This window comes from Pristiophorus japonicus, chromosome 14, assembly GCF_044704955.1.
Source record: "Pristiophorus japonicus isolate sPriJap1 chromosome 14, sPriJap1.hap1, whole genome shotgun sequence".
NCBI lineage: Eukaryota > Metazoa > Chordata > Chondrichthyes > Pristiophoridae > Pristiophorus > Pristiophorus japonicus.
The window spans coordinates 27,599,621-27,721,516 of record NC_091990.1 but is presented as its reverse complement, the minus strand read 5'-3'; the positions used below and the strand labels follow the sequence as shown (position 1 = coordinate 27,721,516).

The 121,896-nt window shown below is 43.1% G+C and overlaps 2 protein-coding genes across 5 annotated transcripts; one reads left to right on the top strand and one right to left on the bottom strand.

The window, feature by feature from the left end:
* Positions 1-2,720: 2,720 nt before the first annotated feature.
* On the bottom strand, positions 2,721-25,132 carry pdia6 (protein disulfide isomerase family A, member 6). The gene is made up of 13 exons (XM_070899052.1): positions 24,899-25,132; positions 22,209-22,350; positions 19,980-20,037; positions 19,137-19,263; positions 18,539-18,645; positions 14,621-14,751; positions 11,644-11,758; positions 10,995-11,138; positions 9,862-9,946; positions 9,423-9,495; positions 9,028-9,186; positions 8,274-8,370; positions 2,721-6,492 (listed from the first exon to the last, which is right to left on the bottom strand). The coding sequence occupies exons 1-13, from the start codon at positions 24,939-24,941 to the stop codon at positions 6,424-6,426; spliced, it is 1,350 nt and encodes a 449-aa protein (XP_070755153.1). The 5' UTR covers positions 24,942-25,132; the 3' UTR covers positions 2,721-6,423.
* A 13,567-nt stretch (positions 25,133-38,699) lies between these two features.
* ak2 (adenylate kinase 2) lies at positions 38,700-66,137 on the top strand. Of its 4 annotated transcripts, none has more exons than XM_070899048.1 (8): positions 38,700-38,912; positions 42,434-42,559; positions 47,846-47,956; positions 51,651-51,745; positions 54,166-54,238; positions 58,589-58,784; positions 59,905-60,062; positions 65,688-66,137. In XM_070899048.1, exons 1-7 carry the CDS (start codon positions 38,814-38,816, stop codon positions 60,018-60,020), a joined length of 816 nt encoding a protein of 271 aa, XP_070755149.1. In that variant the 5' UTR covers positions 38,700-38,813; the 3' UTR covers positions 60,021-60,062; positions 65,688-66,137. The 4 variants fall into 4 exon arrangements, with proteins under 4 accessions (XP_070755149.1, XP_070755150.1, XP_070755152.1 ...); XM_070899049.1 differs by lacking the exon at positions 65,688-66,137 and adding an exon at positions 61,911-62,746; XM_070899051.1 differs by lacking the exon at positions 59,905-60,062.
* The last annotated feature ends 55,759 nt before the right edge of the window (positions 66,138-121,896 follow it).

Genomic DNA, 121,896 nt, shown 5'->3' with positions numbered 1-121,896 from the left:
TCCTGTACATTTGTAGCAGGACTTCTCTGCTTTTATACTCTATCCCCCTTGCAATAAAAGCCAACATTCCATTTGCCTTCCTGATTACTTGCTGTACTTGCATACTAACATTTTGTATTTCATGCACAAAGATCCCCAGATCCCTCTGTACTGCAGTACTTTGCAATTTTCTCCATTTAAATTATAATTTGCTTTTCAATTATTTCTGCCAAAGTGGATAACCTCACATTTTCCCACATTATACTCCATCTGCCAAATTTTTGCTCACTCACTTAGCCTGTTTATATCCCTTTGCAGATTTTTTGTGTCCTCCTCACAATTTGCTTTCTCACCCATCTTTGTATCATCAGCAAACTTGGCCAAATTACACTCAGTCCCTTCATCCAAGTCATTAATATAGATTGTAAATAGGTGAGGACCCAGCACCGATCCCTGCGGCACTCTACTAGTCACTGTTTGCCAACAGGAAAATGACCCATTTATCCCGACTCTGTTTTCTGTTTGCATGGATTGAGGAATATATTACCCCCAACCTCGTGAGCTTTTATCTTGTGCAGTAACCTCTGTTCCATTGAAGATTAATTAAATAAAAAGGTTAGGGAAGCCAACTGAAATTTCACCAGTTATCCCTTTTCAATATAGAAAATATGCTGCATAGCTACTTAAATATTTAAGTTAGTTAAGTTTGGACAACAGCACACAAATACAAGAATGTATAGGACTGGAAAAGACACTAGTCTGTCTGGATAGTCATACTGTTCATAAAATATCATATACCCATTAAATCACTTTCACCCTTAAGACAAAAAATGATGGGCCATTTCAAAGGGAAAGTATTAGGGGATGGAAAAAACATTGCTAAAATGGCTTCTTTGAATGAATAGTTCAGTAAACTGCCATTTGTTTTGTGGACAGTAAAAGTAGAATTGACATTACCACGAACAATATAAACTCTTCAGGCAAGATTCATGCTTTTACTTTGATTCCTTTCCTGCCTCCTCTCTTGTCGTGCTCACCCCCCCACCCCCAAACAAAAAAAAACATTTTGGGTTATGTTTCTCAAAAGAAAAAAGCTACAGCATCAGTATAGTTCCCGTAAGAAATGCACCAGCACAAGACACATTTTATCAAGCTGTTTACAGTAAAAAAAAATGCCCTAGAAACTAAAATGGAAGCAGATTATACAAGGTTCAGATCTCCACCAGTAAGTAAATGCACAATATGGCTCTGAGCCACACAAATCAGATTCAATTCCCAGTCTCTTGTTGAATCAGTTATTCTCAGTTGTGGCAGCAGTTTGGGCATTACAATTGGCTTCAACACCTCAGGCCCAAAGAGGAAGAGGAAATTCTAAACACCCACCCGTGTCCAGGGTTCCAATTCCTTGGCACAGTATAAGTCAGAATGCACCATATATTCTTTAACCCATCCTCCAATTAAAATCATAGAATTGTTACAGCACAGGCCAATCGGCCCATCAAGCCCGTGCCTGCTCTCTGCAAGAGCAGTACAGCTCGTCCCAATCACCTGCAAATTTTTTTTCTTTGGGTATCTAATTTCCTTTTGAACGCCACGACTGAATCTGCCTCCACCATCCTTTCAGGCCGTACATTCCAGATCATAACCACTTGCTGCGTAAAAGTTTTTCCTCGTGTTGCCTTTTGATCTTCTGCCAATCACCATAAACCTGTGTCCTCTGGTTCTTGACCCTTCTGCTAATGGGAACAGTTTCCCTCTATATCTACTGTCTAGACCCCTCATGATTTTGAACTCCTCTCAATCTTCTCTGCTCTAAGGAGAACCCTCATCCCTGGAACCATTCTTGTAAATCTTTCTGTACCCTCTCTAAAGCCTTCACTATATTTCCAAGTTTTGTATCATCTGCAAATTTTGAAATAGTACACTCAAGTCCAAATCAATATACATCAAAGAAAAGCAGTGGACCTAGTACCAACCCCTGGGGAACACTTCTATACCAATCTCCAGTCCGAAAAACGTTCACCACTACTCTCTGTTCCCTGTCACGTAGCCAATTTTGTATCCATGCTGCCACTATCCCTTTTATTCCATGGGCTTTAACTTTTCTGGCAAGCCTATTATGTGGCATTTTATCAAATGCCTTTTGGAAGTCCATTCACACCACATCAGCCACATTGTCCTAATCAACCTTCAGTTATCTCATCAAAAAATTCAATCTAGTTAGTTAAACACAATTTGCCTTTAACAAATCCATGTTGGCTTCCCTTAATGAATCCACATTTGTCCAAGTGACTTAATATTGTCCCAGATTATTGTTTCTAAAATCTTCCCCACCACCAGGGTTCAGCTAACTGGCCTGTAGTTACTGGGTTTATCCTCGCACCCTTTTTTGAACATTGGTGTAATTTGCAATTTTTCAGTCGTCTGGCACCACCCCTGTATCCAAGGAGGCCAGTACCTCTGCAATTTCCACCTTTACTTCCTTTGAAATTGTTAAGAGTCAATGCAAAACTGTACTTAAAATTTGATTTTACTGGCAATATTACAAGTGAACGTTCGTAACATATATTTGAATCAAAATTATAATCAGGCACATACAAGTTCAAAAAACAGAGATGGTGGTGTGGAGCATTCAGTAAATGGAGCACCAAGTGAACAATATCCAGAAAATCCATTGGTGCTTATTCTACAAAAAATGAACTGGTGAAAGGGTAAGAAAATACAAAAAGGACAGCAACAAATGGTAGGAAGAGATAATTTAATGAACACAATTGAGCAGAAGGAAAGTGGGGCAACAGAAAAGGACAAACAGTAGTTCAGATTTCCTAGCATTAAAAAAATGAAGCAGTGTCCAGGCACATCATATAACTCGCAATGTTTGACTTTAGGAAGACTGCGGCAGTGGGCAAAACTACTGTGGAGCGTCCTTTTGAAATCCTAATGTGTAGAAAAGGAAGTTTGCATTTATGATCTTGAGAAGATGTCCATATTCCAATCTCTTCCAAGTCGGCATAGAGCTACACTGATTGAGGATTACGGTGAAGTCTCACTTAGGATATGTGTGGGTCAGAGAACACCAATTTATTGGATAACAGATATGCCCATTCTTAGAACTTGATGTAGTTGAGAATTGGGAAAGAAAACAAATATTTTGCAACACAATTCCAAATTTGTACATTTTAACATGAAATTCAACAGTTGAATTCCCCATCATTATTTTAAGAGACTGTCAAGATTGAGAAAATTGAAGTTAAATTTTACAGTGCAATAGTCATAGTCCTAGCTTATAATGAACTTGCAAGTAACGCTGCTTTTAAATAAATTTGTTCTATTTATCCTGAAAATTCCAAATTCGTCACCTTGACTTCAATTATCAGCTTAGCTAAGTTGGTAGCACTCATTTCCAAGTCAGAAAGCTGTTGTTTCAACCCCTTCAGAATTTGATACATAAAATGAGACCAACACTTCCATACTGAGAAAGTACCACATTGTCAGAGGTACCATCATTCAAATCCAGCGGATGCAAGGGGTCCCATAGCACTATTTGAAGAACACGAGGTCTACTTTTGTCCTGGCAAACATTCCTTCCTTAAACAACATTAATACGAGTCATTCGCCTCACTGCTGGTTGTGGAACCTTGTTGTGTACAGAAGTGCTACATTTACTACATAAAGTTAAATATTTTTAAAAGTGCCATTAACTGTATGTGAAGCACACGGGAGTTACGAGAGGTAACAAGGTACTATAAAAAGGTTCTCTTCTACCCCTAACTATTACTGCAATGTTATTTTTTTAAATTGGATAGTACAGGGTTCAAAATCAGCAAAGTCTCTGTTTGTTGGGTAGTCCTATGTGAAATGAGTCTCAATCCAGTGTAAATCCCTAATTTGACAATCTGAGGTACCACAGGATGACTGGTGTGGAATGTCACACCGCTTCAGTACGGGGTGCTTTCTTGTGGTTGGGATGGAAGGAACCATGCTATACCTGAAAGTGCTTCATGCCAACGCTATGTGGTTGAAATAAGAGCAGTTCCATTTCCTGGCACTTGCATCACTTAGCTTCACGAGCACAAAAATAGCAGTCCTAGATATAAACTCATTTACAGACCTGTACAGACTGTCAGAGAGAAAAATCAAAGTTAATTGCCCGGTTTCATGTCCGAAGTTAGCAAACAAGGTATTAAAACTTGTTTTGGTATACATCCAAGGCATAATTTAAATATTTACCTACATTAAACAAGTTCCCATTTCATACAGCTTCAGCCATGAATTCTGAAATTGAGCATCACTACATTCTATACATAAAGTCTTCATCTGTCAGAGAGTTATTCTACTTGATTACTAACGCAAATCAAGAGTCAATTACTAGAGCATGAAATTTAAAAACACTTCTCAATTTGTAAAGTTCCCTCACAAAATATTAACGTTACCTGACATGGAGCTGTTTTCACTTAACAATTAAGACTTTGGGGTGATAAAGGAACTTAAGTCTATATTAACAGAATACATAATGCATTATATGGTACAACACACCCAGTATAGAGTGACATATCATCCAAGTTACTGTGAGCAATGGTAGCATGAAATGAATTTGGAGGGAAAACAGACTAACTTGGAGAACAAAAAAGCCATTTTATTATTATTTTTTTTTTTTAAAGACCTGCCTCAAGAAAATAACCATCGTATCATGAAGGGGAATGGTTCAAACCTGCAATTCTTTCACTGGTAAGTACTAGTGATATTAATACAACAAGCTTTATTTGGTTTATGTACAAATGGAGGAAACTAAAATTATGCTTTAATCCAGCAAAATAAGCATTTTAGAAAACCTCAACATGTGTCTGTGACCATACGAAATGCTCAGATTCTAAGTGAAAAGAATTGTTTGAAGCTCTAGACTCCTCCCTCTACTAGAGGAAGCTTCTTTTCCCTCCATAGCCCCCTCCCATCACACACCCAAGCAAAGATGTGTGTCTATCTATATTGTTCTGCACTGTTGATTTAGTTGCCCATAATTAAGTTATATATATATTTTGCTTTAATAGAATTTAGACAATTTAAAATTGGGAAGTTAGGAATTTTTCCTGTTCTATGTGTATGCATCTGGGGGAAGAGGAGTGTTTGACGTTAAAAATGAAAATCCACGCTTGTTTCAAGTTCACTGGAATCTGCAAGTGCTAAATTAGAATTCTAATTTCCCCCCCATTATCCTGAAAACTAGGAATCTATCATAGCATTTATAACAGCCAGCACTAATCAATTTGTAATGCAATTCAGATTTGGAGGATAGCATAGAACATAGGGCTAAAAACGGCAATTCACTTACTCTACATTTTCAGAGAATGGTGACCTATAATGATAGTTTCAAGTACAAGTGTGCCCTATACAACTTTCAGTAGTAATAACAGGTATTAACTGAGGTGGAGTATGAGAAGACAATTTATACATATTAACCCTTTCCTTTAATACTGTCAATTACAAAAAAGGAAACTACCTCAAAACTTTATAGATGAACCGAGCCCACATATTTCTCTCAGATATACATCTACACACACACACACAGACACAATGTGTTAACAGCATGAAGTCTTCATTCTCAACAAAAACAGAACAGATGAAATTTAGTATTAAAAAACCTTTTCCAGAACCGTAAACATTTCATGGTACTAGATAATGTATACCACAAAATTCAGTCAACAATTGCAATGCTCAATATCACAAAGCAGATTCTGTGGCATATACCCATAATAACTGATCTGTACATGGATTACAATTATTTTCATTTTTGCAAAACGGAATTGAACAGGTTTGTCAGACAACAAATCAATCATTTGACATCATGTTTTACGGTTAAAAGTAGAGATGAGCCTCTGGAATTCAACTTCAGTGAAAGGCAAATCACCAACTTTTCTCTCCAGCCACTCTTCAGCTATCTGAACCTGCAATTTTTTCCATGAAATCCACCTTCCCCAAAAAAAGTCTTTCAACTATCCAAAGTTCCAAATGCTCAATCCCATTTAATAGCGTAGTCACCATGATTTTACTTGTCCTATGCAGAACAGATTACATTCTTTGGAATAAGGATTGCTCAAATACATGTAGAGATGTCTAAATGTATTGTACAGGTTTGTACCCCCCCCCCCAAAAGAGACTTAAGAATCCATTTAAAGAGCCAGCCAAGTGGAACAGACATGACAAATGGCTGCCTATCTGGTCTGTTAAATCCATTTACGTAAAATGGCTGGCAAATTTGAAACATAACTGCAACATTCAATTTTTTTTTAAAAAAAAGAAAAAATACCCCCAGTGAAACATATTTACAAGTCACAGTAGAAATACAGTGAGCCAGAAAGATGAAATAAGGCCTCAATGCAGACAGATGGTCAGTCCAATGCTTCAAACAAAGGTTACTGTCTGCTAATGAACGGGAAGGCCGGCAGCTCACAGCTCATCTTTGTCATAATCGTCAAGATCCACATCACTTAGATCAATGTCGTCTTCTACTGGCAGCTGAGGAAGATTTAAAGCATTATTAGGGTTTATGATCATTGCTTAATATTTAATTTTTTCCCTTTTCTCATGAAGACCCCGACTCTTCGCTTTGGATCCACAGGTGCTAGCAGCCTTCCGTACAGTGCCCAAATAACCACCCTTTATACAACTACCCAGAAAGAGTGTGTCAACAGGTTATTCAAACGGTGTATGACATCGCAGTCAAGCCCAATCCCATTCTCATTGACACCCGTGTCACTTTCCAGCACAGGTCACTGGACAGCAATCAAGAACCCAGATTGATTTATCTTCCTCCCCCTCTCATCCCCAGAGATTCAGAAGGGAATTACACAGTCCAAATTGCTGTTCGAGCAGAGATCAGTTAATGCAGCACAGCCAGCATTGGAACCAGAGACATTCTGTTTAGTAAGGCTAAGTGGTACACTGGGTGATGACTTCATCCACTAGGGAATTAGGAGAGTCTTGCTCATTTATGTAAAGTTGCGATTCTCAGGCAACAAATTGCAGATAGTCACAGCTTTTGCAGTTGTGGGATAACGTGCTTTGTCTAATCATTTGCCCTAGCTGTCAGAGAGCGTTGTTTTATACTGCCCCTCTTTCCCCAATTCTTAAGACACATGCAAGAGAATGGTCAGAAATATAGGATTCTCCATCACTGCCACCAATAACATTCTGTGACCACCTACTGAGTTGACTTTGCAGCAAGACAACAGTCAGCTTCTCCCTCTTTCTTGAAGACTTGCAAATCTCTGACTGGCATTTTTGACATCTGCAATGTCAGCTCCATCATAAAAAGCTGGGTCTGTGACGACTAACTTGCAATGCCCTACTATAAATGAAATGCAAGTATTGCATGTTGGGTTCTACACCTGCAAACAAATATTCTGAAATTGCTTTCAACTATTTAAAAGTAATTGCACAGCATCACACTATAATGTATGAAAGTGAAAAAAAATGCTAAATCCACTTCCTGCAATACAAGATGCACAATTTGTAGTCTTAACTCACCACAATTATCTGTGGAACAGGAATAAGCACTAAACACTTTAGCAAATGTAGTCTGAAATTCTTCCCTTACCTTAAAGGCAATTAAGGGAGAAGAATATCCATTATTCACTTAGTACACAGGCCCCCTTCCAGCCTCAAAAGCAAGTGCAGTCTCAGAATCAGCCTCTCTCCCCATGTGGAGAGCTGCCACACGTTCAGTGGGTCATCCCTACAGCAGCAAAAATAAAACCTGAATTGTGACTGATGTGTCACTGTATTCCCAGATTAACTCCATCTGAAAGGAGCTCATTGACAAAAGTGTGAAGCAGCTTTGAGGGAGTCCATCACTACCGACAGGAAGAGGAAAAAAATCCTTCACAATTCTTGTAGATTGGGGAGGGAGCAATGGGATTAGAAAAGGGGAAGAAAAAAAAAGACTTCCTCCGAATGGAGTCTTACCAAATGCATACTTATATCATCTTGTCCATCAAAGGTACACTATGTTGTCGCAATTCTTTTCTTCAAATTAAAAAGGTCCAATCATATGCAACTTGATTTTAGAATGATTTGCACTTCATATGATCAGCCTCTTTTATTGCACTTGAGGCTCCTGGCAACTATTTTTTGTTAAAGTTGGATTACACAGAAAAGGGGCATTTAATTCCACTCACTCCAGCCATGTGTTTTTACAACAGTTTTTAAAGTATATAGGAGCTTGCACAGTGCTAGTACTGCAGGTTTACCTCATTTAAACTCACATCTGAAAATAATTTGCTAAATTATCAACTCACTTGACCATCCTTGCCATCCCATGGATCTACCATGTTAATTTTGGGGAATGCAGCTCCTTTGACAGGAGAAGTTGAACCTCTTCCAACTGACAGCTCCCTGAAGGAAAATTGGAAATTTATGCAGCTCAGTTTGATTTAAATTAAAATTGTGTAAAACATGAGAATTTCAGGAATAAGGACAGAGTTAGAGTTTTCAAATATCCAAGGACGAGAATTGCAACACAAAGATATTATATGCACATCCCAACCAACACAACTAGTTTGTTAAGAACTTGTCAATTAAAGCAATTGTGAAATCAGGGTTGCTATAAACTGGATACATTTTTCAAAAAAGCCAATTTAAATTACTTGATCAGGAAATCACAATGAAAAAAAAATACATAACACTTTATAAAAGAATGCAAGATTCCAAAATCTAAATAAAAGAACAGGGGACATTTCATGTTTGGACCAGGAATTTTGTGCAGTGGAAGTGAGCAAGATGCAGTTTGGTCCTATGGACTTCTGTTTGGATCAAAGGGTTTGATTTTACACCATTTGCAACAGTTCTGAAATGTGTTTGCAACAGGGTAAACGATCAGTATAAAAAAAATCGGACTGAAATTTGGCACGTGTGGCGATCCCTTGCCCCTTGAAGCCTCCCTGCCCGGTCTGGCAAATTACATTTAAAACCGTCAGTAAAACATGTTCTGTAAAGCACATGGAAAGGCATTTCTTGACTTGCAATTTGGCTGGATTTATCAGACCCAATTACCTAAGAAACTCATTGATGCCCTGTTTGCTAAATGAGCCTTTCAGCAGAGCATATTTCATCTTCCTGGCATTAATTGTAGCCATAGCTGGGTAGCCAAATCCACCGATACCCAAAGAATCTTCCAGCTCTGCCTGAGCACCTGCCTCAGTCCACAGCCAACTAAAAAAAACAAAAAAAAAAGCATTACCTGAAGTAATCAAATGTGAAATAAATAGCAAATATACAACATTAAGTACAAGAAAAAAAGATACACAAGTATCCAGCTTAACTGTTCACATATGTTTGAAATTTAATACAAATTTCTGAAGTATATTAACAGTGCATTGATGTAATAACCAAACTAAACATCTGCTATAGGTCTCAATTTGGATAAATATTGGAACGAATTTACTTACCCCCAGAACTTCTTTTTGTATTTGTCGGCCATAGTCTTCATTACTTCCAAATAATCATTTCTCCCAGAAGCCCCTGTGAACAGATGTAGCCAAGTTAACTAGATGGTCAAATGCAAGGCTTTTGGTGGCCAATTGTAGTTTTGTACATTTTTTTTTAAAAAAAAGGGCAACTGTCTCCACTTTAAAAAATGAGCATGGATTCACTGAAAACAGTGAAACGGGAACTGGGCGAGTTCCCAAGTTAGGTTGACATAACCAGAAGGTAGGTGAGTATTTGTTTTTCTCTCATGATATTTACTGATTGGTTAATGCGGGGCAGATGGGAGCCATGATGTGCCCAAGTTGCAATATGACAGTATGGGACAGGCTTTGTTGACCAGCTGTTTTCCTAACCTTGATTTTCATGTTTCATGTAACAGTATGAATAGCTAAAGCCCACCTGTGTCCAGGATATGTGGCAATACAGCAACGATACATAGTTGATGATCATCACATGTCTTCTTTAGGATCTTTTCACCAGTAATCTATTTTTTAAAAAGTAGAAAACTCATTATTGGGTATGAATGTATTTTAACTTGCTTTGGTCCTTCCCTGATCTACAAAAAGCCAAGAAACATAATTTGAAAGCTTGGTAGTGCACTTTTGATTTGCTTGTTTTGTAGGGATAGTGCAAGGGTTCAATAATCAGTGGTTATTAATGATGAAAACAAAATCTCCTGTACACAATTCATTTGTTTCTCGACACCATCTGAGGTCCTGTTTCGTACTAGTGCAGAGTACATACCACCTGCGGGAGATGAGGACTATTTTGGAGAGTCTTGTCCAGCTATAATCTTGCTTCCATTTCGCTGATTAAACTAGAGGCCAGTGGCGCATTATCAGTTATTCTGGGACCAAAGGCACAATGTTTATACTTTTAGTTAGATCGGCAACTTATACAACCAAAGTTATACCACAAAGGCCACAACAGACCAACAAATGGAACAGACAAGTTTAAAAAGTAGAATTTTGCTATTATGGGTTAAGTGCATATTGTGTAGTATTGTACCTGTGTTATAATACTGCTGCCCAGCCTTTGTGACAGCACTGTACTATAAACTAACATTAGTACCTTTGATCACAGAGGGCCCACTTCTAGAGATGGTTCTCTCCTTGTTGACTCCCATCCGATAGTCAACAGTGAACAAATGTTGTTATTTTGCTCCGACTATTTAGTATTTAAAAGCATTTACATTGCTGGCATGAACAGACCTTTCTATTTCTCATTCACACACCCCCCTCTCCTAACATTACGCAAGCTCTACAGCCAAAACCATAAATACAACTTTTCAACAATTGTGCAATTCCTCAGCTGCCATCAGTCTAGATGCAGAGCACCAGGAGCCAGAATGTATCAGAGAACCACTTCAGCATTATAAGCATAATCAGAGAGTCACCAGGACCAGAGCTAGTCAGTCAAGGACACAAACGCGAGAGCTCACGATCATATGTCACCGATACTGGAACAAAGTAAAGGGTACAAAACAAGACCAAGATTTTAGAAACAGCTCTATCAATTTCCTGCCGACTTACCTCATGTAGTTCTGGGGCTGGTGCATTTTCAGCAAACAACTCAAGAGCATGAGCAACAAAGTCACTTTTTGATCTTCCACCTTCATAGTCAATAGGGCCATCTTCATCTTTGTGGAATACCTTAATGGTGGGATATCCACGGATCTGTGCACAGAAGTAGCAAAGCAACTTTTACATGACAATAGTCCTTATGAGATTAAAAATTTAATACATAAAAAGTTAAAAAACAAAAGCTGGGGTATGAATCAGATTGCTATAGACTTTCTTCAAAGGAAAGATTTGAAACAAATTGTTGGATCAGAAAATCATTTGAAGTAAATTACAGTAGAGAGGAAACAGATATTATCTCGAAGGTCATTCATTACAAAATCATGCAGTTTACAACATGTGCAACTAGTAAATTCCAAACCTAACAATTTAAAAAAAAATATGGATCAGCTATACAGCATTTCATTTTCAACAGCATTAATATTGGACAGAAAAATTCACCATCAGGTACACAAGCCATACACTAATATTGAAATTGAAGAACATTTCGCTTTGCTAAAAAAGAAAATTAGTTGCAAACATTAAAACTTGTTACAGCCAGTTACACTTGCTGCCACATTACAGCAGAGTGCTGCAAAGCCAAAAGCTTCTATCCACTTACCCCATACCGGCTGGCTGTCATTTGATTAGCTGTGGCATCCACTGCTGCAAATTTCACCTTCCCACCAGTCTGCTCTTTGACCTCGGTGGCTGCCTCTGCCCACTCAGGTTCCAACCTTCAGAATAACACAACCCACAATTACTTCATTAAAACAGAACTTGTGTCCTACAGTTATTTAAACAAATAGCATTGTGCAACAGACATACAATACACTGGAGTGATTAATTATCCATAGCCTTTGCTTACCCAGATAACCAAGTACTCCCAACATGGAGTATTCCAATTATTGGCCAACTTGAGGGACGCGAACACCATCTTATTGAAACAAAATCTCATCCACTAATAGTGTTGTCCAATTAAAACTTGCTGACTAGCTACAGGTGTGGCTACAACACCGTTTTAGCCACATGCACTCATTTAGTAGAGAACACCTCGTGTCCATTCACAATACAGGTAAATGTACTTCACGTGTATATTAAACATCCAACACAATTCAGTAACTGAGGAAGTAAAACACGAACAATGAGCAAAAAAACACTGCTTTTGCCTTACCATTTCACTAAAACGAACAAAAAAAAAGAGTACGCACACTGTGTGAATGAGTATCGAGATCACACGCCCAACGACAGTGTCTAATACTCAATTTCTTTATTTACTAATCAGAAATGGAATTAGTCACATCTAGAGTCCCAATTAGACAGATGTGGACAGTGGCCAACATATTGGACAACACTGCACCAGTACAGGATAATGTAAATTCTAATCTCTAGAGGAGGGCTGCAGTGGTTTTGTTTTGCCTACATTTACATATTTACATTCTATCATAGGCAGTCCCTCGGAATTGAGGAAGACGTGCTTCCACTCCTGAAGTGAGTTCTTTAGTGGCTGAACAGTCCAATACGAGAGCCACAGACTCTGTCACAGGTGGGACAGATAGTTGTTGAGGGAAGGGGTGGGTGAATTTACATTCACTGGCACAGGGAACTACATGCAAGTGCATTCATTTTTATATTTGACTTAAGAATACTCCATATTCAGTAAAGCAAATGCAGACAGAATTTAACTGCCCCACTCTTCAATTTTCATCCCATCTCTCAACAGCAGTTCACAGACACAAGTTGCTCCCCAGTAATTAACTCAAGTGGCCATTCTTCATGTGTCAAAATCAAGTGTCGGCAGGCCATTCAATTGTAGGGAGCATCAAAACCAAGCCTGTCCTCACCAGATATATCCAAACACGCTTTCTAGCAGGATAGCAGTCAGCTATGAACCCTGCCTTTTGTGGTATATATCAATGACCTGGAATTGAATGTTGCGGGTATGATTAAGAATTTTGCAGATGACACTAAAATAGGCCGTGTTGTTGATAATGAAGAAGAAAGCTGCAGATTGCAGGAAGATATCAATGTACTGGTCAGGTGGGCAGAACAGTGGCAAATGGAATTCAATCCGGATAAGTGTGAGGTAATGCATTTGGGGAGGTCGAACAAGGCAAGGGAATACACATTAAATGGTATGACATTGAAAAGTGTAGAGGAAAAAGGCACCTTAGAGTGCAGGTCCACAGAACTCTTTTGGGAGGAAACTAAAACATTAAATCATTAAATCGTGTCCCCCCCGATCTGGGGGGGCAGGTCCACAGATCCCTGAAGGTAGCATGCCAGGTGGATAAGGTGATTAAAAAGGCATATAGAATACAAGAGGTTATGCTTGAACTATATAGAACACTGGTTAAGCCAGTACTGTGTGCAGTTCTGGTCACCACATTACAGGAAAGATGTGACTGCACTGGAAAGAGGGCAGAGGAGATTTACAAGAATGTTGCCTGGGCTGGAGAATTCTAGCTATGAAGAAAGATTGGAGATGCTGGGTCTGTTTTCTTTGGAACAGCGGAGACTGAAGGGAGACCTGATTGAGGTGTATAAAATTATGAGGGGGCCTGGACAGAGGGAATAGGAAGGACCTGTTTCCCTGGGCCGGTGGTGGGGGTCAACAACCAGGGGGAGGTTTAGAGGAGATACAAGGGGAAATGTTTTCATCCAGAGGGTGGTGGGGGTCTGGAATTCACTGCCTGAAAGGGTGGTAGAGGCAGAAACCTTCATATTTAAAAAAATACTTGGATGTGCACTTGAAGTGCCGTAACCTACAGGGCTACGGACCAAGAGCCGGAAAGTGAGATTAGGCTGGATAGCACTTGGTCAGCCGGCGCGGACTCGATGGGCCAAAATGGCCTCCTTCCATGCTGTAAATTTATATGATGGTTCTAGTCAATATGTCACAGCACAAGTGCAACCCACTGCCATTTTGAAGTATATTCTGCAGAACAGATACCCATCTTACTAGGAAAAGGCCTCCAATAATCTAAATGATCTGACTTGAAAATGTATCACTAGAAAATAGTGACTTGCCAGTTAGCATGCAAGAACAAGACATCTTCAACTTGAAATGACCTGAATTAGACAAAAAAAGTCTACTTGCTCAATACAAATTCCTTCAGATCGCATACTTGAAACAGCTCGCGCTGGAGGTTGAAGTGGTACGCCGCTCCAGCTCTTTTATGGCCCAACCTGCGGAGCTGTGGAGATCGTGGTGGAGGTACGACAGATGAGGGTGCGGGGCCCAGAAGAGCAGAGGGCCCAGGGGCAGCACGGGCCAGCCCACACTGCGATATGTGCGCGCGCTAGGTCCGTGCAGCAGAGGCCTCCAGTAGTCCTGGTTAACCCTTGCCACTGGATAAAGACTTGGCTCTGTCAAGCCCGTGTGGTGGCTGGTGTGCAACGGTTACTGCGTTGAAAAAATTCACGCACAGGCATCTTCCACCCCCTCAATTGGAGTTCAGGATTGGAACATCGGGTCCTTCATCAAAACACCTGTGAACTCGTGGAAGCAAGTCATCCTCGTTCAAGGGACCGCCTAAGATGATGATGATCAATAGTACATTTCACTCCAATGTATTTTGGGCGAAAAAATTACGTACCTCTTACAGTGCCCACACCATGGCGCATAGAACTCTACCATCCAAATGTCACTGCTGCCAATTACATTTGCATCAAAGTCATCATCAGTCAAATCGATCACATCTTTCTTACCAGATCCACCACCACTGCTCTGTAACCAGAGGACAACAATTAAAATTAAAAATGCAAGGGCATGTGAGTGTTTCTCTCTTCTTCACCCACCTAAAGTGAATGCTTTGGTAACAGAAAATAAGAATTATATAGTTAGGGCTGCTGCTGTTCCACAGTTGACTACTAGAGATATTTTCCCAATCTAATGTTCTATGAAATGTGAATGACACTGTTTATCCTAACAAGAAACAAAACAATTCATTGCAGACAGATCACTTTCAGCAAAGTAACTATATTAGTTGGTCAAATGATTTTTTTAAATTGTAGTTTATTAGGTTTATCCAAATGGATACTTCTGAGAAGTTGGCATTATCGTGCAAGGCTGCAAAACTTTAATATCTCATCAATATTGTACCAAAACTCAATTATGATTAATGCCCACACTTGGGCTTTCCCCATGCTATTCAAAAAAGTTTTCTTTTTTCTAAACTTCGAATCTAGTGAATAAAAACATTGGAAACTTAAGAGCAGATTCATAGGCCTTCGATAAGGTACCACATAATAGACTGATGACTATGGTCAGAGAATGCGGAGTCAGGGGACAAGTAGCAGAATGGATAGCTAGCTGGCTTCAAGACAGAAAGTAGGGGTAAAAGGGTAGCTAATCAGTGGCAGATGGTGGGAAGTGATGTTCCACAAGGATCAATGCTGGGACCACTATTGTTCACAATTTATATCAATGATTTAGACTTTGGAATCAAAAACACAAGTTTTAAATTTGCGAACGACACCAAACTGGGGGGGGGGGGGGGAAAAGAGGGGAAAGAGGGGAATAGTTCACACGGAGGAGGACTGTAACAAATCACAGGAAGACATTAATAAGCTTACAGAATGGGCATATAATTGGCAAATTAAATTCAACACTGACAAATAGGAGGTATTTCTTTTGGTCGGAAAAATAAGGAGGTCACTTATTACTTGGAGAGTGCGAGTCTGGGTGGGGTAGAAGAGCAAAGGAACCTCGGAGTACAAATATACAAATCACTAAAAGTAGAGACACAGGTGAACAAGGCCATAAAAAAAGCAAACCAGGTACTAGGGTTTAGTTCTAGAGGAATAGAATTGAAAAGTAGTGAAGTTATGCTAAACTTATATTGAACCTTGGTTAGACTACACCTGGAGTACTGAGTACAATTCTGGCCGCCATATTATAAAAAGGATGGCCGGATTCTGTGCCATATATCCTACGTAATCCTAAATGGACAATGTGAATAAGATGGAAAAAAAGGGTTTGGAATTGGAATTGCCCCCTCCTGAGGATGCCGTTTCTCAAATCTACCCACCACAACTCTAATTGATTTTGATGGATGTTGACCGAGACCTGGGCAGTGCATCTTAGAACAGCACAATTTTTGTATCTAATCTTCGAACTTGCATTGTTCATTTTTCTCTACTGAACATTTACCTCTAATTACAGAGCAGGTTTAGAATCAGCCTGGTCAAGGGATTAATCCAATTATTTTTTTTAAAGTAGAACTTGTTCCTATTTACCAAGAGAGTTTAAAATGAAATTTACGCTCACTACTACATAGCAAAGTCCTGGGATGGCGGGACTGACATATCAAGAAAGACTGGATCAACTGGGCTTGTATTCACTGTAGTTCAGAAGAATGAGAGGGGATCTCATAGAAACGTTTAAAATTCTGACGGGTTTAGACAGGTTAGATGCAGGAAGAATGTTCCCAATGTTGGGGAAGTCCAGAACCAGGGGTCACAATCTAAGGATAAGGGGTAAGCCATTTAGGACCGAGATGAGGAGGAACTTCTTCACCCAGAGAGTGGTGAACCTGTGGAATTCTCTACCACAGAAAGTTGTTGAGGCCAATTCACTAAATATATTCAAAAAGGATTTTGATGTAGTTCTTACTACTAAGGGGATCAAGGAGTATGGCGAGAAAGCAGGAATGGGGTACTGAAGTTGCATGTTCAGCCATGAGCTCATTGAATGGCGGTGCAGGCTCGAAGGGCTGAATGGCCTACTCCTGCACCTATTTTCTATGTATCTATGCATCAGTAAGACCACCCACGATTGGTTATTTTTTTTAAATTCTACTCTGTCCTCTCATATATATATAAATAAATGTGATTACATGTGACCCTCTGTAGTAAATGATGGAAATACAAAATAAGTGAGCCAACTGCAATATCCCAGTATGTGGATACCAGTTATGTAGGGTCACGAATGAAGATAGGTCAAGTAACAGAGGGCAACAAAACTATAGCCAGCAAATATTTAGAGGGGGAATAATTCAAAAGACCTATTTTGCTTCCTTTTCATTGCCTATTTCATTCACAATAAATCCAGTATATTCACTGAAAACAAAACAAAGAAAAAAAGTACTAGAAGCAGGAAATTGGCACAATCCAGCAATTAATTTTACACTATAGGATTTTGACACTGTAAAATTAGACCGAGAATCTGTAACCCAATTTTATTATAGGAATGACAGTATGCTTGAACAAGAGCTGACCAGTATAAAATATAGAACATTTTAATGTAATCATGTGACCATGTATGTAGGTATATCTGAAATTAAAATCACGCCATTCAAATTGGGAGAAAGCCAACAAATTAATAATCATGTTCCCCACCCAAATTTGTATTAAAATGTAAGTGCAATAGATCCCTCTACCAATTATTAAACATTTTATTTTGGAAAGAACAGAGGAGGGGGCAGAGTTTTTAAAAAAAGGGAAAAACTTTTCCCTTTTTCCTCCCATCACTACAGCGGAAGACAGAGCTTGCTTGCTGGGTATTGGTTGATGCTCATTCTTAGGCAGCATAGTTATCACTGCACTAACAGATGTTTGCCTTTCTACATACATTGAGCTGGATTTTCGGTTTTGCTGATTTCGCAGCGAAAACGGAGGCAGAGCGGGAAATTTACTGCCTAATTAACGTTAGCAATTAATTGCTTAAAACTCGTCATTTGGGCTCTGTGCCAGCGACGCAGTGCAAAGGGAGGCATTGAACTGGTTTTGCAGCGCAAAAGCAACTTTAATGCAGGGCCGGGAGCACTCCTAGAGGCGCCTTGGGAGGGGGGGAAAAAAATTCAAAAACATTGCCAATACCCTTACCTCACAAATCGCTGCAAAAATATTTTTAAAAATAAAAACTTTAACTTACCTTTTTTGCAGTTTATCCAAGTCACCGCCGCAGGCAGGGCTGGATCGTTGGGTTTTCCCTGCCGGTCATCGTGGGGTGCGTTTCGCAGCGTCGGGTGAGATTTGAAACTCGCAGCGGTGTCGCAAAGCGAGCCGTTGCACGCCCGGTGCAGTTCTCCCCGGCGATGCTTCTACACGCCGCTGCAAAAACCGACCCGTGGATCGCGACTGGGCGGGAAAAAAAGCCGACCGTCCCATTTTTCGCCGCGGAGGGTCAAAACGCAACGAAACCCTGGTCGCAAACGACCCAGAAATCCAGCCCATTATGTCTTTGGATTTAGATCTGCTTATTTGGATCAACAAAATTCCCATCAGCAGTACCCCATGAAAGAGTTGATCACATATATACATAGACTAATGAAAACATGGCATTAGATACCTAGCAGCTTTCGTACCAATGTTCCCTCCAAGCTGTGCATGAGCAACTGCACAGTAATCTGCAAGGTCCCGTGCAGGCCACTCACAAGCTTTTGCATTGGAAATACCGCACATGTGCAGAAATGTAAAAGTACCACACATTTAAAGAAACAGGCTGCGCAGAACAAAGCGCAGCCAACAGGGAACATTGTCTAGTACCCATTTGCAATGGTTAAAGATTTTACCTTTTTGCCAGAAGAACTTGAGCTGCTCTTGCCTCCAAGTCTATCCCGGACGATTGACCGTAAAGTGTTAAGGGCCGTATCAGTGATTCCTTGGGCTGATCTGGCACCTGCACATAATGACAATCAATCAGAATCATTGACAATCCGAAAAAGTCTTTCTTGGATTTGAAATTTCAGTTCACTATGACTGTTAAACTTCACAAAAACACAAAATTAATTTGCAGCCAATCTTTCACAATCCAATTTCTTAGAGGAAATGTTAAATATCACAATTTCACTCATTAAATTAATATAAATGGTGCATGAACATGAGCGGATAATGTAATGTGCCTCATCAATACGTAAACAATTATTTATCTTAGCTATTATGCTTTTTCCCTGAATTTAGTCATCTAGTTACAGCTGTCATTTTTTTAAAAAAGAGATCAGCTGTTCCATAGAAAAGCATACATTCACCTTTCTTAATACTTTCAGAATTTTAACAACAGTGGCAAAAAGCACCAACATAAAGGGTGCATCACAGAATGTCAACTCCAGGCAAATTTTAACAAACCATTTGCATGAGCACAGTCTAATAGTACCCCATGCCATTTCTTACCATTATAATCATCCGGTTTGTTCTTATTTAATCCAAATATCTTGATAGTTGGGAATCCCTGAACACCATACTGCCCACCAAGCGACTGATGTTTGTCTGCATCTACTACACCGATTTTTACTATTCCCTGCAATATTACAACAAAAAGTTATAAAGTAGTCCTAACTTCATCCTTGTCCCATCTCTGAACTAGATGGAGACCCAAATTGGTAGCGCAGAAAATATTTTCTTGTGCATTGTACATCACAACCTTCACAGAGAAATACATCAGTTGGCACTACACCGTTAGTTGATCAGAAACAAACACTTAAAAAACTTTGAATCCATGAATTAGAAAGTTTATTAAGTCTTAACAAAAAACAACATGCTGGGAATCACAGAACAGATTTCTTGCATCAGTTCCCAGACCAGTGAGTTCATTTATTTGTTGGCCTAGTGTTCAGAGAGATTGAAAAAAGTGGAATAGAGGGGGAAATAAATTGCAGAGTATTCATACATATTCTAACGAGTACTTAGTTTCTTGCCTTAGCTGGGGCATGGTGTATGATGCTTTGCGGCAATAACTGGGAGTGGCAAATAAGTTTTGAAAAATAATTTTTATAACAGTAATCAAGCCCTTTTATAATTTAAAATAAAGCTACCCAAATTGTCAATAATGGTGTCCATGAGAAACTACATACTGGATCCATGTACCATGAGGTATTCAAATAAAACTAAATTTAAAGTTACTAATTTCCAAGAAGTTGCCCAAGAATTTAAACATGAAAACCCAAGTGAAAAGAAATACTTTATATGGCAAACCACCAAATACTTGGTTGAATCACATTTCATTAAAAATACAACCTTCAAAGCTGACGCAGCTTTCTTCCACTCTGGGGCCAAACTCTGACAATGCCCACACCTGAAAGAGGAAAAAAAATCTTTTACAAATTGTATTTATAGACTCCGCATGCAAGAAGCCTTTAATGCAATTAACAGGTTCAAAAAGGACACCTAAACCCAAGATCTTGTAATGCACAATTCAAGTTAACCAATTATAGATATACATAAGGCTGATCTACAGTTAACTGCTATTGTGCCAGTATTTTGTACACACTTGGCAATGGTGCATCCATATATTTCTTGCTGAAAATTTTGACCATTTTCAAAACCAACATGAACATTGTGAATTCTGCACCAGGTACTTTATTTGACTAAGTGGAAGATTGCAAAAACTCAGTGACACAGAGGATAAGGTATATTATATGCTAGAGGAAAAAATTGCACTAGTAACTTCATCCAAGTATTGTGTAGCTCAAAATGCTCTTTTCAGACAATTCAAATGAGGAAGGACAAGATGTGTAGTTGTTCATCACACAAAAATCATATGCTCAGCATTGTTCTCCATTGAAACCCTAATGAAAACACTGACTCCTATCGTTAAACTGGCATTGCTCAGTACAGACAAAAAGTATCTGAAATTATCAAGTACATCATTCTCCATTACAAACAGCTTCACTTCAATAAGCACAAGAGTTAATATGACGAGCTGTATCTAGTTGTCATAGGTGCTGGGAGGAAAGAGTATGTCAACAACTGAGTAAATAAAGGAAAGAAGCTTTAAGGAACTAGCTATAAAATGATGTGAATTTACACACCTGCATACTGATGATGCCTCTAGAACATACCCATCACACTTGTTCAAATGTGATTGGTTAATGTTTTGAGAAAGTTTTTAAAGTATTAGTTAGCATATTTTTTTTTTTAAAAGCATCATACACAACCCATTTAATTGACCTTGACCAGGAAAGATTGTTGAGATAACAAGTAGAGATGCCAAGAAAGGACAATGGTTGTGTACAGGCAAGTGGGACTTGCAATTGGGATAGGATATGGGCATTAAAGTTTTGGATCAGCTGAAATCAGGGTGGATTATGGTCAGGAGAGCACTGGAGTAATCAAGTTTCGAGACTCAAAGGGACGTTCAAGAGTTGTGGGCTATGTTACAGTGATGGAAGTAGGTGATCTTAGTTCAAGTTTGAACAATTTGCTTCAGCTCAAAACAGTGGCCAGGGAGAGAGTCAGTGGCAAGGATAGGGAGTTTGTGTTATGGGTGGAAGATGATGCTTTAGTTTTCAAAATGTAGGAGGCTATGGCTGAATCAATGATTGAAGTTATTCTGCCATTTGTCTAAGAATGTATTGGCACTTCCTCGAAGTCCTGATTACCAAAGCATTCAGGTCACAAGTCATACTACTACAGATTCTTAAAAGGACTTCCTATCCTTGAGCCACAGCTCATCCTCTGTGCAGTCAACCTTTCAGACTACACCACCTGACATATGCACCAATGTTTTCATGCTCCAATCTCAGTATTTTGCCATGATTTAATGAGTTTCAAAACAATGTGGAAAATGTTATGTTTCCTGATTTCTCGACAAGTTCCTCTTCCATTTTGTATATTGCCTTTACCAAAGTAAACATTGTAAAGCACATTCAATTGGAAGCTCCCCATCTCCCCCAATTTACCCATTTGATATTCTCCCTTTCCTCTCTAAAGGAGCAGCTTATATTGGGAGCATAGTTCTACAGGCAGATTCTCTGAAAAATATCATTGTGCACGTAAATTTTAGACACCTATTTGACCACAAGATCCATCCATCGACCCTGATCCTACCCTTTCCTGCAAACACTTCCAGTAAGGGTCCTCTGGACGCCGATTACAAATATACCTCCCACCATGCCCAACTGAGATCAGCTAATTCATCGTAGACCATGAACAAAACCTGGCACTTTCCTGTCCTACAGGACTCTGTGCAACAACAATGGGAAGCTATATTCATAACTAGGATAAGAGATAGCTAATATACACATACATACATTTTTCTTCTAAGTTTGACATAAGAGTTATAGATGATAAGCTAAAGGAAAATCTAAACATGCAGCAGGTGGAATGAATAAGCACAGAATTGCATTATTGAATTGTAAAACGATAGGCCACAGTACTATTATGTATACCTCAGCATGTCCTGTCTATAATTAATGTCTATGTGCGGCATACCCCAATTATTAAATTTGTGCTCTCCAGACTCACCATGGTGCATAGAACTCCACCAGCCAGAGTTCATCACTTTGAATGACTTCACTATTGAAGTTACTTTGGGACAGTTCCACAACATCATCTTTTGCTGAGTATAGAGCATTGACAGTGACTAGCAAAGACCCAACAAAGATACCTGCAAAGCAAAACAGTGCTTCAGTATAATTGGATTCTGAAACAATCTTAGCATTTTACTGTAAATGTAGGTGGTACAAAATATACATACACACGCACACACACACAATTTATTAAGCAGTAACAGCACTCTTTAATTTGTGTAGGTCCTCTCTGGATATTGTGTCAATTCAGATGACTAGAACTCATTGACAAGACACCAGTAAAGACCCAATCGTATCATAGTCAGAATTCCACTGTTAGTGTAAAAAATCTCAGCAGGATTATTTATTAACACTTAAATTTAATAATTGGAAATTATAAGCACATGACATTATACAGATAACATAGGGAGTTCATTAAACCGTCAGTCTGCTGTGACCACTTTTCCTTTTGTAATAGGAAAATAGCCCCATTCTCCAGTCCAACGAGCAATTCAGCGAAGCCTAAATTTGTGAAGACATATGCAATGTAGACTATTGTTAGAAAACTTTTCTCATTGAGCAAACTCTAGCCACAATTGTGATTCAAGGGTAATTTCCCGATTGAAGATAATCTGGATTAAATCAAAAATCAAAGCATCATACTATAAAATGTATTTTTCATTTCTAATTTAATCAGGATGTTAAAACATACCCAGTAATTTTACCCAATATCAACCAACACCTTGCATACATCCTTAAAATAGATCAGCACAATCTCGGTTTTCTTCTGGAGATACAGATATGCCTGCAATTGTGAGAAGTTATAACATTTTCTTAACCTTACAATGAGGTTCAATTCTTTTGAAGCAAGATTCAGTCATACTAATACTTCAACATTGCTACAAAGCAATTTCTACTTTGCAGTAACGAAGTGATAGTAGAACTCCAGATCAGATTCTGGAGTGCAACAGGGAGCAATTCACCTGCAGAGGTCATCTTACACCACTTGGATTTGACATCACACAGCACAACTTAAGTTGCATTCAAGGGAGACAATCTACAATTTTAATTAAACGTTTTGCATGCAAATGCCCTAACTCCTAGGTCTGAATATTCTTTTGTAAATTACCAGTTCTGAGCAGAGCTCTGCATGTGCATATAGCTTTCCAACCACTGAGCACTCTCTTCATCACAAGATAGATTCGCAGCCACACAATGGGCCTGAAATTGCAACTGGAGGCTTCCTGCGGATGGATGCCTCCGACCTGCAAAAAATCTATGTACTTACCTGATGGTCCCGGAGGTTCGGACACTTGCGCTGCTGGGCGTAGGCCTGTGTAGAGCCCCACGTAGCCCAGGGACGCATGCGGTTTGCAAGCACCGCTGGGATCACATGGGCCGGCCCAACCAATGAAAGATGGGGGAATCCGTATGTACAGAATCAATATAAGTATGAATGAGAATACCCCAAAAATACATGTACACTTAAAATAAATGTTTAAAAATCACATTTAAAATGAATCAAAATGGCATTTAATTAAATATTTAAAACAAAAATCTAATTTTTTGAAAAATAAATTTACATATTTATAAGGGTCTAAAAATAAACTTGCCTCATTTCACAGGTTTTTAAATGTATAAATTATTGAAAAAAATTTATTTTCCTCTTCTTTAAAAGTCTTAGGCTGGTAAAAGCATAAGAATTTCAGAGGCATTCTCTGGGCAGAAGTCAGACAAATAGCCCAACTCTCCGCCCGTGGAGGCCTTTTCCCTGGATTCTTGACAGATTGCAAGTTTCACGTTTTAACATTCGCATGCCTTAACCCGGAACCTGCACAGCCCCCACGGGCGCGCGCGTACCTCATACGCACCCATAGGAGCTGCAAATTATGGCCCAATATTGCACTGACCAACCCAAAGTTGCAAGCTACAATAAATCACAGGCAAAGAGTGCAACTGTGCCCACAGAGTAGTCTGTGTTGTAGATTTTCATCTCCTTCAAGGTGTACCCATAATTTATAAACCACTCCAATATATAAAAGCAAAATACTGCAGATGTTGGAAATCTGAAATAAAAACAGAAAATGCTGGAAACACTCAGGTCAGGCAGAATCTGCGGAGACAGAAACTGAATGAACGTTTGAGGTCGGTGACCGTTCATCAGAACCGGAAAAGGTTAGAGATGTAACAGGTTTTAAGCAAGTACAGAGGCAGGGAAAGGGGTGAGTGAAAGAACAAAAGGGATGAACTGTGACAGGGACAAAGTAAATCAAGTGCTGGGAAAAGTGAGTAAACAAAAGAACATTTTTTGAAAAATGTTTTAATCCTTAACACTTTAACTTTCAAAATAAGTTGTATTCATCAAGATGGACCTCACTAGAACATTCTTGACCTCTTATTCGAGTGATCTGCCAGAGATCAGACTTTCATGGATAACCCAGATGAGAAGGAGGATCGGGCAGGGCGTCCTGCCCATCACTAAATATTTATCGAGAAAAAACAGTGCGAACCCAAACTCGAGCGCGGAGATCTGTGGTCGCTTATAATGTAAAGGGCCCAGGGGCCGAGACATCAATCCCCGCCGCCCACTGTGCCGCTTCGGTCTGCCGTCGAACCGGCATCGATTCCGCAGAGAGAGAGACTCACCGAGCACACGAAGCAGCTCCGCCTCCCCGATGGTGGGCTTCATATTAACCGCTCTGGCGTTTCCTTCCAACGAGTCGAGTCAATGCAAGGCCGCGGTCTGACGCGAAGCCTTGTGTCCGGGGTCGTGATTTACCAGGCTCGCACTGACCGATTGACCGTCCGGTAGCTTCTCCGCCACAGCTCCCAGCTCCCAGCCCCCCGACTGGTAACCGTGGCCGCCGCTGATTGGCTGCGCCCAGCTCGTGACCTCAGCACCAGTTCAAACCAAGGCGGCCAACCGGGAGACGGACACGTGTCAGCAGCAGCTCGAGCGGGCCAGGAGCACGTGGCTGGAGTTACCATGGAGCCCAACTGATCTGTGCCCCATACAACACCTTGCATTTATATAGCACCTTTCACGCAGCGACTGGAGTGTGTATTGGAGACGGAATAATAATTATTCGTTCATTTGAGTTTCCTCTGTCTTTTTATGATTTGGGATTTATTAGTTGTGCACCTCTAAAAAGGGGTTCTGTTAAGATTTTTTTTTGCAGTTGATGACACTGAGTTGTCCCAATATCTCTTTATGGATTAACCGAAAAGGCATACTGGGGGGAAAAAAGACGCGCATGTATATAGTACCTTTCACGCCCACAGGAGGTCCCAAAGCACATTACTGGGAATTTTGGCTAAGATCAAGTGTAGTCTCGGTTGATTGGGCATTCATATGCAAATTGACTGATTGCAGAAACTGGTTTTTCCGGTTTTGCTGGCTCTGGCCTATTGGCTTGGGCCAAGCGGCAATTGGAGAGAAGAGGAAAATCTGCATGTCGACCGACCATTGGGCGGGCCCGGAGGCCCGCCAAGGTGCCGGACTGGCACCACAACAAATTGAAGGCTTCGGCCAAAATACACATCGAAAGGAGCAATCCGCAACCCAGATGGCGGCCAACCGAGCGGCGAACCAGGGCGTCCGAAACACCATCCGAGTGACGGTAAAGAAAGTGGATAGACAGACAACGATCAACCGGGACCTTTTCGTGAAGAAAATCCTGCTGGAAACATGTGGCATGAAAGTCACCGACATCTTCGCCTTGCAGGACCTCTCGAAGAGAGGTTACTTTGATGTGACCTTCAGAACCGTCACCCTATGCCTGAAGTTCCTGAAGGAGGCGAGTGAACCGCTGCGTTCAGTGCTGACTTGGGAGCCACTGTTCACCCTCCCGTCGCAGAGAAGACGCACTATCACAGTGCAGATGTATAACCCCCACATCCTGGTCATTGATGTGCTGACTTTCCTCGCCAGGTATGTCGATGGGGCAGGAAACAGCAGCGACTTGAAAGACTTGCACGGGATTTGGACCAGCAAGCGCAGGTCACCATGAAGGTGGACGCCAGCGGAACCATCCTGCACCCCCTCCTCCAGCTTCGCCATCGGAGGAAGTCGGGGCTACATGGTGTACGCTGGCCAACCCAACGTGTGCCGCACCTGCGGGAAGGCAGGCCATGTGGCGGCAAGCTGCAAAACTGTCATCTGCCAAAACTGCAAGAACGAAGGCCACCAGACAAAGAACTGTAAGGAGACCAAGTGCTGCAACCTCTGTGGTCTGGCTGGGCACCTTTACAAAAACTGCCCCAAACGCAGGCAGCAAAGAACATTGCACGAGAGGAGGAGGAAGCTGAGGAACACAATGCTCCAGAGGAGACCCACACCCTCTCCCCGACCAACACCCTGGGCAAAGAAGCAACCGCCCCCATGGACTCGGAACAAGTCGGCGAGGAAGAGAAGCCTGCTACGGCGAGCTGCGAGACACCAGCAGCCAGCAGTGAAGCTCTTCCCCAGCGCACCGAGTCCAGGAACGAGGAGACAGCAGACGATGAAGCGGGATGGGAGACCGTCAAGAAAAGGGCCCGCAAGCGTAAGGAGAACAGGAGAGCAAGGGGCCCTGCGGAAACGACAGGGAAGAGGCGGCTAACAACCACGACAGACAGCAGCAACGGCAGCTTGTCTGATGAGGAAAGGCGAGAAAAAGCCCCGTACTACCGCCACCAAAACAAGAGGCAATACGCCAACCCACAGCCACAGGCGACCGAGAGCAGTGAAGCGACCAGCTCAGCCCCGCTCCAGGAACCCACGAGCAGCGACGCGCCCAGCGCACACGAGCTCCGGAACACCGGGAGCGAAGAAGCGACCAATGCAGACCAGCTCTGGGAGAACGGGAGCAGCGAAGTGCCCAGCACACCCCACCTCCGGAATACCGGGAGCGATGCAGCGATCGAAGCACACCAGCCCGAGACCGCCGCGACTGATGAAAAGAGGCGAGGACAGTGCAGAGGACATATCGGACCTTATAACAGCACTGCAGCAGTCCCCTGGTCGAAACACTCCCACGGCAGAGGATGACGACCACGCCAGCCCAGGTGCAGGAGACTTGTATAGCTTAAACCTATGCATGACGGAACTGGACACTGGGCAGACCTCGGACTTAAAGGACGATTTATTTGAAGTGTAATGTTTGTAACTGTAAACAGTAACTTTAAAATGGATTTAAAAATAGCTACTATTAACGTGCATAGCGTAAAATCCACTACGCGATGTGTTTCCACCTTGGGGTACCTCGCCAAGGTCAAAGTGGACCTGCTGCTCTTGCAGGCGTGTGGTCTGCCACACTCCAGCAGTTACCGGCAGTGGTCACGATGGTGGGCCCATGGACCATCCATATGGTCAGGAGGCAACGACTGCCGGTCTTCCGGCCTAGGCATTCTGCTGCGGGGAGGCCACTTCAACATCACCGAAGTTAAGGAGGTGGTGGGCGGCCGCCTCCTCGTAGCAGACGTAATGTACAAAAATTATCCCCTCTAAGGCTAATTAACGTGTATGCCTCGCCTCTCAGAAGCGAGCGGCTGGCCCTCTTCCAGCAGCTCCCACTGCTGCTGGTGACGTCCAGGCCGGTCATTCTGGGCGGTGACTTCAACTGCATCATCGATGCGGCTGGACGATCCAGCAGAGCCGACAGCAAACTGGACACCACGTCCAAACTCCTGATGGATGCGGTAAAAGACGCCAAGCTGTGCGACGTCTTCAGCAATGCTGCAGATGGAGCACCGTGCAGATACACCTGGTCGAGACCAGACAGGTCCGTCCATTCCAGAATAGACTTCCTGTTTGTGTCCCACACGCTCAAGGTCAGATCCACCGATGTCACGCCGGTGTTTTTCCTCTGACCACTGCCTCCTACTGGCCGACAGTCGCCCACAGGAAAACCAGAAAGTTGGCAGAGGGATATGGAAGCTGAACGTGAAACTGTTGACTCCGGAAAATGTTGAGGAACTCAAGAGGGATTACAAAGGTTGGAGAACCGTAAAACCCCTTTGCGATTCCCTGATGCACTGGTGGGAAACAATCAAGACGAACATCAAGAGGTTCTTCATCCTCAAAGGTGTTCAGCAGGCGAGAGGGAAAGAGGGAATTGTCCCAACTCCAAACGAATATGCAAAACCTGCTCCTATTGCAGTCGATGGGGGTCGATGTCGCGGAGGAACTCAGAGGTGAAGGGCCAGCAAGCCTCGCTCTTTGCCTCAGAGTCCTCCAAAATCATCCGCTCCAGAGTCCGCTCCGTCGAGCAGGATGAGACGTGTTCGCGTTTCTTCTTCCAGAAGGTACACGGGGGGAGCTCTGTGACCACCAGCCTAAAGGAAGAAGACGGTTCTGTGACGTCTTCGCAGCCTGACATGCAGAGGATCAGCAAATCCTTCTATGCCGGGCTGTACGACGTCAAGCCCACAGACCGCGCGGCCTCCCAGTCCTTCCTGTCGTCTATTTCGGAGGTCTTAGACGACAGCGAGCAGGAGAGTCTGGACCACCCGCTAACTCTGGACGAGCTGACAAAGGCCGTCCGGTCCTTCGAGACGAATAAAACTCCCGGAAGCGACGGCTTACCAGTCGAGTTGTATTCGGCTCTGTGGGACTGGATGGGCCCAGACCTGCTGGAAGTGTACGGGGGTATGCTTCTGGCCGGCAGCATGTCAGAATCGATGAGGAAAAGCATCATCACCCTCATCTACAAGCAGAAGGGGGAGAGGGAGGAAATCAAAAACTGCCGGCCCATTTCGCTGCTTAATGTGGACTACAAGATCCTGTCAAAGGTCATCGCCAACAGGGTCAAGTCTGCTCTTGAGCTGGTGATTCACCCGGACCAGACGTGCGCTGTCCCAGGCAGGAAGATCTCCGATAGCCTGGCGCTACTCAGGGATACGATCGCCTACGTGCGGGACAGGAGGGTGGACACCTGCTTAATCAGCTTAGAACAGCAGAAAGCCTTTGACAGGATATCGCACACGTACCTGATGGACATGCTCTCCAAAATGGGGTTTGGGGAGGGTATCCGCAATTGGGTCCAACTGCTCTACACAGACATCATTTTCCAATCAGATCTGGAGTCAGGCAAGGCTGTCCTCTCTCCTCTGTCTTGTTTGTGTGTGGTATCGAGCCCTTTGCCGAGTCCATCAGGAAGGATGCAGGCATTAGAGGGGTGACGATCCCAGGCAGCGGAGGCGTTCAGGTCAAGACCTCCCTGCACATGGACGACGTCGCCGTCTTTTGCTCGGATCTGCAGATTGCTCGCAATCTGCGACCAGTTTGAACTGGCCTCGGGAGCGAAGGTTAATCGCAGCAAAAGCGAGGCTATGCTCTTTGGCAACTGGACCGACCGATCCTTTATTCCCTTCACCGTTAAACCAGATTACCTGACGGTGTTGGGAATATGGTTCGGAGCGGACGGGGCGTTCGCCAAAAACTGGGAAGAGCGTATCGCCAAAGTGAAGCAAAAACTGGGATGGTGGAAGCTGCGCTTCCTCTCCATGGCAGGAAAGAACCTGGTCATCAGAAGTGAGGTGCTCTCGGGGTTGCTACACGTGGCACATCTCTCGCTCCTGTGCCGCGGCAGTCACCCGGGCCGTCTTCCACTTGGTCTGGAGGTCCAAAATGTACCGTGTACGCAGAGACACAATGTACAAATCTCTGGACAGTGGAGGAAAGAATGTTCCGAACGTGGCCCTCATCCTGATGGCCACCTTTGTGTGAGGCTGCATCAAGCTGTGCACAGAGCCCCGGTACGCAAACACCAAGTGCACTATGTACTGAGGTTCTACCTGTCCCCTTTGTTGCGAAGGATGGGCCTGGCCACGCTGCCGCGAAATGCCCCCCACCAGCTGGACCATGCCTGCCCACCTGTCCTTCGTGGAAAAGTTTTTCACAAAAAACCCCTTTGACCACAAGGCCATAAAACAGTGGTCAGCACGTAAGGTCCTGGACGCCCTACGAAAGGAGAGGGTGGACCCTGTCGGGTGGTTCCCTGAGCGGACTGTTGAACTCGTTTGGCAGAACGTCTCATCGCCAGAGCGGTCACACAAGCACCAAGACGTAGCTTGGTTGGCGGTGAGGAGGGCCTTACCCGTCAGAGCGTTCATGCACAGCCGACATCTCAGCAGTTCGGCACGGTGCCCCCGAGTCGGCTGCGGGGCGGACGAGACTGTCATCCATCTCCTTCAGGATTGCGCCTTCGCAAGGCAGGTCTGGAAAGAGATGCAGTGGTTGCTGTCGAGGTTCATCCCGAGCAGCTCCGTAACACAGGACTCTGTGCTCTACGGGCTGTTCCCAGGGACACACACCGAGACAGACATCACCTGCTGCTGGAGGGCCATCAACTCGGTCAAAGACGCTCTTTGGTCTTGCCGAAACTTGCTGGTCTTCCAGAGCAAGGAGATGTCCACGTCTGCGTGTTGCAGACTGGCGCAATTCAAGATCCAGGACTACGTGCTGAGGGACGCACTTAAAATTGGTGCAATCGCCGCAAAGGCACGGTGGGGAAGGGCCACAGTTTAAAGCCCTTCTTCCACGGTAAACCCGGGAGCAGGAATCAGTACAAAACTCCCCTCGGGCCGTACTTGTAACTTTTTTGCGTACATGGAGCACCATGATCTGTAAACACCTATGTAGTGCCATGTACAATGCAAGGTCTGTTTCGTGATGCACGTTGGAAAAGAAAAGTGTAAATGTACTGTCACCCGTTCCGTGTACTGTATAGTGACACATGTAATGTAATTTGTTGAATATACTACAATGTATCCCGTATTGTACCCAATTGTACTTGAACTGAAAAGCAAGGAAATGTATTGAACGGAACTGCCGTCAGCACCCAAATGTAGTGTATGGGATTGCTGACCGCAGCTAAATGTACTGAACTGCTTTTGAATGTACTGTACAAATTTTTATATGAATAAAGTATATTTTGAAATTAAAAAACATTACTGGGAATTAATTACTTTTGAAGTGTAGTCACCTTCGTCATGTAGGAAACGCGGCAGGCAATTTGCGCACAGCAAGCTCCCACACAAACAGCAATGTGATAATGGCTAGATAATCTGTTTGTTATGTTGGTTTAGGGATAAATATCGGCCAAGGACACCACAACAACAACTTGTATTTATATAGGGCCTTTAACATAGTGAAACATCCCAAGGCGCTTCACAGGAATATTATAAGACAAAAAGTTTGACACCGAGCCACACTTGGCGAATTTAAGGCAGGTGACCAAAAGTTTAGTCAAAGTGGTAGGTTTTAAGTAGCATCTTGAAGGAGGAAAGAGAAAGGTAAAAAGGTTTAGGCAACGAATTCCAAAGCTTAGGGTCTAGGCAACAGAAGGCACGGCACCACCAATTGTTGAGCGATTATAATCAGGGATGTGCAAGAGGGCAGAATTAGAGGATCACAGACATCTCGGGGGGGGGGGGGGGGGCTGGAGGAGATTAGAGAAATAGGGAAGGGGCGAGGCCATGGAGGGTTTTTTGAAAACAAGGATGAGAATTTTGAAATCGAGGTGTTGCTTAACCGGGAGCCAGTGTAGTTCAGCGAGCACAGGGGTGATGGATGAGCGGGACTTGGTGTGAGTTAGAACACGGGCAGGTGAATTTTGGATCACCTCTAGTTTACATAGGGTAGAATGTGGGAGGCCAGCCAGGACTGTGTTGGAATAGTCAAGTCTAGAGGTAATAAAGGCATGGATGAGAGCTTCAGCAGCAGATGAACTGAGGCAGAGACGGGCGATGTTACGGAGGTGAAAATAGGCGGTCTTAGTTATGCTGTGGATGTGGTCGAAAGCTCATTTCAGGGTCAAATATGATACCAAGGTTGCGAACGGTCTGGTTTAAGCCTGATAGAAGTTGGGGAGAGGGATGGAATCAGTGGCTGCAGGGATAACTCCCATGCTTTTGTTCGAAATCTTTTACGTACACCCGAGAGCAGACGGGGCCTCGGTTTAACGTCTCAACCAAAATACGGCACCTTCAACAGTGCAGCACTGCCTCAGCACTGCACTGGAGCGTCAGCCTAGATTTTTGTGCTCAAGTCTCGGATTTGGACTTGACCCCACAACCTTGTGACTCAGATGTAAGAGTGCTACCAACTGAGCCACAGCTGACACTGTGATACGTTAGAGTCCACAGCACAGCAACAGTTCATTCGGTCCAACTACTTTATGCTGGCGTTTATGCTCCACACAATAGCTTGCATTTATATAGCGCCTCCTCCAGCCCCATCCTTCTATTCCTTTCTCCCTCACATGCTTATCTAGCTTCCCCTTGGATGCACCTATGCTATTCCTCCTCAACTACCCTTTGTGGTAGCGAGTTCCCCCATTCTTACCACTCTTCTCTCCTGAATTCCTTGTTGGATTTATTAGTGACTATCTTACACCGGTGACCTAAAAAACCCGAGAAAATGTTGGAAATACTCAGCAAGTCAGGCAGCATCTGTGGAGGGAGAAACAGAGTTAACGCTTCAGGTTGATGACTTTTTGGTAGAAGTGGAAAAAGTTAGAGATGTAACAGTTTTTAAGCAAGTAGAGAGGTAGGGAAAGCGAGTGAAGGAGAAGGGGAGTGATTAAATCACAAAAGCGATGATGGTGCATGGCATAAAGGGGTGGTAACGGGACAAGTAAAGAAAAAAAAGACTGGTATTACTATAGTGCCTTGAACAACATCAGGACGTCCCAAAGCGCTTTACAGCCAATGAAATACTTTTGAAGTGTAGTCACTTGTAATGTAGGAAACGCGGCAGGTAATTTGCGCACAGCATCTCCCAAACAATAATGTGATAATGACCAGATAATCTGTCATAAACAAAAGATGGGTCCAGAGGAGCTGTAAATAGCAGCAGCAGAACCATTACCAGCATCTGTTGTACAAAAAGAATGGGAACACCGGTTATGATCTAAAATTGTTACGAACAATGACGGACAAGTATAGACCATCTGTTCCATCGAGCAGACAAGGTAGATCAAATAGGATGTTGGGGTGTATCCATAGGACAATTGAATAGAAGAGGAGGCGTACTGTTGTGTCTTTGTACAAGTCCTCAGTCTAGCCGCACCTGGAATAGTGTGTCCAGTTTTGGCCTCATGGTGGGTGATAGAGGCTCTAGAAAGGGTATCTCAACATATGCACTCCACCCCATCCGAAACCATGTGATCTCCTGGGAGAGGGACATAAAAAGATTTTAAAAACCCAGCCAATTGGGGGGGGGGGGGGGGGAATCTAGAAAATTCCTCTCCGACCCATGTAGGCGATCGAAACAAGTCCAGAAGATCACTCTGGCCATTAAATTCCCTGCAGTACCTACCTTCTGTAAAAAGTGATCTCTGCCGCAGCCAGAAACAAATCCAGCTTTTGCTTGAAGGAATTCAGCCAATCTGCATCCACCACATGAAACAGCAGCTTGTTCCAGAGGTCTACTAGTCTCTGGGAAAAGAACCACCTCCTGACATCTAATCTAGATCTAGCCCTATACAACTTAAATGTGTGACCCCTCGTCCTGCCTAACCTATTTAATTGAAATAAACTATCAGCTGGAACACCATCTATTCCCTTCATTACTTTATAAACCTTAATCATACCCCCCCCTAAATCTACGCTGCTCTAAGGTATAGAGTCCCAACTTAATAACCTAGCTTAATAACTAAGATGCTTTGGACTTAGGATCGTCACCCTCCTCTGCACCCTTTCCAGAGCCTCAATATCACCCACCATGAGGAGACCAAAACTGGACACAGTATTCCAAGTGCAGCCTGACTAAGGTCTTGTACAAGGACAAAATAGTACACCTCGTCTTATACTCAAGTACACCTCGTCTTGTCCTATGGATATACCCCAACACCCTATTTGCTCTAGCTATCGCTGCATGGCAGTGCTCATCTACCTTTAAGGATGTGTGCACTAGAATGCCCAAATCTCTATCTCCACTATCTTTAATACCTTTCCCTGGAGGGTGTACAAATGTTGAGTATTTGCCCAGCCCACATGCATAACACTGCACTTATCTAAGTTATACATCATTTTCCAGTCTTGAGCCCAATCTCCCAATACATTAAGATCTGCTTGAAGCAGACGAGCATCTTCTACAGTTCTAACACTCACATAGATCTTGGCATCATCTGAAAATTTGCAAATTGTGCCAACCCCTGAATCCAGATCATTAATAAAAATAGTAAAAAGCAACGGTCCTAACACGGATTCCTGTGGGACACCATTGATGATCGGTCTCCAAACAGATCCAAATCCATATATAACTACTCTTTGCCTGTATCCTGCCAGCCAGTTCTGAATCCAACTCAATATATTTTCATGAATACCAGAGGCTCTGATCTTAGAGAAGCCTCTTATGTGGTACCTCATCAAAAGCTTTTTGGAAATCTAAGTAGACAATATCGACTGGGCTTCCCTCATCAGTCAACTTTGTAACTTTTTCAAAAAATACAATTAGATTTGTGAGACATGTTGGGTGTCCCTAATATGTCCCTCTCTATCCAAGTATTCATATATTGCATTCCTTATGATTCCTTCAAGCATCTTACCCATTTCTGATGTTAAACTGATGGGCCTATAGTTACCCGGGACTGCCTGGTCACCTTTTTAAAAAATGGGTACTACATTAACCTCTTTCCAATCTGTAGGAACCATTCCAGAGTGCAGTGAGCTATTAAAAATACAGGCCAGGAGTTCACACAGCACATGTCCCATCTCCTGGAGGACCTTCGGGTGGATATCATCCAGCCCGGCTGCTCTATTTTCAAGTTCTTAATTCTTTCTAAAACAATATGTTTATCTATATTGTTACTAACAAAACTATTGTTAAATTCTAGTTGTTGAACTCAGTGTTGAATCTATAAGGTTGTAAAGTGCCTAATCAAAAGATGAGATGGTGTTGCTCGAGCTTCACTGGATCAGAGTGGAACTCTGGAATTTTATTTCAGATTTCCAGCATCTGCAATATTTGGTTTTGTTATATTTATGACCTCTAATTTTGGACACCCCCCAAAAGTGGAGACATTTTATCCATGACTACCCTATTAACCCCTTAATAATCTTAAAGACCTCTATCAGGTCACCCCTCAGCCTTCTCTTTTCTAGACCAGCGAGGAAGTAGCCTTTTTTCCACGAGACAGACAGCAGCCTTCACTAATCCTCCAGGCTCAGATGTAGTTCAAAACACTGCAACCAACATAATAAACAGCAACTTCAGAGAACAGATGGTAGAGATCACAGAGGCAGAGGCATCAAGTGGAGAGACTTGACTAAGTATGGTGGCAGTGATCAGAGGTGGATCAGATCAGGTCTGGAAATGGGAAGCGAGGAAAGTTAAGCGCACAAAGCTTTCATTTTTAGTGTCCTGATTATTGACAATCGTGAAACTGTGAGTAGTGTACACAGTGTTGCCAACACTTAAACCTTGTGATGTTTGGAATGAATTAGAATGCTTCTCCATAGAAATATATCCGAAAATAACTGTTTACTCATGATTGTGCTTGGGCAGAAAGTGATTTTATCATCCATGTCCTTTACTGTTGAATAAGCCTATGTATGAAGAAAGGTTAGTTGGGTGAGGCATTGTGAACAAAGGGTTGTTTGCATTCATGAAACCATACACTAGCAAGCACCTTTAAGGAACGGAGGGCAAAAAAGGTAATAGAAAAAAAGCACATTTCCTAGGAGTTTAATTATCTATCTAATAACACGATGCAAACCCAGATCATCCCGCATTTAAGAATGTGTTCCTCTTTAGTAGTGATCCACAGCTCAGGTTTAAAGCATGCACAGGATCCCTCTATCAGAACGGAGAGGATATAGTCATCAGGAACATGTTTAGTCGATGAAGAAGTCCAACACTGCCTTTAGTGTGCCAGTGCAGCCTTCAGTCGCCTGAGGAAGAGTGTGTTTGAAGACCAGGACCTCAAACCTGGCACCAAGCTCATGGTGCATAGAGCAGTAGTGATACCCGCCTTCCTATATGCTTCAGAGACATGGATTATGTACAGCAGGCACCTCAAAGCACTGGATAAGTACCACCAACGCTGCTTCTGCAAGATCCTACAAATGCACCGGCAGGATAGGCGCACTGTCAGTGTTCTCGCTCAAGCCAACATCCCCAGCATCGAAGCATTGTACACGCTCAATCCACTCCGATGGACGGGCCACATCGTCCACATGTCCAATAGACTCTCAAAACAAGCGCTCTACTCAGAGCTCCGACATGGCAAGCGAGTCCCAGATGGGCAGAGGATTTGCTTCGAGGACACACGCAAAGCCTCTTTGAAAAAGTACAACATTGTCACCGACACCTAGCAATCCGTGGCCCAAGACCGCTCAAAGTGGAGGAGAAGCATCCGGGAAAGCACTGAACATCTCGAGTCTCTTTCGCTGAGAGCAAGCGGAAGGAGCGCACGACAACCCAAGCACCCCACCCACCCGTCACTTGAACCACTGTTTGCCCCACCTGTGACAGAGATTGTAGCTCCTGCATTGGACTCATCAGTCACCTGAGAACTCATGTCAGTATGGAAGCAAATCATCCTCGACTCTGAGGGACTGCCGAAGAAGGCAGTCCTACCAAGTCAAACACCTCCTACCCCATTTCTGATATTTTAAAAATTAATAAATGAAAATATTAAAAGAAAATGAAAAACTCACAATGTTTTATTGCTCCTAGAAAAGAAAAAGCCGAGATGTGACCGATAGAGGTCTTTAAGATAATGAAAGGATTTGATAGGATAGACGTAGACATAGAGAAAATGTTTCCACTTGTTAGGGTGCCCAAAACGAGAGATTATAAATATAAGAATCACTAATAAATCCAATAGGGAATTCAGGAGAAACCTCTTTACCCAAAAAGAGTGGCAAGAATGTGAAACGTCCGAGCACAAGACATAGTTGAGGCAGCATAGATGTATTTAAGGGGAAATACATGAGGGAGAAAGAAATAGAAGGATATCCTGATGTGGTTAGATGAAGAGGGGTGGGAGGAGGCTCGTCTGGAGTATAAACACCAGCATGGACTGGTTGGGCCGAATGGGCTGTAGACTCTATATATTCTGTGTAGATGATAGCATGATAAACTATGTTAACGCTGTGGAAAGATCGAACATACAGTTTACTTAAAAATATGTGCCACAATAACAAATTTACTTATCAGTGATGATTTGGCTTCTACTATCCAGTCTTCCCAAACATCTAACAAATCATTTTCCAATGCCGACAGTGCCCACGTAAACTTTCCTTTTGGATGCGACAGGCACTGTTGTTAATAATCTGATCAATGGTAGGAAATTCCATCACATGAAGTATATCTAGGTCCGCCCTGGTTATATCCACAATTATAAATATTTTATATGTGGTTGTAATTTATTTTAGTCAACTGTTCAATGCAGTGTCAACAAATGAGCAAAGAAAACCAGTAACTATACAATTACCCAGCATTCTGACTTCTGAAAAAGAATAGCAAAGTAAATTGCAACTATGGATTTTTAGGTTCAGTGCACTGTTTTCATTCCTTTGTAAGCTCTGAAATGTAACAGGATTGAGTTTCAGACTGACAACGCAAAAGGAAAATATAATTTTAAGCAAACTCAAAGTGGCATGTCACCCCTTGCTGAATTACATAGTGTGAATAATAGCAAATTAAGTTCAAAACAATTCAATATTTTAACTAAATTACTAAAGAAAAAAGTCCAATACTTCTAATTAGTCACAATGTTTTAGAAGAATGAATCTCACTAGAGAACTAATTCACGCAAGAGATTTGCAATCTCTCATTATTCTTCTAAAAAAAATGTTGGTTTCCTCCTCGACGCCTTTGCCTGGAGCGAGAGATGCTAATTCTGGCTAGTCATATTCCTGGTAGTTTCATCACATGGCCTCTGCCCCACCTAGTCAACCCCACCATTTCCAATATTTTAATAATTAATAAAATAAAATGTTCAAAGAAAATGAAAAACTCACAATTTTTTTTTCTCCCAGGTTGTTTGGGCAGTGCCCAGGAGAATAATCTTTAATTCCCGGAAACTCTAGGACAATCCAGCAACCCCACCAGGCACCCCAAAATTTAGCACAGCCAGCAAAGCAACAGCCAGAGGGTATTTACTGAAATAAGAACAGAGAGTGCTGGAAAAACTCAACAGGTCAGGCAGCATCTGTGGAAAGAGTTAACGTTTCAAGGTATTTTACTGAGCTCAGCAGTGTGTTAAGAGTCACAATATATAACTGAATTCAATATTTTGCAAGAAAAAAACACAAACAACTGCAAAGCAACGAATATAATTAAGTATATCTTATGTGCAAAAAAAAAACACATCTATAAAGTGTATATTTGCAGGTACGACTGGCGCCGGCTTTAAACGTAATTTCCTTTTGTTGCAAAACTAAGCGCCAAATGGTAACAAAAGTGACAGCGCAAGTAACCAATCGGCGTTGCCGCTCGCCCTGGTCCAGCTGTCACAATCGTGAGCGTGAAGGCAATAGGAAGTGGTGTCACCGAGAAGCTGCAGAGCGATAGTTTGCCGTTTGCTAACCAACCAACTAACTAAAGGGAAGTCACATAACATAAAATATGAGTGCAGGAGCTGACGAGGAACTAAAGGCGAAACATGTTCAACAGGGGATAAAGGCTATCCTGCTGGGGCCCCCCGGAGCAGGGAAAGGCACCCAGGTGAATGCGGCGATCCAGTGTGGGGGAGCAAGCGCTTTCCCAGTCCCATAGTGGAATGTCCACATGGCTTCTAAACTTTGAATTTGTCGAGTGCTAACATTCGGGTAAAAAGGGTCTTTCCGTTGATTGGAGTGATCAGTTTAATATTTTATACAACAAATGTACAATCATATTTTTCTATTTCAGATTTTCAAAGTGCTATAGGCTATCTAATAATAATTCTTTATTAGTAATTGGGATTCCATTTTATTTTACGTGGAGCCCTATTGACCTTCAACGACCTTTAGGAAAGAGGTTTTGCTTTTTAACGGAGTTGGAATTTTCACCGAAATTCAGATCAGATCTAAGACTCACTTTGAAACTAATATGGTCAAGTTTATGTAGAGTGGAGAAAGTTTGTAATGGAAAAGTGAATCTATTTTAGTTTCAAAAATAACATTTTGTAAGCTAAAGTGAGATCTTATTAGCTTAGTTTTGCTAAGGTATTGTCTTTTATTTATGGTTTGTATAGACCTTAAAATTAAATTGTGCCAATCAAAGTGGGCAGTTTACATTTTTTATACTGGGGGGAATTAAGGATTTTCACTGCTGCAAAATGGGTTGCCTCTTCATCAACCACTCCGCGATTGGATCCTGCATATGCAGGGCGAATGTTGCTTTACTGTGACTCAGTAATGTGTCTGAACTCAGTGCAAATTCTTCCATTTCTCACAGCAGCTTTCCTTAGAGCAGTGGTTCATCAAACTTTTTGGTTAACGCACTCCTTTTCAAATCGATTAGTAATCACTGACCCCCGCCCCCCCCCCCCCCAACTAAATTATAATACACATAATATGAAAGTGCTGCATGTAAAGCGTGTTTTAATAATGCTTTTCAGAAACCAGGTAATTTACTGACATATCAGTGAGATGGGTGTGCTTGCTTCTCGCACCAATTGTGGGCATACCACAACAGATGGCCACTATTGGCCATTTAATGCTGGACAGTTTCCAAACCGTCAGCCGGCTGGCCAAGGTGAGCGAGGGCACGAGCACCCATGCACATGCTGGGATGCTGCTGGAAACGTGACTCACCGCTGCACTGTCCCACTGGCATGTTGTGTAACCACTGCACTGCAGGACTGTAGATGTTTGATGTTTCCACTGATAGGGGAGACTAGAACTAGGGGGCATAATCTTGGAATAAGGGGCCACCCATTTAAAACTGAGATGAGGAGAAATTTCTTCTCTCAGAGGGTTGTAAATCTGTGTAATTTGCTGCCTCAGAGAGTTGTGAAAGCTGGGCCATTGAGTAAATTTAAGACAGAGATAGACAGTTTCTTAAACGATAAGGGATTAAGGGGTTACGGGGAGCGGCAGGGAAGTGGACCTGAGTCCATGATCGGATCAGCCATGATCATATTAAATGGTGGAACAGGCTCGAGGGGCCGTATGGCCTACTCCTGCTCCTATTTCTTATATTCTTATGTAGGCACGTGCTTGAAGGGCCCCTCAGGCAATCTACCATGTGTCGGGAGGATGGCCAGAGAGAGGAATGGGCTCAGCAAAATGAGCGGGAGCTGTGGGCCTCGGTGAGGAAGTGGGCCCAGCTGTTGAGAATAATTCGAAAGAACTGAATCAGTGTCGTTTTCTAACGAGGAGCAGGGTTAAAATTACCTGCACTCTCAGACCCCATGGAAAGTCTCTGTGGACCCCCGGGGGTCCACTGACTCCAGCTTGCAGAAAACAACTTGCATTTATATAGCTTCCTACATTGCAACAGTGACTACATTTCAAAAAAGTACTTAATTGGTTGTTAAGTGCTTTGGGACATGAAAGGCACTATATAAATGCAAGTCTTTTGTTTTCTTGATCAAATACATTGTGAATATTTTGACTCCATAAAAGCTTGGAGTGTGACTTAAGTTCAAAGGTGTACCATGTCTTGGTGTCTCATGTTGTGCTAGTGCTCAACATTTGCAATTGTAAATAGTCGGTTAATCTCATTACCTCACAAGGGTCTGTTTATATAGATAAGAGCAGTTCTTGGTATTAGCATAGAACAGCAGAGAAAATTATTTCTACTTTATACGGCACAGAATGAGGCCAGTCTGCTATCTTTTCGTTGGCGCTATCTACTCTAATCGCATTTATATTTTTCAAATATTTGTTCAATTCCATTTTGTCCATGCTCTCTCGACCCTATACCCACAAAACTGCTGACCATCCAACTTCGGTTGCTGGCCCCCATGCTAGCTGATATAGTAAATATTTCCCTCTCCTCTGGTACTGACCACTCCCGTTCAAATCTAACATCATCATCCCAGCACTCCTCAAAAAAAAACCTTGAAATTACCACCCCATCTCTTTCCCTCCAAATTCCTTGAACGTGCTATCACCTCCCAAATCCGTGTCCATCATACCCGGAACTTCATGTTTGAACCTCTCCAATCTGTCCCTGCCATAGCACTGAAATGGCCCTTATCAAACAACAGCCTGCTTCCACCTCCATAATATCGACCATCTCTGTCTCAAACCTATCGCATCTGCTGGTGAAACCCTCACCATGCTTATGTTATCCCCAGACTCGGCTATTCCAGTGCTCTCTTGTCCAGCCTCCCATCCAGCACCCTCCGTAGACTTGAGCTTGAGCTTATCCAAAACTCTGCTGCCCATATCCGAACTCACATGAAGTCCCGTTTCACCCATCATCTCTGTGCTCGCTGACCTACATTGGTTCCTGTTCTAGCAACGCCTCAAATTTAATATTCATATCCATTTGTTCAAATCCCTCCATGGCCCGGCCCCTCCCTATCTTTGTAACTTCCTCCAGCCCGATAACCTTCCAAGAACTTTGTGTTCCTCCAATTCTGCCCTCTTGAGCGTTCTCGATTTCCTTTGCCCTATTATTGGCGACCGTGCCTTCAGCAGTCTAGGCCCTAAGCTCTGGAATTCCCTCCCAAATCCTCGCCGCCTCTCCACCCATGTCCCCACTAAGCTGTGCTGCCTCCCACGTGGCCTGTCTACCCCACTGTGTGGCTCATTCAAACTTTTGTGCATTTGTGGTACAGGTCCCTACAATGGAACAGCTCAATGGTGAGCGGCCTGCGCGGGACCTTGATGACATGCAGTTTAGCGGAAACACTGCTCTCTATCTCTCTCCTCCTTTAAGATGCTCCTTAAAACCTACCTCTTTGACAAAGATTTTGGTCACCTGTCCCAATACCTCCTTGTGTGGCTTGGTGTCAAATGTTGTCTGATATTGCTCCTGTGAAGTGCCTAGGGATATTTTACTACGTTAAAGGTGTTATATAAATGCAAGTTGTTAAAAGATGATTTAGTCTCTACCTCAATAGCCACTTGTGGTAAAGCATTCCATGTTGTGACAACCTGTTCTAATGTAAATGATTATCTCAAGTAAATAATTTGTGGCTTGGAGTGGGTTGATTTGTTTGGGTGATTTTTTTTCATTTCCAACAATACTGATTTATGTATGCCCTAATTATGGAAAGATACCTGAATTGCTTTCTGTACTTGTTTCAGGCACACAGACTTGCTGACCACTACAATGTCTGTCACTTAGCAACAGGTGACATGCTGCGAGCAATGGTAGCATCTGGGTCAGAATTGGGTCAGAAGTTAAAGCAAACAATGGACGCTGGCAAATTAGTAAGTGCTGTTTCATATATTGATGACCTTTGTTACCAGTACAGGGTACTGAAATGCTATTGCCTTTTTTGTGTGTATTCTAAAAATTAGAATTAAAATTACTGTTACAGAGCCACACATCTTTCATCATCATAGGCAGTCCCTCGATATCGAGGAAGACTTGCTTCCACTCTAAAAGTGAGTTCTCAGGTGACTGTCCCACCTGTGACAGAGACTGTAATTCCCGTATTGGAGTGTACAGACAGTGGTTGAAGGAAAGGGTGGATGGGAGTCTAGTTTGTCGCACACTTCTTCCGTTGCCTGCGCTTGTTTTCTGCATGCTCTCGTCGACGATACTCGAGGTGCTCAACGCCCTCCTGGATGCTCTTCTTCCAATTAGGGCGGTCTGTGGCAGGGATTCCCAGGTGTCGGTGGGGATGTTGCTTTTTATCAAGGAGGCTTTGAGGGTGTCCTTGAAACGTTTCTTCTGCCCACCTGGGGCTCGCTTGCCCTGTAGGAATTCCGAGTAGAGCATTTACTTTGTTCACATGCCCGACACAAGACTCCCAATGTGGCTTGCCCAGCGGAGCTGGTAGAGTGTGGTCAGTGCTTCGATGCTGGGGATGTTGGCCTGATCAAGAACACTGAGGTTGATGGGTCTATCCTCCCAGGGGATTTGCAGGATCTTGCGGAGACATCGTTGATGGTATTTCTCCAGCGATTTGAGGTGTCTGCTGTATATGATCCAAATCTCTGAGACATACAGGATGGCAGGTATCACTACAGCCCTGTAGACCATAAGCTTAGTGCCAGATTTGAGGGCCTGATCCTCAAACACTCTTTCTCAGGCGACCAAAGGCAGCGCTGGCGCACTGGAGGCAGTGTTGGACCTCGTCGTCGATGTCTGCCCTTGCTGATAATAGGCTCCCAAGGTATGGAAAGTGGTCCGCGTTGTCCAAGGCGTGCCGTGGACTTTGATGACTGGGGGACAGTGCTGTGTGCCGGGGTCAGGTTGGTGGAGGACCTTTGTCTTACGGATGTTTAATGTAAGGCCCATGCTTTTGAACGTCACGGTGACGATGGCTTGGAGTTCAGCCTCTGAATGTGCGCAGACGTAAGCGTCGTCCGCGTACTATAGTTCGACGATAGAGGATGGGACGGTCTTGGATCTAGCCTGGTGGCGACAAAGGTTGAACAGATTCCCATTGGTTCTATAATTTAGTTCCACTCCAGCGGGGAGCTTGTCGAGAGTGAGATGGAGCATTGCAGCGAGGAAGATCGAGAAGAGGGTTGGCGCGATGACGCAGCCCTGCTTGACCCCGGTCCGAATGTGGATTGGGTCTGTGATGGATCCGGTGGTCAGGATCACGGCTTGCATGTCGTCGTGGAGCAGGCGCAGGATGGTGACAAATGTTTGGGGGCAGCCGAAACGGAGGAGGATGCTCCATAATCCCTCGTGGTTAACAGTGTCAAAGACCTTTGTAAGGTCAAAGAAGACCATTTAGGGTTGGTGCTGTTCCATGCATTTCTCTTGCAGTTGTTCCGCCATGAAGATCATGTCCGTTGTACCCCGTAGCGGATGAAATCCACACTGTGACTCCGGGAGGAGCTCCTCAGCCACAGGGAGAAGACGGTTGAGGAGGATTCTAACGATGACTTTCCCGGTGGCTTTCAACAGGGAGATTCCTCTAGTTGCTGCAGTCGGACCCGTCCCCTTTTTAAAAGATGGTCACGATTACGGCATCTCTGAGATCTCCCGGGATACTCTCCTCCTTCCAAATGAGCGAGATGAGGTCATACATTCGAGCCAATAGTGCCTCTCCACCATACATTATGCCTCAGCTGCTCCTGGTGCCTTGTTGTTCTTGAGCTGACGGATGGCCTTTTCTATCTCGTGCCGGGTTGGGGTTTTGCTGAGATGGTGGCGGGTAGCATGCTGCGGGATGGAGTCGAGGACACTCAAGTCAAAGTCAGAGTCTCGATTAAGGAGATCTTCGAAGTGCTCCTTCCAGCGGGTCCTGACTGCGTCAGTGTCCTTGATGAGTGTCACCCCGTTCTTGGCCAGCAGTGGGGTGGGGCCTTGGGTGCTTTAGGTGGACTTGAATCCTCGCACGTCATTGCTGTCGGCCAGCTGCTGAATCTCCTGTGCTTTCTCCATCCACCATCTATTCTTTACGTTGCGGATTTTTTATTGGACCTCGGCCTTCAGCCGTCTGTAATGCTGCTTTGCTGCTCCCGAGTTGGGTTGTTGTTTTAAGTTCAGAAATGCCCTGCGCTTGTGATTTATTAGCTCCTGTATTTCCTGGTCATTCTCATCAAGTCAGTCCTGGTGTTTCCTGGTTGAGTGCAGGCACTGGTTATGGTGGCCTGGAGGGCAGACCAAGCACCGTGGGCACTCTGCTTCTCGGGGTCATCAAGGGTCGCCAGGTTGGCAGTGAGGCACTGGCTGTATAGGGCTCTCTTAGCTGGGTCTTCGAGTGCCCCGGCGTTGATTTTTCTGCGGCATTGCTTCTGTTGCCATTGTCGCTTTGGGCTATATTAATGTTGATGACGGAACGGATCAGGCGGTGGTCCGTCCAGCAGTCATCGGCTCCTGTTGTGGTGCGGGTGATGCGCACATCCTTGCGATCCCTTGCTCGAGTCGAGCAGATGCCAGTGTTTGGAGCGAGGGTGTTGCCACGATGCCTTGTACTTGTCCCTCTGGCGGAACAAGGTGTTGGTGATGACAAGGTCGTGTTCTAGGCATTTTGTCAGGAGCATGGTACCACTGGAGTTGGTTTACTCTACCCCCTCTCTGCCGATCACGCCTCCCCAGAGGTCCGTGTCCTTACTGACTGTGGCGTTGAAGTCGCCGAGGAGGATCAGTTTGTCGTCCGTGGGGACGCAGGACAGGGATTGTTCGAGGCTGGAGTTGAATGCCTTTTTGGCCTCATCTGTTGGGGCGTACGCACTGATAACTCTGGCGCACTGGTTCCGGGATAGGGTGAGCCGGAGAGTCATAAGGCGTTCGCTAATCCCGCAGAGGGAATCTCTGAGGCAGTTGACCAGCTCGTTCTTGATGGCGAAACCAACTCCATGGAGGCAGTTTTCTTCCTCTGGTTTGCCTTTCCAGAAGATGGTGTAACCTCCACCTTGTTCTCTGAGCTGGGTCTCGCTTAGGACGGCGATGTCGACATCGAAGTGCCTATGTTCCCGAGCAACGATGGCGGTGCAGCATTCTGGTCTGTTGCTGTTGGGGCTGTCCATGAGGGTCCTGACGTTCCAGGTCCTGAACTTAATTTTGAAGGGTGGAAGATGCCTGTGCGTGAGTTCTTTTAACGTGGGGTGGCCGTTGCATGCCGGCTACCACACGGGCTGAGCAGAGCGAGGTCTTGGTCCAGTGGCAAGGGGGTCAAGATGACTGGAGACCAGGCTCTACTGTATGGGCCTTATTGCCTACTGTGGGGTGTGAGGTATGAGGGGAGGGGATGAAAGACGCTGGGGCCCTGCTCCATTTTAGCTTCTCAAAGGGTCGTGGGAGAAGTCAGAATGGCCACCACCATTACCCGCGCCACGTGCACGACAGTGGCTCTGCCGCTGCTCCTCCAGCTGCTTTCACCTCCGCAGTTTGGGCTGCCGGCCGAAAGGACACCGGGGTCGTTGCCGAGGCTGGCTCAGAGCTGGCCCGAAGGACGACAGAGTTCAAATCTGTTTGTTCCAAATCCTTGGAATCTGGAGAGGGAGTGAGATCCAGGTACAGTAGAGAGGTCCAGGAGTTCTTGGTGCTGCGGAGGGAGAAGAGTTTGCGGGAGAGAAGGTGTGGGATGGCCACGGGTAAGGTTGTTCAGCGGAGCTCCCTCGGGAGCTGCAGTCCCATACGCCATCTTGGTACCTCACATCTTTATCAGCACCGAAGGAGGCCCTTTGGCCCATCACGTTTGTGCTAGTTCTTTGTTAGAGCAATTCAAAACTAATCCCATGTCTTACTTTTTTTCTCTAACCTTATATCTTTCTCTGCTCCAAATATTTAACCAATTTTCACTTAAAAGAAGTAACGGTCTCTGCCTCAATCACTTCCTGTGGCAAAACATTCCATGCTCCCAAGTACCATCTGTGTGAAGACATTTCTCCTAACCTTTCTCCCCTCATTTAGTGATCATTTTGAATTGATGTCCTCTCATCGCTGACTTCCCAAGATAAAATTGTCTTTCCCGATTCACTCTCTTCAAACTGTTAATAGTTAAAAATTCTATTAAATCTCCTTTGGGACTTCTCTGCTCCAGTGGAAATAGTCCCAGTACAAATCTCTCCTCATAACTATAGTTTTCTGTCCTTGGCATTATCCTGGTGACTCTATGCTGAATGCTTTCTATAACTTTAATGTCCTTTCTATAATGGGGTGTCCAAAACTGCACATGGCACTCTATAACTGTGGTCTAACCACTGTTTTGTATAAATTCTCAATTACTCATGCACTCTATGCCTCTATTTATAAAACTCCAAATTTTATTGGCTTTATCTACCTGCACTTGCACATTTAGTTAATTATGCATTTGAACTCCCAGGTGTCTCTGTTCATCCAGGCTGTTCACTTTTCAGTATCTTTCCATTAAGTATATACAGTACTCCCACTCCTGGTCTCTCCCACAATGTATTGTTTCAGACTTGCACGTATTAAATTCCATCTGTCCATTCCATTAATCTGCCTCTGTCTTCCTGAAATATTTTACAGTCCTCCTGACCGTTTGCCAAATTCCTACTTTTCTGTCATCAGCAATTTTTTAGATTCATCCAATGGTATTTATTTATATTCTGTACTTTTGCCCTGGTGTACCTGTTGACCTTTGGCAATGTTGCACAACATGGGATCTGAAGGAATGCTGCATTAGTGACGCAAGGCTTGTGTTTATTTTTGAAAAATCTTCCAGCCAAATTGCACTAACTCTTTTCTAGTCCCGTATATCAATATGAGCCATGCAATGAGGCTCTTCAGTTAAATGCTGGAAGGTGTAGAAAAAATATTCTTCAAAGTCTCTCTTTATTTTCTATCTCCCTTTTATGTCCATTATCCTCCACCACTCTAGATTTGATGAGAGTTCACTGTGTGCACTTTCTAAATTTCTCTCTGGATAAAATGCTTGAGATTGGGAACGTGTGGAGAATCATATATGCAAGTTTTGTTCTCAAAATTAACAGACGGTTTTTATAAGCTTTCCTTTCAGCCAGTAGAATGTTTGGCGGGGGGTGGGGGGGGGAGGCGCAGAGGACGTGGAGCTGAGTTCATGCACGTTTTCTATTTGTGATTAATTTTTGGTTATTTTTCTTTAGGTCAACGATGAAATGGTGGTTGAATTGATTGATAAAAACTTGGACACTCCAGCCTGCAAAAATGGATTTCTGTTGGATGGATTCCCACGCACTGTGAATCAGGCGCAGATCGTAGGTTAACATTTTAACTAAAATTGTACGGCAGAATGTGACATGTAGCATTGTTCAAAAGCACTTCAATACTGATCGCCAGCTAAATACAAATTGATTGGATGATTATATGAGTAATAGATAGGGAATTAATTTGTCATTATGATCTTATCTTGAGTTTAACATGGCTTCAATTCTGAAAAACAAAAATCAAATAGGAAAGACATTGAATTTTATTATAAAGGAAGTAATTGAGAGTGTTTAATGAAAATGAAGATAATTATTTCAAATATTTGTGTAATTTTTTGGAGTAAGATGTAATTGAGTTGGTCAGTGTTGAATATCAGGATTCTCATCCTCACAGGAACTTACAGCTCAATTGAACTTTTTGGGCTGAATTTTATTTTCAATTGGCTAAATATTAGGAAAGGTAGTGCAGAGATAAAAGCTGCTTCTATTTGGGGAGCGGTAACCAAACGGCTGGCCCACAGTTAAGTCTCGATATCGTTGCTGCTCCCGATACTTATAAATGCGATCTTGTGATGACATTAAAATTGAAGGATGTGAATAACAACAAGTTGTGTGGGTGCAGTCAATACTGAGGAGCACTGCAACAAATTACAGGAGGACATTAATAAACTTGCAGAATGGGCACAGATTTGGCAAATAAATTTCAACACGGATAAATGTGAGGTATTACATTTTAGTAGGAAGAATAGGGAGGTCACTTATTACTTGGAGGGTGTGAGACTGGATGGAGTAGAGGAGCAAAGGAATCTCTTGAGTACAAATATACAAATCACTAAAAGTAACGACACAGGTTTAACAAGTCTATACAAAAGCAAAGCTTCGCCTCGTCCCGCTTGCCTCACCGCCATTGTCCTTATCTCGGGGCCTCCTCGCTGGCCCGCCCCAACATCACCTCGGCGGGGCCCCGCCCGACAACAACCTCCTCGCCCAACAACAACCTCCTCAGCGGGGCCCCGCCCGACAACGACCTCCTCGCCCAACATCACCTCGGCGGGGCCCCGCCCGACGACGACCTCCTCGCCCAACAACAACCTCCTCAGCGGGGCCCCGCCCGACAACGACCTCCTCGCCCAACATCACCTCGGCGGGGCCCCGCCTGACGACGACCACCTCGCCCAACAACAACCTCCTCAGCGGGGCCCCGCCCGACAACAACCTCCTCAGCGGGGCCCCGCCCGACGACGACCTCCTCGTCCAATAACAACCTCCTCGGCGGGGCCCTGCCTGACGACGACCTCCTCGCCCAACATCACCTCGGCGGGGCCCCGCCTGACGACGACCTCCTCGCCCAACAACAACCTCCTCAGCGGGGCCCCGCCCGACAACGACCTCCTCGCCCAACATCACCTCGGCGGGGCCCCGCCTGACGACGACCTCCTCGCCCAACAACAACCTCCTCAGCGGGGCCCCGCCCGACAACAACCTCCTCAGCGGGGCCCCGCCCGACAACAACCTCCTCAGCGGGGCCCCGCCCGACGACGACCTCCTCGTCCAATAACAACCTCCTCGGCGGGGCCCTGCCTGACGACGACCTCCTCGCCCAAAGGCGACCTCCTCAGCGGGGCCCCGCCCGGAGATGACCTACTCGGCGAGGCCGGACGGCCCGAACAGCTCCTCGGCGGCCCCCCACCCCTCTTTCTGACGTTCCTAAATCCGGAAACACCCAAACCTAGGCTCGGGTGTTTCTGGATTCGTGACGTCAGAAAGCAAATTGAATGCCCGGATTCCGGAACGGCCTCGGTCCCGAGGGTTCCGGATTTTAGGCGCTGCACCGGTAGAGGGTTATGCTGATAGTTAGATGAGGAAAGACGGGTGGAGGCTCGAGCAGAGCATGGACTGGTTGGGCCGAATGGCCTGTTTCTGTGCCGTATATCCGATGTAATCCTATGAAAAACATGTTCAAAGAAGAGGGTCAAAATGTGGAAAATCTTATTAATTTGAAAGAGGAAATTCAGCAGTTATTTTTATATAAGATATATCAACTACAGTGAGCAAAATAAAAAATGCAAAACCTAAAGAGTTGAAATAATTTTCATATGGTGTGGTAGTAGTTAAGGTAAATAAAATACTGGTCTATAAATAATTCATGAATTATAAATCCAAGGAAGTGTTTGACAACTTAAAAGCATAATAACTTATAGGGAATATTTTGTTAAGTGACTACCATTCTGTGTATAGCATTCAAAGGACAGCATACATGACTCTTAAGTTTTTGATTATTCAGTAAAGAGAAGTTAAGAAACCAAAGGCTGCTCTCAAAGCATTAGATCAATAGGTGAGAAACACAGCATTTTAAAATTAATGGTGTTACAGTTTTGTAATGGAGATGCTTATTGGAAAAGCACGGTGGAAGAATTAGACTGATTCAGCAATCAATGTTCATAGTGATTCCAATAAAAATTCACCATTATGATTAAAGCTTTTGCCACTGCTTTGCGCTTCCAGTCTTGGATTAGCTACAGTTTCCTCCACTTAAATATTGGGAAGAGCAAAACCATCATCTTCAGCCCCCACCACAAACTCTGCACCCATGTCACCGATTCCACCCCTCTCTCTGGCCATCGTCTCAGGTTGAACCAAACATTTCACAACCTTAGCATCTTATTCAACCCTGAGCTGAACTTCCAAAGCCATATCCTTTCCATCACAAAGACTGCTTACTTCCACCTCTGTAACATCACCTTCTCCTACCTCACCTCATCTGCCACCGAAACCCTCATCCAAACCTTGGTTACCTCCAGACTCGACTATTCCAATGCTCTCCTGGCCTCTTGTGCATCGTTCCCATCTCTTCACCCCACCTTTGGCAACCATGCCTTCAGCCATCTAGGCATTACATTCTGAAATTCCCATCGTAAACACCTCTGCCTCTTCACCGCCCTATCTTCCTTTAAGACCTTCCTTAAAATTCATATCTAACCAAGCTTTTGGTTAACCTCTCTTGAAATCTCCTTCATTAATTTTTCTCTGATTGCATCTCTGTGAAGTGCCCTCGAACATTTTTCTACGTTAAAGGCGCTATATAAATGCAAGTTGCAGTACCCATTTTATACAGTAGGTGGTGCAGGCATGCTTTACATAGAACTAATTTTCTGCCATGAGATAACCTAAGCGAACAGAGCAAGTTTATTATAACTGAAGTGATAGAGTGAATGATAGTTTACTGGTTAATATAGAATGTACTCTTGTACAAACCCAGTTTGCTTCCTATCTGGTTGGGTTGTACCCTAATACCAAGTCACATTTACCGTTGTGGCTTTTCATTTACACAAATTGCAGTGATTACATTTGTCATCGTGATTGAGCCAATTTTTACCAGAAATGTACAAGTATCATGTCACTTTTCTTGTTATCATCTACCCAAGTTGCTGAATGGAGGCCAGATAATTCCCCACAATGAAGGGGAAATTGGGGGAAGCTGGGGAGGAAGTGGAAGTGTTATTCCAGGGCTATCATCATAGATGTAGCTCGTTTTGCATTAGTTTGGATCGAGATCGGAGAGTGGACCATTAGCCAGTGGATGGGCATTGGTTAAAAGGCTTTAAGCATGTTTTAAATTATGTTCCAAAAGGGGGTTTCAAAAGCTGGACATTTTTTAAGCTTGAGATATTTGAGGAGTATAGATGGCTGAAAGACGTGTAACTTAACCCTTGCTTTGTCTGATTCAGTTGTGATCATGTTACAGTTTGATAAACAATTGGAAAAGCGATCTGTGAAGCTGGATTCTGTGCTGGAGTTTAAGATTGATGATTCCTTACTGATAGACAGGATCTGTGGCAGGTAACAAATAGTTTTTTTTTCTTGTTTATTAATAGGCTTGATACATAATCCATTTTGCCATATCAGCTCAGATTTGAATATTGATGGTTGATTCTTCACCAATGCTTATAAATTCGGCAAGAAGTGTTTTGCCTGAATTGGATAATTTTTTAATTTTACCCTATTTTTAGCCTGCTAGCAAGAAGCCAATTGTGTCTCCATTGGGGAAATCAGCTTAAGGAACAATCCTGGGACCACCTAGCCTCCGTTAGTTCAGTACCACAACACAAGTAATAATATGGGGGAGCTGAGTTGAGTGCTTAGTGCTTGGCTCTTTTTTGGGCAGGAGGTGGCTAATAAATATCCAAGTGGTGTTGGATTATCTGCACAAAGATTCATAAAGAATTCTCTGTTGTAGCACTTAGGTGAATGGATGCTACTCGATTGCAACTACTGTTTAGTTACATTGAATCTTCAAAATTGTGGTATTTCTGGCTGTGTTCAGTATTGTGTAGTAAATATTTCGTCCCCTACGGGGCACAACGGACATGATTTATGCAGCGGGACAGCTGCAGGAAAAATGCAGGGAGCAGCGCCAGCCCTTATACAGCCCTTTTTCGATCTTACAAAGGCCTTTGACACTGTCAACCGTGAGGGCTTATGGAGAGTCCTCCTCTGTTTCGGATGCCCCCAAAAGTTTGTCAACATCCTCTGCCTGCTCCACGACGACATGCAGGCCATGATCCTTACCAGCGGTTCCATTACAGACCCAATCCACGTCCAGACCGGGGTCAAACAGGGCTGCGTCATCGCTCCAACCCTCTTCTCAATCTTCTTCGCTGCCATGCTCCACTTCACAGTCAACAAGTTCCCCGCTGGAGTGGAACTAAACTACAGAACCAGTGGAAAGCTGTTTCACCTACGCTGCAAATCCCCTGGGAGGACAGGTGCACCAACATCAGTGTACTCGCCCCGGCTAACATCCCCAGCATTGAAGCACTGACCACACTTGATCAGCTTCGCTGGGCAGGCCACATAGTTCTCATGCCAGACACGAGGCTCCCTAAGCAATTGCTCTATGCGGCGCTCCTTCGTGGCAAACAAGCCAAAGGTGGGCAGCGGAAACGTTTCAAGGATACCCTCAAAGCCTCCCTGATAAAGCGCAACATCACCACTGACACCTGGGAGTCCCTGGCCGAAGACCTCCCTAGGTGGAGAAAGTGCATCCGGGAGGGTGTTGAGCTCTTCGAATCTCAACGCCACGAGCGTGAAGAGGTCAGGCACAGGCAGCAGAAGGAGTGTGTGGCAAATCAGTCCCAACCCCCCTTCCCCCGACGAATGTCTGTCCCACCTGTGACAGGGTCTGTGGCTCTCGTATTGGACTGTTCAGCCACAAAAGGAATCACCTTTAGGAGTGGAAGCAAGTCTTCCTCGATTCCGAGGGACTGCCTATGATGATGATGTAGTAAATATTTGTGTTGAACAGAATATTTGAAATTCAATGTGTTCAATCTTTTGCAGAATGGGATATCAATGACCTTTACTATTGCCATCTCATTTTTGCCCATCAGCCCTTTTGTCCCTTGATCTCTCCTGTCTTCCACCCTATCACAGACCTTCCCTTTTGTTGTTTCCTCCCCTCCCCCTTTCACTGCCCCTGCACTTCCTTAAGAATCTGTTACATCTTGAACTTTTCCTGTTCTGACAAAGGGTCACATACCCAAAACGTTAACCCTGTTTCTCTCCACAGATGCTGCTTGACCGGCTGGGATTTCCAGTATTTTCTGTTTTTATTTCAAATTCTATCACCGTAGCATTTTGCTGTTATATGAATGACCTGTTGGGTATAAAAGTGCTGAATAATGCACATTCCTTCATCTAGCTTACTGGCAACTTGGTTAATTGGCTATTTAAAGAGGTATTTTTTGCCATCTGGAATCTTTTCAAATAATCATACTTATAACAAACTATCATATTTGTGTGTGTGTGTAAGAGATAGCAACTGATCTTTTTGGCTCAGTTTCATACTAAGCAGCATATTTAGCCTCTAAAATGTTGGAGATGTGATACTGCAAAAAAAAATCACTTTAGGTTCTTAAAGGGACTGCTGTACTGTACCTAACAATTCATTTTAAGAATATCTAATGGCTATATGGCTGTCTCCAGTAGTTTTGTACTGGAACAAGAAGCTTTGGCCTGATAAAAGCATTATTACTTTTACTTTATTTAGTTTAAGATCTTTATTTCATTGTAGGATTTGATGGTATTGGCACTCTAGGCTTACTTAATGTTTCCGGGCAGTTAATGGTGTTGGTGACTTTGAAGTGGAGCATTTGCTATCCAGTGAAAAAGATTTGTGAAAGTATTGCATCAAATACTGACTGCATTGACTTTTTATGAGGAAAGTGCTGTTGCAACCACATACATTTCTTTTTTTACAGATTGATTCACCAGGCCAGTGGACGCAGCTACCACAAATTGTTTAACCCACCCAAAGAGCCAATGAAAGATGATGTATGTATCAGGAATTATCATGATTAATTGTGCATTGTCCTTGGTATTACACACTGTAAATTATACAATAAGAATCATTCTAAATGAAGCAGTCAAAATATTTGAATATTCCCCAAAACTCAGACTTTGCATTCTACTGGCACAAAACAAAATACAGCAAACCTTCCAAAAGACTAGTTTTCACAGTCTACAGACTAAGCAGTTCTTAAAAATACATTCAAGTAAAGGCAAATAAGTCCTTCCGTAAGCATTAATGGGTGTAGTTATCTAAGTTGGGTTTTGCTACTCACTTGGATTTAACAAATGAATTTGAGCTCATGTTTACAGATGCAGTAAAACTGCTTTAACAGCTATCTTTGTGGTTACCTTCAGGTGTTTTATGTGTGTGGTTCTCGAGTAGTTATCAAATTTAAATTGGGTTTTGTACAATTGTGTGTTCATTATGATGTACCACTTTAACAACTCCAATTCCCTCACATTGAGAAGGTGTTCGGGTGGATGGATTGGCACTTTCCTACTTCATACTAAACAAACTGGCCCGAGAACACACATTCAGAACTGTTTAAAATCCTCTACTAGCAACACCACATCGACAATGTGTGCCTATCATTACAACATCATCTTATCTGAGGGATTAGCGAAAGTTGCCAGTTCCCCTTTTGCTTTTCCCTGGCAATGAACACGAGTAAATCTAGATTTCACAGACCAGCAACTGAGTACAAATTATTATATGTGATAATCAACCCCTTCACTCCTGAACATCTTTGAAACAACTCATGAAGGGTTCTTGGTGGTTAAACAAACTTTGCATTTATATTACTTATGATGGTTCAGGTTCAGTATTAAGGTTTGGCAAAGTAGTGTAACTTTAGTTATTTTTGTGTACCGGGGTGATGCAAGTTAAAAGCATGTAATCAAACGAAATGGGTTGTATTGACTTTTGGCTACTAAACGTGATTTGTAGTTTATAGCCTAAGTCTCGTGGCCTGATTGGAATGTTTTTCCTTTTGTTGAGGCATTAAGTGTACAAGAGGGCTCATAACATTTCCAGTAGCTAATTACAGTAAAGTTTTCAATCTGGGCAACACTGCAATAGCAGAGATAATCACGCTTCAGTTTGTAAGAAGCAAGTGTTTGCTTATAAGAGTAGTTTCTGCAACAGAGTACGGGAAATAGCTGGTGAAGGCCTAAAATTATGACAGGCATCCTCAAAACAGCCCAGAGCTGGGTGTAGAAACTGAAGCTTACCTGCATTTGGCCACATGGAGACCTCCAGAAGAGAGTATGGGGTTTCTAGGAATGCTCTGTCATAACAGCTTGACGAAAGCTTTATTTCTTATTGAAAATATTCTTGGATTTAATGGTCCCCGTTCCCAATTTGATTGCAGTGAGGAAGTCCCAAGAATGCATGGATTCAGAACTTGGTCCAAAAAGATAGGCATCAAGGATCAGTTATGACTTTCTAACAAATTCATATCATCATATCTTGATGTTTTGGTCAATCTTATAGAGATCACAAAGACCATGACTACTGCTCAATCCTTGCAGAACCAAACCCATGCCTTCTCACTAGAAGATAAGAGTGTAGGGGGAAGGGAAGAGGAGCGACTAGATTTATCGACACAATTATGCAAAGCCCTCTCCCCAACAAATATGGTTGTAAGAAAATTGAAATGGATTTTATATGATTCTCCAAGAATTGGAGATTACCATGTCCATTCCTGGAGGCTTATAAGCTGATTGCCCACCTCCATGAAAGGTGGATAGCTGAGCAGGACAAGAAGGACCACAGTTAAGGGACAGTGACTCCATTCCACCACTTCTAGCCACTACCAGCAAATTTCTGCCTGCATCCCAGTGTGCATTGCTGTCCACAAGTCTGTGTTTTGCTGTGCTAACAAGCTCAATGTATGCTGATGCAGATATCACGAGAACAAAATGTACAGCAGCTTACCTAAACAAGTACGCTTGTGAAAAACAAATAATTGCAAAAAATTGTTTGTGATTCTCTCCTTGCAAACAAACAAAAAGACGGACAGAAGAAGACTAGCCGGTCCATCAAGGCCACTCCATTCAGCCATATTGCAGCTAAGCAACACAATCCCCAATACTCCCCACCCGCCATCTTCTGGGAGAGGCAAAAAACCCCAGATTAAAACAAAATGAGAGGGAAAATAAATTCTGGGAAATGCCCCTCCAACCTTGGAAGGCCAACCAAAATGGGCTCCAGTAGATAACAATGACCATGATTGTAGGAGGCATGATTAAGAAGTTTGCAGATGATACAAAAATTGGCTGTGTGGTTGATGGTGAGGAAGAAAGTTGTAGGCTGCAGGAAGCTATCAATGGATTGCTCAGATGGACAGAAAAGTGGCAAATGGAATTCAATCTGGAGAAGTGAGAGGTAATGCATTTGGGGATAGTGAACTAGGCAAAGGAATACACAATAAATGGTAGGATACTGAGAAATGTAGAGGAACAGAGGGACCTTGGAGTGCATGTCCAAAAATCCCTTACGGTAGCAGGCCAGGTAGATAAGGTGGTTAAGAAGGCATACGGGATACTTTCCTTTATTAGCCGATGCATAGAATGTAAGAGCAGGGAGCTTGAACTGTATAAAATACTAGTTAGGCCACAGCTAGAGTATTACGTACAGTTCTGGTCACCACAGTACAGGAAAGCTTTGATTGCACTAGAGAGAGTACAGAGGAGATTTACAAGGATATTGCCAGGACTGGTGAATTTTAACTATGAAGAAAGATTGGATAGGCTGGGGTTATTTTCTTTGGAACAAAGGAGAAGGCTGAGGGAGACTTGATTTAAGGTGTAAAAAATTGGGGAGGGCAGGTCTAGATAGTGTGGATAGGAAGGACTTATTTCCCCTAGCAGAGAGCTCAATAACCAGGAGGTATAGATTTAAAGTAATGGGTGGAAGGATTAGAAGGGAATTGAGAACATTTTCTGGAACTCACTGCCTGAAAGGGTGGTAAGGCAGAAAAGCTCATCATATTTTAAAAAGTAATTGGATATGCACTTGAAGTGCTATACCCTATAAGGCTACAGAGCAAGAGCTGGGATTAGGCCGGATAGATCTTTTTCAGCTGGCACAGACACTATGGGCCGAATGGCCCCCTTCTGTACTGTGAATTTCTATGAGTCTATGAGATATGTTGCCCAACACACTATCAAAATCGGCCTCCTCTGGGCACTTGTCCCGCTCCCTTTTGAAATTTTGCAACAAATCTGCATCCACCGCTCTTGACTACCGATTCCAAAAGTCAATAATCCCCTGAGGAAAGAAAAATCTTCCGACATGTGTACGCAATTCCCTCATTTTCACTAACTTAATTAATTCCAAATAATCTGTCCACATGTACACAGTCTAATCCCATTATCATCTGAAATACTCCGATAAAGTCACTCTGAAGTCCAGTTTGCTGACCCTACAGTGATAGCTAAGGGTTTTTAGGCTAGATATTAATCTAGTGGCCATCCTCTGAACCTTTTCTAGAGCCTCCATGTCTCCAAATTTCTTCAAGTTTTTAGACAAATGGGGCTGGATTTTAGGTTCTGGTCATTTTGTGGCAGCAGGGCGATAAAGTTTGGTCTTCAGCCACAAAATTCATCAGCTGGGCCCTGAGTTTGGAGCGGAGCGCTAAGGGAGGCGTTGCTCACCTTTTTTAGGGTGTAAGGCCAGCTGAGCAAGCACAAATCCCGAGCTAAACAGCCGGCATCAGAGTGCCCTAAGAGAGGCCTGGGGGGAAAAAATACTAAAAAAACATTCCCAATACATGACTCACGCCACCACAACATAAATCGCAAAAAACAAAAAAAACAATCCTACTTGCCTGAGGTCGATATTATTTACCTCACTGCAGCCGCTACAGATCGGAACACCTGCTTCCACAGGCATTCCCATCAGGGCGCTCTACAGAGCGCTACGGGTCGGGCAGCAGCCTAAAATCGAGCCGGTGTCGCAACCAGGGATGTTGCACACCAGCTCGCCACTTCCGGGCAGTGCTGCTCCGCGCCCCCTCCAAACCAGCACTGAGTTTCCCGGCGGGGTGCTGGAAGCTGGCTGCCCACCTGGAAGTGCTTATTGCCGCCCCTCCAGGGTGCTAACAGGGACAGCAGAAGACCGAAAATCCAGCCCTTAATGTTTTAATAAACAGTAGATTATGAGGAAGCGATAATACTTTCTCTTCTGTTACAACCAAAACTTACTCCAAATTGTACATCAGAGGTTCTATATTAGAAGTGTTAGCTTAAGACAAGTGTGTTTTTTTTTTTAAAGATTGTGTGTACAGTGTAGTTATTAATAAATGTTGGTATTTTTGTTTCTGTACTAAGGTAACTGGTGAACCTTTGATACAACGCTCGGATGACAATGAACAAACATTAAAATCTCGTCTTGTTGCTTACCATACCCAAACCAAACCTCTGATTTCTTATTACCAAAAGAAAGGGGTCCATATGTCTGTTGATGCCTCGTCGACTCCTGATGTTGTTTTTTCAACCATTCTAGCCGCTTTCAGTGGAGCTACATGTAAGGACCTGGTTATGTTTGTTTGATTTATTATGAATGCTGTCGAATTTAATGTGCTGCATTTTTGACAGGTAGATTGTAATCAAGAATATTAAATTTAATTTTGGGCAATTACAACATGGCATTTGCTTAGGGATAATTTGGATAGCTGAGGAAACTTATTCCCTCGACAGCTTTATTTATTGCAAGATTTTCAAAAAGATAAATTTGTTTGTTCTGTCAATGCTACAGATGACATTTGATACCTCAGCAAGTCTAGTTGTTGCAACTTATCATTTTGGCCTGTTGCTTTTATTTTAATATGTTCCCAAGTTTTTCCTCTGAGGTTGAGATAACTTAAATTGCTAGTTGTTCAATTCAGAACCAGTTTTTCGCATCCAAATCAAACCGAGTAATCTGTAATTTCCAATTGGTACATTACATTGTGTAAAAGGGTCACAATCTTGAATGCTTTTAAGTTATAAACTAGTTAAACTGATAGAAAAACCAACCTCATAGTTCTATCAAACTGTGCTACCTCTCTGGTCAATTGTCAGTATTGTCTTTGGCCTGTGTCATGTCACCTAAACGTAATCGTCGACAGTGAGCACACGTGGCCAAAACGACAAATACTTTTTCAAGTAAATCATGTACTGGGTCCTCTTACAAGGATTGATCCATTCAGTATGTTCAGATCACAAATTGCTTTGTTCTTGAAGGTTGTGGCATGCTCTGAATGCATCAGTCGAGTTGCTAATGGGTACCCTAAATGTTATCTTAGAGAATGAGTTTATGCATAGGGAAAATAGTGTGTTAGGAATCATGACTATTTCATGGAAAATTCAGCTCAGTAAATCTTTGTATAAAGTCATCTTCTAATCCTATTATCCTGGCGAAATTCTGACATTTATTTTTCTCTCTGTCTTCCCATCTTCTCTAGTTTCTGATTGAATGATTTCAAAGGGAAACATTTCCCAAATATGAAATGTTCCCTTTTTTTACTCATTTTCTAACCATTTGATTACTGGCACTGTTCTTTGGCTGTTTACAGACTTATCAAATCTCTCTTACTTTAAATAATGCTCCTTTTTGATTGAAAAATCTGTCATACTGTAAACTAATATTCTTTCTCTCTGTTAAGGGGTTTTACCTTGCATATTCCTCAGCACACTCATCTCATGTATTTCTGCCCTTAAACATTTTGCTTCTGAGAATTATGGATTACTGGTGGCCCACAATGTGAGAATAATGCTCTGATCAGAATAATAAACCTTTTATAGTAACTAAATGGATGGAATGGTGAGTATGAATTACTGCTGTGGGATTGGGTTAATTTTTCAAGAGTTCTAAGAAAGTAAGCATACAATATTACAGATGTAGATGTAACCTGGATGGCATGAAATAGACCATGCAGTTGCACTAAAAGGTCTAGAAAGAATAAGCCTTTGTTCTCAATACAACTAATAATTGTCCAATATTTACAGTTTAAAATGAAAATTGGGATTATTTCGATTAATGCAAGAGAAGTAAGGTATTTACCCTTTTTCCGACCTTTTCGAGGGTCAATGAATGAGTCTCTCTCTTGGGCAATCCCCCGGAGTCGAGGATGACTTGCTTCCACACTAAAATGAGTTCTAAAAGGGGTGGAAGATGCCTGTGCATGAATTCTTTTAACATGGGGTGGCCGTTGTCTACTCATTCCACCAGCCTGTCTATGGCTTCGTCTCTCACTATCCTCCTCGCTGTTCACTATACAGGTACAATGTCCGGAATCCTCGGGATAGAGTCCGTTCCGATTTTTGTTGTTTTCCGGATTTCAGACAAGAAAATCAATAAAAATCTGAAATCCTCGACCAAATCCGTGCCGGGTTTTGAGCGGCGAGGTTCAAAATCCGACAAAACCTGAAATCTGGCACTGACTCGGTTGAGGATTCCGCATTTCAGACTTGATGTTCTTGTCTGAAATCCAGAATCCTTGACCGAATTCATTTTGCATTTTACCTCAAAATTATCCGTTTTTCGGACAATAATTCCGGATGACTCCATCAGCTATGTGCAAAATGTCCGGTTCTTGGACAATTCCAGTTTTCGCAGTTCCAGATTCAGGACGTTGCACCTGTACTTCCAAGTTTTGTGCCATCTGCAAATTTTGAAATCGTGCCCTGTACACCCAGCTCTAAGTCATTAATATATATTAAGAAAAGCAGTGGTCCTAGTACCTACCCGTGGGGAACACCACTATATATCTTCCTCCAGTCCGAAAAACAACCGTGAACCTTTTGATCTTTTTGGTGGCTCCTTCAAGGTCCAGTGAATATTTCATGCATGTTTTAGTTTAATACCGATAAAACTTTTTGAGATGAATGTTATTTCAGTTTTACATTGTATGAGGTGCCCATTTGCTGAATGTATGCATTCAGTCAGTCTAAAATTCTAACGCTTACCAAATTTCCAATTGGAACATGATTTTGTTTACATTTTATTGTAAACTAGATCCTGAACTGTGTGCATTATTCGCAAATGGTGCCATTCTCTAATCTGTAGCATGTGTCCCCCAGCCCTACAAGGTTGGGAATAAACTGGCCATAATTGGATAGCCATTGCTGTTTGTAATTTGTTTAATCCTGGTCAAGAAGATCTTTTTTTTTAAAAAACATAACTTTTTATGTCTGAGAGAGCCTGTAACTTTTTGAAAAAGCTACATGGAGAGGCAGTTTGCCAAATCATCTCTGAAGCTTTGGCCATTCATGTATTACAGCAATGGCACCCTAACTTTACATCCCAAAAATGATTTTACATATTTTATGATGTTTAATAGCATCAAATCTAATAAGACCATAAACCAGAGTATTGAGACTGTGATCTACCCCAAGTAAAATACAGTTTACCAGCTTCAATCAAATTCTAATTCCATTTTATGTGGGTCCACTGAAGAGTCTGCCCTAATGGTTCATTAAAATGTTTTTCTTTTCATAATTTGTATAAAGATTCCCATAAAAGTCTCCCCACAAACATGCCAAATTTAAGGCGACAAGTATTTCTCTCTGGTTCAGGTTTTCTGTTAGTAGCATAGTGGTCTGATATTTTATTTATGATTATTGCAGTTTAATAGAATCAGAGAAATAACTTGTATTGAATTTCCTTTAGCTGAGAAGTGGAGGCTTGGTCTGATCTGAGCGAGGTAACCTCTCAGTCTTCATCCTTGCTGGAACTTCCTGGATCATCTCCCTCCCAAACTCTTCAAGGACTGTATGATTGTTAACAATGTTGAATTTATTTACACACACTATTTTCTTCTAAAGAAATTAGAATAATAAAAGCAAAATACCAATGCTGGACATCTGAAACAAGCATAAAGCTGGAGAACCACAGCAGGTCAGAGCGCATAACTGAAGAGAATAGACAGTCCATATTTTGGACAAATTATGAAATGTTGACTGTTTATCATCTCCATAGATGCTGACTTACCTGCTATGTGTTTCTAGTTATTAGAAAGCTCCCCCCCTCTCCCATTTTGTTTTACAGTGACTTGAAGTAGTTAAATATTTGTAAGGGCTAATCTAAGTGACACATTATACTAAATCTTCGATTTTTAAGAAGTAACAATGGCATTAGATTGCTTTTAGTTCCCTGTTCTGAGGGTCTTGGGTCCTCTACCAGCTCAGAGTAGTTTCCTCATCTTCACAGTACCTTGTTATTTTACTGTACAACTGGGAATCCGGTGTTCAGTTAAGATCATCTTTAAGTTGTATCTGATTCTGGTAGTTCTAAAGGAGGAAAATCACTTTTGGTATAAATGCAGCCTTAACTATATTTGGAGATTCTATTCCTAAAACTTAAAGTACTACACTTCCAATTAATGTATCCTGTTCCAAAACTGAGAATATTATGTTTTCCTGTAAGTTAAAGAGAAGATTTATTGAGAATTTTGCTCTGCTGTGCTTTGTAAGAGAGTCAAAATAAAAGTGAACCAATTAAGCTCATCACCGAGTGTCCAGATTCATTTAAATGTCTCTTGATAAAAGTTAACTTTGACACTTGATCGAGCTTTGAAACCGTATGATTGACTTTATCCTTCATGTCGCAATAGTATAACTGTATTTCTAATTAACTTATAAATTGAGCAATGATCCTTATTTGGGGGTAATTCTCTGTGTCTTCATCTGATGTATTTCCACCATTAGTACTAATGTTATTTTAGGACATTCAGAAACAATATCATTGGCCAACAAAAATTTGCAAACAATTAAGCGTCTACTTTCTTCCATCTGTTCCCTTTTCTCCTGGTCTTGGCATCAGTAACTAGTCACCATTTGACAAAACTAAGACATAAAATATAGAATAATGGAATGGGGAAAGGTAATTTAGTCAACCCAGCTAATTTCGACTTTCTGTGCTTTCCCCATATCCTATTACATGCTGTTGGTCTAACCCAGTCGTCTTTTTGATATTGTAGTGTTTTGTGTATGCCCCCTTAGATGTGTACTTGTTATTCTGTGCATCTCTTTCAATGTCTGGTTAGTTAAAAGTTGTGTTACTTTCAGAATCAATGAAATAGAAATTTGATAGGTTGTGATCTTAGACAGCATTGATCGTGTATATTTAAAATTGTTTTTTTTGTTAACCTTTGCTGCAGGAAAATTTAGTTTCAGATTAGATTTTGAAACTGGCCAAACTAATGATATGGAGAGCTGGAAAATGTCAGCAGCTGTAACCTTGCTGAGTTGATTAGATGTGTTGTGTGATATCTTGCGGCTTTATAGCAGTATATTCTCCCCGAGTCCATTACAGGGCTTGAATTTGCTGTGGGCACTGGTGATGTTGGCAGGCTTTAGTAAGGGCATGTTGAGAGAGTTAATGAGAGAGTCACACACATTGTGCATTTTTTTTAAAATGCTGCTGTTCATTCTCGCAATGGAATTGATGTGCAAGAACCATGGCCACCAGGTCTTTTCAAAAAGCATGTAATCAGCAGATCCCTAGGATGCCATTAGTCATTTTGAATTGGGTGGTTACAGGGGTATTCTCTTCATTGGGTACTAGTAATCACTTTTTCAAAATTGTGTGGTTATCGGCATACCAACCTCTGCCAGAAAGTTGGGGAGCATTAATGATTAATGACTATTTTTGTACATAAAAATATATTCGCTTTGTCTGACTTCTTTCTCATTTATATATCCTTGGGTTTCTGGTATAAATAGATGAGAGTTTACACTTTTATCATTCTGATCTTCAATTTAATTTAATTCAGTAGAAAGTTTTGAATTGTCTTCCTTCATCAGAGTGCTCAAAAATTATTTTATTTAATCTCCTTCCCTTGCCCTGTGGTTCAGCTCCTGCTTTTTGGTTTATCTTAAATCATTGTTTTTTCTATTTTAAACTTGGCCAATTGACTGATTTTATTTTTCTCTTAGTTTTTCAGTTGGGAGCGAGAGCAATTGTTGTAAACTTGGCCTGCTTCAAAACACTGGGGAACAATTCAAATTTTATTTTTCTGCCCATTTTGGCTTATCTTTTTCCTTGCATTTTGCACTTCAAAGATTGCAAGTCCATTTGTAACTTGTTCCCATTTAGACAACCCAAGGGACGGGGCAGGCTTTCAAACTTTCCAGAAGACACTGATAAATGTTTCTGTAGATGCAAAAAATGATGATCTGTTTGAGGCTCCAAAAATAAGTTTTCAGCTCAGCAACAAAAGTTTTCTATAGAATATTGTGAAATTGAGGTTATTTTTTCTGTTTTTCATCATTGAGTTCGGAATAGTTTTGCTACATGACTTAATGAATTAAGCTAAATAAGGGAGTTTAAGGGGAGGGAAGAGAACGGTTTGGATATACTGTATAACAATGGGGCATGTGCTGTTGATTTATTTCTGGTCTGGTGCAATTTGAAGAGAGCAATTTGAAAGAAAAAGACTTGCATTTATATAGCGCCTTTCAGAACTTTGGGATGTCACAAAGCGCTTTACAGACAATTAAGTACTTTTCAAGTGTAGTTACTGTTGATTGACTTTAAAGCGAAACCACCGTTTTAGAAATAAATCCCTTTTGTCTGTAAGTTAAAAGGTAACAAAAATAACTGGGAAAAATGGGTAAACAGAAACAGTTACAGAGATATATTTTTTTAAATCAGCTAGTGTGATTCTATCTGATGTGTCAGTATTAGCAGGAGGGTCCCATCCTACAGCAATTGCAGTTGATTTACATGTTGCATCTTGGCATTCTTTCCACACCCTCCTCCTACATGTTCCTGTTTTATTTTACAAAAGTGGTTACTTGCTGTGTCTTCGTTGATCAATAATATCAGTATGACTGGGATTTCAAAAGATAACTATGGGGAAGCTTCTCAATCAGTTCTTTATGTAAAGGTACCTGTATAATATCATTTAGATGTAATACATTTGTGCATATTTTGTATGTGTAAATTGATTTTTAAAAATATTTTCTGATGTGAAAGATGTTACGGTGATGTATGCTTGTGTCTTGGAGGCCAAAAGTTCCAGTTTTCACTAACATTTTCTTAAAGTACATCCTTCTAGATTGGGGAGGTGTTTTTTTTTTATCTCTGTAGGGTCCCAGGTAGATGCTCAGAAATGATTTGACTAAAATAAATGGGCTAAAGCTGGCGTTAAAATAACGGCAAAATAATTAAATTTTGCTTGTCGATAAAGGGAAACTGGATATTTTTCTCAGTGCAAATGAATATGGTGATTTATTATGTATTTATTGGCTTGCAATATTAATATTTTATCAATATTCCCATATGTTGATATACAACATATCTGTTTTGGGGGGCGTGTCTGGTGCTGAGTCAAGTTATTGGATTCCTGTGGATCTCATCAGTCAAGGACCTAAGATGGTGTCAAAAACGTAAATCTTCTGTTAAACTTGCAGTTTACTTAACCCTTTTTTTGTCTCATTTCAGCCAACTGAAAATTATGCTGCCAGAGACAGTGTTTTCCAAGCCACAATGTGCCCAGCGATCAAGTTTATATCTGTTTACATAATGTTGGTGGTAGATTCCATAAGTGCAATTCAGTTTTTAAATCATAGCAATTGGCTAATGATCTGATACTGGGAGATATAATGGGTAGATTATTGGAGTGCTACTCTGCTATCAAGCTTTAAACTGTTCCATTTTATAGATTACATAATGTGAAATGAGGGAATATTTATGGGTTATGCAGAATCAAGTATATGTGAAAGTCTAGGCCTTATTGTCGCCTACATATTTTTCCTATTGTCTTTAACAAAGCTGCATATTACACTTATTGGGGTTGCCTTGTGGTGAAGGGTGTGGTTGATGCCAGCACCAAACATTGCTTTTTTTAAATTATGGATGATGATGGAACAATAAACAGATCTTTGCATTGACTATAGTGTTGTTTGAGTTCAGTCCAGCTGTTAACTACACATTCCATGTTAATGAAGCGGATAATTCATCACCACTACTTTATTTTCATTAACGTTTACCTAACTTGGATGTCATCACAGGCAATCCCTCGCAGCGAGGATGACTTGCTTCCACGCTAAAAAGGAATGAGTTCACGGGTGTTTCAATATTCCAGACCTGAACTACATCTTGGAGGGTGGAAGATGCCTGTGCTTGGAGTTTTTTAACGTGGGGTGGCCGTTGCACACCAGCCACCACACGGGCTTGACAGAGTTAGGTCTTGGTCCAGTGGCAAGGATTACCCAAGGCGACTGGCGACCAGCTCTGCTGCATGGACCGAGCGCGCACGCATACAGCAGTGTGGGCTGGCTCGTGCTGCCTCTGAGCCCTCGCCTCTTCTGGGCCCCAGACTCACGCCTTTCCTGGGCCCCGGTCACCTCTTGCCGCTCCTTTGCCCCTTCTACTATGCCTGTCCGCACTGCAATCAGCGACCTGACTTCGAGGCTGTCGCCCTTCTGCAGTGGTATGCCGCCACACGCTGCTCCTTCTAATGCAGCCTTTGGATGTGATCAATTTTGGAATGTATGATTCAGAAATGACCAATCGTAAAGAAATATTGTACATAGAGGCACTACAACAGAGAGCGCAAATAGTTCTAGAAAAAGGAAATGGAAATTTCAATCATCTTCAGTGTGAGATCCAGAATGTGATAAATACTAGTGTAACCCAGCTTATGCTTTTCTGTTGAATCTTTTTATTGAATTGATTAATATAATGACATTTGTATCCACTAAAATATTAATCATTGGACTTTATTGTTGCAAAATGTAAACTAATTGTCAAGCTACCTGATTAATGATCCACCAGCCTTCCTGAGAAATCCGTTTTAACAGTTGCCCTCCTCATAACCTCAAGTACAGTGAGGAAAGTGTCTCGAGTTGTACTGAAGTTGACTTCAAACTAAGTAGCTGACTTCCCATCTCCATCTCTTCCTCCACCTCCTCAAACGAATGTAAAGGATTTTTTTCAGTGTGTTTAATAAAATAATTTCAAGGGCAGTTTGATGTTCAGACGCTCCATCAGGTCCCTAAAGTATTCTAATGTGTTTACTTATTACAGTAATGTCTGAATATTGTCTCATTTAGAAAGCGCATGACTGAAAATTGCAGGATTTTCATTTCTATGGTGACCTTTCCAGGTGGTCCATATATGTGTAGACTTGGTGGTGAAGTATGTGTATGTATGCGTGTATGTATATATATTATACACATACACGGCTGTTCAAACTTTCTACAGATGCTACTTAGAGATTTAGTGGAAGATTAGAGCAAAATTATCATCGTGTCCATGCTTGCTGCAGCTTACTACAACAACAAAAACATTTTTTACATGAATAAAATCAGAATGAATCGTTAAGGATTGTCAACGTTTAGAAGTTTTGAATTACAGCATATGGAAAGAGAGAACTTGTATTTATATAACATTTTTCACATCCTCAGTCTGTCCCAAAGCACTTAAGAGAATTAAGTACTTTCGAAATGTAGTCATGATTGTAGTGGAGGGGGGAATGCTGCAGTAGTAACTGGTCATGGTTGTAATAGAGGCTTTAGGTCCAACAGTTTATACACTTGTACACTATAGCTCATGCGTCTTGCAGAATATTTATTCTTAAATCTTCCCAACCCCCTAGAAGATGACAATTCACGTTGGGAGCAGTTGCTATGTGCCCTCTGCTACCTATCCCAAGTGGGCATTATTAACATTTGAGTCTAGCAAGCTGTTTTATTATGAAAGGCATCATAGCCAAGCTCAATCCTGTCCCCACCTCAGCAGGGGTGGGGGTTGGGGAGAGATTTCCAATGTAATGCCGGACCATGAAATAAAAAGGAAAAAGTCATTTTTATAATGGACGCCTAACCTGAAACACCTGTTTTATGGTCCAACCGTAAGTTGAAAATGATCCTCCACATATCTAGATCAGTGTAATTTTCAGCATGTTAACCTCCAAATACAAACTTTCATTATGGTGTAGAAAAACTGGTGTTTTCTTCCTTCTCGTTAAATATGTACATTCCATTTATTGGGTAAAATTGCAAGTACATTTTTTTGATTCAGAAAAAAAGTACACTTTTTTGATACTTTTCGGTTTTAAAAATGCAACATTTATAAAAATGGATATAAATTGAACTAACGATGATATTTCTTGAGGGGAACTGTCGGGATTTTTTTTCTCACTTTAGATATTAATTGAAGCTTAAGGTCTCAGATCTTTAACAATTCTTGTAGTTAATGGGAAATATCATATGCGACCCAGATACTGACCAGACCACAGTCCTCTTTCAAGGAGAATTGTACAGTTAACTTTACCTTCAATTTCCAATGAAATGCAGTTAAGATTGTTTTTCTGGCATACAGCGTAAGACAGTGGTGAATGCAGACATCCATGCAGATGTGATCCATTGTGATAGTGCTAAGTGAGTAAGTGACACAAAGAAATAACAGGCAGCCAGGTTAAATGCATCCCAGCAAATGGAAACCAATAAAACTGAAGAAGAGTAAATCAAAATAGTTTATTCTATCTTTTACTTGTGCATTTTGTTTCTTTAGTTCCTTGATTTTCCTCTCGTACATCTCCAATCATTTAAATATTTTTCTTTATGTTCTCATTCCCATATAACAAAACATACGAATGGTGTGATGACTTTGCAGCTTGATCCGCAACTGAAAGAGAGAATGGTTAATGTTATCAGTATGACCGCTGTAGCATCATTCGGTGTAATCAATGGTCATAATATACCTCTTGCAGGGGAAAAAACAGTAGCCCACAACACCTGCGAGCACCACATCTCAAGCAGTGTCACAGATTTCCCTAGAGATCAGATAGTCTTTAACAAGGAAAAAGCATCAAACCCTAACTTCTAGGTGGATGACAAACAGGGTCGCTGACCTGAAATAGTGTCCGATTCAGCAGCAGAGGGTAGCGTAATGCTGTCTTTTGGTTTAGAATCATAGAATAAAATCCTAGAATGGTTACAGCATGGAAGGCCATTCAGCCTGTCAAGCCCGTGCTGACTCAGCTAGTCCCACCCCTCTGCACTTTACCTGTAGCCCTACAATTTTTTTTTCCTTCAGGTACTTATCCAACTCTCTTTTGAAAGATACGATTGAGTCTGCCTCCACCACCCTCTTCAGGCAGTGCATTCCAGATCCCAACCACTCGCTGCGTAAAAAAAGATTTTTCTTGCATCGCCTTTGGTTCTTTTCCCAATCACCTTAAATCTGTGTCCTCTGGTTCTCATCCCTTCTGCCAATGGGAACAATTTCTCTCTCTACTCTGTCCAGACCCCTCAATCTTCTCTGCTCCAAGTAGAACAACCCCAGCTTCTCCAGTCTATCAACGTAAGTGAAGTCCCTCATTCCTGGAATCATTCTTGTAAATCTTTTCTGCACCTTCTCTAAGGCCTTCACATCCTTCCTAAAATGTGGTGCCCAGAATTGGACACACTACTCCAGTTGGGGCTGAACCTGTAAAGGTTCATCATAATTTCCACACTTTTGTACTCTATACCTCTATTTATCTATTTATAAAGCCCAGGAACCCGCAAGCCTTTTTAACTGCTTTCTCAACCTGCCCTGCTACTTTCAACGATTTGTACACCCATACCCCTAGGTCTCTTTGTTCGTACACCCCCTTTAAAATTGTATCATTTACTTTATATATCCTCTCATTCTTACGCACTTGTCTGTGTTAAATTTCATCTGCCTCGTGCCCGCCCATTTCACCATTCTGTCGATATCTTCCTGAAGTCTCTCCTCACTGTTCACGATACTTCCACGATTTGTTTCATCTGAAAATTTTGAAATTGTGCTCTGTACACCCACATCTAAATCATTAACATATATCAAGAAAAGCAGTGGTCTGAGAACCGACCCGTGGAAAATACCACTTTATAACCTCCTTCCAGTCTGAAAAACAACTGTTTACCCCTACTCTGTTTCCTGTCACTTAGCCAATTTTGTATCCATGCTGTTCGTTTTATTCCATGGGCTTCAACTTTGCTGGCAAGCCGATTAGGTGGCACTTTGTTGAATGCTTTTTGGAAATCCATGTACACTACATCAACTGCATTATCCTTTCTGTTACCTCATCAAAAAACTCTAATCAAGTTGGTTATGGTGACCCCCAGGATGTTGATGGTGGGGGATTTAACAATGGTAATGCCATTGAATGTGAAGGGGAAGTGTTTAGACATTCTGTTGTTGGAGATGGTCATTGCCTGGCACTTGCAAATGTTACTTGCTACTTATCAGTCCAAGCCTGAATGTTGCCCAGGTCTTGCTGCCTGCAGGCATCATTATGTGAGGAGCTGCGACTGGAACTGAACATTGTGCAATAAATCAGTGAAAATGTTTACTTCTGATCTTATGATGGCTGGAAGGTCGTTGATGAAGCAGCTGAAGATGGTTGGGCCTCGGACACTGCCCTGAGGAACCATCAACATCCTGGGCGTCACCATTGACCAGAAAGTTAACTGGACCAGCCATATATAAACACTGGCTACAAGAGCAGGTCAGAGGCTGGGTATTCTGTGGTGAGATGTCCTAGGGTTGAGATGATTGGCTTCCTCCTTGACAGGCCAGGCTTTCATTTCTTTGCAATGCTACTTAAGCTCCTGTGATGTCAGGTGACAATAGCCATGTTGTGACTATCCTCCTTAGCATGAGAGGCAAATGGGGTTTCTTTGTCTCAATGACTCGTGATGAAAGATTGAGACCATGCCAATCGTGTATATCAGATTCAGTAATACAATACCTAAGCCTGGCATCGTTATAGTATTCCACAGCACTGTTGATGGTTAAAACCTAGAGGAGTTCACCTATCCTGGCTCCAGATAACCCTGTAAACTAATGCTGTAATGATTCCACCTAGACAAATAAGGAAGCCTACCATAGCTCCGTGTATTTTTAGCTGGTTAAACTCTAGCAAAACTCCTATGCGGACTTTGGAGTCCCTAAACTTTGGTGTTTTTTTTTTAATTTCAAAATATACTTTATTCATTAAAAAAATCTGTACAGTACATTCAGAGGCATTTCAGTACATTTAGCTGCGGTCAGCAATCCCATACACTATATTTGGGTGCTGACGGCAGTTCTGTTCGTTACATTCCTTTTCCAGTTCAAGTGCAATTCGGTACAATAAACAGGATACATTGTGGTATATTCACACAAATTACGTTTCATGTGTTACGATACAGTACACAGAATGGGTGACGGTACATTTACATTTTTCTTTTCAAACATGCATTTCGCAAGAGACCTTGCATTGTACATGGCACGACATAGGTGTTTACAGATTTGGTGCTCTATGTACACAAAAAGTAAATACAAATACTGCCCAAGGGGGGGTTTGTACTGATTCCTGCCCCCGGGTTTTCGGTGGCAGAAGGGCTTTAAACTGTGGCCCTTCCCCACCGTGCCTTTGCGGCGACTGCACCAATTTTAAGTGCGTCCCTCAGCACATAGTCCTGGATCTTGAATTGCGCCAGTCTGCAACACGCAGACGTGGACATCTCCTTGTTCTGGAAAACCAGCAAGTTTTGGCAAGACCCAAAGAGCGTCTTTGACCGAGTTGATGGCCCTCCAGCAGCAGGTGATGTCTGTCTCGGTGTGTGTCCCTGGGAACAGCCTGTAGAGCACAGAGTCCTGTGTTACGGAGCTGCTTGGGATGAACCTCGACAGCAACCACTGCATCTCTTTCCAGACCTGCGCTGCAAAGGCGCAATCCTGAAGGAGATGGGTGACAGTCTTGTCCGCCCCGCAGCCGGCTCGGGGGCACCGTGCTGAGCTGCTGAGATGTCAGCTGTGCATGAACGCTCTGACGGGTAGGGCCCTCCTCACCGCCAACCAAGCTATGTCTTGGTGCTTGTGTGACCGCTCTGGCGATGAGACGTTCTGCCAAACGAGTTCGACAGTCCGCTCAGGGAACCACCCGACAGGGTCCACCATCTCCTTCTTTCGTAGGGCGTCCAGGACCTTACGTGCTGGCCACTGTTTTATGGCCTTGTGGTCAAAGGGGTTTCTTGTGAGGAACGTTTCCATGAAGGACAGGTGGACAGGCATGGTCCAACTGGTGGGGGTGTTTCGCGGCAGCGTAGCCAGACCCATCCTTCGCAACACCGGGGACAGGTAGAACCTCAGCACATAGTGACACTTGGTGTTTGCGTACCGGTGGTCTGTGCACAGCTTGATGCAGCCTCACACAAAGGTGGCCATCAGGATGAGGGCCACGTTCGGAACATCCTTTCCTCCACTGTCCAGAGATTTGTACATCGTGTCTCTGCGGACACGGTCCATTTTGGACCTCCAGACAAAGTGGAAGACGGCCCGGGTGACTGTCGCGGCACAGGAGCGTGAGATGGGCCAGACCTGTGCCACGTGCAGCAACCCCGAGAGCACCTCACTCCTGATGACCAGGTTCTTGCCTGTAATGAAAAGGGAGCGCTGCTCCCACAATGCCAGTTTTTGTTTGACCTTGGCGTTACGCTTGTCCCAGTTTTTGGCGCACGCCCCGTCCGCTCCGAACCATATTCCCAACACCTTCAGGAAGTCTGGCTTGACGGTGAAGGGAATGGAGGCTCGGTCAGTCCAGTTGCCAAAGAGCATGGCCTCGCTCTTGCTGCGATTGATCTTTGCTCCCGAGGCCAGTTCAAACTGGTCGCAGATTGTGAGCAATCTGCGCACTGACTGCGGATCCGAGCAAAAGACAGCGACGTCGTCCATGTACAGGGAGGTCTTGACCTGAGCACCTCCGCTGCCTGGGATCGTCACCCCTCTAATGCCCGCATTCCTCCTGATGGACTCGGCAAAGGGCTCGATACAACACACAAACAAGACAGACGAGAGAGGACAGCCTTGCCTGACTCCAGATCTGATTGGAAAGCTTTGAGTTTCCCACCCGTTGATTAGGACTGCACTACTGATGTCTGTGTAGAGCAGTTTGACCCAATTTCGGATACCCTCCCCAAACCCCATTTTGGAGAGCACGTCCATCAGGTACGTGTGCGATATCCTGTTAAAGGCTTTCTCCTGATCTAAGCTGATTAAGCAGGTGTGCACCCTCCTGTCCCGCACGTAGACGATCGTATCTCTGAGTAGCGCGAGGCTATCAGAGATCTTCCTGCCTGGGACAGCGCACGTCTGGTCCGGGTGAATCACCAGCTCAAGAGCAGACTTGACCCTGTTGGCGATGACCTTTGACAGAATCTGGTAGTCCACATTGAGCAGCGAAATGGGCCGGCAGTTTTTGATTTCCTCCCTCTCCCCCTTCTGCTTGTAGATGAGGGTGATGATGCCTTTCCTCATCGATTCTGACATGCTGCTGGCCAGAAGCATACCCTCGTACACTTCCAGCAGGTCTGGGCCCATCCAATCCCACAGAGCCGAATACAACTCGACCGGTAAGCCGTCGCTTCCGGGAGTTTTATTCGTCTCGAAGGACCGGAAGGCCTTTGTCAGCTCGTCCAGAGTTAGCGGGTGGTCCAGACTCTCCCGCTTGCTGTCGTCTAAGACCTACGAAATAGACGACAGGAAAGACTGGGAGGCCGCGCGGTCTGTGGCCTTGACGTCGTACAGCCCGGCATAGAAGGATTTGCTGATCCTCTGCATGTCAGGCTGCGAAGACTTCACAGAACCGTCTTCTTCCTTTAGGCTGGTGATCACAGAGCTCCCCCCGTGTACCTTCTGGAAGAAGAAATGCGAACACGTCTCATCCTGCTTGACGGAGCGGACTTTGGAGCGGAAGATGATCTTGGAGGACTCTGAAGCAAAGAGCGAGGCTTGCTGGCCCTTCACCTCTTCGAGTTCCTCCGCGACATCGACCCCCATCGACTGCAGCAGGAGCAGGTTTTGCATATTCGTCTGGAGTTGGGACAATTCCCTCTGTCTCCCTCTCGCCTGCTGAAGACCTTTGAGGATGAAGAACCTCTTGATGTTCGTCTTGATTGTTTCCCACCAGTGCATCGGGGAATCGTAGAGGGGCTTTACGGTTCTCCAACCTTTGTAATCCCTCTCGAGTTCCTCAACGTTTTCCGGAGTCAACAGTTTCACGTTCAGCTTCCATATCCCTCTGCCAACTTTCTGGTTTTCCTGTGTGCGACAGTCGGCCAGTAGGAGGCAGTGGTCAGAGACGTCGGTGAATCTGACCTTGAGCGTGTGGGACACAAACAGGAAGTCTATTCTGGAACAGACGGACCCGTCTGGTCTCGACCAGGTGTATCTGAGCGGTGCTCCGTCTGCACAGCTTGGCATCTTTTACCGCATCCATCAGGAGTCTGGACGTGGCGTCCAGTTTGCCGTCGGCTCTGCTGGATCGTCCAGCCGCATCGATGATGCAGTTGAAGTCACCGCCCAGAATGACCGGCCTGGACGTTGCCAGTAGCAGTGGGAGCTGCTGGAAGAGGGCCAGCCGCTCGTTCTTGAGAGCTGGGGCGTAAACATTAATTAACCTGAGAGGGGAGTTTTTGTACATTACGTCTGCTACGAGGAGGCGGCCGCCCACCACCTCCTTAACTTCGGTGATGGTGAAGTGGCCTCCCCGCAGCAGAATGCCTAGGCCGGAAGACCGGCTATCGTTGCCTCCTGACCATATGGATGGTCCATGGGCCCACCATCGTGACCACTGCCGGTAACTGCTGAAGTGCGACAGACCACACTCCTGCAAGAACAGCAGGTCCGCTTTGACCTTGGCAAGGGACCCCAAGGCGGAAACACATCGCGTAGTGGATTTTACGCTACGCACGTTAATACTAGCAATTTTTAAATCCATTTTAAAGCTATTTTTTACAGTTTCGAACATTACGCTTCACATAAATTATACTTTTAGTCCGATAACTGCTCAATGATCATTTCTAGCATGCGTAGGTTATTACTATCAGAGTCTACTCCACCTAGGCAGGCGTGGTAGTCGTCCTCTACTGTGGGGCTGTTTCGACCAGGGGACTGCTGCAGTTCTGTAAATCCGATATGTTCTCTGTGCAGTCCTCGCCTGGTGTTGGTGGTTCCTTCTTTTCCTCAGTCGCGGCGGTCTCGAGCTGGTGTGCTTCGATCGCTGCGTCGCTCCCGGTATTCCGGAGATGGGGTGTGCTGGGCACTTCACTGCTCCCGTCATCCCGGAGCTGGTTTGCATAGGTCACTGGTTCGCTCTCGGTGTTTCGGAGCTCGTGTGCGCTGGGCGCTTCGCTGCTCGCGGGTTCCTGGAGCGGGGCTGTGCTGGTCGCTTCACCGCTCCCGGTCGCCTGTGGCTGTGGGTTGGCGTATTGCCTCTTCTTTTGGTGTCGGTGGTGAGAGGCTTTTTCTCGCCTTTCCTCATCAGACAAGCTGCCGCTGCTGCTGTCTGTCGAGCTTGATAGCCGCCTCTTCCCTGTCGTTTCCGTATGGGCCCTTGCTCGCCTGTTCTCCTGACGCTTGCGGGCCCTTTTCTTGACGGTCTCCCATCCCGCTTCATCGTCTGCTGTCTCCTCGTTGCTGGACTCGGTGCGCTGGGGGAGAGCTTCACTGCTGGCTGCTGGTGTCTCTCAGCTCGCCGTAGCAGGCTTCTCTTCCTCGCCGACTTGTTCCGAGTCCACGGGGCTGTTGGTCGGGGGGAGGGTGTGGGTCTCCTCTGGAGCGTTGTGTTCCTCAGCTTCCTCCTCCTCTGGTGCAATGTTCTTTGCTGCCTGCGCATAGCTGAAGTTGCGCTTGGGGCAGTTTTTGTAAAGGTGCCCAGCCAGACCACAGAGGTTGCAGCACTTGGTCTCCTTACAGTCCTTTGTCTGGTGGCCTTCGTTCTTGCAGTTTCGGCAGATGACAGTTTTGCAGCTTGCCGCCACATGGTCTGCCTTCCCGCAGGTGCGGCACATGTTGGGTTGGCCAGCGTACACCATGTAGCCCCGACTTCCTCCGATGGCAAAGCTGGAGGGGGGGGTGCAAGATGGTTCCGCTGGCGTCCACCTTCATGGTGACCTGGATCTGGCGCTTGCTGGTCCAAATCCCGTGCATGTCTTTCACGTCGCTGCTGTGTCCTGCCCCATCGACATACCTGGCGAGGAAAGTCAGCACATCAATGACCGGGATGTGCGGGTTATACATCTGCACTGTGATAGTGCTTCTTCTCTGCAACGGGAGGGTGAACAGTGGCTCCCAAGTTAGCACTGAGCGCAGCGATTCACTCGCCTCCTTCAAACCATTCAGGAACTTCAGGCAGAGGGCAACAGTTCTGAAGGTCACATCGAAGTAACCTCTCTTCGGGAGGTCCTGCAAGGCGAAGATGTCGGCGATTTTCATGCCGCATGTTCCAAGCAAGATTTTCTTCACGAACAGGTCCCGGTTGATCGTTGTCTAGCCTTCCACTTTCTTCACCGTCACTCGGATGGTGTGTCGGACACCCGGGTTCGCTGCTCGGTTGGCCGCCATCCGGGTTGCAGATTCCTCCTTTCGCTGTGTATTTTGGCCGGAGCCCTCAATCTCTTGTTTCGCCAGTCTGGCGCTACGGTGGGCCTCCAGGCCCACCCCCTGACGGACCTGCGGGCCCGCCGAATCGTCGGTCGGCATGCAGATTTTCCTCTTCTCTCCGATTGGCGCCTGGCCCAAGCCAAAGGCTAGAGCCAGCAAAACTGGAAAAACGAGTTTCTGCAGTCAGTCAATTTGCATATGAATGCACAATCAACAGATACTACACTTGATCTTAGCCAAAAGGCCGACAAACTGCACCTTAGATCTCTGGACTTGTGTAAGTGGCAAGAGATTGTGCATTCCAAATGTGACAGTGTGGATTTCTCAGCATGGTGATGGTGTTTTCTGGTGGGTGGATCAGACAGTTGAGCAAAAATAGGAGCCAAATTCTTCATTTTCACAGAATGTGGGTCAGAAGATTTATTGCTACATTAACGCAGTAGAATTCCGCACAGACCAGCGGTGGCACGACAGAAAGGAGTTTCCTTTGTGACGTCGCGAACGTTTGCGCATCCGCTGATTATCAATGGGTTCGATGTGTGGAAGCGAGTATCTGGATCCAGGGTGAGGTACAAAGGGACAGGAAGGAGAGCAGAGGCGGGCGGGCGGGTACTCCAGTACCGGCACAATCCGGGTAAGAGGAAATTCTGCATTTATATGCATTACAGTATTTGGAACCGGTGCAATAAATGAATGCAAGTCGGTAATTGCTACAGCGAGGTGTTGAAAAACACTGCAGTTCTGGTGTGGTTTCCCCGTGACATCCGTCCATTCAAATACATAGCACCTGAAAATCTCTGATCATCCAAATACAATGCAGTCCCGGAGGGACAGGGTTACAGACTTACTCGATTCTAAATCTTAGGCTCAAATGCAAGAATTTGCTGATTGAGACGGATGTGAATCTGAAAAGTTGTAAATAATGTAATAGGGAATATACTTTAAAATTAACACCCTTGCAAATTTCAAAAATGCAAACGCTCCTTGTCCATGTAGATTGCATTTTCTCTCTACCGTATACGTGTTTTATCCCTCCAGCTGTTCAATTTGACACTCACTGGGAAATTGACTAGATTTGTGTTGCAGATAAAGGTTAATTACTGAAATAAATATTTTTCATTCGCCCTGCAATTCATCATTACCACCTGCCTTGAAAGCAAGCATTAGATATTAATATGAGGCTGCACGTTAAATCCTGTAACATTTTTGCACAAAGAAAATGGTATGGGGATCAAGTTAGTGATTGCCACAAACTCATATCCTACTGATTCTGAACGAGCAGCGACATGTCAAGACTGATGTGGTATTTTAAGGAGGATATTTAAATGTGTGGTTACGTTTATATAAAAGAAACACAGTTTTTGACATTGTCCAGCAAATGTGGTTGGGCTTGTGGTATTTCAAGAGACCTACCCCCAGATGTCTTATCACTAAACTGCAGCACCATTCAATGTTTTAAATGTTGATCTGGTGCTGTGTAACAGTCATGGCGTGACTGCACTACAATTAATTTTGCACCATTCAACTTAATTTCACAAACGATTACAAAACCACCTTGCATTAGTGCATTCTGCCACTCCCCATCATAGAATCATAGAATTCCGCACAGACTACGACAGAAAGGAGTTTCCTTTGTGACGTCGCGCATCCGCAGATTATCAATGGGTTCCCTTTCTCTGTAGCCCTGCAATTTTTTTCCTTTCAGGTACTTATCTAATTCCCTTTTGAAAGCCACAATGGAGCCTCCCTCCACCACCCTTTCAGGTAGCGCATTCCAGATCATAATCACTTGCTTTATTCCTCATGTTGCCTTTGGACCTTCTGCCAATCACCTTAAATCTGTGTCCTCTGGTTCTAGACCCTTCCACCAATGGGAATAGTTTCTCTCTCTATTTACTCTCTCTAGACTCCTAACGATTTTGAACACCTCCATCAAATCTTCTCTGCTTGAACAACCTCAGTTTCTCCAGTCTATCCACATAACTGAAGTCCCTCATCCCTGGAACCATTCTTGTAAATCTTTTCTGTACCCTTCACATCCTTCCTAAAGTGCCATGCCTAGAATTGGACACAGTACTCCAGGTGAGGCCGAACCAATGTTTTATAAAAGCCTCCTTGCTTTTGTACTCTATGCCTCTATTTATAAAGTTCAGGATCCCGTATGCTTTTTTAATCACTTTCCCAACCTGTCCTGCCACCTTCAACGAATTGAGCACACATAAATCGGGTTGTATTCAGAGTGTGCATTGTGAGGTGGACAAAATATATAAAAATTGTAACAATTTTCTGAGGGGAACATTTGAGAAAATCAGACAAGGATTTGAATTTTCCTGCAGAGATAATGTGTGGAGAAACTTGAGCATGTGGGAGGAATTCCTTTCCAAGCTGATCTTTCATGAGAAATATCCAAATGCCCGCATTTTTCGCCACTGCTTTCTGGAAGATGCGTCCTCACACTAAGATACTTATGAATGCTGGGAGTCTTCTGGTTCCTTGCTGAAATGGCCATAATGCACGTGAGCCTACACAGTGAATGGCGGGCCTTGCAGCCCTTGCCCGATGTCCATGTGCACACTTGAAGGCGGAGCTCATTGGAAGCAGGAGCCAGGTCTGGCTCACCCCTCATCTCCACCCTCCAATAGTTTATGGGCACGGACGTCAATTGTAGTATCACCATCACTGCCCTTACTGAGAGAACCTAATTTAGCACAGACTGGGGTGGGACATTTCTAATCTCTCTACCACATGGAGTAGCACTTACACCAACACTGTCATTGTGGGAGCCCAAATCTTTGTTTAAAATTAACTTGTAAAAGAATCTTCTCCCTACACATTAACTCTGAACAGAACTTCATGTACCAATCTTGAATCATAAGAGCAGTAAACTTAGTATATTAATGGTTTATAAGTCACAGACTAACCAGCCACCTGTCTTATCTGCACTTGGAGCAAAGTTATTCATCACATGATATTTTTGTTTTCCTTAAACTGTTCATTTTAGGTTACTGTTAATGAGATTTAACAATATTGTGGTATTTATCCCATTCCTTTTTATAATCAGCATGATGAAATGCTTATAAAAATATTCAATGAAGTACAAAGATTTCCTGCTAAACTATAGCATGATTTTCAAAATCTCTAATGACCAATTGTTCTTTGACAGAAATTAATTAATACGAACAAGGTTGCACTGCAATCAATACCTGCTAAAATAAGGTTATTTCTCAATATTCTACGTAACAGGAAAAAGTATGTGGTGAAGAAAAATAACAGGGAAGGAGTAATAGACAGACGTAATAGATACCTTGGAGACATCATTTAATTCAGGGGTTCAGGTGACATTATAAATCATAAGACTGAAGCTTGAATCGTTTATAACTGCCACCTAAATTTATTCATTTATTGATTCATAGGATGTGGATGTTGCTGGCAAGGCCAGCATTCATTGCCCATCCCTAAATGCCCTTGAACCGCTGCAGTCCGTGTAGTGAAGGTACTCCCACAGTACTGTTAGGGAAGAAGTTCCAGGATTTTGACCCAATGACGTTGAAGGAACGGCGATATATTTCCAAATCAGGATTGTTATGACTTGAATAAAGAATCTGACCAGATACTGTAAGCTCAAAGTAATGTGTGACCGTAGTCCTTTATTACAGGTCTCCAGAGTGCCTCTCCAGCCTGTGAGGCCTCCTTATGTACAGGACTGTGGGATCCCTTGGGACTCCAGGGGATGGGCCCTCTGGTGGTAAAACAAGGTATTTACAGGTTTACATATATAACAAGGATGGTGTGTGATTTCGATGGTGGTGTTCCCATGCACCTGCTGCCCTTGTCCTTCTAGGTGGTAGAGGTCACGGGTTTGGGAGGTGTTGTCGAAGAAGCCTTGGCGAGTTGCTGCAGTGCATCTTGTAGATGGTACACACTGCAGCCACGGTGCGCCGGTAGTGGAGGGAGTGAATGTTGAAGGTGGTGGATGGGGTGTCAATCAAGCGAGCTGCTTTGTCCTGACAATGTCTAGCTTCTTGAGTGTTGTTGCAGCTGCACTCATCTGGGCAAGTGGAGAGTATTCCATCACACTCTTGACTTGTGCCTTGTAGGTGATGGAAAGGCTTTGGGGAGTCAGAGGTGAGACATTCACCACCCAATACCCAGCCTCTGACCTGCTATTGTAGCTACAGTATTTATGTGGCTGGTCCAGTTAAGTTTCTGGTCAGTGGTGACCCCCAGGATGTTGACGGTGGGGGATTTACGATGGTAATGTCATTGACTGTCGAAGGGAGATAGTTAGACATTCTCTCTTGTTAAAGATAGTCATTATCTGGCACTTAAGTGGCAAATAACATTCGGTCCACACATCAGCCCCACCTGGATCTTGTTGCATGCAGTCACGGACTGCTTCATTATCTGAGGAATTGCGAATGGAACTGAACACTGTGCGTCAGCGAACATCCCCACTTCCGACCTTATGATGGCGGTAAGGTCATTGATGAAGCAGCTGAAGATGGTTGGGCCTAGGACCAGTGCTCCCCGTAATTTATTTTCGGCCATGCCGCCCCTTTAACGGACTGTGACCCATTCAAAAGTCTGCGCCTGCGTGTTCTTTTTCAATTTAAAAGCCGTCTAACCAGCTGCGTAGGAGCACTAGAGCTAGGTCACTGCCCTGAGGAATTTCTGCACGATGTCCTAGGGCTGGGAGGATTGGCCTGCAACAATCACAACCATCTTCCTTTGTACTAGGTTTTCTCCCTGGTTCCCATTGACTTCAATTTTACTAGGGGCAAATGCTGCCTTGATGTCAAGGGCAGCCATTCTCGCCTCGCCTCTGGACTTTTAGCTATTTTCCTTTTCAATTGTGTACAGGAATTTCCTTTGAACATTAAGTCACCGGCGTAAAACAAAAGCAAATACCAATTTCAGGATATGCCATGTCAAAAACAGGACACCAAATACAGATTATGAATATTAACTTTGATTTTTGGACTGCCAAAACACTCTTTCAATTCTAATTGCAGTTTTATTGGCCTTACAATATACTATCACACGCTACACTATCCTGCTGTAGAATTGTGGATCGGAGTCAACTCCAGATAAATGTATAATTGTCTAAATTTGATTCTATTTTGACTCAAACATAGAAATCCAAAAGAACCAAACCATTTTCCATTCATTCCCCAATATATGCCGAACCTGTTTTCTATTATCCTGTTTTGTTTTTTTAAACGACTTTTTTTTTAGTGTGAATTAAAGAGAGGGCTGGGAATGGAACACTTCCCATTTCAATTCCCAGTGGCTGCATTAAGTAAATACTCACAGGTCACATATAGCCATACGAAGCACAGCAACACATTCTCCACCCTCCTCTCTGCCCCAACCCAGTGCTTCAGCCCAACTTCAAATCGCCATCCTCCACTGCACCAGTGAGAGATTTTTCCATTTTCATACCAGCCATCCTGTAGCCTCCTGGTAATATCCAAGTAGTGCTGAATTAGGGGGACATTATAGTGTTAAATTTATGAACGTTTTACATTCTAGTTCAGGCAGCCTCCTCCTCCCGTTAATTGCTTAATTGTCCCGCACCATTTGCAACTCAGTCCATTGGTGGTGGAATCGCTTAACTCAGTCTACAGCATGCTGCTTCCACTGTTTAACATGCAAATAGTCCTGTCTTCTAGCTTCATCAGGTTGGCACCTCATTTTCAGGTATGGCTGGTGTTGCTTTTGGACTGTTCTACTACACTCATTGAACCAGGGTTGATCGCCTGGCTTGATTATATTTCTTCATAAACTGAATTTGTAGTTTGTATACTGAGATACGAAGTGATCAACAGCACAAGTAACTTGTATTACTTCCAGTGTGTAGCTCATTAGTAAAGGAAATAATAAATAACTTGCATTTATATAGCACCTTTTATGACCCAGGGACATCCCTAAGTGCTTTACAGCCAATTAAGTGCTTTTGAAGAACCGTGCCTCTTGTAATGTAGAAAATGCAGCCAATTTGTGCACAAGGTCCCACAAACAGCATTGAGGTAATGAATGATCGCATTCAAGAGAAGAACATTGTTGGGGGTTGGGAGAAAAACACAGCTAGCCCCACTTTATATAATATAAAGCGGCAAAAATAAATCAACACCACACCAGAGATTATATTAAATTAGCCTCAAGTCACAATTGAACAGAACAGGAGTACACCAAATTATAGCAACTAACCTTTTGAAACTGTTCAATAATGACAGTGGCCATCAGGATAAATGCCAGAAATACCACACTGTAGGGATTAATAACATTTTTGTTCAGTTTGCCAGTGACAGCATTTCTAAGATGAGCGGCTGTGGTGAACTGTGATAATAAACAAAGCAGACAGGTGTGCCATCAGACGGAAGGTAGGGATGTGTTCTCAAACCTTGCTAATGTTGGATGGCCAATGCGAGTAGACTCCATTTTAATTTTCCTTCCATCATGGGAGCCACTTTACCTCTGATTAAAACCAACAAGAAGCTCACTATATGAAGAATATGAATTATTTTATAGAAACAAACAATTTGTAAACAATATGGATATAGTTGCTATCAAGTCCTCTTTAGAATTCCAATATTGTCTGGAATTATCATATTCAACAGGAACCCGAGTATTTATCTAAATACAAAAAATAGAAAGAGCAAACCGTGCTGCCCGGAGGCTTTGCTTGCCATTTTTTCCGGCTACTTTCAAAACAAGCACTGACTCATCAATTCTCCTTCTCCTTCACCTGGTACAATCCACCCCTTCCTGTATGCTCAGTTACAACAAAGTAGTTGTATGCTCAGTTACTCTAAAAATCAGTCCATGGTGTAAGAAATCGTGGATTGGAAGAAATAACTCAACAAAAAAGTCTCTTCAGACTGGTGTTAGAGTAATTGAATAGATGCTTAGAATTTGCTTATCATTTTGATTCCCTGTGGATGTTATTAATAATTAATGATTCATTCCATGGTACAGTAGCTAAAGCTACTTGAACAACATGAACATAAATAACTGATAAGCTACAGTTAAAACACTGGCATCAGATTTCTGAAATGGAAACTCTCTTTTACATAAGAACATAAGAAATAGGAGCAGGAGTAGGCCATTTGGCCCCTCAAGCCTGCTTCGCCATTCAATAAGATCATGATAGAAACATAAAAACATAGAAAATAGGTGCAGGAGTAGGCCATTCGGCCCTTCTAGCCTGCACCGCCAATCAATAAGTTCATGGCTGAACATTCAACTTCAGTACCCCATTCCTGCTTTCTCGCCATACCCCTTGATCCCCCTAGTAGTAAGGACCTCATCTAACTCCTTTACAGAAATGATGATCTGATCATGGACTCAGCTCCACTCTCCTGCCCGTTCCCCATAACCCTTTACTCCCTTATCGCTCATAAATCTGTCTATCTCCACCTTAAATATATTCAATGACCCAGCCTCCACAGCTCTCTGGGGCAGAGAATTCCATAGATTTACAACCCTCTGAGAGAAGAAATTCCTCCTCATCTCAGTTTTAAATGGGCGACCCCTTATTCTAAGATCATGCCCCCTAGTTTTAGTTTCCCCTATGAGTGGAAATATCCTCTCTGCATCCACCTTGTCGAGCCCCCTCATTATTTTATACGTTTCTATGAGATCACCTCTCTGTCTTCTGAGCTCCAATGAGTATAGGCTCAACCTATTCTCAAGTCAATCCGCTCATCTCCGGAATCAACCTAGTGAACCTTCTCTGAACAGCCTCCAATACAAGTATATCCTTCCTTAAATACAGATAACAAAACTGTACGCAGTACTCCAGGTGTGGCCTCACCAATTCCCCACACAGTTGTAGCAGGACTTCTCTGCTTTTATACTCTATCCCCTTTGCAATAAAGGCCAACATTCCATTTGCCTTCCTGATTACTTGCTGTACCTGCTTACTAACTTTTTGTGTTTCACGCACAAAGATCCCCAGGTCTCTCTTTGCAAATTTTGCAAATTTTCTCCATTTAAATTATAATTTGCTTTTCTATTATTTCTGCCAAAGTGGATAACCTCACATTTTCCCATATTATACTCCATTTGCCAAATTTTTGTCCACTCGCTTAGCCTGTCTATATCCCTTTGCAGATTTTTTGTGTCTTCCTCACAATTTGCTTTCCCATCCATCTTTGTATAATCAACAAACTTGGCAACATTACACTCGGTCCCTTCATCCAAGTCATTAATGTAGATTGTAAATAGTTGAGGACCCAGCACCGATCCCTGTGGCACCCCACTAGTTACTGTTTGCCAACCGGAAATTGACCCGTTTATTTCGACTCTCTGTTTTCTGTTAGTTAGCCAATCCGCTATCTGTGCTAATATATTACCCCCAACCCTGTGGACTTTTATCTTGTGCTGTAATCTTTTATGTGGCAGCTTATCGAATGCCTTCTGGAAATCCAAATACACCACATCCACTGGTTCCTCCTTATCCAACCTGCTCGTTACATCCTCAAAGAACTCCAGCAAATTTGTCAAACACGATTTCCCTTTCACAAAACCATGCTGACTCTGCTTGATTGAATTATGCTTTTCCAAATGTCCTGCTACTGCTTCCTTAATAATGGACTCCAGAATTTTCCCAATGACAGATGTTAGGCTAACTGGTTTATAGATTCCTGCTTTCTGTCTACCTCCTTTTTTTAATAGGGGCGCTATATTTGCGGTTTTCCAATCTGCTGGGACCGCCCCAGAATCCAGGGAATTTTGGTAGATTACAACCAATGCATCCACTATCTCTGCAGCCACTTCTCTGAAGATATAAAGCATCAGGTCCAGGGGACTTGTCCACTGTTTGCTGTGGATCTGTTGGTAGCATTCTCTCCTTTGAGTCAGAAGTTTGTGGGTTTAAGTCCCACACCAGAGACTTGAGTAAAAAAAAAATCTAGGCTGACACTCCAGTGCAGTACTGAGATTGTCGTCTTGCAGATGTGACATTAAACCGAGGCCTCCTCTGCGCACACAGGTGGACGTAATAGATTGCATGGCACTATTTTAAAAAAGAACAGAGTACTCATCCCCGGTGAACTGGCCAATATTTATTCCTCAATCGACATCAATAAAACAGATTATCTGGTCATGGTTACATTGCTGTTTGTGGGAACTTTCTATACGCAAATTGATTGCCGCATACATCACAACAACAACTTTTTATATAGCACCTTTAACGTAGCAGTGTGACAAGACAAAATAGATAAATTTGACACTGAGCCGCATAAGCAGATGACCAAACGCTTGGCTAAAGAGGTAGGTTTTAAGGAGCGTCTTAAAGGAGGAAAGAGAGGTGGAGAGATTTAGAGAGGGAGTTCCAGAGCTTGGGGCCCAAGCAGCTGAAGGCACGGCCACCAATGGTTGAGCAGTTATAATCAGGGATGCTCAAGAGAGCAGAAGTGACAATTACAACAGTGACTACACTTCAAAAGCACTTAATTGGTTGTAAAGTGCTTTGGGATGTCCTGAGGTCATGAAAGGTGCTATATAAATTCAAGTCTTTCTATTTTTCTTTTAATGAGCAGGATAGCTTCTCTACAGATTATAAATGGGCTAATTGTGACCTTTAATTGCATTTTGGTAACAATTCTCATATATTTGATTTTGAAACTTTGTCCATTCATGACTTTGAAGCTAGTAATTATACTTGTGCTGACCAGAGCAAAGTGAAGTTAGATGTGGAGTTTTATATCTAGAAAAGGAGCACAGATGCTTTTCTTCTTTGACTTCACCAAATCTTGGAAGTCCAATATCTCTTAGAATTTTACATTAATAAAGGTTATTTTGCTGACAATTGCATACATTGTCATAAATTAGCCAGACTCCAGGTGAATAGCTTTAATAAAGCCTAGATGTTAATATTTGTAGCTGTGAATTACATGGTTTACTGTTAATTGATTTGCATTACAGTCCGATTTGTTGATTTTCTTAAGATGGTTGTTAAGTGTAGCTCTGAAAGGACACAACTGTGTTCTGATAATGAATTTAGCCCTTATTACCATTCTGCATTCACCTCACACAGTGAGCCCGCTGGGGGAATTTACCTCTTGGGAAAGGCAAATATCTGTTTATTTGTGAGAAACTTTCTTAAACTGATCTGATAATTACATAGAATTACAGCACTGAAGCAGCCCATTCTGCCCAACTGGGCTGTGCTGGTGTTTATGCTCCACATGAGCCACGAGGATAATGCTGTAACATTACCAAGCAAAATAACCTTTATTAATGTAAAATTCTAAGAGCTATTGGACTTCCAAGATTTGGTGAAGTCAAAGAAGAAAAGCATCTGTGCTCCTTTTCTAGATATAAAACTCCACATCTAACTTCACTTTGCTCTGGTCAGCACAAGTATAATTACTAGCTTTAAAGTCATGAATGGACAAAGTTTCAAAACCAAATATATGAGAATTGTTACCAAAATGCAATTAAAGGTCACAATTAGCCCATTTATAATCTGTAGAGAAGCTATCCTGCTCATTAAAAGAAAAATAGAAAGACTTGAATAGGAAGGCAGTCCAGAATGTTGTCTATGTTCATGTAGTTTGAGAAATGTATTATTTAACTCATATTAACTGATTTCTCACTTTTTCCTACATATCCAGAGTAGATGCACAAGAAATCTGCAAGAACCTTAAACGCCATTGCCAAAACTATTTTAAAACAAGTTAGAAAATCTATATCAAATTAAGCTTCAGTTTAAATATTTCGTGGTGTACTCGCAATGGCTGCAATGATGAACAACTTGTTAAATGGACTTCTTTAGAGTTCATCGATCATTTTTTTTCATAAAAATGTAAGGAGGACTCTTACTGGCTCTAACTTCTCAATCTATATATATATATAATACCATGTGACCAATTACAATACCATGTGACCAATTAGTAGTGTAGGTTGACACATTAAATCTGTCCCTGGCAAAAAAAATGACACCGCAAGCTTTTCTAATTGCGTTAAACAAGGAAATTAGCCAGCCATCTTGGATTTCTGACCCCGCTGACTATGCTGCTATACAAATAACAGATTAAAAAAACACAACAAATAACATTTATGCTAAAGTAATTATCCACAAAGTTAATGATTTGATGTTAAATATGCCGCAATAAGGTAGGGAGACTTTCTGTCAAATTGCCGCCCCTATAAATAGCCACTGGTATTTTCTTCTGCCTGCTCAGCCTGCCATTCATAGCAATACTTTGGCAGCTGTGGATTTACTCAACCAGTCCCTGATGGGATGTAAAGCTTGCAAGGAAGAGTCAGTGAGGCTGCTGTGATGGTGGGAGGCAAGTGGAATGGATGCTAATGGATCCGCAGTAGGCAATCTGGTCACTCTTTCTTACCACCTTTCTAATTGTCTGTAAAATGCAGCTGGGCTTAAGTAAAGCCAGTGACAGATTTGGAGCTGACTTTTTTTTAATAGTTTGCCACACCCTTTAAATTTTCTTCTGCCCATTTCAGCTACTGCAACAACTCATCCGCCAGGTGATTCCCTCCCCCACAGCAGAAAACCCAAGTGGAAGGAAAATCCACCCAAACATTCTCCGTTTTCATCAAGCTAAGCACACTAAATATAATCTTTAATTCTGAAGGTGTTGGGTTCCATTTTATACATGTTGGTATATTACTCTAGTCAGTTGTACACAAGGGAACTTCATTTCCTGTTGCTTTGCTTCAGGACATTTGCCGGGTCCAGCTGTGCTTTTGTCAATCTTAGCCCTGGGCCCCTTGTCCAGCCCTAGCATTTTCTTTCTGCCCCACACACCGAGCCTATGCCAGTATTCAGACTGGTGCCTGCCTCTTTGTCCAAGCTCTCTTGGGCCTAGGCTCAATAAAACTCACCCCTCCTCGATGCAATGAACTTACCTTGGAGCACATGGCCTCTACTTATCCACGTCTGCCTGCTTTAATCGCTCGTGAAACGCTGGACCCCTTGTGGTTTGGTTTTCTGGCAGCCATACCCCTTTATGTTGGAATGTTTTGGTCTCCACTTGTTACCTTTTTGACAAACTTCCCCAATAAATAATAATGCTTCTCTTAATTCTTTTTTCTAATTCAAATAGGCTTTTCAATTTAAAAACAAAAACTTCCTTAGTGAAATGTATTCTGATTCAATTTCGTGTAACCCCTCTGAGGCTGTGCGGTTGCTTTTCAGTGAATTAATGACCGCTGCCCCTGGAAAAATTGCTTTTCCGTCTGATCTCATTATCTTCTCTCAGGTGAGTTTTCCTAACACTCTCGTCAATTAATCCATTGAGCTCCTCGGAGACAATCAACACGTTTAAGCTGCAATCACAGGCAATTTGCCCACTTGATGGACTGAATTTATAAATGCACGAAACTACCTACCTCATCTCCGTTGAATAAATATTCTCAACTTTTCAGTTCTCCTTTTCACCTGTTGCTCCTTAGAGCTTCTACATAATGAATTTCTTGCATTGGACATCAATATATAAATCAGTTCTCCTTTTGCCTTGCATTCAACCCAATGAAATGTCTTGGAGAATAGCCAAAGGCAAGTTACTTAATAAATCACAACTTAATAATTAATTCATTCTGGGCTTAATCACTCCATGAATGAATTATGTTCCTCCAGCCATTGCTCTCTAACTGCTTTATAACTAAGTTGTTTCTCTCCGTACCTCATCATCTTCTCTGCCTCTTTCTTCATTCACTTCCATATTCTTCTACATTGCTATTGATTTCTCTGACCTGCCGCTTTAGTCCACATTACTGGGAGTCGTACAGTTTTGGTTATCTAGTCTGGCCTTTCCTGCTCACGATGTGCTCTCCTCTACATTGGGGAGACCAAGCGTAGATTGGGTGACCGCTTTGCGGAACACCTCCATTCAGTCCGTAAGTGTGACCCTGAGCTTCCGGTCGCCTGTCACTTTAATTCTCCGCTCCACTCCCACTCTGACCTCTCTATCCTCGATCTCTTACACTGTTCCAATGCAAGCTCAAGGAGCAGCACCTCATCTTTCGTTATCTTCTCTCGGGTGAGTTTTCCCGGGATGGCAGGACTGACATATGAAGAAAGGCTGGATCGACTAGACTTATATTCACTGGAATTTAGAAGAATGAGAGGGGATCTCATTGAAACATAAAATTATGACGGGATTGGACAGGTTAGATGCAGGGAGAATGTTCCCGATGTTGGGGAAGTCCAAAACTAGGGGCCACAGTTTAAGGATAAGGGGTAAGCCATTTAGGATCGAGATGAGGAGAAACTTCTTCACTCAGAGAATTATGAACTTGTGGAATTCTCTACCACAGAAAGTTGAGGCCAGTTCGTTAGATATATTCAAAAGGGAGTTATATGTGGCCCTTACAGCTAAAGGGATCAAGGAGTATGGAGAGAAAGCAGGAATAGGGTACTAAAGTTGCATGATCAGCCATGATATTGAATGGTGATGCAGGCTCGAAGGGCCGAATGGCCTACTCCTGCACCTATTTTCTATGTTTAGGCACTTTACAGCCTTCTGGACGCAACATCGAGTTCAACAATTTCAGAGCGTAGCCACTGCCAATCTTTGGCTCACTTTCCTCCTTCACCCCCCCACCCCCAACCCCCAGAGCCTCTTTCTTTTCTCCTTGTCTCTAATGGCAGTTGGTCATTATCCCGCCATTCACACCCGATCTTGACTAATGTTTTCCTAACTCCTGGCATTACCATTTTAATTTTGGCCATCGCCCCTTTTGTCTCTCTAACCTCTCCTGTCTTCCACCCTGTCACAGACCTTCCCTTTTGTTCTTTCTTCCCCTCCCCCTTTCAGTGCTTGTTAAGAATCTGTTCTTTCCGAACACTCTGCAGTTCTGACGAAGGGTCATCGACCCGAAACATTAACTCTGCTTTCTCTCCACAGATGCTGCCTGACCTGCTGAGATTTCCAGCATTTTCTGATTTTATTCCAGATTCCAGCATCCGCAGTATTTTGCTTTTTTAGTCTGGTCTTCCCTTTGTTTTCTCATCTACTTCCTCAACTGCTGTTCCATTGTTCCTCTTTTAGTGTCTGATGTGGCTCAGTGGGCAGCACACTCGCCTCTGAGTCAGAAGGTTGTGGGTTCAAGTCTCACTCCAGGGGCTTGAGCACATAAATCTAGGCTGATACTCCAGTGCAGTGCTGAGGGAGTGCTGCACTGTCGGAGGTGCTGTCTTTCAGCTGAGACGTTAAATCTAGGCTCTGTCTGCTCGCTCAGGTGGTCGTAAAAGATCCCATGGCACTATTTTGAAGAAGAGCAGGGGAGTTATCCCCGGGACCCTTGCCAATATACATCCCTCAATCAACATAACAAAAACAGATTATCTGGTCATTAATACATTGCTGTTTGTGGGAGTTTACTGTGTGCAAGTTGGCTGCCAAGTTCCCCACATTACAACAGTGACTACACTCCAAAGGTACTTCATTGGCTGTAAAGCACTTTGAGACGTCTGGTGGTCGTGAAAGGCGCTAAATAAATGCAAGTCTGTCTTTCTTTCTATTTATTTATTGGTCAGACTCCGTCCAAAGTTGCATCTCTTTGGAAATGCTATTTTTCCTATGTTTTAGGTGTTGCATCTCTCTTTCAATAATGCTTTTGTCGAGTGACTCGCTGTTCCAGTCTCTATTCTTGGACTGCAATCCTCATTAATTTTTTTTAATGTGCTTTCTGTGCCTCAGTTTTTAACAGTCTGTTAGGCTTAATCTCTCTCCCTTTTGCACCTGCTTTTGTCCAACCTTCATTTTAATTCTGTCCTTTTCCAGATTTTTTTTAACCAGTTTTATTTCCTTCTCATCAGGCTCATTCTCTGTTGCTCACCCTTAATATGAAGGATTATGAGTGTCTCAGTTGTGTAATTAAACAACACCATGGCCTCATAATTACAGTCCTGCATAATCGACACTGCTGGAAAAAAGACAGTTTAAAATTTTTTTAACTCTAATCTTTTCCACATTAAAAAAAGTTGGGCTCCCGAACTGCTTAGCAGATTTGGGCAGTGAGCAGTCAAGCCACATGTACAAGGAAGATCCTATGTTTGTTTGATCCTTGGTATAACCCTGAGTTAGTTGATTTCAGCCACCGTGGCAGTAGGAGGTATCACAACTGGCCTCAGCACTCTGGTTTAGTGAGGTACAGAATTGGCTAGGATTCTTGCTTCTAGTTGCTATCCAGCAACCCTCCCTTTGGATGTGCACATGTGTGGGCGTTGGTGAAGACAGAACTGAGTTTGGCTGTGGTGAGTGTGCAGATTGCCTGGTGGTGCTCACTATTGAGCTTCGACACATGAATCACAGCCACGTGATGGCCCGTGAAACCATATTATAGCCTTTGTGAAGGGTGGAAACTGGTGTGGGGAGAAAAAGATCTGAAAGCTAGAAGACTCTTTAAAACTTTGGTGAGCATGTACAATATAACGAATATCTCACACTGAGCCACAAGATAGCAATCCAGTCAAGTTGCTGAGCTGAGGTGAGAAATTGCAGCAGTCCAGTCTGAATGATCTGTGTCCCTTGTTGAGACAGCATCTACCATGCTGAGCCAAGTTAAAGGAACAAATGCAGTCTTTGGAAAATGGAAGTTAGATTCAACAGTTGATTTTAAGACTAAAACTTCACTGTGCCACTGTGAGAAGTGCAGGTTTGATACTTTAACTTGGCTATGTATTCGATCTTTTGCTGGATTCACCAAATGTATTGTTTTGCTGCAGAGGTGGGCCTTCCCTCCCGTGATGGAAGCATCTCACAGAGCTTGGAGACTGAGCAACCAATTAATGATTTTATTACTAACGGTGATCATACTTAGCTCTCTTCACCGTGTGAGAGGTGAAGTTTCTGCTGATAATTGGCCAAATAATTGTTGCCTACTCTCCAGTTTAATCTTAAAATTGTGAGACTTTTCACATCAAAGTTACATTGACTGAAATAATATATTTTTTAAATGAACTAATAACACATGCTCCCAGTAAAGGACAAGGAAGAAGTAAATTAAGACCTGACTGTTATATGCAATATGATAAATAACAGATGGTCAGTTCATACACCAATGGCTCAGATGAAATCCTGCGTGACAAAAGTGAAATTTAAGCCGAGGAACAACATCCTTACCCCCAGGAGATTGTTACTCTCAAGATGCTCCCAGAAAATTTCTGTTTTGTAAAATGTGCAAAGTCTAATGTGAGCGTGAGGTTGAGTTTTGTCACTGAGAATGTACATCTTGCTGCAATTTCCTCTCCTTCCTACCACTATTCTATCTCAGGGTTTCTGTGTAACTTCACATGACAGGAAGAGTTTTAACAAAAATGATACTGGACTATGGCTGTAATAGAGTTCACTGACAGGAAAGAGTATTTTACTGAAAAATAATTCCCTGAGTCAAGTCATGTGACGTTGGGGCTTGGAGCCAACATTCCTGCAGAAATGCTGACATGGTCTATCTTGTACATGTTTACTCAATCGTGTTGTTGACAAAGAAAAAATAGTAATCTTAATTCTATTTTTTTCCCCCATACATGAGCCAAGTTTTCAAGTAGCCAAGGGTTTCAATGAATAAGTAGTGATCTTAATGTTTGTCTTTGACCTTAAGTTAAACGAGTTGGTTTGTTTTGGATCGGATCAAAGTATCCAAATTAAAGGTAAGTCAAACCCAAGCGCACAATAACTGGATGCAATGTGTGAATACAATGAGCCGTTGATAAGGTTAATAAGTTGGTCTAATGCCAGTTTATATTGTGAGCTAAAATTAGAACCGAAATCGCTGGATGTGCTCACCAGGTCAGTTAGCATCTGTATCGAGGAAAGACGGGTTGAGCATTTTTGAGGGTATGCATTTCTAATGTTCTTTTTCTTTTGATCAGATATACGATGCCGTAAATTGTAAATCCTTCATCGTTACTGACACTTGAATGGGAGCTGAGAAAGATCCTCCCTCCCCACTCATTGTAAAAATCACCTGTGAGGCAGGAGATAAAGTATTGGTTTATGAAACTAATTTGATATTTACACAGCAAAAATAATATCTATTAATTGTCAGTGTATTGTCAAACTCCTTCTTGTGAAGCCATCTGGTTATATGTCGAGAAGCTAATGCAGGTTATCATTCATTATAACTGGAAACTGAGTGTAATTTATACCTGTCCCCAATTTGAATATATTCAGAAAAAATGACATTGTTTTACTTGAACTGGTTTGTGGCTATCAGGAAAACAGTAAGGGTAGCTTGCTGTTTTTCTTCGCCTTAATAAGATTACAAACAAATTTGGCAATTTCTCTTTGGAGCTATGGAAAAGACAAATCTTATCTTCTATTGCTTACAGCAACAATATCAGCAGCACATTTCGAACTATTTTCAGTTCATTTACGGCTTTCTTTTTATTGATGATGTGTTAATTGGGAAGTATAAGCAAGAGAAAGGAAGCATTCATTTTCTGCATGTGAGAGATGTACTAATGATGTCTAACACACTGAGCACGGTCTAGGAAATGGTTCAATCCAGCTGTGCACGTAATGTGGTAACCTCCAAGTGCAGCAACAATACAGAGCCAGCTGTTTGTGCATTATGCAAATACTGCTATGTGTCGTCATCATAGGCAGTCCTTCGAATCGAGGATGACTTGCTTTCACGTCAAAAAGTTCACCGGTGTTTCAAGGAAGGACCTAAAATTCCAGGTCCCGAACTACATGTTGAAGGGTTGGAAGATGCCTGTGGGTGTATTTTTTTAACGTGTGGTGGCCGTTACACACCAGCCACCACACGGGCTTGGCAGAGCTAGGCCTTGATCCAGTGGCAAGGATTAACCAAGACGACTGGAGCCCAGCTCTGCTGCACGGACCTAGTGCTCACACATATTGCAGTGTGGGCTGGCCCGTGCTGCCCCTGAGCCCACACCTCTCCTGGGCCCCGAACTCACGCCTGTCCTGGGCCCCGATCGTGTCACTCCACGATCACGCGCCGCTCCTTTTCCCCGGCCTCGCCGCTCCTGCTGTACCTGCCCACGCTCCAATCACCGACCTGGATCTTGGTGACGTCCCTCTTCATTGCCATTGATCTCCTGCTCCAGCACGTGCTGCTCCCTGGAGTGGTATGCCACCACACTGCTCCTTCCACTCCCCAGCCTGCTCCGATGGTGCTCGCAGGCCGGGGGCCGCACAGACTGCTGGGCCAGGCTGCCACACTGCTCCTGCCACTCCCCGGCCTGCTCTGATGCTCCGTGTGCTGATGTGACAAAACCATTTTTTTGCAGAAGTTAAATGTTCACCCTCCTCCATTAAGTTTTATTTGTTCCATTTTGTGAGAATTAACATCAAAATTGATCATTTCCTGTTATGCTGACAATGCCACAGAACTCTACTCTTGGTTGGTTTTGACTGTTGGGTTGTTGACATCAAGTAGTTCATGTAGGTGTATGAAATGTTTTAAAGTTTCATTTTTATCATTTTTGGAAATCCAAACCATGTCTGAAATGTAAAGCGGGTTTTTCTGCATATTACGGGCTCCTGACTTTAATATATCTAATGTATGCTGTATGTGTCTTTAATGGCAGGGATTGATTTATGGTTTAACAGATTAGACACAGTTTTCAGTGGATAGGCAAGACTCCCACACAACAACATGGGTCTGCGTGAACATTTAGCTGTGCACACTGCCTTGGCTCTTGTATCAGAAGGAGGTGGCACCATTTGTTTCCTGCGCATTTAACTAAATGAAAGCAAAAGGCTTTGTGGCAATACATTGCAGAATACATTTTTTTTTAAAGTGTCATTTTTTTTAAAAGACTATTTTTTAAGTGGTGTAATTGAAAATTTGACTTCTGTTATTGAAGATGAATACAAAGCCAATTCCAATGAAAATACTGGATTAAAAAAAATTGACATGTTTACTGTATTTTGCTGCATTAAGCTTAATTTTAATGATTTGAGTTTCAGATATTAATTTTTGCTGTTTAAAGTAATAATGCACCCAATATTTTATTGATCTTATAATTCATTATGTTTTAGCCTCTCTGTCAGATGTATCTCAAATCTGTGAACAAAAAAAATTGCAACAAAAAGCCCCGTGTTTTGTTTGAGCTTCACCAACACAGTATTCAATTTAATTTCAAACTCCGTGTTCAGTCAAGGGAGACAGCTTCATTAAAAATGCATGCGGTGCCCTTTAGGAACAATATAGACAGTGAATATGAAACACTGCCATATATACTAGGAGTTGTATGTTATCAATATTGCATCAAACGTAAGATTAAAACATTTAGCCTACTTGAGATAATTTAAACAATCACTAGTTTATTAGTAACCCAATCATTAGCCACTAGTATTACTGCACAAACACAATTATTATATGTCCAATTGTACATCTCGTCAATAATCACTCATTTAATATTAAAGCTGCTTTATTTGATGGATCCTTGCAGCAATGCTTCAGTCTAGTCAGTTAAAGTGCTAACTCTTCTCCATTTCATCATTTGTGCACTGTTTTACAATATGTGACATATTCGCGAGCTCATTAATGGAGGTAGTGAGCATTCGGAGGCTGCTAGAGTGTATTGGGACAGAACGACAGTACTTGTTTTTGAAGCAAGGGAGAAGAGTCGGAAGAGTCTTGTCATATTTGTCATGAATTCATCACCTGCATTGCTGCCAGAATCCATCAAATGAAACAGCTTTAATATTAAATTGTGTCTTTGTAAATTAATGAAAAAAGGTCTGTCAAGCACTTTGTGAAGGCCGAGCCCCTTTACTTTTTGAAATTGACCTGAAATGTATCATCCAGTCAAAGGAAAAGGAATGCTGTCTATGGCTTCTGTTTATAAAAACTCAGTTACTTGTGAATACCTTATTTTGCAGGTTTAAAGTAGAGTTTTTGACCATGTTTCACTCGCACTCTTTCTTTTGCAGGGCCTTGTTAGATTAATAACCAGGGGGCATAGATTTAAAGTAATTGGTAGAAGGATTAGAGGGGAGTTGAGGAGGAATGTTTTTCACCCGGGGGGAGGGGTCTGGAATTCACTGCCTGAAAGGGTGGTAGAGGCAGATACCCTCACCACATTTTAAAAAGTACTTGGATATGCACTTGAAGTGCCGTAACCTACAAGGCTACGGATCAAGAGCTAGAAAGTGGGATTAGGCTGGATAGCTCTCTTTCGGCTGGCGCTGCTGCAATGGGCTGAATGACCTCCTTCTGTGCCATAAATTTCTATGATTCTACGATTAATAAAGCAGAATTGAATTGTGTGTACTGGGTAAGTCTCTGTTTCTGAGCCAATGGTTGAGGTGTGACCATCACCACAATACTACTGAGTCAGGGAGGGGCATGTTGGCAGCTCAATAGCCCATTGACAGTCACTGTTAAGACTCAAATTGTGAGAACCTGTCGGAACATCTCTACGAATAAATCCATGAATATATTTGACAACCAACTTATATATTTTGAACCTAAACATAAAAGTAGTGTTAAATTCTGACATTCTCTCAAATCATTTCTTGTGAGTTTACCATTTGTTATGTTTAATAGTTATTGTGAATAACTAAGTGTGTTGTATATACCCCAAGCAAATGGCGTTAGACTCGGCGGGGGGGTGGGGGGGTTCTATACAGGGACAATAACAATCAAACAAATCAACCAATGACACCTTTTAACGTAATAAAATATCCCAAGGTGCTTCACATGAGTGGAACAAAAACACAGATCAGAAATTGGAACATGACTTAGGGGAGATGACTGGAGGCATAGTCGAAACATTGGGTGTTGAGGAGACTTTTGAAGATAATTAGAGATGTTCCAAGGTGGAGGGATTTAGGAAGAGAATTTCTATTGTTTAAATGTAACACATCTGGGAGTTTTAATATTGACTGTTAGTTGAGCCTCAAAGACTGGTGTTGAGAACATTATAATAAAGCTTAATTCCTTGTACCTGTACTCTGTTACAGCTTTGTTTTTCCTTCAAGCATTCCTTTGAGTTCACATGAGACGTTATTAAAGAAAACTATTCTTAATTTTGCTAACGTTCTTCTTTCTGATGTAGAAAAGTTTTCTTGCAGTCCAATGAGGAAATGGAAATGCCAGTTACATTTTCAGCTCTTTTTTTTCTCATGTCCGGAACGCATTGAGTCATATAGGAATTAGTTTAGTGAGCACCGGTTGCCCTCTGGTACATTGTCCAAGTGACTTCCTGTGTGGACCAAGACACTGAGTGTCATTCAACCTTCAATAAACATCACAGCCAAATCAAATCAAATCCTATCCTCACTCATAGTCCACATGCACGGACTTATCGCAGAGACCACTGAATAATTATCTTCCTTCCCTATATCCTTTCCATTTGTAGCACCATTACCACCATACTGGCTGAAATTAGCTAACATTACACTTGATTGAACGGTAGCATAGTGGTTATGTTACTCGACTGATTAATGATCTGGCGACATGAGTTCAAATCCCACCATGGCAGCTGGGGAATTTAAATTCAGTTAATAAATTAATTATGAATAAAAAGCTATTGTCTGTAATGGTGACCTTGAAATTACCAGATTGCCATAAAAACCCATCTGATTCACTGATGTCCTTTTTAGGGAAGGAAATCTGCTGCCCTTATCTGGTCTGGCTCACATGTGACTCCAGACCCACAGCAATGTAGTTGACTCTCAACTGCCCTCTGAAATGGGAAACCACTCCATTAAAGTCAATTAGGGATGGGCAATAAATGCTGGCCTTGCCAGCGACGCCCACATCCCATGAATGAATAAACACTTGATTGAGCAAAACATACCTGCAATAACAAAGTCAATAATGGGTTAATTACCCTGTAATAAACATATTTGAATTGAATATGAGTCTCTGTAGTTTTTTTTTTATTCTGGTTTCTAGTATGGCAAATTTAATCTTGGTGGTAGACTTTCTGTCATCATCATCATGGGCAGTCCCTTGGAATCAAGGAAGACTTGCTTCCACTCTAAAAATGAGTCCTTAGGTGGCTGAACAGTCCAATACGAGAACCACAGTCCCTGTCACAGGTGGGACAGATAGTCGTTGAGGGAAAGGCTGGGTGAGACTGATTTGCCGCACACTCTTTCCGCTGCCTGCGCCTGGTTTCTGCATGCTCTCGGCGATGAGACTCGCAGTGCTCAGCACCCTCACGGATGCACTTCCTCCACTTAGGGCGGTCTTGGGCCAGGGACTCCCAGCTGTCGGTGAGGATGTTGCATTTTATCAGGGAGGCTTTGAGGGTGTCCTTGTAACGTTTCCTCTGTCCACCTTTGGCTCATTTGCCGTGAAGGAGTTCCGAGTAGAGTACTTGCTTTGGGAGTCTCGTATCTGGCATGCGAACTATGTGGATTGCCCAGCGGAGCTGATCAAGTGTGGTCAGTGTTTCAATGCTGGGGATGTTGTCCTGGTCGAGGACGCTAACGTTGGTGCATTTGTCCTCCCAGGGGATTTTCAGGATACTTTCTGTATCTTACAATCGTGTCCCCAAGTAAGGAATGACAACCGAGCATCGGATTTCAGACAAACTGCTTTTAATTCACTAGGTGTCAAAATCAACACTTAAGTTATTTTGATGTAGATATTCTCAGACAAATGTTATAATATTTCCTACATATGTACAATTAACAATCGAGAAACCAATGTTAAAAATACAATGATGTATGCTCAGTTAACATGAATGCTCTACATTTTATACAATGTTGTATACTCAGTTAACATGAATGCTCTACATTTTATATAAAACTAACAATCGAAAAAACTTTATTTCACAAAGGAACAAATGCCAATTAAAATGAGGAAGTAAGATACTTTGTTTTAAGTAAATTAAATCAGCAATTCAAGAGTTCTACAAGGTTAAAGATATTGTGACATTTGCGAGAAGAAAAAGGCCAAATTGGGTGGTGAGTGGAACTGGAATGGAGGTGCCCATGGGCTATTTGTGGCAGAAGAAGAATAGGATCTACTGGCTGGCTCTATAGTCAGAAGTGAAATTTGCAGACAGTATGCCAGTCATTAGCACTCAACTTTGGTTGAGCATTTACTCAAGAAAGCAAGGCTGAATTAGTGGTGCTTTAGGAAAATGGGATGGAGATGTCATGCGGCACCAAGATGTTGATGTGGAGATGATTAGACTTCCTGGAATGTAGATCTTTTTATGTGCCGTTTAAGGATGGAAGCTGTAACTTTGTCAAATGTAAAATTCCAACCATGGGGGCAGGAGCAGAAGAGTGATGTGAAGGCCTTGGGTGAAATGATCATGTGTTTCAGCAACGATATAAGCATGAATGGATGTAGCTGTCTGGTGCAGTGGTTCGCGGCTTCCAATATTGTGTAACAGTAGCAGCTGCCGTGGAACAACAGCCTGGGTGAATCCTGAGCTTAATAGGTTAAGACAATAGTAATGTGTCACTGACTGACACTGCTAAATAAGTGTATGAGATTATCTATTATTCATCTTCAGTTAATTTTAAAAACACTTCATATCATCCCTATATTATTAATACACCTGAATACGGTGGCTGTATATTTGCATAATTCTATAGGTGTTGGAATATGTTCATGAATAAATATTTGAATCCAAAGTTGCATTTGTTGCACTGTTTATTAAATCAATCTGAGATAAAACATTATAAAGCCATTAGTCAGTGTGGTATTTATCTAAGGAAAAACCATATTGTGACAGTTGCATAAGTTTATGGGGAGAAAGGAGGTAAATGGAACTACGTAAAATCTGTCTCCGAAAGGAACCTAAATTCAGGACAGGCCAGAAGGGCCGAATCGCCACCCACGAGCGTAAAAAAAAAATGCTGTGTGTATGTTCCTAATCCTAATAATGGAGGAAGTGCATCTGGGAGGGCACTGAGCACCTCGAGTCTCATCGCCAAGAGCTTGCAGAAATCAAGCGCAGGCAGCGGAAAGAATGTGCAGCAAACCTGTCCCACCCAACCCTTCCCTCAACGACTGTCTGTCCCACCTGTGACAGGGACTATGGTTCTCCTATTGGACTGTTCAGCCACCTAAGAACTCATTTTAAGAGTGGGAGCAAGTCTTCCTCGATTCCGAGGGACTGTTTATGATGATGATGATGAATCCTACAGCAATGCTGTGATTTCAAAATTCTGAAAATGTATTTTGATGATCTGATTTTTATCTGAAATTCAGACATTTTCTCATTAATTATGTAAGCAAAATAAATCCAGTCTCTCCGGCTCATGTATTTGCCTGCTCACTTCTGTCAAACATTCGACATAAGCAGAGCAAGCTGTTTTTGCAAATGGCGCTTAATGCCTGCTATTGCCTTGGACCAGTCTGTGTGGGTTTTAAAGACATCTGTGCCTGCTGTGAGACACTGGCATGTTTAGTTGTTAGTGCTGTGAGTCATTGACACATGCTGTGGGTGTGGGAAAAAATCCAAATATTATTCCAGCATTGTGGGTATTTGTATTAAATATAAAAACAGATAGTAAGAGTTTCTATAGGTACATAAAAAGGAAAAGAGTGGCTAAAGTAAATGTTGGTCCCCTAGAGGATGGGACTGAGAAATTAATAATGGAGAACAGGAAAATGGCAGAGACGTTGAACAAAATATTTTGTATCACGGTAGAAGACACTTAAAAAAAATCCCAATAGTGGATAATTAAGAGGGGCTATAGGGAGGGAGGAACTTAATACAATCACTATCACTAATGAAGTAGTACTCAGTAAATAATGGGACTAAAGGCGGACAAGTTTCCTGGACTGAATGGCTTACATCCTAGGGTTTTAAAAGAAGTGGCTGTGGAGATAGTGGATGAATTGGTTGCGATCTACCAAAATTCCATGGATTCTGGGGCTGTCCCAGTGGATTGGAAAACCGCAAATGTAATGCCCCTATTTAAAAAAGGAGGCAGACAGAAAGCAAGAAACTATAGACCAGTTAGCCTAACATCTGTCGTTGGGAAAATGCTGGAGTCCATTATTAAAGAAGCAGTAGCGGGCCATTTGGAAAAGCATAATTCAATCAAGCAGAGTCAGCATGGGGTTATGAAAGGGAAATCATGTTTGACAGATTTGCTGGAGTTCTTTGAGGATGTAACGAGCAGGGTGGATAAGGAGGAACCAGTGGATGTAGTGTATTTGGATTTCCAGAAGGCATTCGATAAGGTGCCACATAAAAGGTTACCGCACAAGATAAAAGTTCATGGGGTTGGGGGTAATATATTAGCATGGATAGAGGATTGGCTAACTAACAGAAAACAGAGAGTCGGATAAATGGGTGATTTTCCAGTTTGCAAACAGTAACTAGTGGGGTGCCGCAGGGATCGGTGCTGGGGCCTCAACTATTTACAATCTAAATTAATTACTTGGATGAAGGGACCGAGTGTAATGTAGCCAAGTTTGCTGATGATACAAAGATGGGTGGAAAAGCAAATTGTGAGCAGGACACACAAAATCTGCAAAGAGACAGGCTAAGTGAGTGGGCAAAAATTTGGCAAATGGAGTATAATGTGGGAAAATGTGAGGTTATCCACTTTGGCAGAAAAAATAGAAAAGCAAATTATATTTTAAATGAAGAAAAATTGCAAGGAGCTGCAGTACAGAGACACCTGGGGGTCCTTGTGCATGAAACACACAAAGTTAGTATGCAGGTACAAGTAATCAGGAAGGCAAATGGAATGTTGGCCTTTATTGCAAGGGAGATAGAGCATAAAAGCAGAGAAGTCCTGCTACAACTGTACATGGTATTGGTGAGGCCATACCTGGAGTACTGTGTACAGTTTTGGTCTCGTATTTAAGGAAGGATATACTTGTAATGGAGGCTGTTCAGCAAAGGTTCACTAGATAGATTCCGGAGTTGAGGGGGTTGACTTATGAAGGTAGGTTGGGCCTCTACACACTGGAGTTCAGAAGAATGAGAGGTGATCTTATTGAAACATAAGATAATGAGGGGGCTCGACAAGGTGGACGCAGAGAGAATATTTCCACTCATAGGGGAAACTAAAACTCGGGGGCATAATCTTAAAATAAGGGGCCGCCCATTTAAAACGGAGATGAGGAGAAATTTCTTCTGTCAGAGGGTTGTAAATCTATGGAATTCTCTGCCCCAGAGACATGTGGAGGCTGGGTCATTGAATATATTTAAGGCGGAGATAGACAGATTTTTGAGCAAAAGGGAATAAAGGGTTATGGGGAGAGGGCAGGGAAGTGGCGCTGAGCCCATGATCTTATTAACATAAGAACATAAGAAATAGGAGCAAGAGCAGGCCATTTGACCCCTTCAGCCTGCTCCGCCATTCAATAAGATCATGGCTGATCTGACCATGGACTCAGCTGCACTTCCCTGCCCGCTATCAGGAATAATCTTATTTTGAAGTGATGCTAATGCAGTCATTTTTCTAGTTTCACTGGTCAGAATCTGCTTGAGTTTCATTTTGTGATATCATGAACGCCTCAGTGATGATACTAGATTACAATCACACATAAATGTTTGCCAAATTCTATCAATAATTTAAAAAAATAATACATTTGGCACATTTTTTATCTCTTGTATTTCTCTATCAAATTTCAAGTGTCACATTCAACATTCTTTATCACACTTCAAGCAATGAAAGAACTTTATATAGCACCCATCATGACCTCAAAGTGCTTCACAGCCAAGATTATAATACTTCTGAAGTGTAGTCATGATTGCAATGCAGGGCAACAGTATTAAGAAACAACGGAACGGAACTCTTAATTGACATCTGCATGAATTCACCCAGAGTTTACTTAACAGAAGTAGCCTCTTAATTGGGGACTCATGCGTTACAGTTCTGAGCGCAGTATTCAGGTTGTTTGAAACATCCTGACAAATTGTCACTTTCTGTATATTTCTCTTGCCCTCAGTATGTGGCTCTCAGTTACATAGTTACATCAAACGGTTTCAATAATTTTAATAACTGTTAAAAACATTTTTTAAAATCAAATCAATCAGTATAACTCCCTATTTCTGTTATCATATTCCTTTGCTGTTGCATCAGTTATTAGTCTGTCTCTAATTATGTGTCATTCAACACTGATTTGATTCTAGACTCTAATTAAAAGATAATTGTTCTACACAGATGTTCTGTCCTTGCAGCTACAATGATTGATGGGTGAAAATAACTCAACCTTCAAAATATCTTTTGTTTCTAACTCCTTTTAACTTATCTAAAGTCTAGTGCCAGGCTGTGTTCTTTGCAGCATCTATAGCATTGTAAAGATCCAGATGCTTACCTTAAGTCCAACTCCATTTCCTAGCTATCGAGTCAATCCCCCTCCCTGGCCACTGTCTGAGGATGAACCATGTTGTTTGAAATCTCAGTGTCCTATTTGACCCTGAGCAGAGCTTCTGATCCCATAACCTCTCCATCACCAAGATCGCCTACATGCACTTTTGTAATATCACCCATCTCTGCCCCTGCCTCAGCCCAACTACTGCTGAAACCCTCACCCATGCCTTTGTTACCTTTAGACGTGACCATTCCAATGCTCTCCTGCTGACCTTCCACCATAAACTTGAGCTCATCTAAAACTTTGCTGCCCCTATCCTAACTCACACCAAGTCATGTTCACCTATCATCCCTGTGCTCCCGGTCCAGCAACACCTTGAACTTAAAATTCTCATCCTTGTGTTCAAATCCCTCCATGGCCTCACCGCTCCCTATCTCTAACCTCCTCCAACCCTCCGATCTCTGCACTCCTCCAATTCTGACAGCTTGCGCATCCCTGATATTTTCATTGCCTTCAGTTGTCTAGGCCCTAAGTTCTGGAATTCCCTCCTGAAACCTCTCCACCTCTCTCCCCTCCTTTTAAGATGCTCCTTAAAACCAACCTTGACGAAGCTTTTGATCACCTGTCTTAATATCTCTTTATGTGGCTCAGTGTCAAATTTTGATGATGTTTCTGTGAAGGGTCTTGCGAAGTTTTACTGTGTTAAAGGTGCTAGATAAATGCAAATTGTTGTTGTAAGACTCCAAGACCTCTCTTCCAACGAATATAATCTCTCTCGCTCTGTCTCGCTCTCTCGCTCTCATGCTTTGGTACCGAGGCAGCTTTTCTGCCTATCTGTGTGCTGAATTTATAAACTCCTTCTTACCCATACCCCTGACCATTCTAAATATGTCAATCTGGACATTGAGTGACAGCAGGCTATTTTACCATGGGAGGCAGCACTGTTGAGCTTGATCCTTTCCTTACCCAATATCTGAGATTTTTCTTCTCCCTTTATTATAGGTGAACTCATATATTCTATGTCAACAGAGGGCTGAGAGCTGAAGAACGCAGGAGGCGAATAATCTCAAGCTTGTTGGGTTCCAGATTAGAAAATACAAATTCAGATAGCTCATTGTTAGAATGTGGGTAATGCCAATCCTGAATTTCAAATATGCTGGTTGCTACCATTTGAAAATGCAACCTCAAGAGTGCCGAATGATGCTGGGTATAAGTGCCATTAGTCACTCGATTTTAAAATGCTGTGTTCGGTATATTTATTTAATTACCTGAATTTTCAAATGATGTGTTATCCGCAATCATCTTTTTCATAAGAGTTTTTGGTTGTGTGGCACTTAATGAATGCCATATATTTTGTGTTTTTTTCTCCTTTTTGCCTCAATTTTTCCTGAAGGTGTTGGATACGACCCCCCCCCCTTGTACCCCATACACATACCTTACAACAGGAGTCATTGGACAGTGGTCAGGAGCTGAAATGCTGGCTAGTTTTGCACACCTTGCACTGAGTCCAACCGTTGTGCTCTGGTACTGGTCCCATACAGGCAGACGAAAATGATGGACAAAAAAAAAGAGCAGCTTGGTAATTGAACATGTCCCATAACATCATGGTACAACTAAAAATCATGACCCCCACCTGTTATACTCATAATAAATGGTCAGACCGAGTACTGTGTGGAATGAGCAAGTGTGACCTTGGCTTCTTTATTGTAATTCCAGAGTGTAGGTACTTCGTGGGTGGCCTGCTTATATACTGTGCTCCCAAGGGATGCTGGGATCCCTTGGGACTCCAACAAGTAGGCCCTCTGGTGGACAGGTGTGATGCTGATTACAAGAGGTTAAATACATAACATTACTCCCCCGTGAAGTCAACAATACACTTATTTACAAGGTGAGATGATCTGGGGCTTTGCGCTCCCTTGTCGATCGTCTTGGTACAAATGCTGGTGTGGTTGGGTTGGTCAGTTCTTCATTGGGCTGTTGGGGCAGCCGGCTTTGCTGGGCATGATAAGTTCTGTTTTGTGGTCAACTGTGATGTCAGTTGCCACTTGTGTGTGCGTTGGAAGGTCAAAGTTGGCGGTGTCCTCTTCGGGTTGTACGTAGCTGTTGGTGAACCGCAGTTTAATTTGGTCCAAGTATTTTCTGTGCGTTTGTCCATTGGTCAGCTTGACCTGAAATACCCTATTTGCTTCAAGACCACCTCTTCAATTGCTCCGACCGATCCATGGCTCACGTGTGCATCAAGTGCGGCAGCCTTCTGTCGCCAGCATTAGAAAACCCCCGTCGTCGTGGTCTGCCACGCATCACAGGAAACACCAGTGTACTGTCTGTCAACAATCGGACACCATCGAGATTGTCTCTGTGCCCTACGTATTCCGATACTTCGTAGCTGAACTGGCGGCGTTGAACATTAATGTTCGACTCAACGTGAGATGATCCGGCAGATTCGTTCTGGTTGGTCTTTGGCTGTGACTGTGCCAGCGAGCCATTTGGGACCATGTCCATAATTGAGCACAAAAACAGGATCATTGATCTCAATATCGAGTGACAAGTTTGCGCGGTCATGGTACACACTTTGTTGATGCCGCTTGTCCTCCATGTGATCATGTAGATCAGGGTGGACCAGAGAGAGCCTTGTTTTAAGCGCCCTTTTCATGAGAAGCTCGGCTTGGGGAATCCTGGTGAGTGAGTGGGGTCTGGTGTGGTAGCTGAGCAGTACTCGGGACAACCGGGTCTGCAAGGAGCCTTCCGACACACATTTCAAGCTTTGCTTGATGGTCTGAACTGCCCGTTCTGCCTGGCCGTTGGATGCGGGCTTGAACGGCGCAGATGTGACATGTTTGATCCCGTTGCGGGTCATGAATTCTTTGAATTCTGAACTGGTGAAGCACGGCCCATTGTCGCTGACTCGGACATCAGGCAGGCCATGCATGCAAACTTAGCTCGCAGACTTTCAATGGTGGCCGTGGACGTGCTTACAGGCATTATTGCACATTCAATCCACTTTGAGTAAGCATCCGCGACAACCAAAAACGTTTTGCCTAGGAATGGGCCCGCATTGTCTACATGGATCCTCGACCATGTTTGGATGGCCTGACCACAAACTTAGCGGTGCCTCTCTGGGTGCATTGCTTAACTGAAAGCAAGTGTTGCACTGGCGCACACATGACTCTAAATCTGAGTCGATGCCAGGCCACCACACGTGGGATCTGGCTATGACTTTCATCATCACGATGCCTGGGTGGGTGCTGTGCAGTTCGCAAATTAATGTGTCTCTGCCTTTATGGGCAACGCTACGTGATTGCCCCAGAAAAGACAGTTTGCCTGCAGGGACAGCTCACCTTTGCATCTATGGAATGGCTTAATCGCTTCCTGTATCTCCACTGGGACACTGGACCAGCTCCCATGGAGGACACAGTTTTTTACCAGGAATAGTAAAGGATCCTGGCTGGTCCAGGTCCTGATCTGGCAGGCCGTAACAGGGGATTTCTTGTTCTCAAATGCCTCCATGACCATGATCAAGTCCACTGGCTGTTCCATTTCCACCCCGGTGGTGGGCAATGGTAGCCAACTGAGAGCATCTGCGCACTTCTCTGTGCCCGGCCTGTGGCGGATTACATAGTTGTATGCCGACAGCGTGAGCACCCATCTTTGGATGCGGGCAGAGGCATTGGTATTAATCCCTTTGCTCTCCGAGAATAGCGATATGAGCGGCTTGTGGTCAGTTTCAAGCTCGAACTTGAGGCCAAACAAGTACTGGTGCATTTTTTTTACCCCATAAATGCACACTAGAGCCTCATTTTCAACCATGCTGTAGGCCCTTTCGGCCTTGGACAAACTCTTGGATGCATACGCAACTGGTTGCAAAATTCCCGACTCATTAGCCTGTTGTAACACATACCCGACCCCGTATGACGACGCATCGCAAGCCTACACTAATCATTTACATGGGTTATACAGGACAAGCAGTTTGTTAGATCACAGTAAATTTCTGGTTTTCTTAAAGGCAGCCTCTTGTGAATTCCCCCATACCCAGTCGTCTCCCTTGCGCAGTAGCGCATGCAGGGGTTCTACCAGGATGCTTAACCCAGATAGGAAATTACCGAAGTAGTTAAGAAGTCCCAGGAACGACCGCTGCTCCGTCACATTCTGTGGTCGCGGCACGTTCTTGATGGCCTCCGTCTTGGCGTCGGTGGGTCTGATGCCATCTGCTGCGATTCTCCTTCCTAAGAATTCGACGTCCTGTGCCAGGAAAACACACTTCCAGCATTTCAACCTGAGCCCCATGCGATCCAACTGACTAAGAGCCTCCTCCAGATTCTTGGTGTGCTCCATGGTGTCCCGACCTGCAACCAATATGTCAACCTGGAAAACCACTGCACAAGGAACTGACTTTAGCAGGCTTTCCATGTTCCACTGGAAGATCACTGCGGCCGACCGAATCCCGAACGGGCACCGATTGTAAATAAACAGGTGAGGCCTTTCGAAGACTCCTCCAGCTCCTGCGTCATGTTGGCCGAGGTCAGGTCCAGCTTGGTAAATGTCTTCCCTCCAGCCAGGGTCGAGAATAGGTCGTCTGCCTTGGCTAGCGGGTACGAAAAACTGTTAATCGTTACTTTGTAGTCCTCGCAAATTCTAACCGTACCGTCCTCCTTGAGTACCGGAACAATTGGACTGGCCCAGTCGTTGAATTCCATCGGCGTAAAGACATTCCTCCTCGATTCTTTATTTGCTCTGTGGCTTTATTATACTTGTGCCTCCTTGTTCGGGACTCACCAACAAATGGAAACAGTTTTTCCATATCCATCCTATCAAACTTCAACACTCTTACTGGCTTTTGCTGCAGTACCAAACCTTTAGACCTAGATCTTTTTTCTTGTTTTAGTTTGGAACCCTCCATGGTATACGGATGCTTGACGTTAGCCCAACCCACGTGTATAACACTACATTCATCTATATTGAATGACATCCGCCAGACTAGAGTCCATTCCCCCATTGCCTTTATATCTGACTGTAGTCATTTTTCTCATCTAAGGTCCAGACACTCAGCCAATTCTTTGAAGGCATTGTTACAGACGATACAACGAGATCAAACTAGGGATTGCTGAGAGCAATAATCCGAACACTGATCTCTGCTGGTTTTCATTAGTATAACCAGTCCCCATGCAGAACCACAACTATTAATAATAACCTTCTGCTTATGAAAATACAACCAATGCAACTTATCTTAGCCAAGATTTTCCCATCAATTCCACAGGACTTTGTCTTAAAAAGAGCCTGTTGTCTCGCCATAGCTCAAATTAATCATGTTTTCTGTTCATTTTTAAAAAACCATGAAATAGTTTAGAAATGCAGAACATCCAAGCCTGAAATTTTACACTATAGACTATCCTGTGTTACTAAATACTGTGTGTATGTTGTTGAACCAGTTCTACCAAAGCAGTAATTCATTTCAGCTCTCTCTGTTCTTCAATTCAGACTGAGGGCTATATTTCAGGACGGTGGTGGCAACATGCAGTTGTTTAAACACCTCGATCTGGACTTCAGTTTTTTGGTTGAAACTTTCCCAATATAGAAATATTCGTACGCACCAGCAATGAAGAAATTACAACTGGGTCATCGTTAAATGGGTCATCGTTGGCCATGGAAGGAAGGGAGTCTGGGAGGAGGTGGGAGTGAGTGACTTCAAAAAAGGAAGAATCATATCTGTCAAATGGAGAATCTGTTAACCAATTACTGGGACTGGTGTTAGTCATGGTAAAAACTGCCATTTACTCACCCACATTCCGAATGAAAAGCATTATAGAAGGTAGAGGGGAACATGAGATGAGGAGACAAAACAAATGCATGAAAAGAGATATTTTTGCAAACTTAATTTTCAAACGTGTAGCTTCTGATAAATTGTAAACAGACACAAGCTGCAATTATAATAACCTGTTCTTGGAACCTGAGTCATACAGTCACAAAACCTCAGTCTGAGTAAATGTGGGTCAAAGCTCTCTCTTTCTTTCCAGTGTAAGAGCCACAAGTCAGATTGTCCATGAAGTACTGATTAACAGCTGCTGTGCAGTGTTCATTGCAAACTGCAGCCATCAACCAGGCTAAATGATTGTTATCCTTAACCTGTTGACCATCTAGTTTCTTACCTTAAAACATGTACATGCTCGGTTACTTGAGATATAATACAATTATTAAGGTGGTGTGTATGCATGAAAAGTACCTTTGATTTGTAGCAGTCAGTTGGTCACAGAGCTAAGGGTAACGTTACAACCAGCATTTTGTATATTAATGTTTTGAACAATATGTGCTTGTCGTCGTGTTTTTCTGGCAGTTTTTTGTTGGCCAGCAACTATTTTGAACGCAGTTACTCACCATTTCATTTTTCCCCCTATTTTAAACGGGTGCTGTATATGTAATATGGAACAATTTAAAATGTTTTTGAAGGTGCACAATTTTGAAGTTGTCTCTATGAGGGCGAGATAGTACAGGATGCAAAGTTTCCTCTGCTAATGGGCTTCCATAATCAGTTTACTGAATACGGGGCCCGAAATTTACCTTCGCTCGACACAGCTCCTTCTGCTCAAGAGGTGTTTTTTCTGCCGTGTGGGATGAGCTTGATTCTTTCGCGAAATTCAGGTCTTTGGCGTTGTTTTAGCGGCGGACCGGAAGTCGGTCATAATGGGGTTGGAAGTAGGGCGTTAAGTACTGCAGCGGGGCGGAAGTGGAGGCGAGACGGTGATAAGCTAATAATAAAGGAGGAAACTGAGTACTGTGTACAATGAGAAAGTGTGATCTTAGCTCCTTTAATGAGACTCCAGAATGCAGGTACCTCGTGGGTGGCCTTCTTATATACCATGCTCCCAAGGGATGCTGGGATCCCTTGGGACTCCAACAGGTCGGGCCTCTGGTGGTAGGGTAATACATGATGTGTGTGTGTCACCACGCTCTCCCTTTCACTTAAAGGGGAGAGCCTTCGACATTCAAAAATATCGGTCCACTGGGCCACCAGGGTAGGTTTCGGCCGGGCTAGCACAGGTGGCCCGGCCGAACCCAGAGCCATATTTGGCTGGCTGATCTGGAAGTCGGCCGGCAAAAAAAAAAAACAAGCGGCCGCAGCAGTGCTCCCTCCCCTTGAAGGGCCGCAGCACTGCCATGGCTCACAGAGAAAAAGCAAGGTGCACCGACAAAAAAAGCTGTTGGGGGCACCGCACGGCAGATTTAAGATTTTTCAAACTAAATCTTGCGGGAGGTGCGATGCAGGTGCGGGAGTTCGGCGGTGCGCCCTTTGCTGATGCACTTAGGACGGTCGGCAGCAGCGGAGAGGGGGGGGGGGTAAGTGGGGACCACCAGAAAAATCCCCGAGGTGAATTTCGCTGGCGATGACCATTGGGACGGAAATTCAAAAGAATGAGAGGTGATTTTATCGAAACGTATAAGATTATAAGGGGTCTTGACAAGGTGGATGCAGAGAGGATGTTTCCACTGATGGGGGAGACTAGAACTAGAGGGCATGATCTTAGAATAAGGGGCCGTCCATTTAAAACTGAGATGAGGAGAAATTTCTTCTCTGAGCATTGTGGATCTCTGGAATTCGCTGCCTCAAGCTGTGGAAGCTGGGACATTGATTAAATTTAAGACAGAAATAGACAGTTTCTTAAACGATAAGAGAATACAGGGTTATAGAGAACGGGCAGGGAAGTGGAGCTGAGTCCATGATCGGATCAGCCATGATCGAATTAAATGGTGGAGCAGGCTCGAGGGTCGTATGGCCTTCTCCTGCTCCTATTTCTTATGTTCTTATGATCGACTCCGCCGCCTGGCTGCTGCTTTCTAGTGGTAGGCCTTTTTGGGGACCTGAATTTAGGCCCCATGGTATTGTGACCGGGTCAGATTGATAATGGCGCAAGTTTTCCAATTGCACTTTGAGATGATTACGTGATTAAATTGTGTTATTTTTGTGCCTGTCCACCAGGGATAGTAACAGCCCTACACTTCCAGGTGTTGCTATCAAATTTGTTTGTAAATTGTGGCATTATTTGTGCTGCACTGCTTTGCAACTGTGCAATATTATAGAATAAAGAAAGAACAAACTTGCATTTATATAGCACCTTACACATTCTCAAAAAATCCTAAAGCATTTAACAGCCAATTAATGACTTTTAAATTGTAGTCACAGTTGTTTTGTAGGCAAATGTGACGGGCAATTTGTGCATAGCAAGATCCCAGAAAGGGATGAGCCGTTAAACCGTTGCCCCATCTGCTCTCTCAGGTGGACGTAAAAGATCCAATGAGACTATTCGATGAAGAGCAGGGGCGTTATCCCCGGTGTCATGGCCAATATTTATCCCTCAATCAACATACCAAAAACAGTTTATCTGGTCGTTATCACATTGCTGTTTGTGGGAGCTTGCTGTGCGCAATTTGGCTGCCGTTTTTTCCACATTACAACAGTAACTGCACTCTAAAAGTACTTCATTGGCTGTAAAGCGCTTTTAGATGTCCGGTTGTTGTGAAAGGCGCTATATAAATGCAAGTCTTTTAATGGCCAGTTGATCTGTTCTGGTGCTGTTGGTTGAGGAACGAATGTTGGCCAGGGCACAGAGAAGTTCTGCTCTTCTGTTACATCCACCTGAATAGGCAAATGGGGTCTTCATTTTAACATCTCACCTGAAGGACAGCATCTCTGTCAATGCAAAAAATGTAGTTTACCATCTGTGCAAAAATATAAATTCAGGCTCACTAGGCTCCCCAGGTAGCTCAGTAGGTAGGTAGACATTGTCCTGTGGTACTGAACCATATAGACCAAGTGAGAGCCAGGCTTAATCTATGGTCTGTACTTGATTTGCGGATTTCAGCTGGTGTAGTGGGAGGGGCCCTATAGTTTGTGTCCTTGAGCCATGGAAGGGGAAAATAGGCTAGAATTCCCACCTCTGATCACTATGCACAGTGATTGCTATAGAATAATGTGCATCTGTAAATGTTAGATGAGGACAGGATTGGAGTTGGTGGTGATCCTCCTCTTCCTATCAAAGGTGAATAGCATCCCAGCACTCACTCACACACATGAAGAGTGCCCACTTGCAATGGTACCAATGGGTTACAGTGCCCTTAAACTTGTTTCCCAGGATGAATCATGGCCTTCAGCATGGGAAGAGAGAAATAGAGGAGGGGAAGTGAAGCCCAGTGGCTGTTTTTCGCCCTCCTCCCACCTTGCCTGGGTAGAATCTCATGATACCATAAATTGTTCCATTTAATGCAGCAGTGACGAACCGAAGAAATGAATCACAACAATAACTTGCGTTTATATAGTGCCTTTAACATAGTAAAATATCCCAAGGTGCTTCAGAGATGTATTATAAGACACAAAAATTGACACCAAGCCACATAAGGAGAAACTAGGGCAGATGACCAAAAGACTGGTCAAAGAGATAGGTTTTAAGGAGCATCTTAAAGGAGGAAAGAGAGATGGTGAGGTTTAGGGATAGAATTCCAGAGCTTAGGACCTTGGTCACAGAAGGCACGACCACCAATGGTGGAGCGATTCTAATCAGGGATGCTCAAGAAAACAGAATTAGAGGAGAGCAGATATCTCTGGGAGGGGAAGGGTTGTGGGGCTGAAGGAGATTAGAGATAGGAGGGATTTGAAAACAAGGATGAGGATTTTGAAATTGAGGCATCGCTGGACTGGGAGCCAATATAGGTCAGCGAGCACAGGGGTGATGGGTAAATTGGATTTGGTGAGAGTTAAGATATGGGCAGCAGAGTTTTGGATGATCTCAAGTTTACGTAGGGTAGTACGCGGGAGACCAGCCAGGAGTGCGTTGGAATAGTCAAGTCTAGAGGTAACGAAGGTAATTATAGATGAGGACCATTTGGCACCCCACACTTTTCCTCCTCTCATAGCAGAGTCCAGTTGTTTCTTAAATGTACCCAAGGTTTTTACCTCCACCACATCGGGAAATAAATTGCAATTCGAGTGTTGATCATTCCACGTGAAGACTTTCCTGATATCTGTCCTAAAGTTACTTTTTACTAGGTTAAACCTATTTCCCCTTATCCTACTCCTACAACGTAATCTTATACTGTTTATAGGACAACTTTCACATCTCCTTCTTTCCAGTCTGAAAAGCCCAGCCTCTACCATCTCTTCACCTAGTTCAGGTCACTGACTAAGTATCAGGCTCTTGGCACTTCTCTGCACTGCCTCCAGCACCTATGTCTTGGTGACCAGAACTGGACACAGCACTCGAGGTGGAGTTGGACCAGAGCACTGGACAGCATGATCGTGACTTCCCCTGAATTATATTCAACTGTTTTGGCAATGTGGTTCAATATTCTGTGGCCTTTTTTGATTGATGTTCTGCTTTGGTGGAACATGTTTCCTTAGCTATTTCAGCACTATTCATGTGTTGGTTATTTTTGTATCATTTTAAGATGGTTCTATTATGCTTCTACAGTGACATAAAGAAGGGATTCAGATTATCTTGTAACCCACACTAGTAAAGCTTGAGAGGCTTATAAATGTTATCTGGACCTTCACATTGCACTCCAACTTTCCACTATGCCAGAGTCTGCTTCATACTGATGCAATGTTATGTTTGTTCTACAGTAGGTTTAAATTTTATTCAAATTTCATGGTTGCTAAACTGATTTTGTATCATTTTAACACGGTTCTGACTTGCTTTGGCAGTGACACAAAGAAGGGATTCTGATTATCATGCAACCCTTACAAGACAGCTTTGGAGTCTCTCTTTTATTGATGTGTTTTTCTCCCTCTGATAAGTGGTTTCCTCTGATTTGCAATCCCACCAAATTTCATTCACCCCCCCTCCAATATTGATAGAAATTTGTGGTACAGTAAATGAATCCACTTCATCATTGCACTGCTTGTGAGTAACTTGTAAAATAGATTCTTGCACTGTGGTGATATCTATGATGTATACATACTGTAATATTAACACAGCATTCTTGATAGATGGCTGTAGTGACATTTCTGGTTGTAAACAAGTCCGCTCTGACCGACGCTGGGGCTTCACATCAGTGTTCCTGTACTGTAGACATTTGCTGGATAAACCGAATAAGGATCCAGAGATAAATAACTGTTTATACACACTGTCTACTCCTCCTTTAGAAGATCATGATTATTAGAGTTTAACCAGAGTTTTTATACTGAATGTGCATGTCCACATTTATATGTTTGGGCCTATTTACATTCTTACTGGTCCTGATCAGCAATTGAATATATTCCCATTTTGTTCCTACCCTCACTCTACTAGATGGTGACAACTTACATTTATATAGCGCCTGTAACATCATAAAATGTCCCAAGACGCTTCATAGGAGCATTATCAAATTAAATTTGGCACCAAACCACATGAGATATTAGGACAGAAGACCAAAAGCTTGGTAAAAGACGTGGATTTTAAGGAGCGACGTAAAAAAGGAGAGTGAGGTGGAGAGGTTTCGGGAGGGAAGGCACGGCCACCAATGGTGAAGTGATTTAAAATTAGAATTGTATAAGGGGCCCGAACTGGAGGAATGCAGAGATATGGGAGGGTTATAGTGCAGGAGGAGGTTACAGAGGTAGGGAGAGGCGAGGCCATGGAGGGATTTAAAAACAAGGATGAGAATTTTAAAATCGAGGCGTAGCCAATGTAGGTCACCGAGCACAAGGGTGACGAGTGAACGGAATTGCGAGTTCAGATACGGACAGTGGAGTTTTGGATGAGCTCAAGTTTACGGAAAGCATTGGAACAGTCGAGGCCAGAGGTAACAAAGGAATGGATGAGAGTTTCAGCAGTCGACAAGGCGGAGACGGGCAATGTTACAGAGGTGGAAGTAGGAAATCTTAATGATGGTGAGGATGGTGAGGATATGGGGTCGGAAGCTCAGCTTGGGATCAAATAGGATACCAAGGCTGCAAACGGTCAGAAAAATTCTGCATCATTCTTCTTCCCCATGTTACATGTATAGGTTCATTTATTTATGTAACTGTGGTATATGAGGGGAACATGTTTATTTTTTTATTTATCTAGCTGTATTGGGTAAGGAAAATATTTATTTTTCAGTAGCCAAATTAAAAAAACTTACCTCACTGTATCCAAGTACACTTCTCGCAAACTTCTTTCCAAAGCTTCCCAGCAGAATGTGTACCCTTTCCCCACTCTCCTTGTTAACAACAAAACCTCTGACACTGTTGCCAATATTATGGGATATCCACTGGTGTTAAAAAAATATATAAACAGAGCTCAGCAAGAATACTCTCCTCTGGTGGCGAGTACCCTACCCTTGAATTGGAGAGCAGAAATGATTCGGGACATATTTGCAAGTATCAAGCATCAACTTGCCACTAATGTAAATATTCATTTATGGTGTCAAGAAACACCAAAGGACAAATAAGTAACATTGTTCGTGAATATGAAGCTTCACTGGAACTAAATTCTCTTTTGCTTTATGTCAGTTACTGCTGCCTTATTGTTCTACTTGGATGACCAAGCAGAAAGATGGCCCCTGCTTCCCTTTGTGAACATTTCCCTGCAGACCTTTAGCTGAAATAAACTTTGTAACTTTCAATCTCCAAAGTGTTGAAATGCTGGAGTTCTGCTGCCCTAGGCTGTGCTGTGCCAGGCTAAATTATTCATTTTCTGGCTGTAAGACATTGCACAGAGGATGAAACTAACAATGTAAAAAAGAACTTCATTGGTCAGTATTGTCTTCGGCTCATTTTATCTATTAGTATCGATACAATTTAGAAAATTGCACTCAAGACTAACATTAATGGTGCCCCATATTTTGGTTTGATTCTCTGGCATGGAGTTTCCACCAGGGGAATCAGCAAAATGTGCCCACAATGTATTAGACACTGCATTGGTTTTGCTAAGGTGTTTCGCACAAGTTTCCACACAAACTCATTAGCAAAATGCCCAAACGGAAAAGCTCCCATGTGTAGTATATGTAAGCACTCTTAATAATGACTCCACCAGGTAAGGATATAGTACTTGAACTGTAGTAACCTTAGTCCGTTTATTGCAGCTACTTGAGTGAGGACACCAAGAGGTGAGCTCCCTTTTATACTTGGTTACCTGCAGTGTGCAGGTGACCCTTACGTCTCCACCATTAGCACCCTCTGGTGGTACGGGTATGGTGTATACAGTGTGAAGGTACATTCAGTGGACTAGTGTTACAGTACACACACTAACATACATAACACCATGGAACAGCAAATTCGAGGAGCAGGCGGTTAAGAAAGCAAATGGCATGTTGGCCTTCATAGCAAGGGGATTTGAGTACAGGGGCAGGGAGGTGTTGCTACAGTTGTACAGGGCATTGGTGAGGCCACACCTGGAGTATTGTGTACAGTTTTGGTCTCCTAACCTGAGGAAGGACATTCTTGCTATTGAGGGAGTGCAGCGAAGGTTCACCAGACTGATTCCCGGGATGGCGGGACTGACCTATCAAGAAAGACTGGATCAACTGGGCTTGTATTCACTGGAGTTCAGAAGAATGAGAGGGGACCTCATAGAAACATATAAAATTCTGACGGGGTTAGACAGGTTAGATGCAGTAAGAATGTTCCCAATGTTGGGGAAGTCCAGAACCAGGGGTCACAGTCTAAGGATAAGGGGTAAGCCATTTAGGACCGAGATGCGGAGGAACTTCTTCACCCAGAGAGTGGTGAACCTGTGGAATTCTCTACCACAGAAAGTTGTTGAGGCCAATTCACTAAATATATTCAAAAAGGAGTTAGATGAGGTCCTTACTGCTAGGGGGATCAAGGGGTATGGCGAGAAAGCAGGAATGGGGTACTGAAGTTGAATGTTCAGCCATGAACTCATTGAATGGCGGTGCAGGTTAGAAGGGCCGAATGGCCTACTCCTGCACCTATTTTCTATGTTTCTATGTTTCTAATCACTTGGTGCCTGGAACGGGCACTGTCGGTACCATGAAGGAGTGTGATTGCCAGGAAAGAAGCCATTCTTCAACTAACTGATTTAATGCTCTGGGTCCTGTTTTTCAATTGGCTTCAATTGACTGTTTGATCAGCCCTTGATACACAAGAGCTGTGACCAGTGTTCCCTGTAACCTGTCCGGCTGTGCGGCGCTCCAGGCATCCCACGGAGTCCTCCCTTTATTTATTGGGGACTTGGCCTGGAGGGTGTTGCAAGGGGCAGTCCCGTGCAATCGTTTTTTAAGTCGTTTCACGGACTCCTAGGCCGCCTGCAATTTCTGCGGTCTGGAGGAGTCCGTGTTCCATATTTACGTTGAATGTGTGAGGTTGCAGCCCCTGTTCCATTATTTGAAGGGGCTGCTCCTCAAATTCTGGTTGCACTTCAGTCTCACGTTCCTGATTTTTGGGCATCCTGTGTGGAGGGGAGAGGGCAGGTTGGAAGGCCCCCTCGTAGGACTGCTCCTGGGCCTGGCCAAGGTAACCATTAACCGGTCCAGGCAGCGGGTGGTCGAGGGGGTCATTCAGCCTGACTGCCTGCCTCTCTTCCGCAGGTACATTCGAGCCAGGGTGTCCCTGGAGATGGAGCACGCGGCATCCACCAGTATGCTCGTGGCCTTCCGCGAGAGGTGGGCGCCGGAGGGACTGGACTGCATCATCACCCTCAGCAACCAAATTTTAATTAGACTTAAGTTTATGGTAAAAAGTTAATTTGTTTATTAGTTTTAGTGCTCCTCGTTAATAAGGGGGCACTTGATTTATGGTTTTACAACCATAAGCTGTTGAATAGGAGTGGCTTAGCCAACTGGGAGTTGGGAGTCTATGGAGGAAGTGCTGTAACTGTTGGAGGAAGAGGAGCTGCCTCACTACCTGCCTGCAACTGGAGGGACAGTCAGTCTCCAGGAGAGGAGGCAGAGACCAGGCATCCCGCGCATCCAGCTTGCCGGCTTTTCAATACAAAAACAACAACTTGTATTTATACAGTACCTTTAACGTAGTAAAATGTACCAAGGTACTTCACAGGAGTGTTATAAGACACAAATTTGACACCAAGCCACATAAGAAGAAATGACGGCAGATGACCAGGTAGGTATTAAGGAGCATCTTAAAGGAGGAAAGAGAGCTGGAGAGGCGGAGAGGTTTAGGGAGGGAGTTCCAGAGCTTGGGGCCCAGTCAGCTGAAGGCACGGCCGCCAATGGTTGAGCGAGAGAGAGCAGGCAAGAGAGAGAGAGAGAGAGAGATGCTCAAGAGGGCAGAATTTGAGGAGCGCAGACATCTCTGCCGGGGGGGGGGGGTGGGGGGAGGGGTTGTGAAGCTAAAGGAGATTACAGAAATAGGGAGGGGCGAGACCATGGAGGGACTTGAAAACAAGAATGAAAATGTTGAAATCGAGGTGTTGCTTAACTGGGAGCCAATGTAGGTCAGCGAGCACAGGGGCGATGGGTGAACAGGACATGGTGCGAGTTAGGACACGGGCTGCCGGTTTTGGATGACCCCAAGTTTACATAAGGTAGAATGTTGGAGGCCAGCCAGGAGTGCATTGGAGTAGTCAGGTCTAGAGGTAACAAAGGCATGGATGAAGGTTTCAGCAGCAGACGAGTTGAGGCAGAGATGGACGATGTTACGGAGGTGGAAATAGACGGTTTTAGTTATGCCGTGGATATGTGATCAGAAGCTCATTTCAAGGTCAAATATGACACCAAGGTTGCGAACAGTCGGGTTCAGCCTCAGACAGATGCTAAAGAGAAGGATGGAGTCGGTGGTTAGGGAACAGAGTTTGTGGCGGGGACCAAAGACAATGGCTTCGGTCTTCGCAATATTTAATTGGAGAAAATTTCTGCTCATCCAGTACTGGATGTCGGACAAGCTGTCAAACAATTTAGAGACCGTGGAGGGGGCGAGAGAAGTGGTGGTGAGGTAGAGCTGGGTGTCGTCAGCGTACATGTGGAAAGTGACGCTGTGTTTTCAGACGATGTCGTCAAGGGGCAGCATGTAGATGGGAAATAGGAGGGAGCTAGGGATAGACCCTTAGGGGACACCAGAGGCAGGAGTGGGAAGAGAAGCCGTTGCAAGTGATTTTCTGGCTGCGATTAAAAATCAGTGCAAAGGAGCCGCATGGTGCCAAACAAAACTGGAGGGAAGATTGCCAGTGATCAGTCGACAACTGAAGCCACACAGCTATGTCCTGATCTGCCCTAATTGAACCTGAATTTAAAGTAATTCAAGCAGCAGAAGCATGACAGGGGCAGGCTTTCATTGACTGGTCACTGCAGGTACAGGTGACTAACGCCGGATTCATGTGACCATGGGCGCCGAGTTGCCCACAAATCTGGGCACAGTGAACACCCCGCCCTGAGGCGCAATTGGCGGAACTCGCCATGCCAACCTTCGAGTGTAGCCAGTTTTGTAGGCGGGGTCTGCTTCGGGTAAATGGACTTTTGAACCAATGTAAAGGATCCCGGACACTTTGGCCTAACGTGTTCACGGGGCGCAACTCGTGCTTACAATTCCGCTCTTGCGCTATTTCATTTCATTCCGCTGTTATCTGGGTGGAAATCGTGCGGAAACTCGACCCCGATATCCATGACCCCGATATCCACCACTCCAAATTGCTCCCACACACACACTCACCAGAAGTGACAAACCTGCTTAATACACAACAAAAGTTGTACTTCTGCGTGATATTCCCAAACTCAAATGGAGATGGTATAAACATTTCACCTGCAGATCTTTTCAAACACCAGTAACTGAGGATTTGTTGGGATTGTGGTGTTGGTAAAGTCCCGGCAGAATTATTGGGCATTTGATGACATTGAATCTAATGTTCTTGTACCTGATATACATTATTAGTGTGTCCCACAACCAATTCGGTTTTAATAAATACCTTTTTATGCCACCAAACCACAATTATGATTCCTGGATCATTAATCCAAGTAAATTGTATGGCCAGAGTAATCTTTAATATTAGATTATTTACTTCATGACCACTTGGCGCTGGTTTAGCAGAAATCGGCGCTGCATTGTAACGTAAGTCCCAATATTAAACACAGGCCGTGTGTAGAGGCAAACGTGGATTGTTACTGACGCGGAGAATGTTTTGTCCTTTGATTATCAAAGGAAAGCAATTGCCTCTCTCAGCAATCTGTGACTCATTCTTCATAAAGACTGAAACAGTTGCAAAGCAAACTATCCTTTCTGGCTCTGCCCTTGTTTTCAGAGCGCTCTGTGAGGCAGCTGTATTACGTCCACTTTTTATCGGGTGTTCCCCTTGTACAGTCCCGTACTCTCCATTCCATCATCGGTGATGCACTCTTCCGCTACCTTGTGCCTACTTTCTGGAATCCCTTTCTAAGCCCATCTGCTTTGTTGCAACTTTTCATTCACTTAAAAGCCTCCTCAAAACCATGTTTTCAGTCGCCTTTCTAAACCTGTTCATTGCTGCGTGGTGTCCATTTCTTTCTTGCGAAGCTTTGGGACATGTTCTATGTTGAACAGTTAGTTTTTGGGGGGTTCTTTACTCTTTTACTCAAGATGCTTTTGGCTTCAGAATTACAGTTGACTCTAGTAGGCGAGCCCTAGCTCCATATGTCCCAGAGAATACTTTCTCTTGACCAAATATCTTGGTAAGATTTATAGTATTTGCAAGGAATGAATGAAGAACCCGTTTCTGTTTATTCCAAATACTGATTTTGTCAAACACCATCACACGTTCCCTTTTATCTCCTGAAGGCAGTAAAATAACACTCCACTAGATCTTGAGTTGGGCGTTATCTGCCAACCAATTTTATTAAACAGTGAAAGAAGAAACTAACAATATTGCAGTAGTGCTTAAGCTTTACTAGCTCCTCAGATAATAAACATTTTAGATGTATGTGAGCAACCAGAGGGTTTAGAAAATAGTTTGCGACTATTGGACTTGGGTGCACAAAGCACAATTTCTAAACTTGAAAGTGTGGTGAGGAGGATAGTGATAGACTTCCAGAGAACATAGACAGGCTGGTGGAATGGTGGACACTTGGCAGAAATTTAATGATGAAAAGTGAGAAGTGATACATTTTGGTCGGAAGAACGAGGAGAGGCAATATAAATTAAATGATACAATTCTAA

Coding starts and splice junctions, on each gene's coding strand:
- pdia6 (XM_070899052.1), bottom strand. CDS start 24,941: ATGAAGCCCACCATCGGGGAGGCGGAGCTGCTTCGTGTGCTCG. Junction 18,646..19,136: donor CAAACCGGATGATTATAATG/GTAAGAAATGGC, acceptor CATTATGTGCAG/GTGCCAGATCAGCCCAAGGA. Junction 9,187..9,422: donor TACAAAAAGAAGTTCTGGGG/GTAAGTAAATTC, acceptor TGTTTTTTTTAG/TTGGCTGTGGACTGAGGCAG.
- ak2 (XM_070899048.1), top strand. CDS start 38,814: ATGAGTGCAGGAGCTGACGAGGAACTAAAGGCGAAACATGTTCAACAG. Junction 42,560..47,845: donor CAATGGACGCTGGCAAATTA/GTAAGTGCTGTT, acceptor ATTTTTCTTTAG/GTCAACGATGAAATGGTGGT. Junction 47,957..51,650: donor CTGTGAATCAGGCGCAGATC/GTAGGTTAACAT, acceptor ATCATGTTACAG/TTTGATAAACAATTGGAAAA.